This window comes from Purpureocillium takamizusanense, chromosome 9 (genome assembly GCF_022605165.1).
Source record: "Purpureocillium takamizusanense chromosome 9, complete sequence".
In the NCBI taxonomy this organism is placed as follows: Eukaryota; Fungi; Ascomycota; class Sordariomycetes; order Hypocreales; family Ophiocordycipitaceae; genus Purpureocillium; species Purpureocillium takamizusanense.
Window position 1 is genome coordinate 1364301 of NC_063076.1, and position 102704 is coordinate 1467004.

The 102704-nt window shown below is 55.3% G+C and overlaps 28 protein-coding genes and 2 non-coding genes across 31 annotated transcripts; 17 read left to right on the forward strand and 13 right to left on the reverse strand.

Moving 5' to 3' along the window:
- Positions 1–12222: 12222 nt before the first annotated feature.
- Positions 12223–14403, reverse strand: JDV02_009248 (uncharacterized protein). The gene is made up of 2 exons (XM_047990901.1): positions 14122–14403; positions 12223–14066 (listed from the first exon to the last, which is right to left on the reverse strand). The coding sequence occupies exons 1-2, from the start codon at positions 14360–14362 to the stop codon at positions 13420–13422; spliced, it is 888 nt and encodes a 295-aa protein (XP_047846911.1). The 5' UTR covers positions 14363–14403; the 3' UTR covers positions 12223–13419.
- A 127-nt stretch (positions 14404–14530) lies between these two features.
- ISM1 (Isoleucine--tRNA ligase) lies at positions 14531–17762 on the forward strand. The gene is made up of 3 exons (XM_047990902.1): positions 14531–14750; positions 14800–17130; positions 17184–17762. Exons 1-3 carry the CDS (start codon positions 14701–14703, stop codon positions 17650–17652), a joined length of 2850 nt encoding a protein of 949 aa, XP_047846912.1. The 5' UTR covers positions 14531–14700; the 3' UTR covers positions 17653–17762.
- Positions 17763–18262: 500 nt separating this feature from the next.
- On the forward strand, positions 18263–22594 carry JDV02_009250 (uncharacterized protein). The gene has a single exon (XM_047990903.1). The coding sequence runs from the start codon at positions 18587–18589 to the stop codon at positions 22292–22294; it is 3708 nt and encodes a 1235-aa protein (XP_047846913.1). The 5' UTR covers positions 18263–18586; the 3' UTR covers positions 22295–22594.
- Positions 22595–23442: 848 nt separating this feature from the next.
- Positions 23443–23820, forward strand: JDV02_009251 (uncharacterized protein; the record flags this gene model as incomplete). The annotated part of the gene is made up of 1 exon (XM_047990904.1): positions 23443–23820. The coding sequence occupies one exon, from the start codon at positions 23443–23445 to the stop codon at positions 23818–23820; it is 378 nt and encodes a 125-aa protein (XP_047846914.1).
- A 424-nt stretch (positions 23821–24244) lies between these two features.
- JDV02_010886 lies at positions 24245–24359 on the reverse strand. Its single transcript, XR_007157336.1, has one exon. It is a non-coding gene; the product is annotated as a 5S ribosomal RNA (ribosomal RNA).
- On the reverse strand, positions 24281–26687 carry JDV02_009252 (uncharacterized protein). The gene has a single exon (XM_047990905.1). The coding sequence runs from the start codon at positions 26423–26425 to the stop codon at positions 24617–24619; it is 1809 nt and encodes a 602-aa protein (XP_047846915.1). The 5' UTR covers positions 26426–26687; the 3' UTR covers positions 24281–24616.
- A 203-nt stretch (positions 26688–26890) lies between these two features.
- Positions 26891–28196, forward strand: JDV02_009253 (uncharacterized protein). 2 transcript variants are annotated; one of them, XM_047990906.1, is made up of 3 exons: positions 26891–27013; positions 27248–27313; positions 27434–28196. In XM_047990906.1, the coding sequence occupies exon 3, from the start codon at positions 27789–27791 to the stop codon at positions 28188–28190; it is 402 nt and encodes a 133-aa protein (XP_047846916.1). In that variant the 5' UTR covers positions 26891–27013; positions 27248–27313; positions 27434–27788; the 3' UTR covers positions 28191–28196. The 2 variants fall into 2 exon arrangements, with proteins under 2 accessions (XP_047846916.1, XP_047846917.1); XM_047990907.1 differs by lacking the exon at positions 26891–27013 and having other exon boundaries at positions 27014–27313; positions 27387–28196.
- A 1248-nt stretch (positions 28197–29444) lies between these two features.
- Positions 29445–31210, forward strand: JDV02_009254 (uncharacterized protein; the record flags this gene model as incomplete). The annotated part of the gene is made up of 2 exons (XM_047990908.1): positions 29445–29891; positions 29978–31210. 2 exons carry the CDS (start codon positions 29445–29447, stop codon positions 31208–31210), a joined length of 1680 nt encoding a protein of 559 aa, XP_047846918.1.
- A 612-nt stretch (positions 31211–31822) lies between these two features.
- JDV02_009255 (uncharacterized protein) lies at positions 31823–33743 on the forward strand (the record flags this gene model as incomplete). The annotated part of the gene is made up of 7 exons (XM_047990909.1): positions 31823–32250; positions 32322–32721; positions 32789–33062; positions 33127–33209; positions 33268–33292; positions 33360–33629; positions 33724–33743. The coding sequence occupies 7 exons, from the start codon at positions 31823–31825 to the stop codon at positions 33741–33743; spliced, it is 1500 nt and encodes a 499-aa protein (XP_047846919.1).
- A 2592-nt stretch (positions 33744–36335) lies between these two features.
- On the reverse strand, positions 36336–39124 carry SAC1 (Phosphoinositide phosphatase sac1). The gene is made up of 3 exons (XM_047990910.1): positions 38566–39124; positions 36772–38504; positions 36336–36703 (listed from the first exon to the last, which is right to left on the reverse strand). Exons 1-3 carry the CDS (start codon positions 38789–38791, stop codon positions 36533–36535), a joined length of 2130 nt encoding a protein of 709 aa, XP_047846920.1. The 5' UTR covers positions 38792–39124; the 3' UTR covers positions 36336–36532.
- Positions 39125–39857: 733 nt separating this feature from the next.
- On the forward strand, positions 39858–40749 carry YPT52 (GTP-binding protein of the rab/ypt; the record flags this gene model as incomplete). The annotated part of the gene is made up of 5 exons (XM_047990911.1): positions 39858–39930; positions 39989–40008; positions 40070–40096; positions 40148–40339; positions 40402–40749. The coding sequence occupies 5 exons, from the start codon at positions 39858–39860 to the stop codon at positions 40747–40749; spliced, it is 660 nt and encodes a 219-aa protein (XP_047846921.1).
- Positions 40750–41598: 849 nt separating this feature from the next.
- Positions 41599–43836, forward strand: MIC60 (MICOS complex subunit mic60; the record flags this gene model as incomplete). The annotated part of the gene is made up of 3 exons (XM_047990912.1): positions 41599–41712; positions 41793–43736; positions 43792–43836. The coding sequence occupies 3 exons, from the start codon at positions 41599–41601 to the stop codon at positions 43834–43836; spliced, it is 2103 nt and encodes a 700-aa protein (XP_047846922.1).
- Positions 43837–44281: 445 nt separating this feature from the next.
- On the reverse strand, positions 44282–46879 carry JDV02_009259 (uncharacterized protein). Its single transcript, XM_047990913.1, has 3 exons — positions 45764–46879; positions 45438–45703; positions 44282–45368 (listed from the first exon to the last, which is right to left on the reverse strand). The coding sequence occupies exons 1-3, from the start codon at positions 46345–46347 to the stop codon at positions 44413–44415; spliced, it is 1806 nt and encodes a 601-aa protein (XP_047846923.1). The 5' UTR covers positions 46348–46879; the 3' UTR covers positions 44282–44412.
- A 227-nt stretch (positions 46880–47106) lies between these two features.
- JDV02_009260 (Tetrahydrofolate synthase) lies at positions 47107–48978 on the forward strand. The gene has a single exon (XM_047990914.1). The coding sequence runs from the start codon at positions 47277–47279 to the stop codon at positions 48936–48938; it is 1662 nt and encodes a 553-aa protein (XP_047846924.1). The 5' UTR covers positions 47107–47276; the 3' UTR covers positions 48939–48978.
- On the reverse strand, positions 48897–51056 carry MET7 (Tetrahydrofolate synthase). The gene is made up of 4 exons (XM_047990915.1): positions 50652–51056; positions 50456–50587; positions 49504–50399; positions 48897–49438 (listed from the first exon to the last, which is right to left on the reverse strand). Exons 1-4 carry the CDS (start codon positions 50751–50753, stop codon positions 49024–49026), a joined length of 1545 nt encoding a protein of 514 aa, XP_047846925.1. The 5' UTR covers positions 50754–51056; the 3' UTR covers positions 48897–49023.
- Positions 51057–51108: 52 nt separating this feature from the next.
- JDV02_009262 (uncharacterized protein) lies at positions 51109–52584 on the reverse strand. Its single transcript, XM_047990916.1, has one exon. It carries the CDS (start codon positions 52396–52398, stop codon positions 51322–51324), a length of 1077 nt encoding a protein of 358 aa, XP_047846926.1. The 5' UTR covers positions 52399–52584; the 3' UTR covers positions 51109–51321.
- A 113-nt stretch (positions 52585–52697) lies between these two features.
- On the forward strand, positions 52698–54986 carry JDV02_009263 (uncharacterized protein). Its single transcript, XM_047990917.1, has one exon. The coding sequence runs from the start codon at positions 52787–52789 to the stop codon at positions 54590–54592; it is 1806 nt and encodes a 601-aa protein (XP_047846927.1). The 5' UTR covers positions 52698–52786; the 3' UTR covers positions 54593–54986.
- Positions 54987–66337: 11351 nt separating this feature from the next.
- On the reverse strand, positions 66338–66411 carry JDV02_009264. The gene has a single exon. It is a non-coding gene; the product is annotated as a tRNA-Val (tRNA).
- Positions 66412–66661: 250 nt separating this feature from the next.
- Positions 66662–67921, reverse strand: JDV02_009265 (uncharacterized protein). The gene is made up of 2 exons (XM_047990918.1): positions 67340–67921; positions 66662–67276 (listed from the first exon to the last, which is right to left on the reverse strand). The coding sequence occupies exons 1-2, from the start codon at positions 67838–67840 to the stop codon at positions 66839–66841; spliced, it is 939 nt and encodes a 312-aa protein (XP_047846928.1). The 5' UTR covers positions 67841–67921; the 3' UTR covers positions 66662–66838.
- Positions 67922–68040: 119 nt separating this feature from the next.
- RPS11B (40S ribosomal protein S11-B) lies at positions 68041–69350 on the reverse strand. Its single transcript, XM_047990919.1, has 4 exons — positions 69275–69350; positions 69028–69203; positions 68619–68857; positions 68041–68539 (listed from the first exon to the last, which is right to left on the reverse strand). Coding segments are annotated over exons 1-4 (486 nt in total). The 5' UTR covers positions 69277–69350; the 3' UTR covers positions 68041–68470.
- A 276-nt stretch (positions 69351–69626) lies between these two features.
- On the forward strand, positions 69627–74315 carry JDV02_009267 (uncharacterized protein). The gene is made up of 3 exons (XM_047990920.1): positions 69627–69923; positions 69975–73431; positions 73486–74315. Exons 1-3 carry the CDS (start codon positions 69711–69713, stop codon positions 74133–74135), a joined length of 4320 nt encoding a protein of 1439 aa, XP_047846930.1. The 5' UTR covers positions 69627–69710; the 3' UTR covers positions 74136–74315.
- On the reverse strand, positions 74312–76201 carry JDV02_009268 (uncharacterized protein). The gene is made up of 2 exons (XM_047990921.1): positions 75367–76201; positions 74312–75305 (listed from the first exon to the last, which is right to left on the reverse strand). The coding sequence occupies exons 1-2, from the start codon at positions 75935–75937 to the stop codon at positions 74443–74445; spliced, it is 1434 nt and encodes a 477-aa protein (XP_047846931.1). The 5' UTR covers positions 75938–76201; the 3' UTR covers positions 74312–74442.
- Positions 76202–77002: 801 nt separating this feature from the next.
- On the forward strand, positions 77003–77624 carry JDV02_009269 (uncharacterized protein; the record flags this gene model as incomplete). The annotated part of the gene is made up of 3 exons (XM_047990922.1): positions 77003–77317; positions 77377–77500; positions 77569–77624. 3 exons carry the CDS (start codon positions 77003–77005, stop codon positions 77622–77624), a joined length of 495 nt encoding a protein of 164 aa, XP_047846932.1.
- A 223-nt stretch (positions 77625–77847) lies between these two features.
- On the forward strand, positions 77848–78364 carry JDV02_009270 (uncharacterized protein; the record flags this gene model as incomplete). Its single annotated transcript, XM_047990923.1, has 2 exons — positions 77848–77907; positions 77957–78364. 2 exons carry the CDS (start codon positions 77848–77850, stop codon positions 78362–78364), a joined length of 468 nt encoding a protein of 155 aa, XP_047846933.1.
- Positions 78365–79433: 1069 nt separating this feature from the next.
- CKA2 (Non-specific serine/threonine protein kinase) lies at positions 79434–81597 on the forward strand. Its single transcript, XM_047990924.1, has 6 exons — positions 79434–79701; positions 79758–79799; positions 79864–80042; positions 80105–80299; positions 80375–80794; positions 80848–81597. Exons 1-6 carry the CDS (start codon positions 79629–79631, stop codon positions 80962–80964), a joined length of 1026 nt encoding a protein of 341 aa, XP_047846934.1. The 5' UTR covers positions 79434–79628; the 3' UTR covers positions 80965–81597.
- JDV02_009272 (uncharacterized protein) lies at positions 81293–84541 on the reverse strand. Its single transcript, XM_047990925.1, has one exon. It carries the CDS (start codon positions 84400–84402, stop codon positions 81628–81630), a length of 2775 nt encoding a protein of 924 aa, XP_047846935.1. The 5' UTR covers positions 84403–84541; the 3' UTR covers positions 81293–81627.
- Positions 84542–85001: 460 nt separating this feature from the next.
- atg6 (Vacuolar protein sorting-associated protein atg6) lies at positions 85002–86984 on the forward strand. The gene is made up of 2 exons (XM_047990926.1): positions 85002–85248; positions 85305–86984. Exons 1-2 carry the CDS (start codon positions 85164–85166, stop codon positions 86678–86680), a joined length of 1461 nt encoding a protein of 486 aa, XP_047846936.1. The 5' UTR covers positions 85002–85163; the 3' UTR covers positions 86681–86984.
- A 280-nt stretch (positions 86985–87264) lies between these two features.
- JDV02_009274 (uncharacterized protein) lies at positions 87265–89310 on the forward strand (the record flags this gene model as incomplete). The annotated part of the gene is made up of 2 exons (XM_047990927.1): positions 87265–87644; positions 87876–89310. 2 exons carry the CDS (start codon positions 87265–87267, stop codon positions 89308–89310), a joined length of 1815 nt encoding a protein of 604 aa, XP_047846937.1.
- Positions 89311–90184: 874 nt separating this feature from the next.
- JDV02_009275 (uncharacterized protein) lies at positions 90185–93740 on the forward strand. Its single transcript, XM_047990928.1, has 3 exons — positions 90185–90418; positions 90491–91110; positions 91198–93740. Exons 2-3 carry the CDS (start codon positions 90897–90899, stop codon positions 93477–93479), a joined length of 2496 nt encoding a protein of 831 aa, XP_047846938.1. The 5' UTR covers positions 90185–90418; positions 90491–90896; the 3' UTR covers positions 93480–93740.
- On the reverse strand, positions 93612–99268 carry JDV02_009276 (uncharacterized protein). Its single transcript, XM_047990929.1, has 4 exons — positions 98522–99268; positions 97798–98442; positions 95823–97737; positions 93612–95770 (listed from the first exon to the last, which is right to left on the reverse strand). The coding sequence occupies exons 1-4, from the start codon at positions 98831–98833 to the stop codon at positions 93951–93953; spliced, it is 4692 nt and encodes a 1563-aa protein (XP_047846939.1). The 5' UTR covers positions 98834–99268; the 3' UTR covers positions 93612–93950.
- Positions 99269–102704: the final 3436 nt, after the last annotated feature.

The window sequence follows — 102704 nt, forward strand, 5'->3', positions numbered from 1 at the left end:
CACTGCCGTCGTCGCTGGTGCTGATGGTGCTGCAGGCTGGGGCTGGACGGGAAATTGAAACAGGCGCCCACTACGACTGCTACAGGTACTATAGGTACCAAACGCACACGCACCATTTGTCGGCACCTCGCGAGGTGCGTACGTATAGGTATGTACTCGAATGGTCACGTTAGTAATGCCCTACGCGCGCGAGAGAGGGAGAGACAGAGGGAGAGGAAAGAGAGAGAGAGAGAGACAGACCCGATGGGCTGAGCTACCGTAATCTGTCTGCGCCTGACACAGCTTGTCAGGAGCCATGTCTCTGGAGGTTCACAGCAACGCCCGTGGCGGCAGATCCAGCCCTGTCCAAAATTTTATTAGGCATGATGAGGTCGGTGCTTCGTATAATGGCATGGGCGATTCTGTGTGTATACTCGCTCTCGCCTGAACCGGCGGCGCACGACCGGGGTGAATTTCTTGCCATGGTGCAGCAGCAGCGGCGTATTCTCATCAATCTATCCTCTCCGGGCTGGCCCCTGTCACTCGAGCGAGCACTCGACTCACCTCGCAGGGCTGGGCACACAACAAAATGTCGAAAGTGGCTGTTTCCCATTCAGTCACGAGAGAGACACGTAGCGAAGAAACGAGCCCTGGCCGCATTGTGGCCGCGTCCTGCAAGCACTGCACACTAGGACTATGTACGTAGTATGTACGACCATACGCACGCCTTGATAGAGCGGCTATACAATTGCTGCCTGTGGGGACGTCGTGGCTGCTGCAGCTGTCGTTGTTGCTGTCGTCGTTATGTTGCCGCGGTCCCCCGTCGTGTGTTTGAGTTGTGCGCTGCAAGATCTATTCCTGGCCATCGTGAGGCAGCCGAACACTGCCGTCTGGAATGTTGGGGGCCCAGACGGACGGCCCCCCGGGCGCGCTGTCGTGGGTGACCTATTTCGACGGGCTGACGTCGTCGTCGTCTTTTTTTGTTTTTTTTCTCTCGCGGGGGCCTGCTGGGTCCCCCGGGGATCTGGTGAGATTGCGCAAACGCCTCCAACGCGGGTTGCTTTTGGGGCGCTACGCATGCCCGCCCGCGACAGAGCAACGTTGAATGGAACCCAACGGTCCCGGGCGCTCAAGCCTCCTAATTACACTGACCGATGGGCGCCCTTGTTTTGCGCCTTTTGCTTTTATCTACGTACCCAACAGGTAGTAGATGAATAGGTCAGGAGGTATCGTTAGTAGGTAGGTAGTCAGGTACAGCATGCACTGCCCGACGATTACGGGCACTATACAACGTGAGCAATGGCCTTAGTACCTTATTCTTCTTCCCATTGTAACGGTACTATTTCATGCTTAGTACTTTCTTTGGCTTCATCGGGTCGTGGCGCCGCCAAAGCGTGCGATGGCGCCCTCCCCATCTCCCGCCGTTCGCAGTCGTGTCATTTCGCGGCCGTCAGCCTCACACACAACAACTCGACCGCCGCGCCGTCCCGTCCGTCCATCCGTCCATCCATCCATTCCATGCCATTCATCCATCCAAGCCCACTCTGCTGCACGTCGTCTTGCCACGAGACCTTCCTCCCCGCTGTCTTCTCTCCCGCGCGCACCACCACCACATCGGCCACACAGCAGCAGCAGCAGCAGCACGACCCAACGCATGGGCCGCGCATGGGCCGCGCATGGGCCGCGCATGGGGGGATGAAATCATGTTGATGGACTGACTGATGGACTGATGGACGGATGAACTGATGAGGAAAGAAGCAAAAAAGAAGGAAGGGCAAGGGACGCCCGCGGGCGACGTGGTGTGCACACCATCGCCAAACTGGATGGTGCGTCGTGCCGCCTTGCAACTGGCGCCTGGGGCTGTCTGTCCCTGGGGCGGCGCATCGTGGCTGCGCACTGCACAACGTGGCCGGCTGAATAAGGTAGGCAGCTTGGGCAGGTCGGTCGGTAGGTAAGAAGGTAGGTAGGCAGACATTCCCGCGATGCCAAGTCAGCCCAGGTACTGTACACACATCCAGCGCTCAACTTGATATCTCGGTCTGCGACTTACACCCCGCGCCGTCACACACACACACACACAGGCACCACCACACCACAGACAAACACTCACAAACGCGCTTGCTGGCCACGCCGCCTGCGCACCAATACGGTCCCCTTGCTTGCTCGCATTCGTGTAAGTGAGGCCACTAAACTACCACTACGGTTACTGCATACCGCCCCTCCAGTGCACGACACTCCGGCGCCACTCCCACGCACTCGGCGCAACTGTCACACACACACGCACACACACACACACTTACACCACACCACAAAAGTCGATCGATGCTTCGGCCCTGGCCTGGATCGAATCACTTTATCAAGCGAAGCAAAAAGAGCAAAAAGGACGATGGCGCGCCCGCCCCTCCACGAACGGAGAAATAGTATCCACCGGCCCTCGCTCCCTCCCGTCTTCTCCGCCTCACCCACTCCACGTCCACTCCCACCGCTTCCGTGCCCTTTTTTCTTTCCTCTGCCGCTCTCTCTCCCAGGCATGATTTGCATGGCATGGCCCCTCCTGCCCCCCCTTTCCCCACCGCATGGAAGCTTCATCGAAGCCTCGCTAGCGCACCAGATGGGGCGCTCTCCCTCTCTCTCTGTGACTCTCTGTCTATTTCTCAGCGTAGCGTGAATCATGCGCTCGCGCCCCTGGGGCAAAGGAAAAAAAATAAGAATGACTGGTTGCAGTGGAGCGCCTAGAGCATTCACAATTTCCCTTGCTTAGCATCTCTTGATCATCTGGTGTCCCAGCCCTACTAGTCCGTCCGACAGGGGATTCGGCGAAAGCAAAATTCAAGGGATGCCTAGCTAGGCGCACGCACAAGAGATCAGAGAGCGCGCCCGCGCGCAAGAGCGGGAAAAAAAAATACATTGTCCTCGGCATTTCGCACCCAGGTCGGGCAATTCTTATTCATTACAGTGGGGGCAGTGCCTCGATGTTGTGGAGATTGAGCCTCCTCGCCTTCTTTTCTGCGGTGTAGTGGTCGTTGTCGTCGTCATTTTGCCCTCAATCGCACGCCCCCTTTTCAACTCACTCAACATGCGGTCAAAAAAAGGACCCCTGCACGTAGACACGTGCAAACGTGCCCTCTCCGCAGCAGCTCTCTAGCTCGTGTATGGTGGTGAGAACGAACAGACCACGACCGAAAGCTGAAACCACCAAAAACGTCAGGCGCGAGGTGGTGGTCAACACGAGCTCGCTCGCGGCTGCCTTCCAAAATAACTGCCCTACACGGCAATCACCGACAGCAACGGGAAATTCAAAACGAGGACGCCTCGTCCAGCTCTCTCGCTCTGCTGTTTGCTTGCTCATCGGGGACCCGCCAACGCCCAGGTTCGTTCGGGCTCTCACACTTGGGCTGTAAGAATAATAATAAGCCGGCAGGGACTGAGCCACACGCCAGTCCGGATGACCGCCAAATGGCAGTGGTGGCCCTTGTCTGCCGTCCAGTTACTCGTCCAAGGACAACCTCTCATGCAGGCTCGTGCAGGGGTGCTTGCTTGTGCCCCCCCATCGCAAACGTCCGCCCGCCAAATGCAAGAAGCAGAGAGGGTCAGGTGGTCGAGGGGACACCCCTGCTGGGCCATGGCCCGCCGCCCTGGCTGCTGGCTGGCTGGCGGGGGGAGGCGCTCGTTCGGCCAGCTGTCGGTTGTTCGGCGGGGGTTGGCTTCGCAACGACGGGTGAGGAAGAGGCCAGCGCATCAGTCGTTCGGTGCTGAGAGCGTTATTACATGCTCGTCATGTTGTAGCGGCGCGCCGCCAAAAAGCCAGACCGCTCCTCGAAGCCCGGCCACCAACGCCTGCGCGCGTTTTTGTATCGCTTCCTCTCGCTCATAGGTTTCCCTCTTTACCGCTGACGTCGCTGCCTGCCTGCCTGCCCGCCGCCCGGACGAGGAGGGCCAAGTCGGGGACCGTCATCCGGCCGGCGCGCGGGTTTGCTTCTTTCGGGATCTGCAGGGCTGTGACGAGCAGTGGTTGATGGGCAGCGGATCGTGATTGCGGGGTGCGGGAGCGTGCACGCCGGCGACGTCGCGAATGTCGTACATTATTACGGGAGGAGTACCTGTAACACGGGCCCAGGAAGCGTATACCTGACCCGTCTCGAGGGACGGCCTCCTTCTCCTCTCCCCAGCTGCCCCAGACACCAAAGCCCGTACCTCCCTTCTCCATGCGAGATCTCGCACGCCGAGAAGAAGAAAAAAAGAACAACAGACACAGACCTGCCCGGGACAAGCCAGTAAAGAACCCCACACGAGGTGGTCATCGTGGTGGTGGTGGTGGTGGTGCCCCCAGCGCTCGGGACCCCCTCGCGTCACGGACGAGAAACGACGGAGATGGCGGGGCGCTTACAACAACTACACTGCGCCAGCAGAAGCGAAAGTGCTTGCATCCCAATCCCAGCGGTGGCCCCAGAGTAGAAAACGCCGCCCCCGTCTTTTGCTTCCTTTTTGGGGGGCCGGTTGCGGTGGCTCTCGACGTCCAGCAGCAGCATCCAGCAATCATCATGTATGGGTAGCGGCGGCCACGGCCGCCCCAGCAGCAGGACATCCCCTACGTACCCGCATCAAGGTTCATCTTACTACGTACTACTAATACGGAGGCACCACCAGCGGTGATGGGCATTGGAGCATTATTTTCGCCTCATCGCCGAGGGGCAAGGTAGGTAGAGTACCTTTTTTTGGTTCGCCGCAATCGTCATGGTGACAATGTCTGCGGCCCGTTCAGCCGTTTCGCGCAAAGGTACCCTATGTTCCGAACTCCGTCGCGCGGGACGGGATGGACGGAATGGAGGAGCTGCTTGGTGGCAGGTGCTCTCGTCCGGCGGCCCGGCGGCCCCAAAAGCAGACCAGCCGACGTGCTAGTTATGATTACTTTGGTACCTTAGGTTGCACTGACTGTAGGTACGAGGTCAGCAACCAAGTTTCCGGTGCGCCAAAATGGCACGGCGCAACGTGAAACTCGGCCGTCCTCGTTGTCGAGGCGCGCCTTTTACCTTGCCCTTCCTGGCCTTAGAGGCCCTGCTCCTCGTGTTCCCGTGACGCCCGCGCATCCCTGTCGAGGCGGCCCTGGTCGCCCAGACTTTGAATTGATCGCAACCTCAACATCAACCTCAACATCAACCTCAACGCCGCCGTTCCTGGCCCCTCGCCTCGGCGCAAGTCTAGCTGCTGCTGGGTTGGCAGGCGATACGACGATGGCAATGACGTGACCATCGGACACCCAACCATCCCCGCCGCGTTTCCCGCCTCCACAGAGTGTCCCTTCCTTTACAAGTCATGATGGACGGGCTGTCCATCCGGGCGAGCAGCCATACCGTATATACAATTGATATGCAAAGCAAGAGATCGGAGAAGAAGACGAAGAAGAAGCAGAAGAAACAGATAGACATTCCGGGGGGGTACCTTTTCGGGTGCAATGTCCTCTCTGGGGCCTGTGCGGGCCGACGGGCATCATGGACCACTGGCAGTCTGTTGATGGCATCACGCGCTGGACCCCCCCTCCCCCAGGCAGGTTCCTGTCCTGCAGCCTTACGGCCTGCGGGCTGTGACTGGCTCGCAGCGTCAGCCAGCCAGCACAGACGAAGCAGCTCCGCCCGCTTACCCACCACACACACACAAACACAGACACCACCCACCACCCCTTGTCCGAGATAAGGGCAAGTGAGGCAGGCAGAGTTGGTACATGTAAGTAGGTACCTTGAGGCATGGAAGGCAAGGCTCCAACACGCCCACCGCCTGGCCGGTCGGTCCGTCGTGACTCATTGCGCATTCGTTGGCCACCCCGCGCTTCCACGTTGTCCAGTCGTCATCGTCGTCGTCGTCCTTCTTCGGTCAAACCATGAGGCGCGGATTGGCCCTGGAAGGCAAAACGCTTAATAAAACCGGAGAAATGGAAGCCGTCGTGGAAGCCCGCCCAACGTGCGACCTGCGACGTGTGCAAGATTCACATTGACCGCTCTGACTGTCGGAGATGTCAAAGTCAAAGTTACGGTGGGGATTCATCCATGGGGATGATCGCCGCGGCGGCCTGCAGGAATTTTTTTTCCCCTTCTTCTCTTTCCGTTTCCGCATTTTCCCTTTTCATGCCTCCCTTCCCGAGGCCTGCGTTAGAGCCGCATTGTAACAATGCCCGGAGATGATGTATGGAGAAAGGGCGGGTCCGCTATCGCCCGGGGATGAAATCATAGGGGTCTTGCTGGGGCCGGGGGTTTAACGTCAATCAATCACGGGGATGCTCTGATATTTTTTTTTCTGAATTTTTTTTTTCGGCTCTCCCTCTCTCCCGTCAAGAGCCACAATGGGAACAGCCACGTCCTTATGCTCATTCATAGGCAATACGCCCCCCTGCAAGTCGTCCCGGGCCAAAGGGCGTCGAACGCCACGCATGGCCAACATCATTTCACCTAATGACGATGATGCGCCAGAGCAGATTGATCATCTACTCGGGGTGCAGCAGAGCGCCGTGCCTCCGACGTGTCACGTAGACGCCCAAGACGCCAGCCTGGAGGTGCGGCGTCTGCGGCATCTAAGTTAGTCCTTCACACACACGCGCGCGCGCGCAAGGATGGGCATGCTCGGAGGCACACACCGCCGTCAACACCGCCCAACATGGCCGCCCCCAATGAGAAAAGGAGGGGGGAGGGAGGGGGCCGCTTTGGAACGGCGTCTGTCAGCGCTCCAACAAACGTCATAACCGGTGAGCAAGGAGGCGATCGTGGCCCGGCGGTCTGCCACTGCCGACCGTTGCCGCGGCCTAAGCTGGGCCCGGGGTGACTTGTCAAAACAAAGTGTCTGGCGCAACCGCATTCCCCAACATTCGCGTGATATCCCCTCTCATGCAGCATGCCCATGTGGCCCTCGAGTCTTGAGATGCTTGTCAGTCAAGTCAGTCTCGAGGTTGAGTAGGACCCCCGCCCTCTCATTTCGCCCATGGTGTACTTTACACCGCCGTTTCAAGAAAAATGCAAATGACCGTGAGGGATCAATGAAGACGGTACGTGGTCGTCCTGCGCTGCCGCCGCGAGGCAGTCGTCGAGAGCTGCTCTGCTATGATAGTAGTCATGTCGTGTGACCAGCCTGCGACAAATCAATCGCCTTGTGTGTCGCACAAAGTTCCCAGCCCTGCCATGTCGCAATGCCCGGCGCCCTTGCGAATGCTGGATTGCTCAGTTGGGCAACCCGACATCTCAAATCAGGCCAGCCATCTACCGAGTCCCGGCAACGAGGTTCACAGAAAGGCACGTCGTACCCGCACACCAGTTTCGGTATGTAGCAGCGACGGAAGCACGTTGAGATGAGAGCCGCGCCACCTCTGCCCCGTGCGCTCGCTTCAGAAAGGGGTGCGTCCACGAGCGCATAGTATGCAGACTCCTGTCGGGGCATTGTCAATCTCCATGATGTATGGACCAAGGTACAGTATGTGGGCGCGTTTCTTCGCCCAGCATCCAGTACTACAGCCCAGCAGAGCAGATGCTATTATGCTAATGCTGTCTTTATCTGGCCACCGTTTTCAAAGAAGGAACTTTGCATCTCCGGCACGTGTAATTGCTGGCAGGTACCGGGCGCGTGTCCTGCGCCAGGCCGCGGACTGCACGGGCCATACCCAGCTTTCGTCGGCGACACACGGAGCGTGGCGCGAGCCGAGACTCCCTTCGATGACCGGCCTTTGCATGCCCGAGATGCATCCATCTCCCGATACCTCAGACCACAAATCAATGGGTGCCGTGATTACTTGGGGGCTGAGAGGGCGACGCTGCACGCACTCCGTCGACGAATGGTGCCGGCCGAAATTCGGCCCCCCCACGCCAGATGGGCAAGCATCACCCCAACCCTCCAGATACCACCCCGCTGGGACGATGATGACCAGCCTGTACCATGCCCATAGGGTCCGCTCGTCCAGTGTTTCTGGCCAGGGCAGCCCGGCTTCGACTGATGACACCCCCCCCCGAGGAATGCCACGGCCGAAGCAGGCAGGTCAAGGCTGCGCTGCCGACGCCCGGCTGTTGTGCAACAGGGCTGTGTGCGTGTTGCTTTCTCGCGAATCTGCGTCCTGTGAGACGGGCTGGGTCCGCATTTAGCATCAGGGCCAATTTGCCGGCTCTCAAGCTGAATCAGGCGGGCGCTGCTCGCTCGTCCGTGGCCCCTGGTTCCTTGACCTGGCCCACCGGGGGACGCTGGTCGCTTGGTCTCGTCCGGCGACCCCGTTGGCGACGAGTCGAGGCGAGGCGAGGCGCGCGGCCGTTCGTGGCCTGCCTGGGACGTCGCCTGTCAGATGCGCATCGGCAAATTTCCCTCCCATGTGGTCTGCGACGGGGGGGAAAAAATTTGGCACTGGTGACCCGCCGCACCGGTAGCTGCTGCCCCTGGCGCTAGCGAACAAGGCGGGCAGGCCGGCAGGCTGTCGCGTTTGGGGGATGGCGTCCGGGCCAAGGCGACGTCTCAGTCGTGTTTTGGGCCGCCTCGTCAATGGGCGTGGTGGCGCCTGGCTCTGGTGCGACGGCTGGTTCCTTGCAAGCCGCAACCGTGCAAGTGGTGCCAGACTGCAGGACAGGCCGGGCTGAAAATAGACGCCGCCTCGCCAGACGGCATGTGTAGCTTGTCGATAGCGTCCAGTGTCTCAACGCCAAGCCGCCGACACAACAGAGTCTGGTCTCCTCTTCGTCTCCGTTTTGGGGGAAGGGAGGGGGAGGGGTGGCATCGCCGTGCGTGCAGAGCGGCAAGGCCCTTCCTTCATGCAAACGTCATCGTCAGCTTTGCGTTCCATTGAATAATGTCTTTTCCGTGAAGTAGTAGCAATGTCGGGCGCCGCTGCATGGCACGGCGTCGACGGACACCAAAGAGGCGCCACGCCACCAGGGCGAATGGCCTGAGATGGCGGCCCATCTGGCGGCGACATCGGCGAAGGAGAAACTAGCCTTGACCTTGCTTGTTTTGTGGCGGGTGCAAGGCGTCGCGAGGGTCAGCCCAGGGAGCGCTGCGGCATCGCATTACACGGGAGCGGCGGAACGAGATGCAACCCCCCGAACGGGCTTTTGGCTGGGTGTGTTCTAGTACAAACCTACTGGCGGCCTTCACGTTGGGCTGAGGTGGTGAACAACAGGCCACTCACAGTGGCCGGTGGCTGACAGTCCTGGGAGGTCAAGCCACCCTGGGCTCCAAGGCTAGATGCCACGTGGAGGCCAGGGGTGGAGGGGGGGAGCAGCTGGCGACGAAACATCCCTGGCGATCCGGCCGCCTCCCACTGACGATTTCTCATCATCGTCATCATACCTACTTCGTACCTCTTGTGTTCAATTGATTGCTCGTGACAGCGCGGCGGCCTCGGAAGGAGACACCCTACGCGTGCAGTCGGCTCTCTCGCAGATCAGCACGCGCAATGGTTTCAAGACGCGCAAGGCACCCACCGACGCACAATTTGCGCGCGACACGTATTTCGCACTTGGCAGCTCGCATGGGCGCGCCATGTCGTGTTTGGGCTGACGTCTGTCTATACGACGCGCCCACGGCCGCCGCACAGACGGGGAGGCAAGAAACCAAAAGCTTGGTGAGACGACTAGCACGGCCAACTAGCGGCGAGGTTGACCACCCAGGAGCCGCACTATTGGGCATTGCCTCGGCACCTACCAGTACGAAGTACAGTATGCCATGGCAATTCTCCCGTTTACCCCGCTTAGAGCGGGAGGCGCACTCGACGACGACGACGACGACGACGACGACGCCCGGGTTGACGACCGTACGATACCCACGCATCCCGGGTAGCTACTGTAGGTCCTACAGTTGGCTACAAGCATGTTTCGCAAACCCGAACCCAGCGGAGTGAACCCATGTGCAGCACCCTGCCGCTTTGGCATCGGCACGAGCAGTACATACATATGCACGATAGATTACAGAGTGCACTTCGAACAATTGCCTCGGCACTTGGGCGTCTGCAGCCTCCCCGCCATCGAAGCCGCCCACGCATCATCATTGTAGCGTTCAACACCCCCATGATGCCTACGCCGAGAGGCATGAATCGTCTGTCTATCGGAGCATTCGTGCGGCGGCCCGTCGAAAGCTTATCCGGCCTAGCCGTCGCAGGATGTGAGCTAAGACTGGCAGGTAGGCAGCGCCTTCGCCGTCGTATTGCTTGTGGACGCTGGCTGGTCCGACCGGCCCAATACATAGGTTCCTTATGTGTACGAAGTACACGTCAGTCAGTCAGCCCACGGCTGCGCGATATGCCATCATGCCGTAGCATGGCAAGGGCGTGGCGCGACATAGCGTTCCGTAAAGACCGTCCTCGAACGACTTGAAGCTGCGCCGATGGGTCGAATTCTTTGCTTTTTTGTTTTGTTTTGCGCCGTCAGCTTCACCATGACTCTGTGCCGCATGATGCATATACATATTCTGTACTACTACATGCACACTCCTCGGCCAGTGGTGGTTGGGTCGGCGTTCGAGGCCGGCGCGTGGTGTTGAACCGCATTGCCGCACCTCCGTGGCTGGCGCCCACGAGGCGTTCGTCGGCTCGCGGTTGATTAACACACATGGCGCATGCCACACACACTGAGGCCGGGGGGCGATGCTGCAATTGGCGGAGAGGGTGTGTTAATCATGCGTCCTGGTGATGGTGGTGGTGGTCGAGGCAGCCTCATCGGCGTGCCTTGTCAGAAAACCGCCTGTAGCCCGCGCCGCGTCCCTGCTTTCGGCATCGTCGGGAAGCGTCAGGCGGCATCATGACACGGCCTTGTTTTCTTTTCTCAGTTTCTTGTTTCTAGTCTATTGCTGCTACTATTACTTGGTTTAAAGCACAGACATGCGTACATACTACATACGTACGTGCCACCCACTGGCACAGCGCCGTTGCGTCCCAACGTGCCCCCCCCCCCCCTCTTCCATGCAGGGCCACTGCTATTTCACGCGCGCGAAGGAGAACTAGAGGGTGTGGATGTGATGTCCGTGGTGTGCGCCTGCTCAGGATGCGTCCCCAAGACTCGTCAATGTACAGACTGTACTTGGCCTTCATGTACCGTGAGCTCGCCCAGCCTCCCCCCCCCTTTCTGTCCATCACTTGATGCGCTATCTGGGGTGGATGTGTCCGCCCGCTCCATACCCTTTCCCATCGCTCCCATGAAGGTGGTGGGTAGATGCACCCCCGTCCGGCCCAGGCGGGCTGCTCGTCGTCCATTCAAGCTTCACCCGCTTGGCCCCCAGCCAGTCTTGCGCCCGCCCGTAGCCAAGTTTGGGTGGTGCTGTTTCAAAATGATGCAGGTAGGAAGTAGTGTTGAGAATATTTAAGTTTGCATTTAACGTTAGTATGTATTTGTCGGCCATGAGCACGCAGACATGTATGTTTCGACGGCGCCGCGCGCAAGACATATCCATCCCGATCACGCACTAACTTTACGTAGTACTACATTTTCGAAACTCACCTCATCTGGCCAACCCCTGCCACCCCCCTCCGGGCCACTGTCGTCGTTGAGCACAGGCTGTGGAGCAAGGTTCCGGACCGGTGAGCGGGCGGCGGGCGTGTTAGTCCGCATCTCTCTCACATCCTCTCGGACAGGACACCATCAAGATGAGGCTAGCGGGTGGCCCCGTCTGGGCACAGGTGCCAATGTTTCGGCCGAAAGTCAAAAAAAATTCGTGAGCGTGCGGGCAGCGAACCATCATCGTTGATCGTTGCCTGGCGCGGGGAAAGAGAGATGATGGCGGGGGAGGGGGGGGGGGGCGTGGTTTGGGTTGCAACTTTGTTGCTGAGTGATGGATGGACGGATGATCAATGACGAGACACAGCGCTCGTTTGCTCTCACACCCCGCAAATTGCCCTGTCTCCGGGAGAGCCAGACGGGGTTGGTGGCGGCGGCGACGGTGGTGGTGGTGCGGTTGTACGGTTTCGTCTTTGACCGATTTGGAGGGACATGATGAGTGAGTGAGTGAATGAGTGGGTACGCTCCAGGGCGGCCAGAGATCGGCGGGACATGGTGATGCACAAGTTAGGTTGTTTCCACCACCTCGCAGCCCTTGACCACCACCAAAAGTGCAGTCAAAGATTCCCCTTCGGGGTTCACACGCTCGCCAGTGATGGGGAGCAGACAGGCAGCCAGCCACCGCGCCCCTGTCAAGCTGATTTGTGTCGACACGTCTCTTTGAGTTTACGTAGTGACTACTTCATACAGATCTCCAAAACTCCTCCATCCATCCATCCATCTTACACCCCCGGCAGATTCCCACCCATCCCGCCCACCCGTCGGAGCATCAGTCGCGCCAATGGCATCGCCGTCGCCCCAGACGAATGGCCCCATCACGTGTGCGCGTCTGAGTCGAGGATGATTGAGCGAGATGATGAGTCCTCCCCCCGCTCGGCCGTCTCTGAGTTGGCCGCGCTCGCGTAAAGGCCGACGGGCCTGGTCATCCTCTTGCTTGGCGTCTTGGGGAGCACAAGTCCCCAAGTGCGGAGCCCACGGAATGACAACAACCTGGTCGTCGCTGATGATACAAAAAAAAAAAGGGCAGTGTGACTTGGGGGCTCTCGCTCCGCCAACGCGCCGTTGCATCCGTTGGTGTCTCGGTCGAACGACTGTCGGTTCTCGGCGCAGGGCGTGAGCTAGCACCCGGAACCCGTCATGTCCATATATGGGTGCAGTCCTGTGCTTTGAAAGACATGCGTTATGCATGGTCTCTGTAGTGTGTGCTCAGTGAACCCAAATGGCGAATACGTACTCCGTACCTGCCCGCGGTATCTGTGTGGAATACCTTCTCCACACCCATACTATACAACGTGCTTCATAGATGGTGCCTTGTGCCTGCGTTGTTTAAAGTTGCCCGCATCTTGTGCCTGAACCGTCCGCCAAGCGAGCAGATTGCACCTCCTAATACGTACGCGCCGAGCAGGCCACAAATCATGCAAAAACTCCTTCTCCGCCGGGCCAAGCCGCATCGGAGCCCATTGCCTTCCCGCCCGCAGTGCCGATGTGAGAGACGTCATGCTAGCGGGGCATGCAATGGCCTCGAGCGTCCCCGTTTGTTCCCGCATCTCGCCGTCAGCGGCCCGTCGCACATCACGCGATGCGGATGTGCAGGGAGCGCTGCGCTGTCCGGGCGGCGGCCCTTGAAGGAGGGGGCGCTTTTCTCATTTCCCGGGGGTACCAACAGCCCACAGACTTGGCCGGGGGGGCCTGCGATGTCAGTCATCACGGGACACTGCGAAGCCCGGGTTTGGGGTTACACGGAGAGACCTGTCAACTGTTTTCCCCGCTCGACGGCCGAGACAATGGCCAGCAAGTATTTGGAAGCAGCAGGCCTGGGCTAGATGTTGCTGTTGCTTTCGCTGACGCGGCTGACGTTCCCGTTGGGGTCCTGGGGGGTTGTGGCGGCGGTGGTGTTATTCTCGTCGTTGCCTTGCGGCCCGTCTCGCGGCCCGCCTCACGGCATCTCCTCCTCGCCCACAGGGATCTGCGTCGAAGTGATCCAATTCTCCATCTTGGCTTGGCCTTCCCCTGCCGTGGCCTTGACCGGCCCGCGCCCGTCGGCCTTTGCAAGCGATAGCTGCGACCTGGTATCTCGCCGCTTGACCACCAAGCACAACACCCGCCCGTAGATGGCGAAACCTTCGTACGACACGTCCATGGCAAGCTTCTTCTTGTCGTCGTCTGCGCCCGCCTCAGACTCGGCCGCACCTCGGAGTCGCTTTGCTGCAGGCTCCTCCGCGTCAGAGTCAATCTCAATTGCCGATGCTGGGCCATCGTCGTCCGATGGGTCCGTGTCAGAGGCATCGTCGCCATCTTGTCCACCCGGATTCGCTCTCATTCGTCGTCTCTTCTGCCTTTGCCCCGCGTGCGGTATATTGGCGAGCCGCAGACCATCGCCCTCGTCGCTCTCCTCACGGAGGACTACAGGAGGGGGCGTGCTCTCTGCGTCGACGTCGACGGGCGCGTCGCTGGTCTCGCCCATGAGCCGCGTCGAGTTGGACTGTATCATCGGCGGCGCCGCTTCGCGGAAGTGCTTCTGCTTCGTGAGAAGTGAATGTCGCGTGCTCGTCTCTGTGAGGAACATGGAGACCTCAAAGTCATCTGCGCACTCGGTTAGCCGCTGCCTGAGCGAGCATCTGCTCTCGACGGCGCGCACCTTGCACAATGACGTCTTTGACGTTCTTCTTCTTCGAGCTCTTCTTCTTGCTCCTCTCGCGCTCCTTCTCCTCGCGCAGCTTCGGCAGCACAAGTGGACGAATGCTCTCGATGACCCGTGGCAGGACCGGGTCACGCGGGTTCAGGAGCCATGACTGCGCCAAGGCTGGGTTGTCGAGGTAGATGCGGCACTCGAGTACCGAGTACTTTGTGATTCTCAGGTATCGACGCACAGGCGCCATATTTTCAGGCGCTGTGCAATGATCGCATCATATGTCGTGAGTGCTGGCGTAGATTCCAGTCGCAAGTTGCAAGACGATTCACGCTGGCCGATGATGTAACGCGTCCAGCCCGACCAATTGCCCCACGTTCGGGCGTGCGCACACGGAGCTGCGCTAGCGCTGGAGCGAGTACGGACCCTTGCAGGGGAATGATGGAACGCGGCCAGCTCCAGTGCCTGGGCGCAACACCAACCAAAAATCTCAACCTGCTGCCGCCAGACATCGCGATTGCGACCGCGCGCGCTGCCCCGTGAAGCCTGACCCTAGAGGCTGCTTCTCGGCATGGTTTGGCATCCATAATGTCGAAATCATGGAAGGCAACGCTCAAGCTTCCGCGCTCAAGCTTTCCGTGAGTTCCAATACCTCGACGGACCGCAACTGATGCTAACCTGCTGCAGCGCCCGGCCGAACCCAAAGCTTCAACGGCAGTACCTACGCGAGTGCACCGAAGACCTGTACCAGTGGCAGACGGCGAATCGACCCCATGACGACCCCTTCATACTCCATGATGGGCCGCCCTACGCCAATGGCCCTCTGCATATTGGGCACTCCATCAACAAGATCCTCAAGGACATGATCCTCAGAGTGCAGGTTCAGAATGGGCGGCGAGTTTTGTATAGACCGAGCTGGGACTGCCACGGGCTGCCCATAGAGATGAAGGCTCTCGGTGCCAGCTCTGGCAAGGGCATGAGCCCTGTCAAGGTCCGCGAATCTGCGAGGCGTCTGGCTACCAAGACGGTAACGGAACAGATGAAGGGCTTCCAGTCCTTCGGAGTCATGGCGGATTGGGAGAACAAGTGGACCACGATGGATCGCGAATTCGAGATCAGACAACTCCGTGTCTTTCAAAAGATGGTCCACCACGGGCTCATCTACCGCAAGCACAAACCCGTGTACTGGTCCATCTCGTCACGGACTGCGTTGGCTGAAGCCGAGCTCGAGTACAAGGATGACCACGTGTCCCACACTGCATACGTCAAGTTCCCCATTACTGCCGACTGCACTGCTATCCCGGAATTGGCGGGCTTTCAGGGACGCCTCTACGCCGCTGTTTGGACGACGACGCCATGGACACTACCTGCCAACAGGGCCATCGCGGTGCATAGCGGTCTGTCATACTCTGTGCTTCAAGTTGGAGACTATGGCCTTCTTGTTGCATCGTCTCGCGTGGAGGCAGTGAGGGGGTATCTACCCAAGTTCGAAGTCGTAGTTGAGGGCTTGCCTGGCTCACGACTCGCGGGCCTTTCCTACTGGAACAAGCTGCGTGGGAAAAATGCCCCCAAACAGCCCATCGTCCACGCCGACTTTGTAACCGAGGACTCCGGTACTGGCCTCGTCCACATGGCTCCAGGTCACGGTCAGGACGATTACGAGGTTTGCTCGAAGATCGGCATTGAAGCCTTCGCCCCAATCAATGATGAGGGTTTCTTCACAGAGGAGGCCTACCCCGACCAGCCTGAATTGCTGACAGCGGCTCCATCGATTCTGGATGGAGGCGGCCGAGCGGTCCTGGATCTTATGGCAGAGGATGTCTTGGGGACGCACGACCTGGTGCACAAGTATCCGTATGACTGGCGAACCAAAAAGCCCGTCGTGGTCAGGGCGACTGCGCAGTGGTTCGCAGACGTGGGGGGAATCAAGGATGGTTCTCTCAAGGCGTTGAAGGACGTGCGCTTCGTGCCCGAGTCGGGCAGAGTTCGTCTTGAAAGCTTCGTCAAGGGCCGCAGTGAATGGTGCATCTCTCGACAGCGCTCCTGGGGCGTTCCGATTCCAGCGCTGTACAACGCTGACGGAGACTCTGTCATGACGGAGGAGTCCATCGAGCACATCATATCCGTCATGTCGCAACGGTCGTCAGACGCCTGGTTCTCCGACAGCCCGGACGATCAGGCGTGGGTGGCACCGTCTCTGAAAGGGCCGCATCGTCGTGGCACAGACACCATGGATGTCTGGTTCGACAGCGGCAGCAGCTGGACGGAGATCAACCGTCCGGTTGATATGTATCTCGAAGGCTCGGACCAGCACCGCGGATGGTTCCAGTCGAGTCTGTTGACGTATATCGCAGGCCAAAAGGCAGACGGCAAGACAGACGACGAAGTTGTTTCGCCATTCAAGACCCTCATTACCCATGGATTCACTTTGGACTCACAGGGAAAGAAGATGTCAAAGTCGCTGGGCAATACCATTGTGCCGGAAGAGGTCATTGACGGCCGCCTACTGCCGCCTGTCAAAGGCAAGGGTAAGGGTAATGATGGCCCCAAGTTTGATGCACTTGGACCCGATGCGCTGCGACTGTGGGCGGCGAGCAGCGACTTTACGACGGATATTCTCATCGGGCCGTCCATCTTGCAGCCCGTACACAATGCTCTCATCAAGCACCGCACGATTCTCAAAATGATTCTCGGGTCGCTGCATCGGTCGGCCCGCCAAGCGCCTCTCACCAAGCTTGACCAGATTGCCCTATTACAGCTGTCTGAGGTTTCCAAGCAGAGCTGGGAGGCGGTGAACAACTACGAATTCCATAAGGCCACCGCTTTGGTCAACCGCTGGGTTGCGACGGACTTGTCCGCTTTCTACCTGGAAGCCTTGAAGGACCGACTTTACTGCGGCGACGGTGGTGGTGCGTTGGAACCAATCTTTGTGGGATTCCTGCGGATGCTGGCACCCATCACGCCGATTTTGGTCGAGGAAGCTTGGGCTCATCGACCGTCGTGGATGGCCGAGGACAGGTAAGACCAAAGCCTGCGAGGAGACAAGACGAGCTGCTGACAGGATGTAACAGCTCTCTGCAGCACCCAGCGCGCCAACTGTACCATGAACCCTTGGTAGATCCAGCCCGTTTGGCGATTCATCCTGACAAGCTACGTGTGGACATGCCGGCCTTGTCTGCGGTCCACGATGCTGTCAAAGGTGGGCTGGAGCAAGCACGAGAAGCCAAGGCACTCGGAAGCTCCCTGCAGTGCTCGGTGGTCATAGCTACCGAAGATGCTGCGCTCACGGCCACCTTGAAGGACTACATGGATGAACTGGATGCCATGTATGTGGTGTCGCACGTGGAGCTCAACACGGTGCTTCCTGAGGAAAGGCCTTGGTGCTATAGCAAGCCTATTGAGCTACAAGGCGATCACAAGGGCACGGTGCACGTGCTCCCGCCGAAGCAGGCCAAATGTTCGCGATGCTGGCGGTACGTTGCAGAGGAGGATGATGGCATCTGCGGGCGGTGTGAAGAGGTGATCGCTGCTGCGGACTGAAATTCTCGATATACCCGAAACTTGTATTATATGGAGGGAATGAGACGATAGCTGGATGTACAACATGTATGTATAGGCCGCGGTCGGCAATTAGAGACAGCTCTGTGTCATGATACCAGCATATCCTAGTTATGCACGGCTGGACAGGTGGCGCCAGTCGAAGCCGCTTGCGTAGGCGAACGCACGCGTGGCTCGCCGACAGTGAAGACACCTAAATGGTGACATGTGAAAGCTATGGAGGGTGCGGAGAGAAGAGCAGAGCTGCGGATGCTGCTGCAGAGGGATGCCCGTTCCATAACCCAACCACATGACGGACTGACTGGAAGCTGGGCTCTCTCTCCCAGGCAACCAGGGCCGTGGCTGGCTGGTGTCCTTGCATCCGCTGTGGCGCTGTGCGCCCCTAGTGGACCCAGCGCCCAGCGGGCACCCCCGATTTGAGGAGCCGACGCCTGCAGTGCCGTTCCCGCCCCATTCTCTCAGCGGACTGGGGCGGCGTCATGTCCACCTATCCAGAAGGTGAGCCTGGTGCGCTGTCGGGCCAGTGAGTGACGTGACGCCCCCCTAATAAGGTACCTTCCATACCGTGATCTTTTCTCCCACACTTCGTCGTCGGCACATGCCAACTCGGACCGTCGCCCCTCCAGATCCCGTTCAACCACAGCTCTAACGCTCGCCACTGGGAATTGCACCCTGCCGCATCGCATCGCATCTCGCTCCCGCAGCATCGAGCCCCTCCGCCGACAAGCAAGACGAGACCCTCGCCGGCCCAACTCTGTCAAAGCTTAGTCCTGGCCGGGAGCTCTCGGTCAGCTTTACCTTACCGCAATCCGCTGCCCTCCCTCCGGACACGACGCAGTCATGTCGCATTGCCGCTGAAGATAGTTGTCGAGATAAAACGACTCTTGCTGCTGCAGCATGCGTCCGCCTAGCTGCCATGGCAGACCACGATGCTGCGCATGCTCCGACGAATGGCCGCAGGCTGTTGACGCCCGAGAGTCGCTCAAGGGCCAGCTACGAGACGGGCGAATCGAGCGCAACAGGCGGTCTGCGTGATGCGACTCCTTCGTCGTCGGACCGCCGTCTGCTCGAGGTTCCCCGCAGTGTCGAGCTACCCCGAAGCTCGAGCCCCGACTACGATCGCCACAACGCCGGCGCCGCGCCCGCGACTCGAGGGGCCGGCCTTCGAAGGAAGATTCGGCCTCGGTCCGGTGGCGGGTTCCTGCTGCAGGACAAAGCCGCCGCACACCGAGACCTGAGCCATCGACACCCTGTCCGCGAAGCCAGCCATCACAAGGCGAGGGCGTCGCCCGCGCCGCGCACGCCCGAGTCCTCGCGAGCCAGAGCCGGCCGAGAACACACTCCCGGAGAGCCTTCTGACGCTGGATCAGGACGCGGCGCAACATCGTCTAATGGCTCGCTGGGTAGATCGCCGGCGACCTCGCCGGTAGAAGACCTTGATGATCCCTACTCGCAAGCTTCGCTGCCGAAGCGGAACACTGCCGGGCTCGATGTCGATGCCGCGCGGATTGTGCACATGGCTCTTAACCTTTCCGAATCTCGCAGGCTCGCGGCGCGCCGCACCGTCTCTCGCGGCACGCCCCCGAGACTCGCGCCTGTGCCGGATGGCAGCTCTGGTAGTGCTTTGCGGCAGCATCTCCAGCAACAGCGCAGGACCTCCAGAAATATAAGTCCCAAACCGGGCCAAGCTCTTTCGCCGAGAGTATCGTCCGCCGCGGCGCTGGGAACTCCTTTACAAGCATCCTTTGATGCCGGCCACGACATCCAGTACCGATATCACTTCTCCCCGTCCACTTTGGCACGGGCACAGAAGGCAAAAGAGCACCTGGAGCTTATGGCGCAGTACAGGCGACTTTTGGAAACGCTCCCACCCCTCAAACCTGGTTTCGAACGGCAGGTGACGGCCGTAAGCCCACCAGGTACGGCAATCGCAGGCCGAGGCATCAAATTTGGATCACGCGAACCGCCACCGCCAGTCCTGGGTCGTCAATATAACCCCTTGCAGTATATCCGCAATCGCAAGATACGGGCCCGGGAGCGCAAGGTCATCGATGGTGAGAGGCAAGGCTTTGGAGATGTCGAAGGGGTCCGGCTGTGGGTGGACAAGGTATACTCAAGATCATCATCCGTCGACTCGACCGCTGAGGGGGATGTGTTCTCTATGCCCCTATACCCTGGTGCCGACGACGCAGAGCCTCAAACGTCGCCAGATAGCAGCTCGAAGGCGGTGACCCGTGTTCGACGCCCACGGGTTGACTGGTTCATCGAGCCATGCGATATGATTGCTGACGCGTACTGGCTGGAGCGAAACGACCATAAGCACCTTATTGAGGACCGCCAGTGGCGCAAGATCTTCCCTCCGCCAGCTGAGCTATCCCGACCGGCGACCCGGGAAGCGGAGGACAGGAGGCTCCCAGCTGTTGGCCTTGATCCAGCCAACGCCCAAGAGCTGTGGGGCGTGAACATCACAAAGGTGGACACGGGCATGTCGCAAGGCAGCACCAAAGACCGGGCCAAGCACAGGTTCCAGAACATGCGAGCATTCCCGCACCGGCACACCGGCTCCATCCCAGTCCATCACCACGACTTCTTGCGGCTCACGAGGGATTCTGGCTCGGACTTGTCAGAGAGCGAGAATGAAGGACATGACGACATCCGGAGAAAACCCAGGGTTGGCCGGCGTGGAACCATCTCAAGCGACGCCAATGACCTGCTGGAGAAACAGATGCTAGAAATGATCGCCAAGGAGGCACGTGAACAGGGCGTGGCCGAATCCTCCGTCGCGGCAGAAACTTCTGGCTTACCTATGGCTACGATTCCCGAAAGGAATACCCTGTCGCCGATACCTAGTCGCTTGCATAGTAGGAAGGGCTCTTTAGCGGATGGCAGCGATTCCGATGCTAAAGGCACCTTGAACATATCGCGCCTGGCGTCGGCACCCCAGCATCAGCAAGTCCGTCACGATGATGCACCATCGAGGAAGACACTCCAGAAGGTCTCATCGGTGCCTACGTCTCCAGAGCTCCGCCCATCCAAGGATGGAGGGGAACCTGGCCTCATCAGCACTCAGCTTTCCCCGCCATGGAGCCGTGCTGGATCGCCGACCAGAAATCCCATCAGCAAAATCAGGAAAATCATGCGAGACAAGAATGGGGATCTCGCAAACTCGCCCATGGTGTCCGAGCAAGATCAAGATGGAGATTATCGCCTGCTGACTGCCGAGGCCGCCATGACGTCGGACAAGGTGGTCGTGCCGGATAGGCGTCGGTCCAGCCCGACCAAAAAGTCTGCGTCTGAGCGACCGTCTGAGCCGTGGCGAACGCATCGAAGCTCGGGAAGCCTTCAGCTGCGACCGGATGACCAAGGCCGCCGTGGGATGTTCAAGGGTCCTCGGATTGATACTGTCATTCGAGGAGGCGTCTCGAAGCTGGGAGATATGCTCTGGAAGAAGGAGGGGTCGGGAGAATCTCAGCCGGAACTGGAATCTACTGATGAGTCGGGAAGCGAGCGGGCAAGAGGGCGACAGAGGAGCTCACTGTCGCTGTCTGGAAAGGAAAACAGTACGACCCCCGATGAAAACCGTCAGCTGCCGAAGCATTTCCTAGACTCGATGCCCGAGTTCAATCACGCCCCTGGCCACTCGCGTAGCACCGGAGATGCGACGCCATCGGGGTCCGCAAACCACAGTCGCAAGTCATCGCGTTTCGACCTTTTGAAACCTCCGTGGATCGACCCTCGAAGCGCATCCTCGTCCATCTCTCCACCTAGCATTAGGAGAGGCCGCGTCGGCGACTCAGACGCGTCTGAGTCCGACTCAAGGCACGAGAGTATTTCAGACCAGGTTCGAGATGCGGACAAGCGACCGAATGATTCCCTTGCACCGCCGTTACACGATGGCGGCGGCCGGCGGCAGAGTCGACATTGGTCGATCGCGGACAAAGAGCGCTCTACTGAGCAAGCCCAGCTGTCGAGGCGTGAGATTGCACGCATGAAAGCCCTCATCTTGAGCTCCGGCATCAAGGCCATGGAGATCAGCAGGCGGGCGAACGAGTTTCACAAACCATTTGGCCATCAGAGCCTGGCTGCCAAAGGCGCGCCTGTGGGAACGACATGCACTGGGTTCGGGTGGGCTGACATTGCCCAGCTCAGTGACGACAAGCAGCTGTCGACACGGACGGTCACGTTCTGCGAGCTCTACCCGCTAGCAGCCCAATGCCTTGGAGGCGCCATCCAGGCGTCGGGCCAGCGGTGGCAGGTGTCCGCCGACCGCTTCGCGCATAGAACGAGCCCTGATCTGCAGCAGCGCATCGGCGAAATGCGCTCCCGCCTGGTCGATGACCTCTCAGAGCTGGCTCGCGCAGCGGCCGATCAGGCCGACGAGACGGGTCGAGATCTGGCGCTCGGGCAGCCACTCAAGGTGAAGCACGTGGTCGACGTCATCGAGAAGATGATGCGCAGGAGACGCCGCCGGCTGCGCTGGCTGCGGCGCGCCCTGTGGCTGACGGTCGAGTGGCTGCTCGTCGGGTTCATGTGGTACGTCTGGTTCGTCGTCATGATCCTGCGCGTCTTTCTCGGCGTGGGCAAGGGGGTGTGGAGGGGCGTAAGGTGGCTGTTGTGGCTGTAGTCGCTGTCCGTTGGGCGACATGACATGCATATATATACGGTGGTTTCGAGACCGCGGTGGCAGCTGTATAGCGGTTGTTTGTTTTTGGATGCCTACATAACTACATCGCGCTTGGATCGTTGCTCGTTGATACCCAACTTTTTTAGTCTTTACCGGAGATTGCTCTTTTCTTTTAATCTAATCATCACGTCGCCTTTTTCCTGGCCTTTTCCTTGGTTGTTGAGATACGCTGCATTGGAGACCCCTTGCCAATCGATAGGTAATGGACAGTAGTGTAGGACGGCGTGTCCATCTCCCTCGAACATGAATATTGGGGAGGGTTTCCCTCCCAACGGCCTATGGTGTGGGGTGCCCTCATTCTCTCAACTAGAGCCTGCCTGGTCGACCGACTGCCGTCGTTGTGTGAGTGTCACGCAGAGAAGTGTTCGCAATGTTACTGTCGTGGCCGCTTCGGTTAGATAACCCTTTGCGTACTTTGTATCCATCAATGCATGAAAAAGGCCGCCGGGTGTGACCGGGCGACTTGGCTGTCCGCGGAGACGCAACGCTCAAGACCACAGACGACGCAAGGGAGAACCCTCTAGCAACACGAATGTAGTATAGTACCTGTTTCTGCTGGGTTTATAGGATGCTCCCGACAAATTGGGCGTATAGTGTTTCGCTTCTATAGACGGCAAGGTCCTGGGCATGTCGCCCACCGGTGGTGGTGGCTTGGAAGTGAACTTCATGTTTATTGGACTGTCATGCTAGGAGAAGGGGGTTTTCCGTGCGTGGCCTGACCGTGAAGCTCATGATCGGGCATGAATTCTCATGCGCTTGCGTGGCATAGGGCGTGTGTTTTCGCCGAGCCTCATGCTCCCTTCTATGTCTGCCCTCCCCCTATTGTACCTCATACTAGATCGGAAAGCACGAGGATACTCCGAGCATATCGCCGCAGCAACCTCTTCAATCTAGGCGTCATCATGTCATATACTCTTGCCAAGAGTATGGTTGAATGCGAGTCTACCCATCTCTCAATGATTATTTAAAGTCATGGACTCTCCGTCGTCCACGCAACTTCTCTGGCCATCTCGTCTGCCACCATCCTCCTACCACCAGACGTTTTTTCCAACTTAAAAGCAAGAGTCATCACCTATCGTCGCGCTACAATGATGAAGGGCACCATCTTCTTCACCACCGCCTTGGCTTCGATGCCTTGGCTCCTGGCGCTCGCACCAGCTTGCATGGCTCAACCCGTCGATGCATCATCATCGGCCAACGTTGTCGAGCCGACTAGTCCGCCAGCCAACTCTACCGCTCCGGCGCCCACGCTACTGTCATGGATTGAACAGCCTTCTGACGTTGAGCTGGAGAAGAATGGATGTTATGACATGGCCAACGAGGAGACATGTGGCACGCTGTTCTACTGCCTCTCTTACGATGCCACATTGGAGATGCCGAATGATAAGAAATACACAGACGACAAGGCATGCTTCGACGCGCATGAAGAATATCCGCAGCATAAGGCTATGCCAGCCAATGCCTGAGCCATTGTCACATGGCATATGTGGGAAGTTCCTCTCTCTGCAAGGACATTCGGGATAGAAGGGCCGGGGCAGATAGATGGATGGAAAGTCATTCCCTCGCGCTGTTCAGTGGATGCGTTCTTTTGTAGCACGTACAGCCACAATTTCACGCCCAGTCAGTAAGAACGACCGATGCATGTCATGCCTGAGTGACATAATAGTGCTCGCCGATATTTCTCTGCGTTTCGCCATGGATTGCTCGGTCCAGTCGGTCGGTGGGAAATGTAGGTAATACCTGACCGATGAGCCCACTCACGTTGACGAACCCGCATATGTTAGTTATCACCACACATGCATAGGAACATCAACAAGGAGACAACGACAGTCGGTTCATGAGGTACGGACCAAGGAGGAGAGCAAAAATGTGGCATCGCAAAAAAAAAAAAACATACAACACCGGGGATTCGCTGGTCGTCACCGTCCCAGCTACTAATCCGGCGCTCACCAACTTGTCCTGGGAGATCGGACGGGATCCCGATTTTTATGGTGGCTCTGGTCGTATGTATTCGCCAACCGAGCAAAATCAGAATATATGCTTATAGTCCTCCTACATGGAATGCGCTTGACTAAAGTTTGGGCTAAATGAAAGTGCATGAACACATATACACAGAAGATGATGACACAGCTTTCCGACCTCGTTCCCATGTTCTCATGCATCCGGAAGCCAGACTGCACATTTGGAGTCGGCGCGCGTGAGCCTGTTGACGCTCCTATGCCATGACAGCGCTTCCAGCGACAATCACAAGCGACCGCCGGGCTACCTGGTAATCTCAAAGTCCGTCATGACCGCCGCGTGGTCCGACGTCCACTCGTTGTCTTGGTGGTCCGGCTCGGGCTTTGGGCTCCCTACGACAACCGTCTCTGAGCTCAGTACCCGTAGGCCCTTGTGAAATATGAAGTCGATGCGATCCTTCGGCTCGGACCGGCCTTCGTTCGTCAGGTAGATGGGGGACCAGGTGATGCCGGGCTGCTCTATCGGGTTCTCGTGCACTGCTCGATATGAATCCACCAGTCCAGCCATCTGGGGATACATCGATGTCGGCCACTTGACAGACCCTATGCCGCAATGGAGATCCTTGGCGGCGTCTGTCCAATCCAGGTGAGAAGGCGCGTTGAAGTCTCCGGTGAGAAGCACGGGGACCTTGTCGGCTCGCGTGAGCTGCTCCTTCATGCGGTCTGTGATCTCGTGCATCTGGCCAGTGCGACCAGACTGAGCCTCTCGGTTCAAGACGATCTCTTTTTCCATCTTGTCGAAGCAAAAGTCGTACGGCCCGTACGGCGTGTACCCCAGGTGCGCATTCCATATGATGATGTCCTTGTCGCGGCCCAGTTGGACTCGGACCGCGCCCGCGTTCGACGTCGGCGTATACACCTCAGCAATGGGATACCGAGAAATGATGCCGACGTCGTTTCCCTGCCAGTAGTCCCACCCCAGTGCCTGCGCGAGCCGTATCGCATGGCCACCTGTGCTCTCTTGCAGGCCGACGAGGTCCACGTCAGTCTCGCTCAGAAAGCGGACTTGTTTGTTGTGGTAGTCATTGACCTGTGTGCCTCCGAACCACAAGTTGAACGACAGGACCCTCAAGCGGCTGACAAGGAGAGACCCCGAGTCAACAATCGGAATCGTGACGGTCAACTGAGCTTTGGACCCATCGGACGCGGCAGCCTCGATTGTCACCTCTGCATTGCCCGTGGACGACGCACTCGGAGTCCCCGACAGCGTTCCATCAGTCGATAGGGAAACCCAACTAGCGCTTGATGAGGCTTTCAATATGCTGAACTTGGTCTTGGCATCCGGTGGGTTGGCGAGAAGGCCGCGTATGCTGGCCTTGAACGGCTCACCATGCTGGGCGTTGGCCGTCTTGAACTTATCGACGATGAACTTGATGGGGCCCTTTCCGGGGAGAAAGATCTCAATCGGATTAGCGAGCCACTTGTACCCATTGTCCTCGAGAAAATAGGCTTTGTAGTCGCCAGGCTGTAGCTTCGATACTGGAATATGGAGCGTTCCCTCGCCGTCAGGCGCCCAGTCCCACGCCAGTGAAGCAGGCCCCTGCTCTTGGTTGTCGGGACCACCTCCGCGGGCGTGATAGACTCCAATCCAATTTTTGGGCTTTGGTCGATCGGTTGAGTATTTAAAGGTGAAGGGTTGCTCTTGCTCAACAATAGATAAAGAGCCTTGACCAGCTACCAGAGTAGCCTCGATGGGGTCTGCGAGCCACTTGTAGCCGTCATCTGCGAGAAAATACGCCTTGTATTTGCCAGACGGTAGCGACGATGTGGAGAGCCGCACGGAACCCTGACTGTCTGGAGCATAGGCCCATGCTAAGGAGTCTTCGACGTGCTTCTGGTCGTCTGGGCCGCCACCAGAAGCTCGATAGAGACCGACCCAGTTCTTTGGACCTGGTTTATCCGTGTTATAGTCAAAGGTGGATGGCGGAGCGCTGGAGCGATAGACAAGGCCACCCGACAAGGTGATGATGCCAGCGGGGCTCGGGCGACCTTGACTCAAACCGAACAGGACGGCCAAAGTGGCCACCCTGATGATGGCTGTGATAGGTATCATAATGAGAGCACTCTGAGGAGGTGGCTCTGATCAGATAATAGAGACGCCCCTGGCACCGGATTTAAGGACTGTGTCAGTCAGGCCTGTGTAACGTTGACATGATGGAATGGAGGCTTCCGGTCGTTCAAGTAGAACGAGCCATATCCGACTCGTCGGCATATCGAGAGCCATTTTCCCTCCGGTCCGGGCATGGATATGAGGAGACGGACAAAATCCGTTCAAGGGCTGCAGCCGTCGCATTTGCCAATTGCGCCCGGTCTGGTCTGGTGGCGGCGTGTCGGGTGAGAGTCGAGGCACGAAAAAGGCGTTGGGTTGTCGCACTTACAGCGGGCCCGTGATGGCAGCATGTGCCGCCGCATGCAGCTCACGCGTCTCAGTTCAACCTGTTGGGCGTTGTGCCGCCAACTGAAATGGGGCCTCCCTCCCATCAGCATCAGCAACACGTTGGCTGTGCATGCGGGCCCGCCCAGGGCCCCCTTGCCAACCAACAATCAAAGCGCCGAGACGCGTGCGTGCATCAACCGATACCACATCGCCGTTGGTCGTGTGACCAAGTCGTTGCAACTGCCCTTTCCCATCAATGCTCAGGTCCGTTATAACGTTGCTATGAAGCATTGATTTTTTCAAAAGCCCTCGGAGGCATAGGAAACTCCACGATAGAACAAAGTTTCCTTTCCCCCTGTCTCCTCTATTGTACAGTATACATGGTTCCTTCTGCCGCTTGATCGGCCACGAGGTCGACCAGACTGCACATTGACACCTCGAGAGCTTCGTCGGCGATAACTTTCTTGGCTGCGCCTGTGGGCTGACCAGATATGCAAGGATCCTTTTTTTTTTCTCTCATCCTTCCTTCCCGCGTGAGGAGCAATACGAAGCTTGACCAGTGAGGTGAGAGAACATACAACGGCGAATCTCCTGACTGTCTCTGATGAAGCAGACGGACGGCTCGGCGTTTCCCTAGATGTAGCCAAGCTTACCAATTTGTCTAAGCGTTTATTTGCGGCGCAGGCTGATGAAGGTAAGCGACATACTCTTGGCTTCGGCAAGTCAAAATCTCGAATGGCATTTTCCCGCATTGGACGTTGGCGGCGGAAAGCCTCGCCAGCCTCACGAGATTGCTTTCTCGAGGCACCAGACGGGCAAGGTTCACCGTGTAGCCTAAATATGTTCGCCCCTGCGAGGCACATCAATAAGGGAGAGAGAAAACAAGTATAAAAGCTGCTCTTAGAACCTGCTTTAGCTCTTGAATTCGATACCTGCTTTAACAGACTCCTCACTCAAGTTTTCACACATACACGAACAAACAACAACTTCAACGCACGTGTGTTTTGTTTCTTCAGGACCATCCAAATCTACCTTCAACATGAAGCTCCTCAACATCCTCCTCATGACGGCGCTCCAAGTCAGCTGCGGACTGGCTACTCCCGTCGACGCTGCCTCCGAGCAGTGCGGTGCCTTGGGCGTCATGGAGGTTGACACCTCCAAGATCCCTGATGGTGTTGACCGTGGAGACATCCGCAAGTGTGCCGAGCACCCCGTTGCGGGATCTCCGAACCCCCTCTCCAAGCGCGACTGCTGGTACGGCAAGAGCTCTGGCTGCTCCAAGGGCTACTGCTGGAAGACGTGCGGTGGCACGGGACAGTGGTGCTGGACTGCTTTCAACGACGGATACGGCAACTGGATCGGGTGCCAAAACGACGGCCAGTGCAACACCAACCAGGCTTGTGGCATCGGAAACTGCAAGACCTGCGGATGCAGCTGCTAAGCAATCCTCTTATGCCCCAGCAGGTTGCACGGAGGAAATCTTAAAACCTGGGCCTTGGGGGACTTTGACTTTCTTGACTGGTTCGGCCGGACTGTGTTTCTTTTTATGTATATTACCGACCTCTTTCACTCTTTGAAATACAATTTTTGCTCCTCCATAATACGCACGTAATGCTCTATTGTCTGCGGCGATGCCATTGTGAATTATCCGGTCCATGTATAGACTCAGGGGCATAGCCGCCGTAGTCAATGCTAAACGCCGAGGCGCCGACTGCTGGGACGGACGACGGTCCGATCCACCACTGTAAACTGCAAGTGCCTTTAGAGCAAATGTCTTATTGAATCTGACCCTCCTGCCAGGGGCAGAAGAAGCAGTCTTACCAAGCCTATGCGGTCAACGCAGTGACGCCGGAAATGGCCGCTTCTGGCAAATGCCGACGTTGCGGCAGCGGCTTATAGCCAGTAACTACGTTAAGTTAGGAGCTGCTCGGGCCGTCGCGAGATTGATTGATTGCTGACTATTATTATGCGGCGGGGGTCCCGCAGTCGCCGTTTTACTTGTTTTGGTGATGCGGAACCGCCGTTAAAAGCCCGCCCGGCAATGCACCAGGGTCTCGGGTGATGTGGACACGATCCTTCCTGTGAGTGAGACGTCGCCGCATTGGTTGTAGAGGCGGCTCATCGGCCGAGTTCCAAGCGCAATGCGACGCTGTTTCTGACAGGCCCGTCTTTCTTCTACGGTACAGCATGCCACACTTTCCTTTTGGCGGGCGGACATAACAGGCAATGAATGGCACGGGATCAGAGCTGAAGGCAAGTTTGATACCCCTGCGCATATGCGTGCTGCTGTTGGTTCCATCTTGCAACGAATCGCCCAATTACCTACACGGCCGTGCTGCTGCTGATGTGGTGGGACTTTTGTGCTGAGGCTCATACGTATGTATGTATGCACACCTTCGGACCCAACATGCGACAACTTGTTGCCTGCAGATTCTTCAGCCGCGTCATGTCATCATCAACAAGACTCCGCATCTCGGACCGCCTTGAGGCAATCCCGCTGCGTCATTGATGCTACGTCTGGACCGACCTCGCCGCCTCCGACTCGACTATCAAGCGGATATTACGATTTTTGGAAGCGCTATTCTCCGGCCACGCCTTCTGGCAAGGTGTAATTGACTGTCGTTGGACTGCAAGAAGGTTCCGAGACGCTTCCGCACTTTCCTTGCTTAGGTCCCGCGACTGGGCGCGTTCGACTATGCAAGACTTGATAACGACTCTGAATCTGCTTGCGGGTACCTTGTTCCTGGTCTGGATAACGGCTCGGACAGTCGACGTCCGCAACGGCGGCGCATCAGACAGACCGTATTTCGAATCCTCCACGGCCTACGACTGGGGGGCATACGGGATCCGTCCGCAACAGATTTATCAAACCTTCCCACAACGGTCGCCGAAGCCGAACCTTGTGCTGCAAAAAGAGTATTGCGATCCTGGCTTCGTCTTCCTCAACAAGCGAGCTGATCATCACGGAGACGCCCCTTTTATGATTTTCGATAATGGTGCCAACTTGGTTTGGATGCCTGAAAGCCAATGGCACGGCATCAGTGCTACAGATGTCACGGTACAGCAGTACAATGGGCGTAACTACATCGTATTTTTGCAGCTAGATTCCTCTTCAAATCGTGGCGCTGAGCGCTACATTCTGGTAAGTCTCGAGACTCGACGGCCAGAGAAAACGGAGTTGTTCAGCACGACATCATACGCACGCTGGACCTTGCTAACTCTCAGCAGTTAGACGAGTCGTATCAGGTCTTCATGGAAGTTCGGCCCGTGGGACACTTCTCTGGCTCGCTGCGGGGACTTCGACTCACCGACAATGGCAGCGCCATCATCAGCTATACGAACCGTACCAGAAGCGACATGACTCACAGTTCCTCTTTGACAGAGGAAAGATATGAGAGTACCTTCCAAGAAATAGGTCTCGAGTCCGGAATACTGCTTTTCCAATGGCGTTCAGCGTCCACTGTGGCGTCTATCAACAGTGTCGATAAGAGCAGCAGCGGAGACTATCTGGTAGCAGGATCGTTCTCCGGAAATAACGCGGTCGTTTGCGTCAGCCACAAGAACGGGCGTATCCTTTGGCAACTCGGTGGCTCTGAAAGTAGTTTCAAAGACACATCGGGCGGCGTTGCCGTTCGGTTTTCCGGAAGACACCATGCAAATTATCTCGAAGACGACAAAAGACTCGTCATCCTTGATCACGGGGCGACTAATTTCGTGAGGTCCACTAGCAACCTGCCTAACTCTCAAGTCCTGGAGGTTCACCTTGATCTGGAGCGAATGATCGCCTCAGCAAGCAAGGCTTACCCGACCACAACGGACATATCAAGCCCTTCGTCCATCCAGTTTCTACATAGTAGGAATACTCTACTTGGCTTTGGCGACAAAGCCTCTTTCAAAGAAGTGGCGGAGGGCGATGCTGTCTGCGAGATCCATTTTGCCCCCCGCAAGATGCAAACGTTGCATCAGATTCCTGGTGTGGCAGCTCTCACTGAGAGACAACACTACCAAATTTCCAAGTATAAATGGGTCGGCAAGCCAAACACTCTACCTCAAGTCGCGGTTGATCCCGAAGAAAAGGCACTTTATGTAAGTTGGAATGGCGCCACGACCATTGACGCCTGGGTCCTCCAAAGCGGACGCAAAGGAGACAGCGACACTTGGTTCGACCTTGTTCGGGTGCCAAAGAAACAATTTGAGACCAAGATTCCTATTCCCCGCCACTCGGAAGATATCCTTCGCGTCGTGGCGCTGGACCACGAATGGAAAGTAGCAGCATACTCCAGGACTGTGTCGAAGCATACAAAGACTACTCTGGCATCTCACAGACCCGAACGAATTCCCTCATGGGTGGTCACAAGTTTGAGTGTGGGGTTTTTTGGCGTCTACGCCTACAGGAGATTTAGCAAGTCGAGGTATACGCGCCGTTCAGAGTTTGTAACTGAGAAGGGCGCGCGTCCATAGCACAAGCTTTGGGTAGTAGATAGGTCTCTCAGTCCCTCGCGGACAAAGGCGGGCCTCCCTCACGAGGCCAACCTCAAGGCTGGGCCTGGCGGCGACGACCATGACGGCGGGTTGTATTTACTAAATCGCGGCCCGACTTCATGATTGATGACATGGTCGGCGATGGCATGTTAACGTTGACCGTCGTAACAAAGCACTCAGCATCCTCGCCTTGACAGTGCTACATACCCAGACAGTCTGATACGGCGTTCCATACAATGTCTGGCCTTCAACATCAACATCAGTCTTTCTTCACGCTCTTAACAGACAGCCCAACCATCCCACGACGGCTAGTGCAGATATAAGCGCTACAACTTGAAGTTCTAAGCTTTTGCTTTTCTTTGAAAGATCGGGGCCCGGCGATGTTTCAGCAGAAATGACAGTATCGGCGCCTCAATATACGTAGGGCTGACATGCATCAAGCCAGCTGGATATGCAATTGAAGGAAACCCCGCACAGGTGTAACAGCATCTCATCATCACTACCCACCTAACGCAATTCAGTTCGGTGTCACCATCCTGCCTCACAACTGTTTGACGAAGTGGCCCCTCCCCCAGCGTTCGTGTATCCGATATGGAGGCTCTCGTAGCTTTTGGACTGGCATGCAATGTCATGCAGGTCATCAATTTCGCACACGAGGCAGTCAAGGTTGGAAAAACGATATACGAGACGGGAAGCCTCGATCCCGATCTGGCCGCTACCACCGGGAGCCTTACAAATAGCTTCGAGGACTTGAAGACGGCGCTGGAGAAGGCCCCAAAACCCTTGAGCAAAGACGACCGAGAGTTGCTCGACATTGCACAAACGAGTTTAGATACAGCAACTGCTCTGAAAGCAGAGCTGGACAAGATTGCCGAATTGTTGCCCGAGGGTAAGGCCGCAGCCGCATTTCGGGCATGGCTGAGGGCGGCATTGGGCGGCAAAAGAAGGGTCGAGAAATTGGATAAATTCATGCGCTCGCATCAAGCTGTCCTCGAGACCAGACTCCTTGTTAGGCTTTGGTAAGTCTACACTCTACGCAGACAGGGGTCATCGGAGCAAATGTGAATCGAGGCTGACGCTTTCTGCACAGTACTAAAGCTGATGCCATACTACTCCAGAATGATGAGCATTTCAGCGGTCTGGGCACAGCCCTGCAGGGTTTTGTACAGGCTCGTGCGCGTGATCAGACGTCTCTAGACAAACTCATCAGGGACGAGTCAACTTCAGTGAAGGCACATGTCAGCAGCCAGGCCGCACAGCTGCAACGCTCAACGGCGCAAAATATTGCTTCTGAGTCGTCGAGAATCCGAGAACAGATCGATTCCCGCTTGGAGAGAATGATACTCGTGAAAAGCACCAAGGAAGAGCAGCAAAATTTGTGTGACTGTTTGCGATACCAGGATATGAACGAACGCAGAAATCTCATCAAGAGACCGCATGAAGACACCTTTGAATGGATATTCCGCTCGGACAGCCATCACTCAGAAGCGGTGCGAATACACTTCACAAAATATTGCCCCTGTGAGGTGAGGCTTTGTCTGACCGAGCCTTTTACAGACTCCGTTCGAGACTCCGGAGAGACGCTGGGATGACTTCGAAACCTGGCTATCTGCCCAAGGAAATCGGCCATACTGGATTCGTGGCAAGGCTGGTTCCGGAAAAAGCACGCTCATGAAATTTCTGTGTGAAAATCCACAAACGAGGGTGATCTTAGGTGATTCACAGCAAGCAAAAATCGTTATCTCCGACTTCCTCTGGGCGTTTGGACAACCTCTTCAGAAGAATATCAAAGGCATCCTTTGCTCTCTGCTTCATCAACTGCTGCTCGAGGGTGAGACACTACCGGATGGGGTGCTGGAGACCTTTGACAACGCGAGGCTCAAGAGATCCACTAGTGACTGGTCAAGCGAAGAGCTCGAAGCCATCCTTTTCTATGCATTATCGGCTCAGTCACGTCACGTATGCATTTTTCTCGACGGTATTGACGAGTTGGAGCCGCAATACGACCAGACAGAACTGATCAGGCTCGTTCACAGACTGTGCGCCATCGCAGACGTAAAAGTTTGTCTTTCTAGTCGATCAGAGGCTCTATTGGAACAGGCCCTTGCCGCGAGCCCGGGACTCCAAGTTCAGGACTTGACTTGGCTCGATATTAAGAAGTACACCAACGACACGCTTCAGAATCTATTCGTCAACGACGACGAATCTCTCTTCGACTTTACCTCGTCGGTCTGCAAGAAGGCTAATGGGGTTTTCCTATGGGTGTTCCTGGCACTCAAGAGCATACGGACTGGGATTACTAATGATGATGATATAAACGAACTGGAACGTCGCCTGGAGTCGCTACCAAACGAACTGCATCAGCTGTATCAGCATATGTGGCAGCGCCTGAACGAAAGTGAGCCAATCTACCGCGAAGAGGCAGCCCAACTTTTTAACCTCATCCTCGAGAATCTGGAACAAAATCCTTACAAAGGCTGTCTTGACCATAGCTTTGGACTACGTCACCTGACCTTAGCCTTTTGCCCATCTCTTGCAGCAAGTGTCCTAAAAAATGACGGTAACCTAGAGTCAGTATTGGAAGATGTAAACCGCGCTCGTGAGAGGACTATGCGCCGTCTGAGATCACGATGTGCTGGCTTACTAGAAGTACGGCGACCCCAGCTATACACAGAGGGGACTATCCTGTTTGTCCATCGCTCCGCCGAGGAATTTCTGCGGGGGACCGTCGAGGGGCAGCAAATACTGCAAGCCGATCAGTCCTCAGAGGAAACCCGCCTATTCAATCTCTATCAGGCCCTTCTTGCCCGTACAAAACTTTCCATATATGAGAAGAAGCTCAGCAACGTGAGAAGCCCGTTTTCTGCCTCTCATGCGGAGGAGCACTGGGCGGAAGGGAATCAAGAAATACTTGACCCTGACTTCGCACTCGTTAACGCGTACCGCTCGTTCATGCGCCCAAGGCGACGACTTCCAGACGAGAAAGTAACGGAGTTCCTTCAGCTGTCAAGAGCGCTGTATGAGTATGGCGGATGGGAGCTAGATGCAGGGAGATCTGTCGCCTTCTATTTCGAATGTCGGTTTAGGAAAGACTTCCTGGGTGTCGCAGCTTCCGCTGGCTTCTTACGGCACGTCTCCACTGAATTAGCACGTCTTGAGTCAGAGACACCGGATAAAATGAGGGTCTCAAGTCGGTACAAAGACTATTTGTTGCGCGCTGCTTGCTCAGGCAGCTGTTTCGCACGCGGCCCTCCACCCGATGGCATTTCGAAATTTATGAGCTCAGTCCTCGACGGTCACATCGCAGCTCCGTCAGATGCGAGATTCGATCGCATGGTAAGAGCCGCACCCAGAGATTGGCTCTACTACAAGAAGTTCAGCATCATTGAATGTTTTCTCTCTGGCCCGTTCGGTTTCAGGAAACTTTGGAGGAGCTCTTTCAGTGCCGTCCTGACCGATCTGCTCAAGGCAGGATGCAGTACGTCCGATCGCTCGTTCATGGTTTTATACAACCATGACATGTACGAATCCTCCAAATTTCTGTGTACGGAAGAATGGTCGATCAATCGAGATTGGAACTACGTCGTTGGCGAAGCTGCAATCACTCTCATCGTTGAGGCCAGTTTGTCATTCATATTGAAGTTGTGCCTGGAGTGTTATATCAAAAGCTTCCCCGAGTTTCGAGATATATACGACATCTCGGAGATCAAGACAGCGACTATGTCGACGTTCGCAAGGCCTCTTGGATTCATCCTTTCTCCTGAGGGAAGTCTGTCTTCTCTTGACACAAGTCTGTCTTCGGAAGATTATCCGGAGGTTTTGATTCCTTCCACAAAGGCGGACAGTGAGTTGATACAAGACTGTCTCTCCAACTTTCAAGTTGGCGGCTCTGGTTACCGCCGGTTCGTATTCCCGGACCTTTCAACTCGACTCGAGCAAATAGCGGCAACAGCACAGCGTAGCAATCTTCGCAATCTCGAACAGTCTCTCGTCAGAGCCGGATATCTGATTTCGGCGGAGGAAATGGAGAAGAACTGGCCACCAAGGCCGTATTCGCCGGAACCGGAGGATGCCGGTGAGAGAAATTGAAGGCATTTTTCTCCAACGCCCTCTATCTACTTGTCTATGCCAAATTCAGTCCGACAGAGAAACAGCGTATACGGTATAGAAAGCATTACATCCACATGCAGACTCAATGCAAACAATGAAGATGATTTTTTTCAGAGAGCGACTGTTTGTACACAACCTGTTTTCTATCCGGCCTCCAGCTCCTTCATGCCAAGGCCTGTCTGCCGCTACCAACCTGCCAACAATCACTCTCCTTTATTTTTATTTCTACTTTTCATTTTTCTTACAAAAAAAACAGAAATATCAGGAACGGGGTGGCTTCATGATATGGCAACACTTCGCGTTCTTAGCTTTGGCCGCCCTGGCCTTTGCTGCCTCCTGCGCCTCAGCCAGCTCCTTCTTGTGGCGGCACTGTTGGCTGCAGGGCTTATACTGAAGATGTCCCGTGAGGTTCACAGGCACAATCTTCACCCTGGCTTTGCACCTGCCGAGGACGCCCCCGCCCCTACCCGCCGCCTCCTGGCAAATCTTGGGTTCCTCGCGGCCATGGCGCACCTCCTTCTTGCACTGGGGGCACTGTTGTGTCCAGATCCCGAGGCTGCACATGGTTGTTGTCCTTTGCTCTTGAGGTCGTCGGGGAAATGGGTAGTGGTGGGTGGGGCCTTAAGTATATGCAAGGCAATGGTGAACTGTGTTGGTTGAACGAAAGAGTGTTGAGGTCAACTTTGGTGTCCGGAAAGAGTGTTGCAAAGCCAACTTTGGGGTTATGGTTGTTGCTGTTGTTGGTTGACTCGAGGCATGAGAGAGGCGATCAAGGTCATGGTTATATATCTGCGTAGAAACGTACGAAAAGAGGCTCTCAAAGAGTGTTCGTTCACGGCGTTCATCTTCGGTTCCTGCACGTTCTGACGTTCACGTCCCCATGTGTCGCTTTGTCCAATACCATCTTGAGTGGTCAAGGGGCCTGCAACAAACAGCTCACTCAACGCTCGTGCGTCGGCACAAGGCTTCAAAGACAGCATCTGTCCATTCACATTGGCCAAAGACGGGCGAACACGGCGCGTGCACGGGGGTCATCGCATTGAGATGATTAGGACTCTGTTTCCTCTAGTACCCGGCGGAACGACGCTTCTATGAGTTCTATTCAGAACAGGGGCTTGAGAGGAAACATAGAAAGAGCCAGACAAGAAAGGCCACTAGAGAAAAGTACGAAAGATAAGACATGAACGGCAGCTATTCAATCCTCTTTTTGCCTTCCTCAGCATTAAGGTAGCGCGCAGTGCTGAGTCCTCTTTCATGCCGCGTCACAAACGGCCCAATGACAGCGTCTTTGCGGGCCTTGGAGAAGTGCTCCGTGTAGCCATCTACGGCAAAGTGGCGAGGGTTGAGTCGCGGCCAGTTAACCTAGAACAAAATGCGTCAGCCAACATGTCCTGGGTTTGAGATATCGAGGATTGGGCGAAGTGGCTTACATAGAGCATGCCATGGGTCCAGATAAAGTAGAAGCAGTACGCAGCCACAGCGCTCCAGAAGAGGATAAAGATGCGCATGGGGAGGACCCTCGCGTCCGGATCGCGTTTGGTCAAGATGCCGACGAGAACGATAAAGACGCTGAACGCCAGAACGTAGGGGATGGACTGGATCATCAACGGGCGCCTGTCAATGAAGACGAGGTTCGTGCCGATGTTAGTCTCTCCCGGCTGGTAGGCTCCCAGAAACAGGTCAAACGAGTCCTGACGCGGACCGTCCCTAAAGTTGTTGAGGTAGTAGCGTGTGATGCCGATTCGGGCGTCTTGCAAAGCGCCGACCTTTGTGCGCTTTCCTGTGCGGGTGACGTCTGTCTTCATGGCGCCGGTGCCCGAGTACGAGGAAGAGACGATATCGGCGTTGTCAGCCCATATGTTGCGGAAGATGTGCTCAAACGCCTGGTCCTCATCGCGGAACGAGGAGCCGGGGGTCATGAGGCCAGCCTGCTCGAAGATGCGATCTAATACATGCCGGCCAAAGATACTTTGAACGACATTAGTCCGATCGAGGCAGTCCATGCAGTTGGTGCGCATGACGCTGGTTTGCAGGCTGCGGACATCAATCCGTCCGTCAACATTGGCGGGCGTGTCGACACCTCGGAAGTAGCCCTGGGTGGCGAGCGCCTCCTGAAGCTTATCAACGAGAGCGTATGCCTTGTGCATTTTCATGCCCTTGGTTTCGGCATGGTAGTCAAAGTAAATGTAGTGCAGACGGTCAAATTGTTGCTGCTTCGACCCGGGCTGGATCGTGGTGAACTTTTCGTCGGTCAGCCGATCGGCTTCATGGCGCTCCCTTGGGCCCGAGACCAGAGCCTCCACCATCTTCTCATACGATTCCTTGACTCTGCACTCGCGGCCTTTCTGGTTGACAAGGTTGATGAGGTAGTTGTCGCCGTAGATACGGATTTGCTCATCAAAGTGCTTCACGGCCGCAGGAGTGGCAGCCTCGGTGCTGCGAACCTGCAGCTTGGGGACGTAGCGCAAACTGTTGATCTCGGACCAGTAGGTCGGGACGCTTCCTCGGGTCTGGACGTAGGACATGATCTGCATCTCCTGACCAGCCGAGGCGCCAAACTTGCCGCTCTGCATATCGGTGCTGCCAGCGAAGCCACCTAGGCCGCTGCTACTATCGTTGAGGATCACGACCTGTTCTGTCTCATTGTAGTTTGCGACATGACCGTCTTCATCAACACCACGTGTAAAGTATCTCGTACCGCCGCGGTAGCGAGATCTGCGGGAGATGAGGATGAGCGTCAAGGGTGTATTCTTGAAGCGCGTGGGCTTGATCTCGAGCATGCCGAATATGCATGGCAGGATGTATGGGTCGATCCCGGTTTGCGTGCCGGGTTGGTTCCTAGAGCCTCGTCTGCGGAACTCTATGAGGTCCGTCTGCAGATACTTGTTGAAGAAGAAGCGATCGTCTGTTCTCATCCACAACGGACTGGCGTTGTCGGCTTGCGATTGGCGCTGGAAGGAGTTGGTGAGATCGATCGAGTAGGAAAAGTACATGGGCCCGTTCTGCAAGAATGTCTTGAGGAGGCCGATGAAGGTGTCCTCGTCGGGGTCGTGAATCTGGCGCTCGCGCATGGGGAGGACCTCAGTTGCGATAACCTTGTACACCATGTGGCCCTTGAGGCGGCCCATGGGCTGGGCCTTGCTAATGACTATGACATACTTGTCTACCAGATGTATTAGTCTTGCGTCTGGACAGCGCCATGGGAGAGAGCGAGTTGGACCGACCTAGGCGCAGCTGGATGATGCCCAGGATGCCAGCAACGCTCGAGACGCGAGAGGCGCGCTTGCCCGCCTGGAGGGCAGCGTCTGCTAGACGGACGTCGCCGGTAGGTCTATCGATGAGAAGCGCGGGCGCATCGGGCGACGAAGGCGAGGTGAAGGTGTAGGCATCGTTGGTGACCTTGATGTTGATGTCCCGGTAAGGGAGCTTGGATGCGGCAAAGGGCGGCATTACGAACGATGACAGCGGCCAGACCTGTCGCCGACAACGTGAAGCTTATGTGCAAATTGCAAATCGCGACGAGTTGCTGCGGTGCGGCGTCGTGCTTGCGCCCATGCGAAGCGTTGCGGGTTGGCGAAGTGGTATTGATGGGACGTTGCGGCGATGATGCCAACGAGGCTTACCAGCTTATTAACGTTAGTTAGTACAGCGCCAGCTCGACGAGAGCGCGCTGGCGTGTGTTCCTGGCACCACCCCGATAGCCCACCACCCGCAATGGAAATCGCGGCAGGATTGCGTTGTCGTCACAGCGCAGCCACAGGGGGCAATGGTGGGGCTCGGCCCTGAAGACGAACATCCATTGCGAGAGCTCTGCCCTGCTGGATGCATCCATGTGGCGGGTCCCGCCCCAGGGGAACCGCCGGGCTCAAGCTGCCACTAAGAGTGCCCGGACCTCGGGGCCACTGGCGTGTGAAGCGTCCGCCCCAGCGCTGACATTTGATAGGAGAGGCGGGCGGGCTGCCCTGCCCTGGGCTGGGCTGGGTTGAGCCTCAGAGGGGCTTGGGCGCTTACCTAAGGCGGCGGCGACAAGCCGCAGCGGGACCGCCTGCTTCCACCAAGAGCCCTAGCACGAAGTATGGTAGGGAAGTACACACGCTGGGCCGGGCGCAGGTGACCTCCCCAAGCCACCCCATCAGCGGACCACCTGGGCATCCACCATTCAGTCCCCCGAAGCACTGCCGCCATTCATTCAACCATCCGCCCGTCTTCCCGGCAGCCTGACGTGTGTTCGTACGTACACCTCCAGGCACTCGCCCACCCACGACCATCCATCCACCTCCCCCCGCGACGTCGCCGCCAACCGCACACGACGAACCTATCCCTCGCAACGAACGCTCCGATATTTTCTGCGACCCCCCGCCATCGCGCGACCCATCTCGAGCGCATTCCGCAACCGACTCGCATCCGTTCGTCGTTGGACTGCGATTGTTGTTGAGCTATTGACGCTCGCCATCCGCCTCCCCGCCACACTCGATCTCCATCTCGACCCCGTTGCGCAACCCCAGAGTCAGGCGATATGGCAGCTCGAGGACCTGCCGGCGGTCGCGGCATGAATAGCCGCTTCGCGCAGTTCAAGCTCGTTCTGCTCGGTGCGTCCAAATCTGCGTCTCCTCGTCATCGTCGTCACAGGCTAACATGTGCCAATAGGAGAGTCTGCTGTCGGAAAGGTGCATATTGCCGGTCGACATAGAGCCTGTGACTGATTTGCTGACCGAGTACATTCTGCAGAGCTCAATAGTCCTGCGATTCGTCAAGGTACCATGGACGACGATACTGCAGTGTGCTCGATGCTGACTGGCGTCCCAGGACCAATTTGACTCGTTTAGAGAATCTACCATCGGGGCCGCTTTCCTCACCCAGACCATCTCTCTCGATGAGAACACCACAGTCAAGTTTGAGATCTGGGACACAGCCGGCCAGGAGCGGTACAAGTCGCTCGCGCCCATGTACTACCGTAATGCCAACTGCGCCGTTGTTGTCTACGACATTACACAATCCGTACGTCGCATCCGGTCCCTCGAGGAAGCACCAGCCATACGCTAACATGTGTTGAATCAAAGGCATCTCTGGATAAGGCAAAGGCATGGGTCAAGGAACTGCAACGTCAAGCCAACGAGAACATTATCATCGCGCTCGCTGGCAACAAGCTGGACTTGGTCAACGAGCAACCCGACAAGCGGGCCATTTCCACGGCCGACGCCGAGGCCTACGCACGGGAGGCCGGGCTTCTCTTCTTCGAGACATCGGCAAAGACGGCCGAGAATGTCCGCGAGCTGTTCACTGCCATCGCCAAGAAGCTCCCGCTGGACCAGGTTGGCCCCAGGCATGCCCGCCCCGGCCAGCGACCGGGCGTCAACCTGGCCCCCGAGAATGCCAACACCAACGTCAGCGGCCCGTGCAGCTGCTAAGTAATTTATGATATTGCCTATGGCTGCGCTGGAGCGGTGCCGCTAGCCTCCTTGCACATCTCGGGTGTCTCCATGGGATGGTTGTCGGGTTTACGTTGAGGATAGACTGACAGCGGCGACTGAGTCTTGGCCTGCGCCTATGTGCTCAAGTACCATGTATGTTTCTCGGAGTCATGGGATTGGAGGGTTCTTCATCGGCAGACATTTCTATTGCGTATGTGCCCTTTTCCGTCTTAATATACACACTATATTCCCCGCCCGCGACAGGAGGCGGCACCCTAGAGTGCTTTTTAACGCGATGATTCAGTGGTGGACGGTGGCCGTTGGCGACAGGGCATAGGAGCCATCGTCATTTCACCTATTGAATATGAGACGTCCCCTCGAGTCCGGAAGTCGTCAATGAGCTTTGCATATAGGCGGTACCCGTCTCACTCGACACGATCAAGCGGGACCACCGGACCGCCCGGATGCACCCCCCCCCAGTAAATGGCTAACAGAGGGTCACGGCATGTCTAGTTTACTTTGCGGCATAACAGTAACAGAGCGCAGACAGAGAGACATAATATCTACGCAGATAATCTAGTTGCCAGTCCTGTCTTGGGGGGGTGTGTTTTTTCTCTCTCTTTTTTTTTTTGGTTCCTGTCGCAAGGCACAGCCAGTGTAGAGTCTAAATGGAGGCTGGGAGCATGAAGGTGTGGTTGCGTCACTCCCGGTTCCTGCCGCGACAAGGTCCGGAGCTGCTTTAGCCGAACTTTTGCCTGAGCGTTTTTGTCTGCCGAGCCATCGCCAAACGGCCGAGCTCCCACCTGCAAACTACACGTGCCATCGCCGGCCCTTGAAATTCGCCCCATGCTGCGATCATCGCTTCGGACAGTGAGGGTGCTCGGCGGCAGGCCCGTTGCGGCGGCCGCCGTGCGCCAATGGCCCATTGCCGCGTCGCAGCGAGCTGGTCTGCTTGGCTCGGTAAGTTTGAGAAGCGCGCGCCCGCGTCTCTAGGGCGGTTTACGTGCGGACAGAAGAAAGGCTTACAACTGCTTGCGCAGCGTTCCTTCGCCGACCAGAAGAAGCCTGGAGACGACGTTTCAAAACCCCCGGTCTTGCCTGCCTCTGAGACGCTGAGCTCCGAGCGAAGCCCGCCGCCAGCCGGCCTAGGCCAGGCGAAGCCCGAGACCGCCAAAGACGTTCCGTTGACGCCGCCCACTCCGTCCGAGGCCGTCGACAGACAGACAAAGCCTGCGACTACGATTGACGATGTCGGCGAGACTCGCGTGAAGCACGGCTCTATCGACCCGCTGGCCGGCGGCAAGCCCGAACCCACGGCTACCATTGACGATGTCGGCGAGTCTACCGTCCTCCAAAGCAAGGTCCCGCCGCCGCCGCCGTCGCCACCTAAGAAGAAGGGTTTTATTCGCAGGCTGAGGAACTTTGTCTTCACTCTCATCCTCCTGGGCGCCGTCGGGTTCGGTGGCGGAGTCTGGTACTCGCGGATCAATGATAACTTCCACGACTTCTTCACCGAGTACGTCCCCTTCGGAGAGCAGGCCGTTCTGTACCTGGAGGAGATGGAGTTTAGGAAGCGCTTCCCCCAGGCTTCGGCTTCTGGCTCTAGACCTCGCGAAACCAACGAGCAGGTCCGCATTCCCGCACAGAGCGGCGCCTCCTGGAGGGTGGCCGATAGCGGCGAGCCTGCCGGGCGTCACTCGAGCGCCAACCCTGTGTCCAAGCGGCCGACCAAGCAGCCGGATGAGCCCGCTAAGGCTGAGTCTCCAAAGCCTCCTGCTCAAGAAACTCAACCAGCCCCAGCGAAGCCCGTGGAGAAGGCCACGCCTCAGGTGACTGAGAGGTCGCCCAAGTCTTCTACCGAGTCTTTCAAAGCGCCCGAAGTCAACGAGCCTTCCAAGTTTCCACCTCTGGCACCCATCGATCTCATGGCGCTCCCCGATGCCAAGGAGCCGGTTGTGCGTGACCTGGTTCACATGCTCAATGATCTGATCCTGGTCATCAACGCCGACAACGCCCACGGCAAATACGGTACGACCATCAACAAGGCGAAGAATGAGGTCACCAGAATTGGCGACCGGCTCAAGGCTATGAGGGATGGCGTCGAGAAGAAGGCGGCCAAAGAGGTCAAATCGTCAATCGAGGAATTCGACAAGGCCGCCACTGAACTCATTAAGCGCGTCGAGAACACCATGCTCGCGCAGGAGATTGATTGGCGCCGCGAGTTTGAGCAGGAGATGACCACGGTGCGCGAGAGCTACGACGAGCGGGTCAAGCTCCTGCTTGAGCGCGAGAAGAAGCTCAACGAGGAGAAGCTGCACAATCAGCTCTTGGAGCAGGCCGTGGCTCTCAAGAAGGAATTTGTCCAAGAAGTCAAGGATCGCGTCGAGCAGGAGCGCGAAGGCCGACTGGGCAAGCTGACAGAGCTCTCATCAGCTGTCGCTGATCTGGAGAAACTCACCACCGGGTGGAACGATGTCGTCGACTCTAACCTCAAGACACAGCAGCTGCACGTGGCCGTCGAGGCCGTCCGCGCCAGCCTTGAAGATGCCCAACACCCGCGTCCTTTCATTCGCGAGCTCGTCGCTCTGAAGGAGATTGCCAACGACTCTCCCGTAGTTGATGCCGCGATTGCGTCGGTTAACCCGTCGGCCTACCAGCGCGGCATCTCTACGTCGGCACAGCTTATCGACAGATTCCGTCGCGTTGCCAACGAGGTGCGCAAGGCCTCGTTGCTGCCAGAGGATGCGGGCGTCGCCAGTCACGCATCCAGCTGGGTCTTGAGCCACGTCATGTTCAAGAAGGAGGGTCTCGCCGCGGGAGACGACGTGGAAAGCATCCTGACACGCACGCAGACGTATCTGGAAGAGGGAGATCTGGACTCTGCAGCGCGAGAGATGAACGGCTTGCAAGGGTGGGCGAAGACGCTGAGCAAGGACTGGCTTGGCGAGGTGCGCAAGGCGCTGGAAGTCCAGCAAGCTCTCGACGTAAGTGCTCTCCCCTTGCACGGAAGTTTCAACCCAATCGCTAATCATACCGCAGGTCATTGCCACAGAGGCTCGGCTACAGAGTCTGAGGGTGGAGTAAAAGCGGCGGTCTTCTTTGTCCTGTATATCGGCTTGGGATGGGTGGCGACTAGAGGGCTGCATGCCCGTGTACTAGATACGAATAGACACCAGAGACGGGATTTTGCTGCAATCAAGAGCTCTTGGGCTGAATCCCCTCGCAGTGGTGATTTTTTTAAATGAGGTTTGTGTTGCAGGAGTGTCCCAGCGGGTTGTGTTGAGGTTGCCTCAGCGCAACAGACTACACGCCCCGGCGCAGCTACGATCTTGGGGGAGGGCTAAGTGAGCGACGCGGGTTGCCAGCAGTCTCATCTACGTAGAGAGCGTGTTGCCCAGATGAGGGTAGCAAACTCGCGCACCGAATTCGCATTACGCACGATGTCCTTTCCCTACCTAGTGTGGCACGATAAAGCCCTTACGACAGCAATAACCATTCTGTCGAGGCAGGCGGTGTAAGATCGCCGTATGCTCATGGTTCTTGATGATAATTTTTATCGCTATATACTCTTGGGGGCTCTATAGAGCCACTCAATTTCACACAACGCCGGCAATGCTACTACTGCTCCTCCAGGCTGCACCAACCGGGCTCCGACCTTTGCTACTTGTCGATTGTGGCGTCCTCGTACAAGAGCGGCGCCAGGGACGACTTCCACGCGTGCTGCCGTGCCCTGTTCGTGGCGACAATCACGATGATCAGAAAGAGGCACGTCAAAACTTCGAGAACCGCCGTCAAGGACAGCCAGGCCCAGTGGGTGCGCATGTACGTCTGCACAGCAAACACCTCGCCGGTCACGGCGGTGGTGTTGGGCCCCGAGAGCATGCGATACGACATGCCGGTCGCGATGTTGTCGACGGTGCGCACGATGTCGGGGCTGTTGTACAGGCCCGCCATGAAGCTGTTGCTGTCGGTGCTGCCGCTTTTGGTGTAGAAGATGGTCATAAGGGCCCCGGTCATGGCCTGTATATCGAGAAAATTGATCTCGAAGGTTGTATTCCCGGGAAACCCCTTCTCGAGCGTCGTGAACGGCACCAGCGGTCCGATGCCGGTCAGATTCAGTCGCGATTCCCGCACCGTGCCAGTCCGTACCGTTCCGTTGATGGACCTCCAGCCCGAGTACTCCTTGGCGCACACCTCGTAGCCGCACTCATACGCCGTCACAGTGTCCTGCCAGTGAGTGTTGCCTCCGCCGTCGTCCATGGCGAAGCGTATCATGCCCAAGGTGATGAGCTGTGTTGGTGGGACCTGGGTTGCGTTGACGCTTACGTTGAGATGCGTGTAGCGGAATCCGTTATGGGCGTCACTGGTCGCATAGGCCTCGGGCTTGAACCCCCCTGGCATTGTGAAGTTGCATTGTTGGACGCGAAACCCTCCTGGGTTGTCCTCGCAGCTCTTGGTGGTCCGCGCAGTGACGTCGCTGCATTTGCTGCAGACCCCGAGAGAGGTGAAGTCTGGGTACGTGCAGTTGGATCCGGGACAAATGAACGGCGGTGGAGAGACCAGGTCATAGACGCCTGCTATCGCCGCGGCTTGCAAAAGGCCGTCCCGTGTCGGACCTGACAGATGGAAGAGGAGGAATCAGCATTTGTTGGGACGAAACCGATGCAGCGGTGAATACAACTCACCAACAACGGCGCCGACGCCGGTGACCCCAAGATCACCGTTGTCATAGACTTGTGATCTGTTTGTCGAAGAATGCACCCCGGGCATCTGAGTCGATTTTTGCTCGAAGCTGAGAATCTGCTGCGTAAAGGGATCCACGGCGATGGCGGCGATGGTGACGAGGCAACCGATATAGGTGGGAAAGGGCGACTTCCTGGCATGCCAGAGAAGCTTCAAAGCGCCCCACGGCCCGCGGCTTGCATTGTCAAATTGTTGAAGGTGTTCGGGGCTGGAAGACCGGGCCGCGTTCAGCTCATGTCGACAGTCTACACTTTCAAGGACAACTTACCCTAACGCCCTTCGCTTCAGGAAGAGCCACTTGAGCTGGCTGATGCTCTCGGTGACTGGCAAGATCATGGCGGCCTTGGCAGCGGTGGACAGGACCGCGACGACGGCGTTGGGCGAGACAGCTATGGTCCATGACGAGAGCAGCTGACCGTCAACGCGCGAGAGAATGATGATGATGGCAACCACGCAGAGGATGCTGAAAACCACACATACGATCTCCGCGCCCCAACCACCTCCCCAGTAGCGCTCTCCTTCCGGAAGATGCTGAGCGGGCTGCTGCTCCTTGCTTGGCTCTGGAGGTACTTCCGAGGAGGTCGAAGAAGGGTCGTACTTTTGGGTTGTCATAGGCTGGCCGGCAATGTCCGGAACCGGCTGGTAGGCAGGTCGCGCCCATTCTGAAACTGAAGAAGGGACCCGATGCGGTTCCCGGGAATCGTAGTCCTCAGCCATGCCGGGGTGCTCATGCTGCTGCTGGTGCTCAAGCTGCTGCGCCTCCGACCAGACATGGGGATTCTGCGAAATAGCAGAAGACTCCAGGGCATTCAGCAACTCGGTAGATTCCGATTGCTGGTTCTGAGCAGCCATGGAGTCTATAAGGCGCCGAGCCTGAAGCGGGACGGGCGAATGGGCATACCCACGAAGCAGCGCAAGTTGCGAAATGCCCGGTCTTTATCAACCATCGTTCCGCAAGGGTGTGCCCGTCTCGTCCCGTCCCGCAAGGCTCTGGAGATATAGCGGCTCTCAGCCGCCATACTAACTAATGCAAACAGTAAGCACCGTGCCCGAATTGGGGGCCCTCCGAACCCCCATGTCTGCCTGCCTCGCCACTGATGATCAGTGACCAGCAGCAGATCATATCCAGTTCGGAGCGCCGTGTCGCAAAATGACCCTCGTTGATTCGCTGTCCGCCGTGTTATTTTGGAAAGGATGCGACCTTGAGCCGCACAAAGGGATGCACAGCAATGCTGGCCAGGATTTTAGGGGGCCATAGCTTGCATCTCAAGGGGTACTACTGTTTCGTCAAGCGTCCTTTGTGGGACTGTCGACGTGACGACTTGGGAAAATGCTCTTTTTGGGGGCGTTGCGTACGAAGTAGGGGTGGAAGAAAATGGAGCTGAGAGAGAGATGTTGATTCTGCGTGACCTTGGCACAAGAAGGCACGAAGTACGAAGTACTAGTTACATGTATCACTCAATTAGAAGGCGCGACCCTCGCGTTTTTTTCAAGGCTCGGGGGCCCGCAAATTCCTATTCCCGGAGCACGACAATGGACGTCTAGCTACCTACCTAACTAGTAGGCAGTTCCGGAGTAAGTTACTTGGTACTTGGATCGCGTGGTGACACAAGACGCCACCAAGACCTCGACCTTGTGCCTCGTACTGTTGCCCACGCATCAACATAGACCAATCCGCATCGTGAAGCAAAGCACTCCGTCATCATGAGCGGCTCATAAGAAGAAAGCCCCTCATTGTACGACTGTTGTGGCGAGGAGGGGGGCTCTTCTCACGCCTGACGATGGCCCCGTCGATGGGTCGCATTTCGGCATCTCTCGTCTTGTCCAGTCGATCGCCACGCAGATTCTCCAGCAGCTCGAGCTCGCCATCCAGGGCCGTAGTCACAATGAACACGTACAGCGTCAGCAGCAGCAGCAGCAGCAGCAGCCAGCGCCAGTCCAGCGCGTCGTCGTCGCGCAGCTACCCCAAGGCCCTCGAGAAGCTCGCCCTACTACAGTCCAACCGCGCGACCACGCAGCTCTTCAACCGGCAACAGACGCCGTGCGAGCTCAATGCCGCCGCCATCCCCGAGATGCTCGACTGGCTGCGCCGCGCCGGGTACGCGCCCGCGGACCTGGCCGGACTGCGGCACATTCACGTTGCCGGCACCAAGGGCAAGGGCTCGGTGTGCGCCTACGCGACGGCCATGCTGCGCGAGCACTACGGCGGCGGCGGCGGCGGCGGCGGCGGCGGCAACAGCGTGGGCACGTACACGAGCCCGCACCTCGTGAGCCCGCGGGAGCGCATCGCCATCGATGGGGAGCCCGTCTCCCAGGACGTCTTCGCCTCCGCCTTTTTCGAGTTGTGGGACCGCTTCACCGCCGCCGCCACCAACACCGGCACAATGTCCGCGGCAGAGGCCGAGGGCCCCGCGACGAAGCCCTTCTTCTCCCGGTTCATGACCATCCTCGCGTGGCATATCTTCCTCACGCGCGGGGTGCGCAACGTGGTGCTCGAGGTCGGCATCGGGGGCGAGTACGACGCCACGAACGTGGTGCCCGCCGAGGCCGTCTCCGCGGCCGTCATCACGCAGCTAGGCATCGACCACGTCGCCATGCTGGGCAAGACAGTCGAGGAGATATCGTGGCATAAGGCCGGCGTCCTCAAGCCCGGCTTGACGGGGTTCACGCGGAGGCTGGCCGGTCAGCCCGACGTGATGAAGATGCTGAGGGCGAGGGCGGCGGAGAAGCAGGCCACGCTGGTCGAGGTCGACGACGAGGCTGTCGAGCGCTGGGCCGGCGTGCAGGGCTCCCTCAAGGGCGCGTTTCAGAAGTACAACCAGGCGCTGGCTGTGCTGGCCGTGCGGAAACACATCGGTCTGCAGGACAGCAGCAGGAGCCCTGACGCGGCGCTGCTGCGCGACCTCTCGCCCGAGCTCATCCGCGGGCTGCAAACCGCGAAGCTTCGGGGCCGGTGCGAGGTCATGGACCAGGAGGACGCGATATGGCTGCTGGACGGGGCGCATACGCACGAGAGCCTCGACGAGGTGGCGCGATGGCTCGCCGCGTCGGTGCAGCCCGGCGAGACTTTGACGCTTGTCTTCAACCAGCAGGAGAGGAACGCGTCGCAGCTCCTCGAGTCTTTCCTAGCGGCCGTCAGGAGAGAGATGGGTGGTCGGAGCAACGTGTTTAGCCATGCGCTGTTCACGCGAAACGACCACGAGCCGACTCCACCCGGTGAGGTTGTCGACATGGCCGTACAGGATGCAGCGGAGGCGACGATGAACGAGGTAGCGCCAGAGTGTCAGACGCAGAAGATGACCAACATAGCAGACACGGTCGCCGAGGCAAGGCGCATCGCGGGGCAGCAGCAGGCTGGGCCGAAGCCCAAGGTGCTGGTCACGGGCAGCTTGCATCTCGTAGGGGGTATCCTGCGAGCCTTGGAGCCCGACGTCCTATTGTAGACAACTCTTGGCACATCATTCATATATATATATACATGTACATGGTCCTACTACGTCTGCGTCAGAACGCATCGGCGACTCCTCGCTACAAGGCGTCCGCCTGCTCCAAGATCCCCAGCGCTCCCCCGACCAGATGCAAGCTTCCCGTCACATACGCCTGCACCTGCTCGCCGGGGCCAAGAGCCTCACCCACGTGCCGCGCGTAGTCGAGCGCCTCCTCGATGGTGGGCAAAACGACCACCCTGGCCTCGGGGTCCAGCTCCGACCACTTCTCGGCGAAGCGGCGCTGGACAGTCATGTTCTCAATCTCGGCGGGGTCGATCTGGTGGTTGACAAAGTCGCGTTTGTAGCCCGTCTTGGCGTACGTGACGTTTGTGCAGAAGACGACGTGGTCAAAGGACGAGCCGCTCGCGCGCTGCGTTGCGCTGCGGACAGCGGGGAGGAAGTCCACGGCTTCGGAGCGGCCTTGCTGGTTGAAGATCATGACGCGGGGGCCGGATCTGCGGGCTTGAAATCAGCAACGTAATTCGTGACAGGGGATCCGGAAAGGCAAGATAGTGCGTACCGACTGGCGGTCTCGTCGGCGAACCAGCGCGACGACATCTTGAGGCTGTCTGATGTGTGCGCGCCGTCCACGTACCAATTGACCTTGTCCTCTGACTTGACTTCGCAGCGACCGCGAAAGACTGTCTGCTCCAGCCCGTCGATAAACTCGGCTGGCAAGTCCGGTCCCCCTGCCGTATTTACGCCCAGCTTCTTCAGCGCCGCCTCGGCGAGCGCAATTGCCAGGGTTGCATTCTTCTTCTGAAACTGCGCATTGGGCTTGATCTTGACGTTGCGCAGCCGGCTGTCGATATCGAGCACCTTGAGGTCGACTTCCTTCTCTTTTGCTCTCTCTTGGAGAACCGCAGCCGCCTCGGGGACCTGCTCAACGGTAAAAGCCGGGCTGCCAATCTTCATGATGCCGGCTTTGTGCCACGCAATCTTGTCCACCGTGTCGCCCAGAACAAAGACGTGATCGATTCCGAGCGTGCTGATGCCCGAAGCAATAGGCTGCTCGACCACGTTCGTGGCATCGTACTCGCCGCCGATGCCCGTCTCGTAGACGGCCACGTCGACACCTTCCTGGATGAAGGCGTGCCAGCTCATGAGCGTGAGGTAGCGGCCGTACAGCGGTCGCGTCCCCAGCGGGACGACGTTGGCCGCCGTCGTGGACTCGGCCAGCCGGTCCCATACTTCGAAGAAGTACTTTGCGAAGAGCTCCTCGGATAAGGGGACCGAATTGATGCGGATGCGCTCGCGCACGGCGATGAGGTGCGGCGATATGAAGAGGCCGCTCTTGCGCGGCACCTGGTGCGTTTGGCGGTATTTTGAGAGGATGGAATCGACAAAGGCACACGTGCTACCCTTTCCCTTGGTGCCGGCAACGTGGATGATGTTGAGCCGGTCCAGAGCACCGGGCTTGACTTGTCAGCGGGAGGCAGCCCAGCGATATCGAGAGTTGGGTTTTGACCTACGTAGTAGCCTATCCGGGCCAGATAAACCCTCATCTCGTCCATGGACGCAGCATCCGGCCGCACGCCGGCCTTGCGCCGGGCCTCTATCACCGCATGAGGCGTCTGGAGGGAGTTGAGCGCATCAATGGCGTCCTGGCGGGTCTCGTCGTCAGCGTTGGACTTTTAGCAGGAGATGGCCCGCGTGTTTGTGGCTCACGTTGTATGTTCTGCCCGTCGCCATGGTGCGCAGCGCGAATCGCCGGGTGCCGAAGGTGAGGTTTTGGATGAGAGCGAGGGGACGCCTCGACCCATGGCGCATCGAGTTGGCTCGGGGCGCGCGTCTGCAGCTGCGGCGGCAGTGTGACGTCCGTCCAGTGGAGGTAAGACAGCGACCGGGTGCGTTGATTGAGATGCCGCAGGCGGGCCGGCAATCGGCGAGTGGGAATAGATGGAACTGCTGCTGCTGGCTGGTCCCAGCTTGATGTGGGACCGGGGCGAGGTCGCTTCAACGCTGGAGCCTCTTCAAGTTAATAAAGTCTGCAAAAGCCGACGAGGTTGTCAAGTCTGCTCTGCTGATGCCGGATGAAGGTTCTGTCAAGGTCCATGAGCGGGCGGATAGTCTCGGCAGGCGCCGCGAGGTGAATAAAAGCCCGCCTTCCACGCCATACTTTATACGGACATGTCGCATCACCAACAGACGACTAAGTCGGTGTGTCTAGGGAACGATGGCAGCCAATCTACAAGGCAAACTTCACTCAATTCTCAATAGCTTGCCGCGTCTCTCCCCCACGACGCTTTTCGCTCGCTGCTTCTCAATCCCCCAACAACGCCTTTCTCCCGCGCGCGCCATTCGCATCGGCATCTATGGCCTCACAAAGCAGCCGCAACTAACCGACATCATCGTTCAGCTCTTCCCCATACTTGTCCACCGTCCAGCGCTTCATGCCCTCATTCAAGGCCTCGCCAAAGCCCTTGTCGTAGCCTACACCGCTGGCCAGATGCGCCGGGCGTGTCCTCCACGTGAACCAGTTCTCAGCCATGACGCCCTCGGGGGCCCGGATGATCCCCGTGGCAATGTCAACAACTGTCTGGGCGTCGTTCGGTCGGCGATCCGCACAGGTGAAGAAGACGGTGGCGCCGCAGGTGCCGCAAAACGAGCGAAGAACCCCTTCCGATGTCGAATACGTCTTGGACGTCCCGATCTGGAGCGTCGTGTCGATGCGCGGCTCGCAAAGGCTTAGGGGCACAAATGTCCAGCCCACAAGATGGGTGCCCGTGACGAGTCTGCAGTCGTTGCAGATATCATATAGCGCCATCCACTTCTTGTTGTCGCGAGGCGAGACAAACTTGGAAAGCACAGGGTCGTCGAGAATGGCCGGCGTAGGGCGCCTGAATGTAAAGGATACGCCGCCGCATTCGCACTGGGCTCGGAGACGCTCCTCGCCATCCGCGCCTACTTCGGCCTTCGACTCGACGACTTTCGCAGTCGGATCATCAGCCGCAGGGTTCCAGCATCTCAGCTGTCGGCCGCTAATGTGCGTGACCAGCGAAGCAATTCCCCCACCTTTGGCCGACTCCGAGAAAACATGCTGGCCAATGTTGAAGTTGTCTGGTCCGTGGTCCGTGAAGATGGACGTGGAGGGGGTCCACTGCTTCCGGTCAATGCTTACGCCTCCGATATGACACCCGCAGGTCGAGCAGAAGTCATATGTGCAGCCCCGGCCATCGTAAGACAGCCACGAGGTCAGCTTCTCCTCTGATGAGTCTCCGAGGAACTTGGGCAGCAACCCCTCTGGCAACTGCGTATGAAACGTGCACGGCGACCCCGTCGCATACCTACACGCGCTGCAATGGCAGAGATAGACGGGTAACGGCAACAGACTGACAGGCACATCAAAGGTCAGATGCACATCACCGCAAGAGCACTTGGCTTCGAGCGTCCTGGTTCCATTGGCGTCTGCCATGATGAAGCTGGAGAGGGTTGTTGAAGCATGTTCAGAGAGAAGATCAGGAGACGATCAACATGAGCTTGCCCGTCTTTATATAAGCCCGTCAGCCACGACAAGAGGGGTTCATCGCCGGGCGGTCGCTCTGGTGCGACGGTTCACAGACAGTTGCTCGTATTTCTCCGTGAACGCGGGAGCAACATGGACACGGCTAATCTCCACCGAATTGACACCCAGCCAACGGCGGGAAAGTTAACCGCTGTTCAGCCGCAATGTCTGCACGGTACGTACCTCGACCCGCGACTGGCGAACCCCCTGTCATAGGTGCCGACGGTAGTTAACCTTGGAACTTTTTTTTCTTCGCGCCGTTCCGTCAACGCCACCTCTCCCCCATCCTCAACCCGACATGTCCGGAGCCACCACAGGCAGCCTCGACAATGTCGAGAGGCATCGTCTGCAGCTTGAGGAAAACATTTCCCAGCTGCGCAAGGCTCTGCAACACTGGCAGACCTGGGATGCCGAGTACGAGGCCTTGAAGGAGGAGGTCGAAGCTGTCACGGATGATAGCAGCTCAAGCGATGAGCTGCAGCGGGTCCACGACGACTTCGAAGGTGAGCTCCTGCGCGGAAAGGAGCTTGACGAAATCTTTGGCATCTCCCACCCGCGGCCAGCTGATCAAATCATCAGCCTCTTGCAGCGGCGCATCGACTATGTCTCCAAGAGCGTGGGCAGCTTGCAGAAGCAGCTTGACGCGGCAGAGAGCCAACATGCCACCCTCGCAGCCGCGGTGGAGGAGCATGATGGTTTCGACGAGGATGGCCAACCGATCACGGAAATTGTCGAGGAGTTGGACGACGATGATAATGTTCTGTCGTACAAGTTGAACCGTCCTGGAGACGCAGTGCCGAAGGTCCGAGAGGCTCTGAAAAAGGCAGGCGTTAGCTCTTCGACAAACTCCGAAATCCCGCCCACAACCGGGGACGCAACGATTTCCTCAGCTCAACACGAGTCCAAGCCTGACCAACCGAAGCCGAAGGCTGTGGATCGTTCTCAACGGGCCGCTGAAGCGCTCCCTGTGCCTGAGCCCAAGAAAGCCGTGTCCTTCACGGAAGATACGCTCATGGAAGGCATCACGAAACCCGCACCTGAGCCTAAGATGTCCCGCCAGGCAAGACGCGTCGAGCAAATCATGAAGACCGCAAAGGAGCAGGAGGATATGAGCATGGAAACGGCTGTGATTCCCGACGACGAGGACGAAGATGACGCCGCACTACGACAGCAGATGCTGAGCTACAGCATGGGCGAAGTCGGTGCAGTCGTCGCTGAGCTTCAGCTTGAGGAGGACGGTACCGACTACGATGATGACGAAGGATTCGATTACGGCGACGAAGGCTTCGCTGAGGAGGAGGACGAAGACGACGAAGACAAGTGGGGGCGATCAACACGACAGATCGTCACAGACGACTATCGTCAGCGTATGCTCGAGCTTGAGAGGAGCCTCGGCATCAAGTCCCGCTTTACCGAACAGGCCGCCGACGAGGAAGGCGAGTCTTCGGACGATGGTGAAGGCATCGGCCGCATAGTCGTCAAGAAATCCGAAACTTCCTCGTCGGCGTCCAAACCAGCGCCGACAAAGTCGAGCTTGAAAGACAAGCAGTCCAACGGCGAAGAGCGCAAGGGTGTGCGGTTCGCTCAAAACCTCGACATTGCTCCGGAGACGGACACGCAGCCGGAGCCAGTCGCTCCAGCTGTCAAAGAGAGAGAAGAACCCATTGTCGATCCTCTCGGCGATATCGTTGAACGTACGGGACCCCCCAAGTCGGCAGAACCCCCGACTCCCCGCAGACCGTCCCGCTTCAAGAAGGCCAGAGGTGAGGGTCTTTCAAGTGGAGACCTGCCCAAGGGGCCCTTTGATGCTCCTCCACAGTTCCTAGACAATGATCAGGAACGAGAGATCCCGACCGGCCCCGAGGGCACGACGCTCGCCGAACGTCTTGTGGAGAGAGAACCCACCGCCGCGCCTTCTGCCGTCGTCGAACCCTTGGATCAGAACGCAGTGGCCGACGAATACCAACGGCTGCGGAAGAGATTCATCCAGCGACAAGGAGGGTTCCTCTGGGAGGACGAGACTCCGACCCGAGAATCCGTCGGCGGCGATGAGCCGCAAGAACACGTGAGCCGTTTCAAGGCTGCCAGACTTTCTCGCCAGTAGTGGGACTGTCTGGGCGACCAAAGAAGAAGAAGAAGAAACGAGTAGAAACCAGCATTGGAGCATTTAGAGGGCGTAGTCATGTACGAATCCATATGTCTTCCAGCCCCTGGCTCTTCATCTTTTGTTTGAGTTGTCGTCTTGGTGACATGCTGACCAGCGAGCTCGCTCTATACCTGCGACTATTCCGGAAGGCGCTCTATCTGACAATTGGTGGGTTGCAGCTTGTCCATCTGCTCCCCATTACCGCGCGATTCCAAGATCGAACCATTTTCTGATTACAAAAGGGCTCTCTGACGCCATGACCCTTGTTTGACTTCTCCGTGGTCTTGGCGATTCGTTTCACCCTTTACATTTTAGTTCGTAAAAGTAATGAAAGCGATATCCGCCTCCGGTGCCTACCATGCTCATGATCAATCCGCCCGTGAAACATTATATCCCGATTTATAGTTACTGCAGTGAGCAATGCGCACATGACTCTTCTCCCGTCAGCTTGCATGTTGACCCGTTCGGATTTAAATTGTATTGGGATGTCGCGTAGTGTGAGTACACATGAAGGTGGAACTCAATGAGACCGTACCTAACTCACACGCGCTCTTTGAACTCGACATCACACAGCACGCGATGCATGAAAATAAACACAAACTCAGCAAAAAGAAACGCAAGCACGAGTTACAACCACGAACGTTATACCGACCACATTCCATGTAAAACCTCGCCGTCCCCATTTCACTGAGGCCTAGGGTAGCCTAGTTAAACAACAATTACAGCGCTCCCCATAACTACCTAGCGTAAGGACTATGAAAACGGGTATCTTCAGTCAGTAAGGCCCTGCTCGGCACGCGCGGTTAGTGTAACCGGGCTTTTGAAAAGGTGACTTATTAAGGGAGCATAACTACGGCAGGGGAGTTAAAGTACCCCTTTTGACCCGTTTTAACCCCTATCAATAAGTTATGCATATAACCTTCGCTACCTACCTAATTAGGTCGGGATTTAAATTCTACCGTAGTCTACGGGGGTATTTTTCATAACGCTAATCCATAATGCCTTTAATATGCCCTTAAATATAGTATATTTTATAACGCCTAAAAATACCTCTGCGCTATAGGACTTAAAAGACTACTACCTATAATATCGATATAGTAGATAGTTAAGATACTAGGGATAGCCCTATATTTATCGTAAGAAAGGACGATATAGACGAGCTAGCTCCCGAGCCCGCTCTTAAGCCTACCGATAAAGGGACTACTAACGAAGCCCTTATTACTAACGAAGAGCTTACCGCTAACGAAGAGCCTATTACTAACGATAAAGCCGACGATACTAACGAAGAGCCTATAGCCCCTATTAAGTCTATTAAAGAGATAGAGCTATAGCTAATCTTATAAGTAGTTAAGTTAATAAAGGCGATAAATAAGAGGAAAAACCTAGCGCTAAAGGGAACCTAATATATATAGAAACTAAATATAATAATCTTATTCCTTAAGTATCTTTATAAAGCCTAAAATAAAGGTTATCTTAAGTCTAATAAGAATGCCTTTTTAAAGATCGTAATATCTTTAATTATACTTTATTTTAAGGCTTAATATCTATCGCTATTACTTAATTAGACTAAGAATTAGCTTCTTAATTATTATTATAACTTTAAGAAAAAATATCGTTATTTCTTATAGATAAGGGATTATTATAATATAAGCTTAAGCTATAATAAGGATATTAGCCTTATTATAGCTATAAATATATAATAGATAATATATATTAATAAGTTCCCTTAATAACTTTAGCTTTAGACTATTAGACTATTTTAGGCTAGCTTATATAATATAGTCTATCTATAGAATATACTATATAGTAATTATATTATTAAGGCTAGCGATTATAAAGGTATCGAGAGGGTTAACTTAAAAGACGATAATAATAATAACGATAATAATCCCTTTATTAACGATACTAACGATACTTACCTTTAGCTTAGAAATAAGACGCTATTTAAGATATTAAGCTAGCTATTATTAATTACGCTAGCTATATCGATATAAATAGAGTTATTATAGTTAAAGAGGTTAAAAAGGAAAGTAAAGGTAATAAGGGCCTATTAGTAAATAAAGAGATTAGCTTTTAGTCTTAATATTAAGGGCATTATAGAGTCGATAGACTTACTTATAACCTTTATTTAAGTAATAATAATATTAATAACTTTAGCTTTAAATCGCAAGCCTAACGCTAATAATATTAAAGCTATATTATAAGACTATTAAGTATAACGGGGCCGGCGCTATATAGTAGGAGCCGGTCGGGTTATTAATATTTAATATATTATAGAGGAGGGAAATAAGGGTTATATACTAAATAGCCCCTATACGCGCGGCGCCCGCTACGTATAGGCCTACGTAACTAGCTACGGGTATAAGTTAGCGTAGGCTATAGCTATACGTAGCGTTACTACGCCTAGGGCCGCGCCCTAGGCTTCTTATTAGGCTAAGCCCTTTATATTACCCCCCCGCTCCCTCTTCCCCCCCCCCCGGGGCTAGCCCTAGCTACTATAAGGGGGCTCGTAATAATCCCTTACTTAGGCCCTTTAATTAAGGGCTCCTTTTCCTTTATGCCCGGCGGCCTATAAGTAGGCGCGCATAGCTAGCCTTTATTACTGCCGGCTATATAATATATAAGTCCGTTCGTAAGGGCCTTACTTCCTTTAACTAAGCGTCTTTACCCCCCTCGGCGCGGGCCCCTACCCGCCGGCCCGCGCGTACTTATAGCCGGCTAGGTTAATGACTTTATAATAGCCGTTCGCCCTAAGTTGCCCTCTAAGTATTACGTAACTATTAATATAGCATAACTATAAAAGGACCTCTTTCCCCTAGGCCTAGCGGGCTTCCTTCCTTCTTCCTATATCCTTACTATTACCGCCGCTACTACGCTATCGCTATTACTACCGTAATAATAATAGTAGTAATAATAATAATAATAATAATACTAATAGTAATAATAATAGTAAGCCCGCTCGTCCCTCCTTCCCTATACTCCCCCGCCCTATAAGGCGTAGGGGCATACCGATCCAAGCTAACGTTAAGGATAAATATTATTAGAGTCCTCCTAAGCTAGGCTCTTAAAGCCCTTATCGCTATCGCCGATACCGTCCTCGCGGCCCTATACTGCCCGCCTTATTATAGCCGTCCTTAGCCCCTCTATTATACTCTACGCTATTATTACTGCCTCCCTAGCCTCCCCCCCCCCTACTACCCCTCTTATCGCTACCCCTTAGGGTAGCTACTATAGCCGCTTATCGCCGCCCTTAGTATCGCCTTCTATAAATATTTCTATCTCTCCTTATATAGCCGTTATTAACCTAAGATAAAAGAAGGTAAGACTCGACGCTCTTATTAGGGAGCTCCGCTCCCGCCCTTATATACGCTATGCTAGGCTAGAGGCTAATTACGTAGCCTACGCTAATTAGTTATAAGGTAGCTATTATAGCTATTATATAGCTAACTACGCGTATTGCCCGTTAGGCCTAGCCCTCCTCGCCGCCTTATACGGCCGAATCTTTACCGCTAATGCCGCTACCGCTATTATTATTATTATTACCGCCGCCCCCCCCGCTACTACCGATACCGCTATTGCCGCTACCGCCGCCGCCGAGAAGGTAAAGGCTAAGGTAAAGAAGGTACTAAGCGCCGCTTATATAGCGACTTAATACCTTTAGAAACTAAAATATATAGGCCTTATACCTAAGTAAGTCCTTTCCCCTTATCCCTATATAGCGCTAACGATATAGCTATTAACCCCTATATAGAAGTAGCGCCGATAACCTTAATGCCCCCGCCCTCGCCCCCGCCCTTACCGCTTTAATTACTACCCTAGGTAATAATACCTAGCTATTTACTAAGGTAGGTACCCTTAAGGACCGCCTTATAGCGGTCGAGACTATTATCGCCGCCTTCGCTAGGGCTCCCCTCGCCGCTATTATTACTATTATCGCCGATAAAGAGGTAAAAGAAAAGGAGGAGGAAGATAAAGAAAATAAAGAAGAAGACGAAAAGGAAAAGTAACCGCGCCCTATAGGGTAGCCCCCCCCTCTTAAGGGGGGTAAAGCTAATACTAATATTTCTTTTTAGCGCTCTTTACTAGCCTATTTTATAAACCGCTTATATACCTCTATATATCGTACCTCCTTAAAGGGCTCTTATATCGGCTCGAGATATCTACTCTATTTAACTAAGGCTTCTTCCTTAACTCCCCGGCCCTAAGGCTTTTAATAGGCCGCTAAGACTTTTTCTATTTTATAAAACTTATTATTACTCGCTTATATTAATATAGGCTAACTATCTAAAATAGCCTAGTTAAGTATAGGGTCGTTACTTACTTATTATAGCTAGTCTATATAGAAGTAGTTATATATACTTAATAATAGGCCCGTTAGCTCGACTATATATAGGCTTATTACCTTATTAACTATATATTTCGAGTATAGCTAATCGAGCTTCTTCTTTAGCCTTATAAAGGTATAGTTATAAAGATTAAGCTAAACTTTATCCCCTATTTTATACCTATCGGCAGGGCTATATATATAATTAGCCCTCTATTTTTATTTAAGCGAGGCCGCTATTATTATAAAGCTATAGAGCTTTATAACTTACTTAAGCTTTTTTATAAAGGCCTAAGCCTTACCTTTTAATATAATATATTAGCTTACTTCCCTTAAGGGGGGAAGGGGGCTATTTATAATAAATTAGGGGTAATAGCTATAAAGCGCGAAGAAAGGGGATATCTTAATTAACGTACTTATCTAGCTATTAAGCGCGAGCTAGGCTATAAGTAGCTATCAGTCTTAATCGTCTTAGTTATAGTTAATATAGGCCTTAAGGTATACCTATATTTCTTAGTTAATCCTCTCTATACCCCTATCTATTTAGGGGTAGTATACTATATTAAGTTACTATTCGATATTAACTAGCTTATAAAGGTATTATTAAAAGCTACTTATCTAATTCGTTCCTTAATCGCTTATAATAGCGGTAAGCTAGCTATACTAATAGAAGTAATACTAAAGGAAGCGCTTTATATATATAATAGCGTTTATAATAGCTATTAGCTTTAATATAACTTCTTTATTAAGCCTATCTTAAATAACCTAAAGGAAGCGATATCTACTTATAGGGGGGAGGTCTATAATAAAGTCTATCTAGATCTACCTATAGAACTAATCCGGTACTAATAAAGGCTATAATAGCCCCTTCTTATATTCCTTTTAAATCTTTATGCGGCTATAAGTATTATAGTTATAAAGGAACCTCTTAACGTACTATTATATTAAGGGCTAATAAAACTCTTATAATAATATAGCTATTATACCCTTTTTACTTAAGTACTTAAATAAAGGAGAGTTATAGGCCTATTATATTAGCCGACCCCTAAGCTCGTTTTATAAGTCCGTTCCTTTAAGAGCGGATTTTACCTTTACCTTTATTACTTAAGGGGCGCTAAGTACTTAAAGGCGGTCCCTATAGTAGAGATTCCTTATTATATCGAGGCTATACTTTACGATCTAGACCTTAAGGCTAAGCTTTAAGTCAAAAGTATAAGCGCTACTTTTAATTATATAAAAAGCGCTTTAATAAATTATATCCCGCTTTATTTCGCGTCGCTATAGAGAGCTTAACTAAGGGTTAAGGAATAAGGTAGCTAGCTTAGTCGAGGTAGCGCCGATATATATATAGAGGGCGCTTTAAGGGATAAGTTATATATCCCTAGCCTTACGGTCTTCTTAAGTCTCTTAATCTTAGTCCCTATAAGAGAGAGCGTTAAGTACTATAGCTAGTTTACCTAGCCTATATTCTAAGGAGAAGTTAAACCTTAAGAGTAGCTCTACTTAACGCGCCTACTACTTTAATAAGCGCTAATAAGTTATAAAATATTCTAGGTTCTTATAGTCTATAAGTATTATAAAGCTCTTATAGCTATAGAGCTCCGCTAATTATTACTTTAAGTAGCGAATAATCGCTAATATCTCCTTATCGTAAATAAGGTAATTCCGCTCGGTAAGGGATAGCTTTTATAAGTAAAAGGCTATTAACTTCTATTAGCTATTTATATCTTATAAGAGCGTTCCCCTTAGGGCGGTCCCGCTATAGTCTATTTCTAAGAAGGTAAATAAGTTAGGGTCTTATTACGAGAGGATTAAAGCTTTCGTAAAGGTTTCCTTAAGAGCTTTAAACGCTATTTAATACTCTTACTCTTATATAAATAGAACCCGCTTCTCTATTAGGGCTATAAATAGCGCTACTATCTCTAAAAACTTAAGTATAAAGACTTAATAGTAATTTACGAACTTAAAGAAGCTCTATACCCCCTTTTATATCGTTAGGGCTAGCTATTCGATAACTACTTTTATCTTTATAAGGTCCGCTTTAATACCCTTATTTATATAGATAATAAAACCGAGGTATTTAATAGTCTTAACCCTAAACTTATACTTATCTAGGTTAAGATATAGGCTATAGTCTTATAGCCGCTTAAATACTTATTATACTTTTATATAGTATTCCTTAAGGGTACCGCTTATATAGATAAGGATATTATCTATATAGGTAGAGTAAAAGTTATTTAAGAAGTCCTATAATATATTATTAATATAGCGTTAAAAGGTCGCTAAGGCGCCGCTAAGGCTAAATAAGGTAATTATTTACTTAAAGAGACTATACCTTATATAAAAGGCAGTCTTTTACTCCTCTTTTATTATTACCTATACCTTATAGAACGCTTATACTATATCGAGCTTAATAAACTAATAGGCGCTTATTAGGTTATAGAAGGTATTATTAATAAGGGGGATAAAGTAGCGGTCTGCCTTTATAATAGCGTTAAAGGCGCGATAGTTATAATAGAAATAGAGCCCGCCCCTTAACTTCTATACGAAAAAGATAGGTACCGCCGCCTCTAAGCTATTAGCTTTAATAAACCCCTTATCGAGAAGGTTATTAAAGGTCTTCTATAAGATTAATACTTCTTTACGTAATATATTATAAAGTATACTATAGGGCATAAGTAGGTCCTAGCCGTTTAGGCCTTTCTTAAGGGGGATTTAATAGTCTATACTAGGCTTATAAGGGTTAAGCTTATTTATTTCTTACTTCTTAAAGAGTAGAAATAAGTCATAAAAGCGCGATAGGATAACCTCTTAGAGTTCCTCTCTTAACTTAGGCCGCTTAGGTATAAGCGCTTTTTCGATATCCCTTATACTAACGGTAAAGATAGCTACCTTAGCTATATCGCTACCCTCTTACTTCTTAATCCGCTATATATACCTTACGAACGTTAATACTATAATATAATAAGCGTCTTTTATATCCCTTAAGAATAGGCTATTAAAGGGCGGCCCTTAATAATACTATACCTATATCTATAATAGCCTATATTATAGCCTACCTTTATATGGGATTAAGTAAGACTTTATATATTATATCTAAGGCTTCCTTAAGATAAGGGGGAACTCTAATTAAGGCACTATATAAGTATAGATAGGCTATAAATAGCCCTTTATATTTATAACTAGCTATATTAGCTCTTTAATAGCTACCTTATCTATAATACTTAATATACCCCTTACCTTATAAGAAGGGATCTTCTTTATTAAGACTTTAAGGTCTCGGGCTACTTCCTTATCTATAGCTATATAATACTTATATCCCTTATCGATAAGTATAGAATAAAGAGGACTTTTATTAATCGATATTATTATTACCGATAGGGTCGTTTTTAAGCGTCCCTTAAGCTTTATTTTTTCTACTTATATTACTATAGGCCTTAAAGTATAGCTTCGCTCTAAGGTAGCGCTTTTCCTTATATAAGCGCTACTTCTTTACTTTTACTCTCTTCATTAACTTTACTCTTAAGCTCTAGCTTAATAAAGACTATATAATATAGCCCGACTAAGCTCGACGTTACGGGCCGCTTCGCTAAGGTATAGGGGTAGCGCGCTATAAGGTAGCTACTCCCTCTATAGCGGAAGTATAGCCCTTTATTTTTCTTTCTTTCCCTCTTATCTTCAGTAGCTTACTTAGCTCGATAAGGCTTATCGCCCTCTTTAGTTAAGTCTCTTTAGGGGCCCCCTCTATTCGGGCTAGTCCTATGCCTTTTAAGGCGGGTAGCTAATATTATAATATCGCTATAATAGTCGATAATTAAGATAGCTATAAGGGAGTTAGCCCGGTCCGCTCTTAAGGGCGCGGGCTAGCGTTTAAACTAGCCTTAGCCCCTCTTTTAGAGCTCCTTAAAGTATAGGGTCCTCTCGAAATTCTAAGAGATTTCTTAGAGGCATTAAGTATATTTATAGAAAATAACTAATATCTATATCATAATAAGCTATTCCTTTAAGGCATCGGATATAGTATTCTATAGCGCTAAGATCTAGGTATCTTTTATTTAGGTAGACCTACTTATATTTATAAAGGTACTCTCGAAGTTAAAGAAGAAAGTACTAAAGGGCTACCTATCTCTCTAGCGTAAGCCCTATAGCTTATCGAGCGCTCCTTCCTTAACCCGCTCGCTACTAAAGAGGCGTTCGATATAGTTAAAGAAGGCCTATAGTTCCTTATTGCCCTTAAGTCCTCCCTAAGTCTAAAATCCCTCTATATAAGGCTATAGTTAGATAAGTAGCGTATTAAGGAGCTAATATTAAATAGCTCTACTTTCCTTATTAAGGCCTTTCGCTTTATTAGTCTTATATTTACTTTTTAGTTAGTATAAAAAGAAGTAAAAGTATTCTATCTTACTATCTTATATTAGCTATTCGAGCGGCTTCCGCTTCTTAGGCTTAGGCGCCGCTCCGCTAAGGGCTATTAGGTTAAGCATAGACTATAGCTACGCCCTTAGATATTTAAATTTTATTTATTAAAGCGCTTATTATTACGCTAGCTATTATACTTATTATTACGCCTATTATAGCGCCTATTATTACGCCTATTATTACGCTTATTATTCCGCTTATTATTCCGCCTATTATTACGCCTATTATTACGCTTATTATTACGCCTATTATTGCGCCTATTATTACGCCTACTATTACGCCTACTATTCTATCGAGAGCCTATAGGCTACCGCCGGGTCTATCTCTATTACTTAGTTTACTATCGTTAATAATACGTATTATAATAGGGCCGGCGCTATATAGTAGGAGCCGGTCGGGTTATTAATATTTAATGTACTATAGAGGAGGGAAATAGGGGTTATATACCGAGTAGCCCCTATATACGCGGCGCCCGCTACGTATAGGCTTACGTAACTAGCTGCGGGCATAAGTTAGCGTAGGCTATAGCTATATATAGCGTTACTACGCTTAGGGCCGCGCCCTAGGCTTCTTATTAAGCTAAGCCCTTTATATTAAGTAATACTTAAGGTCTCTCTCGAATAATATCTTGCCTTTAATAAGGTTATTATAAAGCTATTCTATATTATAATATAAAATAGTAATAAAGAGAGTCTAGAGACGAGGAAGAAGCTATTAAATAAGTAGCTCGGCTTAAATATAAGTATTAAAGGAAGTAAAGGCGATAAAATTAATAATATTATAATAAGGGGTGTTTTTTTAGGCTAAGTAGCTATTACTTATTAATATAGCCTTTATTTATATATATAATATTATTAATTTCCTACCTTTATTATAGCCTATATCTCTTTCTTTCTTATAATATTATCTCTATTACTTAATATACCTTTATTTACTATTCCTTCGATTAAGATACCTTATATAGTTAGTCTATATCTCTTTCGCTATTACCTCGCGTAACTCTAATATAGTCTTACCGCTTAGTTAATTAATAGCTTAATTATAGAGCTATTAAAGCTTATTATTTAACCCTTTATTAAATAAAGTATCTTTATCTCTATTAACTTAAATAAAATTTAAGAGGCCTATAAGGGTATAGATAATTCGAATCTAATCTTAAAAACGGTATTTTATTAAGTTCTTCCTCGCGATTTTCTATTTCTACTTTAATTAATTAAATACCTACTTAATAATAGCTCGAATACTTATATAATAAAGGTTAAAGAGCTTTTTATAATCGTTTAGTTTAATTACTAACTTACTTTAATTATCGAGATAATAACGAACCTTAATTAACGGTATAATAATAGCCTATTAGTTTATAAACCTTAAGTCGCTAAAATAATAACGATTATAAGGTACTTAAAGACTTATACTTATCGTAAAGTAGTAAATAGAGGCATTATTTATACTTCCCTTAGCTCTAGTAAGTATATATATAAAGATTCTATTAATTAGAATAGCTATTTATAACGGGGCTAGCGCTATATAATAGGAGCCGGTCAGGCTGTCGATATTTAACGTGCTATCGAGGAGGTAAGTTAGGGTTGTGCGCTAGGCAGCCCCTATACGCGCGGCGCTATTACGTGCGGGCTCTCGTGACTGCCCGCAGGACCGCACGTACGCGGCCGCACGCAGCGCTACGCCCGGGGCAGCGCCCCGGGCTCTTATTAAGCAAGGCCCTTTATACTATTAATATATTTTAGGTAATATTACCTTTTTAGTTAAAGAAGCGGTATTAATACTTCTTCTTAATATATACCGCTATTAATATACTATCGATAGCGCCTATATAATTAATAAAAGTATAATACTTTAAATTTATCGCAATCTTAAGAGATATAAAGCTCTCTAATAGCTACTTTATAAATCTTATATATAAGACCTTTATTACCTTAAGTACGATATAGAAAATAATCGATATAATATTTTTAATAATATTAAAGAACGTTACTATAACTCTTTATATCTTACTTTACTTATAGATAAATAGGAAGATTATAACTTTTATATTAAGCAATTAATATTATATACCTTTAAGCTTAGTATTCTCTTAAAGCTATTAATAAAGCTTTCGAAAGGTCTCTAAATATATATAAAAGAGGTTAAAGAATTAGCTCTCTAGACTAATAAAGAGAGTATTAATATACCTTTAAGCTATAACTAAGCTAGTAAGGTTAATAAGCTTATAATCTTTATTTACTTATATTATAGCTATTATAGCTTTATTAATTATTATTAAGACTATAATAATACTAATAAGTAAAGCTAAAAGAGCTATTAGGAATATTATCTTACGATATTATTAACGCTACTATTATAGAGATATTATTATTACCTATTTCCCCTTACGATAATTAAAATTATAATTACTAAAGTAAGCTAGTCGATTTAGCGTATTAAATATACCGAGCCTTATATTATATTAGCCTTATTAGATAGTCTTATCGATAGGTCTTATTTTATAATACCTCTTAATTATAGGGAAAATGCCTATAATTATACCTTAACTCGCGATATAATACGTTTAATAACCTCTATTAACCGCGCTATAGTTAATAAAACATAGCCCTTAGCGCGGTTACGAAGATAGCCTAGTTATACTAACCGCGGCCCGTAAATATAGCTTTTTAAGGTATAAATATTAAGATATTGTAATTAAAGAGGTAAGGTAGTAAAAGGTATATTAAGACGCTTATATAAAATATAACCCTAGTTAGTTTTGCTTAATAGGGCAATTTTAAGTAGCTTAAAGAGGTAAAGGGCGAATTTTAATTTTATCGCCGTCTAAAAAAACCCTTAACCGCGCCCCGGTTATACTAACCGCGTCACGCCGAGCAGGGCCTAATCTTACGTAGTGAGACCACAAAAAAAGAGAAGAGGAAGGGTCCAGAACGGGCACCAGCAAAGGCAAAAAAACGTGGTTTCGCCCGGGCTCGAACCGGGGACCTTCTCGGTGTTAGCGAGAAATCATGACCAACTAGACCACGAAACCATGTGTCTTTGTTGAAGAGTCTTGCACTATTTTGGTACTGGTAGGATCCACACAACGGCTGGTGACGACCACCTGACACCGCCGCGCCGTTGATTGTTTGTTATCGTCATCCTGCTATTTCTTGTTTGTGTGATTCTCGTTGGAAGGGGGTAAGGTAGGGTCTGCATTGCTGTGAATTGCGAAACTCGGTCGTATCGATGAGAGAGGCGGCATTTCCGGGAAAGTACGTAGGACACCCAGGGTCTGTGAATGCGCGTTGAAGAAGATATGAATGGCTCTGAGCTTACGCCGAGTGTGATGGTGCCTTGTCGGCACATAGTGGCGGCCTTGTTCGTGTTGCACATTGCCATTTACATAATTTACATGCTCCTGAGTGACGAATCCGCCTGGTATGCCCAAAAGCTATCACCAAATAGGCACCGAAGCTTCATTTGCCCCCTCTCCCAAAGAGCGAGGCGACTGTGTCCATGAAAGTCGCCTGCCCCTCCGCCTTTCTTGATTCCCTTTCCTCTTTTTGCGTGTCCCATATCTTCTTGACGCTCTGCGCCACGTCCGCCCTGGCCTGTAGGTCGGCCCGCAGCGCAGCCTCTTCCACCGCGCGCTCGTCCTCGAGCAGCTTGTCGAGCTTCTCCCTCCACTGCTTCTCCATCTCCGGCGTCGGGGTCGCCGTCGGCGCCGGGCTCGCGCTGGAGGGCAGCTTTGGGTCGAAAACGGGTATGGTCCTGCCGTCCTCCTGCGCCTGCTGGAAGGCTGCCCAGTGCTCGAGCATTCGCTGAAATAGCGTGTCTGCGTGCATCTGGATGTCCTCATCGACCTGTGCTGGTCGTCCCAGGACGGAGCCGTATCCGAGCGCTCTCAGGAATTTCTGTAGCGGGAGTCATTAGCCATAGGAATGATCCATAGTTCATCACGCGGGGTGAGGGCTAACCGATTGCATCGTGTAGCACCTTTCAAATCGGCGCACTTGGTGCCGGCACATCTGGAGCTGGTCTTCCCAGCTGCCGCTCCTCATGCAGTTCACCCATTCCTCCTGCTGCATCGCGCAATTTTCGAGCGCGGCGCGCCCAATCGCTGCCTTGCGCTCCTTGAAATCCTCCAGGACCCCCATGAGCTTGTCGTGATCGGTCGCCGAGTCCGACTCGACTTGCGCCAGCGGACGGTAGTTCTTCCAAAGATGCGCGTAGCGGCCATCCTGGTAGAGGCTGGCTGATGGGACTGCAGGCTTCTTAACCTCTGGCGTCGCTATCGGTTTCTTGTCATGTTGCTGGGTCTGAGGGGGGCTGGTCGAAGGCGGCGTGGTGGCAGTAGGTTCGTTTGGTGTGTACTTGACGGGAGATTCTCGCTCGAGGAATTCGCGGAGCTTTGGGTCGAGCTTGCCCAGAGGGTCGGCAGGCTTCTCGCCGCCGAATATTGAGGGAAGCCAGCCCATTGAAGTGATTACCGGGAGACGTGCGAGCCGCAGTAGCTGATGTGCAGGGACTCGGTGTCGCAACAATTCTGGAGCTTTGTGGTGGAGGGTTGAAGCGGAGGTTGAAGCGGAGCGAGTCGACGATTTTGTGAGTGCGACTAACAATAAGCACTGTGTTCAACACTGTACGTGCAGTACGCATCAACTCAACAACTGGACTTGGGATCAATGCTCGTCTGTCTTATTCAGATGAAGGAATTATAGCCCGGAAATCAGGTCTTGAGAGGTGCTCTCTCTGGGCCTCGCAAAATGCATCCGTCGTGGTCCGTCGTATGCTTGCAACCATCTCTCCCCAAGTTCACAAGGATGAGAGTTCAGACTCAAGGTGGCCGGTCACCGTCACCCAGACATAATACGTCAAGCTAGAATGCGGACGCAGCCATAAATCGGAACCCATTTGGATTGTCAACGACAACGCCCACCCATGGTGTGCCCTTGTGTATCTCGAGTTGCATTCATGAACCCTTTTATTTGCGGCTGCAACTACAGCAGAATCATTGCCCATCAACTTCCGGTGCCCGACCCTCCAGTGGGAATAGCCTATTCCCCCTGATGTTTATCACGCCAAAAATGCCAGAAGGGAAGCCCAATTTAGAACTTGCTGAATTTCTTAACGGCCTTGCCGGTTCGGGGAAGGACGCGGAGGACGTTGAATCGGACCTGTAATCAGTCAGCAAATGCAATGCTCGCGCGCGTGCTCGTATCATGACGAGTGGTGGGCATGGACGTGTTAACGTACAGTCTTGCTCAGGGGGCGGCACTGGCCAACGGTGACCTGGTCACCCTCCTCGACACGGAAAGCGGGGGAGACGTGGGCGGCGAGGTTCTTGTGGCGCTTCTCATAACGAGAGTACTTGGGGATGAAGTGGAGGTATTCTCTTCGGATGATGACGGTGCGGTGCATCTTGGTGGAAACGACGGTGCCGGTCAGGATACGGCCGCGGATCGAGACGAGGCCGGTGAAGGGGCACTTCTTGTCTGCGCAGCGAGTCAGCACATCTCGCCCTCAAAAATTGACGATTCCTCCGACTAGGTCTCTCTCGGGCTGTCATCAATCGTGTGGGCCGCCATCTTTCGCGAAGAGCGTCGCCCGCCCGGTCGTCCGACATTCTCGATTCGAAGCCTCCGATCATCCCTCGCAAACGTACCAATGTAGCTGCCCTCAATGGCGGTCTTGGGGGTACGGAAACCCAGACCGACATCCTTGTACCATCGTCGTCCACCCTTGCCAGGCCGGGCGCTCTTGGCCTTGACCTTGGAGTTCTGGAAGATGTGAGGCTGCTTCTGGAAAGCGCGCTCCGACTGGACGGTCAACTCGGTCGCCCTGGAGTAAAATAGTCAGCGATGGCCGGCTCTTCGATTGTTTCGCATGGCGACGTCGCGGCGCAGACTGACATCTTGAATTATCCTGCTCCAGGGAGGGTGTCGTGACAGGAAGGCGTGTCGTTGATGGTCGATGGTCGCGAGAAAGTGTTTGGGCGAATGGAGGAGTAGGGCAATCGCACACCATTTTTTTGCATCCACCGCCTTAGGGCTTGCAAAATTTGGATTGGCCCAGTAGGCGAATGACCCGCTCTTCGTGGATGGTCATAACACGTGACTGAATCAGCTCAAGGGAGTGAGCTCACGTGACCGTATGTGGAGCTTCGCGATGGTCGCTCAGACGGGTGGAGTCACTAACGCAAAGTAGCGGTACGTACCTTGTCGCTCCCGCACCTACCCGCCAAAGTAAACAAACACGCCCTGACGTTATCGCGAGCTCGTCCATGCAACCACGCGACGCCCATCGAGTAGGCTTGTTCGCAACGCCGACATCGACTTGTCGCCCAGCATGTCTCCGCCCACTGAAGCTACCATCCCGGCGACTCGGCGGTCGCGCAAGTCGCTAGGAGCGCATACCGACTCTCGAAAAGTCATGGACAAGGAAAACGCGACGGTCGACATGGGCAGCTCGCTGGCTGCCAATCGCAAGAAGTCTAGAAGCAAGAGCATGGGGCCTGGAGGGCTCGATGCTCTGAAGCAGGGACACGGAAACAGGCGCGCAGTATGAGCTTTCGATCCCTTCCTCCTCAATCTTTTCTGACCTTGTCATTAGTCCCTGGCTGCTCCGATCAAGCCTCCGCGATCGATCCTCAAACCTACCATATCCGCCCTCCCCGAGATCCCCCCCTTGAGGAAGAGTGGCAGAGGCGTTTCGAGCTCCGCAAGTGCACGCGACTCGTCGAGCACTGCGAGTTCGGGCGAGGACTCGAGTTCGAAGATAGCTCTGCGGACCGAAGAGGAGCAACACGCCGCGGCGCGCGAACGAGAAGAGCGTGAGCGACGAGATGCTCGCCGAAAGTCTCTTGCGAACCGAAGAGTATCCTTTGCGGCAGAAGCGACACTTCACACGTTTCACGAAGTTGAATACATGCAAGACTCCACAACCTCGACGGACTCGTCAAGGAGAGCATCAGCCGCTAGTAAATCTTCCGAGCCTTCTGCTGCAAGCCAGAGAGAGGAAACGCCTCAGTCGCAAACTGGCATAGTCCCCGAATCTCCTGACGACCATCGTGAACTGCATCAGCGCAAGCGACGTAGGAGCTCTGGCCTCCCGTCGATGAATTTTGGCCCGCCAGATGACGATACGATTGCTTCTACGATCTACAGCTCCGATTCCGAGCCTGCAGACGCCGTTGAGGAGATCGAGGAGGAAGAAGATGATGGATCAAGTAGCGACTCCGACGGAGGGACGATGATGACAATGGAAGAAGTTACGGGAACAACAGTGGCATCAGAGCGATCCGTTGGTGCACATGATGACTCGACGCTAGATGAGGCGCTGAGGATGGCGGCACACCGCGCCGGGGCGCAAAACATGGGCGGTGACCAGGATGATGATTATCTGGACGACGGAGAGGAAGTGATTCCCTCCTTCGGCTGGGTCAAAAAGCCAACCTCGTCGAGTTCAGGGGCCGTGAGAGGTAACGACGCAAATCATCCAGCCCGAGGCAGCGGCTCCAACGCTGGTGGCGATGGCGACACAGCTATGGATATTGATATGGAAATGGATATGACGAATGCCGTCGGACGAATCCTCAGACCAGTAGAGGCCGATGAAACGGATCACGAAGGAGATATGTCCATGGACGTCACCCAGGCCCTTGGCGGCATCCTGTCCCACAATAAGGGTCGGACGGGGGCCTTGCCATCCGAAACTGAGGAAAACGCGCCAACAGACGAGGCCACAATGGAGTTCACGACAGCTCTGGGTGGCATTCATCGGCCTCAGGATGACGAGCTTGAGGACGATGGCGGCAACGAGGACATGTCGATGGAGCTCACGACCGTCGTAGGTGGTGTTCTTTCCCAGTCGAAGGGGAGCAAGGCAGCCGAGAGTCGACGAAGGACCCTCATACGTGAACGCGATGCCGACCTGGATGATGGAACCATGGATATGACGACTGTTGTCGGACGCATAATACCTCCTGTTACACAGGGCAACGATGCTGCAGATGAGGACGCGACCATGGGTATGGACATGACAACAGCTATTGGTGGTATCATCAAGCGAGGTGAAGCTAGTCCTCGTACCCTCAACAAGCGCATCATGGAAGAGGAGGCAAGCCGACCAAACAGCCCAAAGGGTGCCATCATTGCTGCTGTTTCACAGAAGGCACCCTCCAGGAGGTCATCGCGGAACTCTCTAGTTGCACCGGCGCCGCCGCCACCGGAGAGCCCAGGTCTTGCGGCCTTTCAGGGCAAAGGGCTGCGTCGCAGTATGGGGCCTGAGGTTCAGGACGCCTCGAGACAAAGAGACCAGTCACGCACGCCCTCGCCGACTAAGACAGCAACTCCTCAGCGGCGTGCGTCGGTAACACCGACCCGGGGGTCACGATCACGGACCAAGACCCCCGACTCTGCCCCGCGAAAGCCGCATTCCCCGGATATCCGCACTCCATCGCCAGAAAAGCCCAGAAACACCCGTACTTCGTTCTTCCAGAACGATCCCAAGACCGGCAGCAGGACCCCTACCATCGTTTTGACACCACAAAAACGGCCCTTCAGCGGCGTTGGTGTGGACCGGCCCGGGCTTGGGTCGCCCCAGGTCGCGGCAGTATGCGATCGCCGCAGCTCTATCGGTGACGCCGCCGGGGAATTCGTCCTCGGAAAGCGAGCCGTGGCGTTTGTGGACCCTAAGGAGATGGAGGAGGAGTTGGACTGCGAACGGCAAAACGACGAGGACAAAGAGAACCGTCGCAAGATTCTCGAACGCGAGGCGGATGGATCCCAGGAAGACAAGGATGCTACTTTCAACCTGCGAGAGATGATTGACAGCCTCAGCCCCAAGCGCAACCCTTTAAAGGGAAGAAAAAGCTTGCACATGGGGAGCGCGCGAGGCCTGCTAGGAAAGCGCCCGGTCGAGTTGGACGACGACGAGGAAGCTGAAGAGAATGACGGCGTCAAGCGGCTTAAGGGGCACCAGAGCAGCCCGGTCAAGAACGTCCGGTTGCAGCAGCCACCGTCCAAGGCCGAGACCACGGGGCGTCTGACCAGGTCGGCTCGACGAAGTCTGGAACGGGGAGGCAGTGCCAGCACACCGTCCCTTTCATCGCCAGTCAAGGAACCAGCAACAACGCCCCGTCGCAAGGGTCACTTCAAGGATGTCAAAGATAATCATACCGTCCACGAAGTCAATTTCCAAGATACACAGAGAAAGGATGAAGCGGAGCTGGAAGAGCAGGCGGACGAGGAGAGGATACATCTCCAGGACTTCCTCAACATGACGTCCATACGCTTCATGGAGCTGACGACGACCAAACGACGACATACCGTCGCGCCAGGCAGCCTTCAAGATGGGTCGACGGTAGATGGACAGGACAACATGTCGCTGGAGCGGTGCGTGGTTGCTGGCGCTTGCACGGTGCCCATGCTGGAGCTTTACCAGCACTCTTGCCGCGAACTCAAGAAGTATATCTCGGAAGGTCGTCGTATGGTCAAAGAAATCGAAAACGACACGTTTGAGGACAACCCGCCGCTCTTCCGCGAATACATGTCCGCCACGCCGGACGTCAAGGCCCTCATGGACAACCAGTTCAAGAACGTCAAGACTCACGCCAGGTTTCTCAGCAAAGCCATGTGGTACGAGTGGAGAATGAAGTTACAAGACGGCCTCAAGGAGGGGCTCGTGGGCATTGCTGAGGGGATGGAGAGCGATGACCAGATCCTACGGCAGCAGGAAGACTTGCTGGCATCTGTCCTGCCTGACATTGTCAAGCGCTACGAGGCTTTGGATGAGGAGAGCAACAACCTCCAAGAAATCGCCCGTGAACTCGCCGATTGTAACCCGGCGGAGCTACAGGCAGCGCGGGAAGAACTGAGCAGCCTCGAAGGCGACATTGCGCAGAAGAAGAAGATGATTGCCGACCTTCGCCAGCAATTCGAGGACTCGACGGCAGACGTGGAGGTGCTGACGTCCAAGAAGCAGCATTGTCTGGAGGAAATCGAAAAATCAGAAAAGATCAGGGAGGAATGCCGTGGCTGGACAAGCAGTGAGGTCAACTCTCTTAAAGGTAAGTCATCACTGAACCCTTCAAGGCATCGAAACATGTCTGACTCCATAACAGCGCGTGTCGAGGCAATCGAAAAGAAGTACGGCTGGGCCGTCACTGGACTCTCTGAGACAATGCTCTCCATGACATACAAGCGAGAAATTGAGCTGGTCTTCGACATTGCCTCGTTTCAGCCGCACCAGCCCAACTCGCGCATCGATCTCTGGTACATTGCCGACGGCCGAGAGTATAACCCGGTGCCCAAGACACCCGAGATGGAGTTCTTCCTACAATGCATCCGGGACGGTATCCGGGCGCTGCCACAGAACCGCACCAAGATATCAGCCATGCTCGACGCGGTCCGCTCAGGGTGGGACAAGGCGCAGCTCGTGGCCGCCCAGATCCAGCGGGTCAACATCACGTTCCCCACGACAGTCACCAAGACATCTGACTCCAGCATCGCCATGACGAGCTCGCTGCTCCTCAAGCCGCTCGAGACGAGGGTGGAGATCACGCTGAACCTGCACGGCCGCAGCGATCCGGCCGGCCTCGGCGTGGGCATCTCTGCCGAGGCTAGAGTGGTCTATGGAGAGCACTTCAACGTGGACAAGGTCGGCGAGTTCCTGATGACGAGGATCGGAGACACGGCCCGCTTCGATGGCGAGGATTGGAGTAACGTGGTTGTTGAGCTGCAGCAGAGGCTCATTGCCCGGGGGAGAAAGTAGCGGGCTCACACCAGACTGGGCTGGATGCGATGTGATGCTGTTATGAATCATGAGGGAGCGAGTTGGGTACATGTTGGTGCTGGGCGTTTGGCTGTATCGGTGTGCTCAGGGTGAGTTCGAGCGTGAATAGTTTTAGTCGTTCCACACCACACATATCAATGGGCTATCAAATCACAGGAGATTCTCCAATTATTCGCTATGTTGCTCAAAGTCCATGTGCTGTGAGTGCGACCACGCCGGGAACACAGCTAAAACATGAGCTACTACCAACAAGTGACGAACGGAGCGGGCGGATCCATCAGACTGCTCAGGTCCTATGTTTCACCTTCGTCCACCCGTTCGTCCCAGAGCGCGTAGCACCCGTACCATCAAGCCCCCCTTTGTCGGCAAGAGCCCCCGACAGAGCCTTCGCCCCTGACTGGTCCGTCCGGCCGTCTTCGGGCTTCCAGGCATCGTCGTCCAGCACCTCCCAGTCGGCGCCTGGTGTGTCGCCGAGAAGCTTCTTCTTCAGCTTGTCGGCGAGCTTCATGGGGCTCGGGAGCTTGAAAGTACGGACAAAGTCGGTTCCCTCCATGCCGCCGAGGTAGTAGTAGGAGGTGCCATGCGAGTACCGGCCGATCCAGTTCGAGCGGGACTCGACACCGTTGTTATTATCAGCATTCGAGCCTTTGTTTGTTGGTTCTGCGGGTTGTACGTAGCCCTGCAGCTGTGACGCGAGGACGAAGTTGTACAGGTTCCTGCCCATGTGGCACATATCCTCGAAAGAGCCTTTGTCGCCTATTGACACGCCCTGGCAGCTGCACAACCAAGCGATATTATACGCCAGCAGGGTTACGCCCTCCAGGAAGAAGGAGTACGTGGTAGGGTCCTCCTTTGATAGCTGTGGCAGGGGTTTGTCAACGAAAAGCGGCCGTGGGCGTGGCACGTGGTGAGATTCGGGATCCCGGATCTGCGCCGAGGAGGGCATGGGCGTCATGGAGGACGAGGCTGAGGGAAACGCAAAAGGCCCATGTTGGTACGAGCCGGGGAGGTTGAAGATGGTCGGCCGGGGATAATCACGATGAGGTAGGGTGATTTCCGCGGGTAGTCGGATGGCGAGATAGTGAGAGACGAGCATGACAATGTGTGCTACGTGAGCAAGGGATGTTGAGATGATTTCAGGAGTCAGGGCTGGGTAGCTGTCAGTAAGCTCGAACAGAGCAGTGTGAGCGTGAAGATTGGGTAGGCATACAGTCCATGCTGGTGAGGTCGACGATTGGCACTTTGCCTATCTGATAATCGTAGCGCGAAGTGTTGCTCTTCCTGGTCCGTTTCAGTCCATACAAGCGCAGAGCCTCGGTGCACAGGAAAGCCCGTGTCTGAGCCATGTCCTCGGCACTCTGAGACCAGCGAAAGCGCAGCATTTGCAGGGACTTCTCGACCTCGTGCTGCTGTCTGGCCCTGCGGTCTACCAGTCCTGTCGAGACAGATGAGAGGTCGGACCGGCGACGCGCGAGGGCAGCCCGGCGCGCCTTGATGTCATCCCGCGCGGCCTGGATCTCGGCGCGCAGCTTGTCCGCGGCAGCGAGGATCTGGTCTGTCCGGTCCTCGGCGAGGCGCTGGCGCGCAAGCGCGAGCTGCGCGGTGGTGGCCGGGGTATCGTCACCGCTAGCCTTGGCGATCTGGGCCTGTAGCTTGTCGTTCTCGATGAGAAGATGAAGGTTCTTGAGGCGAGCGTCATACACTTGGTTGCGGGCGTCCACGGCGCAGAGAAAGGGCAGGCGCTGGGGGTCGTGGCCGCGATGGCAGATGTCGCAATCCATGGTGGTGTTGCCGCCGTTCACGGACGCTCGGCGGTGACAGCAGAGGGGCGACACTGGCGGCGGCGGCGGCTAGCGAGGTGAGGTGGTGGACGCAGAGAGGGGTGCATTTGTAAAGTGTGGAAAGGAGGAAGAAGTTGAGAGGGCTCGAGAGGGAGATGAACAGAGGTGAGTGAGTAAGTAAGTAGGCCGGTAGGTGAGGGAGTGGATGAAGCGCTGGATGAAGCGTCGGCTGGTCACGGGACGGTGTGGTGGTGATTGATGGTGTTGATGGCGCGAGTCGATGAGCTCGAGTTGAATGGAGGTTGCCCGTCTCTAGGTAGGTAGGTAGCTGGAGAGCCTGGGGCGGGGACCAGCCGGAGAGCTCTAGGCACCTGCGCGCTGCGAGCTAGAGAGGCTGGGCTGGTTCCCCGGGGCTGCCCACAGGGCTGCTGTGGCTGCTGTCCACTGCGACTCTACCTATCCCGGGCGGGCAGGCTTCAGTGTGGCCGCCCCGCTGAACCATTGAGGCTGCAGCTGCACCCGGCACTGCATGCAACGGGTTCCACAGCTGGGGCAGGTGGCCCCTCCACTGAGGTTGCTGGCTGACGGCCACCATGGAGTGAATGACGGGCTCATTGGTGGTGAGGTTCCAGCCCCTTTGAGCCCCTCCAGCTGTAACCTGCCTGTCCACAGGACCTCGGGACCTTAGCACTCCAGGTACCCTCAGGATGTGCCAGCACTGCGCCGCAAGGGTCCCTATAGGCTGCTTAGTACCTTCCAACGCACATGAACGGAGAGCACCTCATCCATCACGCGCCGCCAACCAACCTCGAACCGTCACGCGTCTCGCCAAGGTCCGTTGCCTCACAGCCGCGATCGCGCTCACCTTTTCTTCGCACAAGTCAGTGATGCAGAGCAAGGTGATGCAGTCTTAAGACTGGCCTCCACACACCTCTCGAGGAGCTTCCGTCGAGATTGCCAAGCCAGGCGTTGCAGCAGCTCATCCCATCCGTCCCTCCTCCTTCACCGCAAAACCAACGACAACCCCCGGGGTTTTCACTTCCATCCATATTTTCGTCTACCGTCATGGCATCCGACCCAAGGGCTGCCGACGAGGACTCGTTTACGAAACAAGACGACGCCGAAGCGGTGACGTCTACGGGCGAAGGCGCTACTGCGGCGCAGGTCGCGCCGTTGGAGCTCAAGCGTTCCCCGGACAAGAACACCACGACGCCAGAGCCGTCGCACGAACAGCAAGGGGCCGATTCAGAATCCCCCAGCACACCCGGCCACCTCCCTCCCTTTGACTGGGAAGACTTTGAGGCGAGGTACGAGGCTGCGCTACGAGAGGCCGACGACAGCGAGAGGGAGATTCTCAAGGAGGCCGAATCACTTTCCAAGGTACCAATCACCAGTATGGCGCTCGCCTGGAGCATCATCCGCGGCTGACACATGGCAAGTACTTTCGTGTCTGGGCTGCTGCTGCTTCGGTCCACGACGACGAACGGGCCATCAAGCGCCTCCGCACGCGGCAGCGCTTTGTGAACTTGTCTGAAGAAAAAGCGGCGCAGAAACAGCAGCACTGTAAGAAGCCATGGTCTCAATATGAAGCCTTTCCTTGGTCGACTGACGACTGACCTTGCCGTGCACAGACGAAGAGGTTGTGAAAGCGTTCGAGAGTGCCCTGGCGCTTCTTCAAGGCAAGTGAGCGTAAAACCGCAGATTCTCGTGTCACGAATCTGCGATTTTTGGAACAAGAGCCGCCTTGGACGCAGCCCATATTCTGGAACAATTTGCGCGAGGCGCCTCATCGGTTCGCCGTAATCGCTGGGCCGCGATAGTGGGGCACGTGACGCAGGAACCGTGTTTCTTGAACCGTACGCCAGCTCCTTGATATCCACCTTCCACCTCGCATCGCGGCGCGCGCGGTCATGGCGGCCGGCAAAGATGCAGGATGCACTCAGCGGTTAAGCCAGACCCGAGTTTCTAGTGTATGAGACCTCGGATCTTTAGATTGCGACTTTCGCTAACCAGTCTTAGGATGAATTTGCCAGCTTTTTTGAGGCCCATTTCACCCCCAACGCCGTCGCAAGCTTTGGCTGGGCGTTCATGAACCCAGACGTCTATTCTCAGTCCCAAGAAGCTGCATCACAATACGATTGTGATTATGAGGATGATGGACTCGGCTACTACGACGATGGTGTCAAGCGAACACTGACGGATGAGGAAATTGAATTCTTCCGACAGTCGGAGCTTAGGGAGCTGCGGCAAAAACAGTCACGACCTTCAGCTGGGACATCGAACCCGGAAGCGGCATCCGCAAATCGTGTCAGCAAGAAGACCAATAAGCGGAATGGCAAGAACGGGCGGCGTGAGCCAAAACCCGACCTGCGCAAACGAACGTGGGACGTGGTGGATGCTGGACTGGACACGCTCAACTACGATTAACAGCTTGAGGCGATTGGGCCAAGTGTAGTGTGGCACGCCTGAACGCCTTCACCAATCGTGGTTTAACTCTCAATCGACGTGAGGCCTGGACTATACGGCTCTCAAACTCGACCCGACGCCTGACTGGCAGCCTGTAAGTTGCGGAGCTCCCTTTGTGCTTCAAGCCTTTCGGTCGTTATGATGAGAACCTTTGTATCGTCATCCTTAGCCAGATCAAGGCTCGTGACGGAGGATGCATCGGGTCTCCCGATGGGGACGTTGCGAGGCCGCGACGTGACGAACACATTAATCTTCTCTCTGAGTCGTTGCTGGGCGTTTTCAACTGTTGCTTCGTCTTCTTTGCTGGGGACATTTGGCTGATGTTCAACTGCAGGATGAGGGAAGAACTCAATGGCCATAGTCAGTGATCTGACATGGCGCACCCCGAGGTCAGGCCTGGTCAGAGGCCCAGGCTCAGGTCCAGATTGGAACGGGTTGCCGGACTCGAGTTTGTGTTGTTTGCGCGTTGCACGATGCAGTGCTCTTCTCTTGTTCTGTTAATCAAATCACCCGTGCTATTTGCGTATGTCCAAGGAGCATCAATGGAACGAGGATGTTGATCTGATTTCGATCGGGTAATGAGGCAATCACGAGTCGCGACTTGAAAGGGCAGACGCAAGCACCGGGATGCCTGGCGTGGCTACGTGTGACGGAAGGAAACGTAGACAGCTTCTCGGGTGATGAAAGCGCCCATGAGGCGCTTGACTATATGCATGTGCCCTGTCTGCATACTGCGACTCTTGGTGACCGCCAAACCTGAGGCCGGGACAAAGAACCAGACGGACAAGCCTCAACAGGTGGTTTGCACGCGACACTGCAGACGGGTTTCGCTTAGCGCGCTCAATAAGCGCTGCAGCCAATGGCGGGGCCCGCGCCAAAGGTGAAGAGCGGGGCTGTGCTGTGCACCTGCAGCAATGGGGGCTTGGGGGGGAAGGAGCGCAGCGCCTTAAAGGCCAGCACCAGCGCCAGCGCCAGTGGAAGTGGAGGCTGACTAGCCTAGCCCAGCCCAGGTTCCCTCAGCCCAGGTCCATCCCACTTCGTGCTGGTTTTGGTCCAGCTGCCTTCACCCTTCCATTCGATCGCGACCACCTCAACTCCCAACCTCGCAGCCCTCCGACCATCCTGCCCGCCGCCCCCGACTGCCTCGCGCCTCGCGCCCCTCCTCTTCCCCGTTGTCGACCGTGCTGCGTCCCGTGCGACGCGCACCGCTTCGTGCCAGCCCAGCATGGCGCGCGTCTACGCAGACGTGAACCAGAACATGCCCCGCAGCTACTGGGACTACGACTCTGTCAACATCAGTCCGTCGACCTCGCTGCCCCCTCCTCTCCCCGCACTCGCTGACTTGTCCACCCAGGCTGGGGCGTCCTGGAGAACTATGAGGTAGTCAGGAAGATTGGTATGCCGCCTCCCGATGCCGTGTGCGCATTTTGCGCTGCGTCATTAACCACGAGACTATGCAGGCCGAGGGAAGTACTCGGAAGTTTTCGAGGGTATCAACGTCGTCAACTATCAGAAATGCGTCGTCAAGGTCCTCAAGCCGGTCAAGAAGAAGAAGATCAAGCGCGAGATCAAGATCCTTCAGAACCTGGCCGGCGGCCCCAACGTTGTGGCCCTGCTCGACGTCGTTAGAGACTCTCAGGTTGGTTGCGCCTTGAATCATTATTGCCCTTTCCGGATTTTGCTAACTGTGGCACACCGTAGAGCAAGACGCCGTCGCTCATTTTCGAATATGTCAACAACACCGATTTCCGCAGCTTGTATCCCAAGTTCAATGACCTCGACGTGCGGTTCTACATCCACGAGCTCCTGAAGGCCCTCGACTTCTGTCATAGCAAGGGCATCATGCACCGCGACGTCAAGCCTCACAACGTTATGATCGACCATGAGAATAGAAAGGTACTGCGCCATGTCCTCCCATCAACCAAACGCGTTGAGCATGAGTTGCGCGGGACTGACATGTGTGTGCAACAGTTGCGGCTCATTGATTGGGGTCTGGCCGAATTTTACCACCCTCAGACCGAGTATAATGTCCGCGTTGCCTCTAGATATTTTAAAGGACCCGAGTTGCTGGTCGATTTTCAAGAGTACGACTACAGCCTCGACATGTGGAGTTTGGGCGCCATGTTTGCCTCCATGATCTTCCGCAAGGAGCCTTTTTTCCATGGCAACAGCAACTCGGACCAGCTCGTCAAGATTGCCAAGGTACTCGGCACGGATGAGTTGTTCGACTATCTGGACAAGTACGAGATTGAGCTCGATGCTCAGTATGATGACATTCTTGGTCGGTTCCAGAAGAAGCCGTGGCACAGCTTCGTTACATCGGAGAACCAGCGTTTTGTCTCTAATGAAGCCATCGACTTCCTCGACAAGCTGTTGCGATACGACCACCAGGTATGTCAACTTGCGCCGCCAATACTCCGCCAACTGCTAATACGGGTTGACAGGAACGACTTACGGCAAAGGAGGCTCAAGCCCACCCATACTTTGACCCTGTCCGTGATCCGGAGGTCTTCAAGCAGAACCTTGCGAACCCCAACGGATCTGCCTACAAGTCTTCATGAATTGCCTCGATGCAAGTTACAGCAACCATCTAGGCTTCGATTCCCCTTTGCCCCCCCGACGATACCCTCGGTCATAAGCATCTGCCACTAGTGTGCGCCCATCGCCGCCCGCATTCGCTCGATACCCTATCAGTAATGTCTTGCCGGCGGGCTGAAAGTCTCTAGCCGCACGTTCTCCGTCAGCGAATGAGTGATCGACTCAGGAAACGTCGGATGGGGATCGTCCGACTACATGTGCAACTGGGTTTTAAATCTGATGCCGGCCCCTGCATGGGCGACGGCTGAAGGATTGCGGTATTGTGGGAAACTGAGACGGGAGACTACTAGCGGCCTACGGCGTTCACGGACGAGGGAATGGTTTTCGAGCGGAAGTGGAGTGATGCTGCCCATGACATTCCCCTTATGCCTCTACTTGAGTCCGTTCTGCCTTTTTTTGCTGTTTTGTTTTTCCGAGTTCTCCCATCGGGTTTTTCTGGGAGGGCCAGACCGGTGGGTAGGCTTTTTCTTGGGCGACAGCGCTGTTGATACACCACATACTAGTTACGTAGTAGGACAAGAACGAGACATTATATGCGTTGTGGCAGCGGCAAGACAGAACAAGACAGAACTCGTCACGTTTTTTTTTTCCAATCCTGAAAAGCTAGTTGTACATGGGTCGCTTTGTCAAAGGCACGTGAAGCAAAAGTCTCGTCCGCAGCGGTACCCATCCAGCCCGCACGTCCTCGTCGTCCCGCCGGGGGTCCTGGTGATGCTGCTTGGGCTCACCACGTCGGTGGGGCGCCTCTTGATGGGCGTGTGATACACCTCTGTAGTGCGGGCGCTCGACTTCCAGATCTTGCGGCTAGACGGCGCGCCGGAGCTGAGGAACGGCACGGGGAGGCCCGCGCCACTGCCGCCTATGGCCCGGCCGAGCTCGTCGAGCTCCCTCTCATCATCGTCGTCCGCATCCCCCTCGGAGGATAGAAGAGAAAGGATGGAGCGGCGGGATGACGGGGCCCTTGTCGTGAGGATGGATGTGTGCCGTGGGGTGTGCGGCTTCGAGGGCGTGGCGGGAGCTTTGCTTGGGGTTGCCTTGGCTAGCGCGGGTTTCGTCGGCGACGACTTGGGAGTATCTCTGTGGTTGGGCTCTGGCGGCCGGCTGGCGGCCGTGGGCTTCTCTGATATGGCGTACGGCTCCTCAGCGACGGGTAAGGCCGGAGACACGCTGTTCTGGTCTTCTGATGCATCGATGCCAGTCTCCTGGTCCGTGGTGCCTGCCTGATCAGGCTTTTCGGTTTGGTCGTGAGCGACGGTGGCGTTTGCGCGCCTTGACTTCGATCGAGGTTTCGTTGAAGGAGAATCTGGCGCAGCGGCGCAGGTATCGCGTCTGCTCGTCTTCCGGTGTTCTTGCCGTTCTCGCCTTTCTCGCGGCAGGGTCTGAGACGTCTTACTGTCATCCGAAAAACCAACACCTGGCTCAGCGTCGTTAGAGCATCGGGTGCATGCCGTCGGGACTTTCGTGTCGTCGAGCACAACCGCCTTTGAAGCTATGCGTCTGCTGGACTTGTTGTCGTCCGCCGCCGTTGATGTAGAGGCTATGGTTGCGTAGTCTTGCTCGTCCTGTTCTGTTGAGCTCAAGTTTGTTGCGGAGTCTCCTATGCCAGAGTCGTGCAGCTCTGGCGAGGAGGCTCGGGTAGTCGTTCTCTTAGATCCACGCGACGTTGAGCGTGGCTTCGTTCCGGGGAATAGTGGCAACTCGTCGTCAGACAGCGCGAAAAGTGATGAGTTTGTTTCCCGGTGAAGTTCCCTCTTTCGACTTTTCTGGCCTCGACTTGAACGTGCTTGCTTGCGTGATGCGTTGCTGCCTTGTGGAGTTGGGATATTCGCGATCGCGAGCACGACTGGTTGAGCAGTGGTCGCGCTGGCGGTGCCGTTCGCGACATCCTGGTCTGACGATGGCGGAATCTCATCCTGCGAGTCGGCCACTTCTTCCACTTCTTCAGCCACGTCGTTGAACTCCTCGTACTCGTTGCGCTTCGGCCAGGGTACAGATGGTATCTGGACCATTATACTTCCCTGAGGCGGTCGCTTCTTTGTGATTTCGCTCTCGGATAGAGCTCCCCTGGAATTGACATGGCTCGGTATGCGACCCGACTGTATCCGCGAACATTGCTCTTGATCTTTAATTGCATCATTAAGCAGATGTGTTGCCTCCGAGACAACTCCAGGTTGTGGCTTTGGAACGGCAGCATCTGAAACTGCCGGCGCAGGCCGCTCACCAGCCGTCTCAGGCTCTTTCCCCTTGGAAGATGCTTTGGTCTTGCTTTGCTCGGGACCCTCTGCGCATATGACTGGTGTTGTGGTTGCCTTCATCTTGCACTTTTTACTAGACTTCTTGACCCTTCTTTCGGTTTTGCTGGGGCCCTTGGCGTGGTTCAGGGGATCTTCCTCGAGACCTCGGGCCGCCCCTGCCGGCCTTTTCGCTCTATTAGGCTGTGCAGATTTCCCGGAGAGAATAGCGTCTTCATCGATGTCCTCCTCATCGTCGTCCTCTGTACGCGTGGCAGTTGGCGGTAAGAGATACTTCATTGGCCTTGTCCTTGTCCTTGCTGGTGGTCGCGACGGCCCAAGCTGTCTAGAGCCAGTAGCAGAATCAGGCTCATCTTCTTTGAAGCGGTAGTTTGGAGCCCATATAGAGCTGCCTCCGTCTTGAGCTGGGAAGCTATATCGGTCTCCAGCCGAGGGCAAGAGCTTTGGTTGCTTCGGAAACAAGTCCGGCGGCTCCCATGGAGGGCAGGAGAAGAGGCTGGGGAGCCCCCAGGGGTCCATGGCAAATGGTGACGCGCCAAAGGCCAAGGGGGAGCCGCCGAAGGCTGCCGTAGAATCGAAGCCGCCGGGTGCGCCAGCGAATGTGCCTGATAGTAGAGATGGATATCCTGTATAAGGTGCCGTCGCGCGGGCGTGCGATGCGGGCACCAATGCTGTTGAGTGATGGCTGGGCTCTTGACCCTGTATGATTCGGTCTTCTTCATCTGCGTCTTCGCCTCCTGCATCTTCCTCGTAGTGCCGCGTATCCTTGCCGATTACATCCTCGTCCAGGAGGTCCTCGAGCAGTATTCCCTCATCGTCGTCATCGACGTCGTGTTCTGGACCTTCAAGTCCAACATCAACCTCGTTACGCATGTTCTGAAGGTGGCCGTTGTTGATGACAATCTCGCCCGTGACCATGTCGATCTCGTCGCCAATGCCCTCGAAGTTACGGCTGTATTTTTCGAAAATGTGCGCCATGGTGGCCTGAAAGCGATTGTCGGCATAGGCGCGCTCGAGGGACAGCTTGTAGCCGGGGTCTCGCTTGGCGCGGATTTCGTGAGGTTCGAAGAAGAGCTCGTCATCGTCCTCGCCGCCCGAGGGGTCGAACGGCGACTGGCCTTGCCGGCGTTTCTTTGCCGGCGGCTCCATTGCGAGTGGCGAAGGCGACGGCGCCCGGGCATGCGATCTATCAATTACACATTTGTGGAAGGAGCCGTGCCGGCGCAATCGCGGACGCGGGCAGAGGTGGTTTGAGGTGGTGGTTGGTGCGGGATTCCTTGGGCGGGAGCGAAGCGTTGGAGGAGCAACGTCAACCGTCTCCCGCACTGCCCGAGTGGACGGCGGGGGAGGTGACCTCACCTAGTACAGTACCATGCTGGGGTTCAGTGGAGGGAGTTGGAGCTCCACAGGGATGCTGCAGCTGCAGCGCCTCCCTAGAACCTAGGCAGTCTTTGCCCGCTATAAACCGCCCGCCCACCGGGATGCAGTGGACGGGATGCAGCCGGAGGCGCGTCATGGCGTGCTCGACCTCAGAGCGCCACCGCGTAAATTGCCTTCGGCCCCGCGCTCAATCCACCAGCGGCTGGAAGCGCTGCCTCAGCGCCATCCCAACCTACTCGGTAGGTTATCAGTGCCGCAGCCCGTGCAGTCCCTGAGTGCCCTGGCCAGCCCTGCTGCAGTGAATGGGGGCACTGCGCCGGGACTCGACGTCACCTCCACTGCTTCGCGCAACGCACCTTCATTCTAAGCTCCCCTCCAGCATCCATCCACCTCTTTTGACCACGCTCGTCCCGATTCTCCTGCCCAGGCAAGACACGACTGTCTGCATCGACAGCCCCTTGCGATGGGCGGCGACCAGTAGTGCACAGTTCAATAACATCGCTGCTCCTGTGTCTGGCCTGCCGACCGCCATGTACTGTCAAAAGTGCCGCCAGCCCTTGAGGCTGGATGGGTCTTTGGAGGATCTGAACCCAGCTGCATACGACCTCATTGTTTGTAAGTGCCCTCGCTGGCCCCCTACCGCGCTCGATCATAGCTGAACTCTTTTGCAGCGTCATCAAGTCCTCAGACGTCGAAAAAGTCGCACCAAAATCGGTCGTCAGCCCTGCAAGCACCCGAGCAAGCGAGGAAAGCCTTCTATGACAGCGTATCACAGAAGGCCGGCCCGCCGACCTTCAAACGACACCATGGACACCATCCGCGCGACTCCGCAATGTCGTTCATCTATTTGACCGAGTCTCAGGTGGGCGGCCATCCCCAGCCGCAGGCGCATGCACCCGAGCGACCAGATCCTGTACCGACGCGGCGCGCGAGCTCGAGCAAGGAACCTCGCCCAGAGCCGCCTAAAAGTGACGAGATGGACCGGATAAACAGACTGTTCGAGATCCTCTCCGCAAGATCCGACATCGACCATCCCGTCTGTGTGGACTGCACCGAGCTGCTCGTGGACGGATACCAGAGGAAACTCGATGTTGCTTCCAAGGAAAGGGACGCCTACGTGAGATACTTGAGCCAAGTGCAGTCGGAGCAGCCAAGCTCAGAAGACATCAAATCGCGACAAGAAGCGCTCAAAAAGGCAGAAAAGGATAGGGCGGTGGCTTTGGAGGAACTCAAGAAGCTGGAGAAGGAGAAAGAAGCTCTCGACGAGGAGCTTGTGGCTCTCGAAGAAGAATCCCGGCAGTTGGACAAGGACGAAGAGGCTTTCTGGAGAGAGAGAAACGCCTTCGCGACTACCATGGCAGACTTTCAAGCGGAGAGAGACAGCGTCAACGCCAAGTACAGCAACGACTCCCAGCTTCTCGACAAATTGCAGAGGTCCAATGTGTATAACGACACATTCTGCATCAGTCACGACGGCAGCTTCGCGACCGTCAACGGGTTGCGGCTCGGGAGGCTGTCCAACAAGCCCGTGGACTGGCCCGAGATCAACGCGGCTTGGGGCCACGCCTTGCTGCTGCTCGTCACCGTCGCCGACAAGCTCGAGTACAAGTTTCAGGGTTACGACCCCCAGCCGATGGGGAGCACCTCCAAGATCGTGCGGTACGATGCGTCGAGTCCATCGTCGAGCAGGCTCGGCTCTCGAGCAATGCAGCCGCCGCCGAAGAAGCACGTCTTGGAGCTTTACAGCTCAGGGGACATGCCGCTGGGTTTGACGTTTATGCACCGCAAATTCGACAACGCCATGGTTGCGTTTCTGGAGCTCGTGCGGCAACTGGGCGTGCTCGTCCAAAGGAAGACGGAGCCGACGGGAAACATGTTGACGCTGCCGTACAGGATCGAGGGCGACAAGATCGGGGATGTGAGCATCAAGCTGGGCATTGCACAGGACGATGGCTGGACGAAGGCGTGTAAGCTCACGCTCACGTGCTGCAAGTTTCTCTTGGCCCACGCAAGCAATGTAGGCGCAAGCGCCAGGAATGCAGAGTAACGCGCGGTTTGCACTGCCTTTTGTGTCGAACTACCTAGTTAGCGTTAACCGGGGTTCTAACTAGTATAAGCGTGCGTGGCAGGCAGCGACGAGATTGAGGGCGATGTCTTTGGCGCTTATTTATTTTTGGACTCATGGCGGTTACGTCTGGCGCACAGGCGGACATGGGCTCGATCGAGTATTGATTGCAATTTGGGATACCACGAAAGCACAGCAACTTTGTTTTGTTCTTTGATAGATGTAATAGCTAGATGGTAGTAGTAGGCTGGAGACTTTGATACAGTCAAATGCTGATTTACAGAGCCCAGTTATTGCGCGAAGGCAGTGTGAGGCCGGGACAAGAGAGTATTTGGGGGCGGCTGCGGCGGTGACGATCCCGGTCGCAGCTCATTATTCGTTGACGGTCCAATGTGCAATGCAAGGCATCCTCCTGACGTTGCATGACATGGGTGATGTTATATAGACTACAAGAGACGGCTGAGCCTCGCAGCAACCACCACCACCACCTTCCTTCTTGTCCCTCAAGGTCGGTCGGTCGCATCTCTTTGCGCAACCCTCCCCAACCGGGGCGAGATGCCACCGTGATGATCTCCTTCTCTCCCAACTGCACGCTCCCGTCGAGCGGGCCGGGGTTCGTCTCCGCGCCCAACGTCCGTTCGACCCTCGACATCGTCTGGAGCTGCGTCTCCATCCTGCTGCTCTCGAGCTGGTCCATCCAGCACCTCAACGTGCCGCCGCAGTTCGAGCCCAAGAGCAAGAGGCAGGTGTTCCGGCGGAGAATGTTCTTTTTGTTCCGCAAGCTCAAGTGGATGCTGGCCACGCTGGTCGCGCCCGAGACGCTCTTCGCCTTCGCCCTCACGGATTACGTCTCGGCGCACGAGTATACCAGGGCCCTGCGGGAGGCCGCCGACGCGGACGGCGTGCCTTGGAGCAAGACGCATACGTACTTTGCCGACATGGGGGGGTTCGCGCTCCGCTTCCCGCCTGTCGACTCTACTACTGCTACTACTATTACTGCTGCTACTACTGCTGCTACTAGTACAACGACGAGGGCGCGCGAATACGAATGCGCAGCAACAAGTGATGTTGCGATGGGGCGGCAGCGCCAGCGTATAGGGAGTTTGCGACCCAACAGTCCGTCTGGGGGTTCAGACAATACTACTACCGCTGAGAGCCTTGTTGATGATGCGGGCAGCGTCATCTCGCGGCCGCGGTCTACGGGATCCTTGCATCCGGGACTAGAGTCGGAGCCTCAACTGCCCTTGTTGGAGGCCAACGCCCAATTGCCTTTGGGGGTCGACACTCGTCATGAAGATGTCGAGACCCAACGACCTTTGGAAGTCAACGTGCAACTGCCTTTGCAGGTCCAGACCCAACTGCCTTTGGAGGTCAACACGCAAGTGCCAGTGGAAGTCAACACCCAATTGCCTTTGGAGAGCAACACCCAATGGCCCTCGGAGGCCAACAGCACTCACCTTGAAGATGTCGAGAGCCAGGCAGCACCAGACAGCATCAACACATCAAGTCCAGAGCCAGGCCAGGACCCGAAGAATCCTGAGCCCAAGGATCAGCTCGCAGATTCCACAGACTCTACACGGGCAGCGGCACTGTCTCTGTGGAGGGGGCTGCGGCGCCATCTCAGGGTCGAGGTGGAATCCGCGTCTTGGTCGTATGGGCGGCTTGCATGGCGGCCCAGCGCAGCCCACACGGCGCTCGGGGAGGAAGTCTTGGCCCGCCTCGCGACACGCTTCGCGGATGACAGGCTGGGCACCACGCACCTGGCGCGGGCCGTCCTCCGCATGGAAGGAGACGTTTGGGTCCTCTCGGCGTCGCAGCTTTACGAGGCGTGGAAGAGCGGCCTCGTCGGCAAGCTGCCGCACATCACCGAAGACGACATCTCCGACAAGAGCAAGGGCGACGCCCTAGGAAAGGTAGTCGCGCTCATTCAAGTGTCTTGGCTCGTGCTCCAGCTGGTGGCGAGAGCCATCACTGGCAAGTCGTCGACTCCTCTCGAGGTCATGACCCTGTCGTTTGCCGTCTGCACCTTTATCATCTACATCCTTCTCCTGGACCACCCGCAGGACGTCATGTCCCCCGTGTACATTCGGCCCAACAGGAGCTGCAGAGCAGAGGACATGGAGACGCTGGCGCGCGTGTCTCAAGACCGTTTCTGGGGCGGCAGGTTTCGCAACAACGCCATCGCCAACAATACGATTCCCACCATCCATCTGCCGTCGCAGTACCGCGGGGCTAGGACCGCCGTTCACTTCGTCGCCGGGGCTGGAATCGCTGGCGTCATTTTCGGCAGCGTCCACCTCGTGGCGTGGAACATGCAGTTCCCTACGAAGACGGAGGAGATCCTGTGGAAAGTCTCGGCGCTCTTCACGGCCCTGGCGCCCGTGGTTGCCACGGTCGTCCAAGGCTCCACCAACTTTGTGTTTCGGAGGATCAACGGCCGTCCTGTCCGCGTGGGGCAGGATATTGGATGCACAGCGCTGCTCGGCCTGCAGATTCTGGCGTTTGTGTTGGCGCGGGCGTTCTTGGTTGTTGAGGCGTTTCGGTCGTTGTACTTTCTTCCGCCAGATGCCTTCCGTGCCACTTGGGCGGCGAATATACCACATGTCGGGTGAGTGATATCGGGGCCAAAAACGAGGGGCTTGGTGATGTAGACGTGGAGTTGTAATGATATCAAGATGATCTTGTAGAACACAGTGCACAGAGCGTTACGGGCAGCGATCTCTTGATAGATGCTTTTGATAGATGCTTTGCGGCTTGACATCTGCAACAAAAGAGCAGAAGAAGTTGATCAACGACAAGTTAGCACTCGCTAGGCGTAGCTGCCTCAAAGTTACTTCGTAATTCGTATATACCAACCATCACGGAGGTCCCAGCACATGCGCCAAGCCACTTCTTCCTGGCCATGAAAGCATCAAGCTCATACGATTGAAAGCAACCACAGGACAGACGTAAGTGCCGTGAACGACAGCTGAGTGAGCGTGACCGGTCCTTCAAGGCCGCAGGCGAGGCGGCGAGGCGCCAATGGCGACGATTGGTGAGGCTGCTCAAAAGGCGTCCCGAGTCCTGCACATCCCCGCAGAAACAGTGAGCGAGCGAGCGAGGCAATGGTGGAGAGGTGCATGCCGTACCATGCATGCATGCACGCATGCCATGAGCCGCAGCCGACACCGAGGGCATCCCTGCCTTGTTAGTCCTGGCTGTTTCTTGTCCAGCCCGTGATGCGCAGGGATGGAAGAGCAAGTAAGAATGCCGAAAGTCTGCCTTATGCAGGCGGAGCCGCACACCTTTGGGACGCGGACTGCTGTGCCACCGCCGTCACAGGATCCGTAGCTCGTTCCAGCAACTTCAAATCCGAGATCTGAATTGAACGGATCCATTTGCCTTACAGCCCGATGCGAGCCTACTATAGTTATATACCCACAGCAGCATGCAGTGTTGCGCAACTGGCCCCTGGACAGCCTCGCCCCACGGAACCTCCCCGAGTCCCGGGGGTGGTACTTTAGTACGAAGTACGAACAGAAGTGGGCTTTGAGGTGTCGTGGATGGTGCTTCCAGCGCCCAGAGGCCGCAACACAGGTCCAGCCCGGCGGCACTTTGCCCGCTGAGGTGCCACTGCTGACAGGTCGTGTGGCGCAGACTGACAGGGCATCTAGTGGAGAGGCGGGGCGGGCAGCCAGCCCAGCCCAGCCCAGCCCAGCCAGCACCAGCGCGGGGGGGAAGGTAGGTTGCCTGCGGCTGAGCCCGGCCGTCTTGGGCGCCTACCTCAATTGCACTAACTTTCCATTCCAACAGTGGACTACTACGAAGATACCTCGCATCGCCTAGTATGAGTATGAGAGCCTCTGACGAGGGCGGGAGAGCAGGGCTTCCAGGTACGTTCATGGTGACCACTGACCGCTGGCCACGGACAGCCACCACCACCATCACCGCCGCCCCCTCTTGCTGCCGCGACATGTCAAGTTCCTTCTCCAGGCATCAGCCCGCCTCGGACCGCAGCATGGCAGCCGGCTGCATTGTGGCTGACTGCCTGGCCGTGAATATATATTCACGGCCATGACCCCAACGCCTGGTCCGGCACAAGGCCCAGCATTCTCGCGCTCCATCACTTACACAAGGGAACGATCATATCGCCCTGGCCCCTGAGCAGCGACGAAGCCCAAGTCTTACAACCGCCTCTACCGTCCCCTACGCCGACATTATGCGCTCGTATGACAAAGTCGACGACGACAATGGTGTCGTAACGGTCGATGAGAGTTCCGACGCGTATTCCGATAGCAGCGTTCGCTCTCGAGACCGTCGCCGCAAAGCCAACACCGATCCCGCGCGGTCCCCCTTTGCCTGTCAAGATGGCAACGTCCCCGACGTCGTCTACTCCTTGAAGAGGTTCGGCAAGTTCGACCGCCTCATTGACCGTAAGTCTAGCCATTCTAATCCATCCTCACCGACTCCCCTGAGTCGTCCGTCCGTCGGCGTTCTTGATGGCTGACTGTGCTTTCCAGGTCGCGTGAGTGACAAGCCGTACGACAAGGACGACATGTCGGAAGACGTCGATGTCGCGTACGATGGCGAAAAGCCCGTCATAGAGATCCTCACAAAGACGTACTCGCGTCGACGAGAAGGACGCCCGGGCGTGACGACTCATCCTTCTCGTTATGTTCCCCGACGACGCTCTCGCTCCAGGTCCGGTTCCGTTGACTCTGTGGAGAGTGGGTACGACTCTGGCCAGACTGCTGCCGTCCAAGTCCGCAGCCCTACCATGATCATACACTCGGAGCACCTCGCAAACGCCCTCCGAGCCGTTGTGGCCTACTACCCCAACGTTGACTTATCCGGCAGCCCGCCCGCTTTCAAGGCTCCTTATCGGCCCCTCTACCACCACCGCCGCGAGCTGGCAGAGTATCGCAACAACCAGCCGTCCTGTCATGATGCCGACTACGCCGAGACGACGACTCGGCACATCGATGTGCTCCTACGCTTCCTCGCCGACAATCTCGGGGACGCCATCCGCCTTGAGGAGGAACGCCACGCTCTTGAGACGCCGCTGGCGACGCACCAGTACTTCTGGCTGCTCCTGAAGCCGGGAATCGTCTTCTATACCAAGAAGCACCACATATGGACCGCGTACGTTCTCAGCAGCTTCTCGTCCCCGCGGGGTAGCGATGGCGCCTACCGCGTCACCGGCTGGCTCCTCGAGTCCGATGGCCACCGCCTGGAGCGCAATCTCGAGGAATTCACCGTGTCACGCTGGCAGGGAGAGCAGCCCATCGCCAGCCTATCCCTTGTGCCCGAGTCGTTCTGGGGCGATGATCTCGCGGCCCAGGGCGGTCTCACCATGCGCGAAAAGCAAATCAAAGAGGGCAAGCTGTGCTGGGAGCTGCTCAAGCGTCCCACGTACATGCAGTACGACGGTGAGCTGATCGGCTCCTGGCCCGGCGAGGATGAGCAGCGGGCCGACCAGACGGGCTTCATGAGGGGCCGCGTCATCTGCGACGACGCCGGCTTCAGTAGGTTCTGGGGCTTTGCCACAGAACACTCCGGCCGCTCCCGGAGTCCTTCGTATGGTCGGAGCAAATACCTGCCACGGCCCGTCGATGCTCCCGCGCGCGACCATTTGCCCACCGCCCTGCCGCGCTGCGGCTGCCGAGTCTGCTCAGGAGACAGGCCGAACAATCGCACCGACAGCAGCCCCTATCGTGGTCTCGAGGGTCTTTGCCCCAGCAAGGATACTCCCCCAGACAACAGCGACCTGTTTTACCTTGTGCTTAGCAAAGCTATCCCAGGCTTCGTGCTCGGCACCCGTCGCTGGGGCAATCTCTATGTCGGTAACCTCAAGCCCGTGGAGACGGACAAGGATGCCTTCAAGTACCTCGTCGTCGACGACGACATCAAGCGCACCGTCCAGGCGCTCGTCGGACAGTTCGCGTCGAATTCGACGGGCGACAATCTCTCGCCGTGGGGCAACGATTTCGTGCGCAACAAGGGCGAGGGTCGCATCTTCCTGCTCCACGGGCAGCCAGGTGTCGGCAAGACTTGCACGGCCGAGTGCATCGCCGAGCAGTCCGGCCGGCCACTCATCGCGCTCACGGGCGGCGACCTGGGCAGCGCGCTGTCGCACTCGCAGATTGAGCGGCGCCTCAACTACTTCCTCGAGCTGGGCCAGCGCTACGGCGCCCTCGTCCTCGTCGACGAGGCCGACGTCTACCTGGAGCGCCGCCGCGCCAGCGACCTGTCGCGCAACGGGCTCGTCTCCGTCTTCCTGCGCGCCCTCGAGTACTACCGCGGCGTCCTCGTCCTCACCACCAACCGCGTGCGCGCCTTCGACACCGCCTTCCTCAGCCGCATCCACGTCGCCCTGCACTACAAGAACCTGACCGACGAGCACCGCGAGCGCATCTGGACGCACAACTTTGACCGCCTCGCCCGCGACTCGGCCGGCCGCGTCCGCGTCAGCGAGGCCGCCAGGGCCTACGTCTGCAGCGACCGCGACGTCCGCCGCATCGCCTGCAACGGGCGCGAGATCCGCAACGCCATGCAGACGGCCCTCGCCCTGGCCGAGAGCGACGCCAAGGACGACGGCGTCCCCGACGGCGTCGTGACCCTCTGCGAGAAGCACCTCCGCGCCGTGCTGGACATGACGAGGAGCTTCAAGGACTACGCCGCCCAGTGCGTGAGCAACGTCTTGCCGCACGGCGAGCAGGCCGAGTATGAGGGGTCCGAGCACGGGCTCCCGGTCGACCAGATACCCGAGGTGTACTACAACTCGTCTGATGACGACCTCTGAGCAGGTTGCGCGTGCGCAACGTGGTAAGAGAAAGAATGGAAGAGCCCAGTAGTGTTGGTACGCATGGGGGCATGCAGATTGTAGGCAAGGCGCCCCCTTCTGAGTCACAGACTCGCAACGTTTTCACGGCCTCGTTATGAGCCCTCTTCGACACGCATCATGTGCGGTTGTCGCGACACGTTTAATTATGTTCTTTTGTCACACAAGTGTGTTCGTTCTATAGCAAAGTGACGGCTTCCAATAAAATTTCCCAATTCCAGCACATGTGACTTTGCAGTGCTGTTCCGTGACAGCTAAGGGGTGGTCTCCTGCCTGCAGTCCGTCCCGATGTCTTCCAGTTAGTTTCCCCGTAGGTGCCTCCTTCAACCAACTCAGTGCATCAGCGACATCAGCGAGACGTAAAATGATGATGGCAAATTTGGAACAAACAAGTCTCCCCTTGCAACTTTTTTTATGTTGCCAACAGACAATCTAATTCGACTGGCCCAAGACCACAGCCTTGAGCTTGTCCGCCTCTCCGCTGTGCGCGCACATGTCCCTAAAGATGCCGCCCTTGTCCCACAGCTCGCGGGGCGTGCCGAACTCGGCGACGGCGCCCTCGCTGAGGACCAGGATGCGGTCAAAGTCGGCAATGGTGCTGAGGCGGTGCGCAATGACGAGAAGCGTGCTGTCGGTGAACTCCTCGCGGATGCTGCGCTGGATGAGGGCGTCCGTCGCCATGTCCACAGCGGACGTGGCCTCGTCGAGGACCATGATCTTGGGGCGCGAGATGATGGCGCGCGCAATGCAGAGCAGCTGGCGCTGGCCTTGCGACAGGTTGCCGCCCGACTCGGAAATGCCGCTGGAGAGGTCGCGGAAGATGTTGACGTTCTTGGGGGCCAGCGTCGACCCAGGCGTCGAGTTGGCAGCCGATGACGGCTCGTTCGCGGGTGTCACGGGCTGCGAGTCGACTAGGTGAACTCGAGACAGACAGTCGCGCAATTCGTCGTCAGTGTGCTCGTTGAATGGATCTAAATTGCTTCTGATCGTGCCAGAGAACAGCACTGGATCCTGAGGAATGATGGCAAGGCGCGACCTAAGGCTGCTCAGTTTGATCTTGGAGATGTCGAGGCCGTCAATCAGGACGGAGCCTTCCCGCGAGTCGAGGAAACGGAACAGCGCCAGCGTGAGAGACGACTTTCCAGCGCCGGTGCGACCAATGACGCCGACCCTCTCGTTGTTCTTGACGCTGAACGAGATTCCCTTGAGAACAGGCGGGAGATCCGGCGCGTAAGCGGCGACGAGGCCGTTCACCTCCATCCTGCCCGACGTTGGCCATGCGGCAGGAGGCTCCTCACCCTCCAAATCCTCTGTGTCAAGCTCGCAGTATTCCACGATACGCTCGGCTGCGTTCATGTCCAGCTCCAGGTTTGCGTACCCGCGGACAGCCATGAGCATGTTCCCGGAAAAGTCCAGGGCAAATGACATGGTGAATCCAGCCATGGCAGCGTCGATAAAGGACGAGCCTACGACGATCGCTCCGACAGTGGTAGTGAAGGCCGTTCCGATGAGCGCCATGCGGAAGCCAAGCCATCGGTTCAGCACCCAGTTGTACACACTGAGATTGTCCCAGCTGTCCAGCAAGGCGTACATGCGATCAACGTAGACGTGAGTCTTTTGAAACGCTCTGAGAGTGGAAACACCTGCGAGCGAGGCGTTGAACAGCTCAAAGACGGGCGACTTGGCCGTACTTTCGATACGTTTGATGGGCCGCGCTCCGTCCAAGTACGTCTTGCCAACGACAGCCGCCAAAAGCAAGAGGACAAGGGCAAGGGGGATGATGTACGCCGACACCAGGATACCTGCCACGCAGACGCCCACTAGTCCCAGTATACGCCAGAACATGAAGCCCAGGCTCATGGTAATGCGACTGTCAACAATGTCAAAGTCGGCGGTAAGACGGTTGAGAACACGGCCGACGGGAACGGTGTCGAGCCAGCGGAGCTTGGTGTGCATGACTGTGAACAGAATCCTCTTGAAGAGCGTCCTGCTTGCCTTGATGCTGATGATAAAGGTCCATAGGAAGCGGACGGTTCCGATGATGGCGCTAGCTGCAGACAACGCGATATATATGCCAAGATAGAAAGACAGCGACTTGTGCTCATGACCAGAAACGTGCATGTGGGAGGCAGCATGCATTGTACTGTGCTGGAGCGACACGCCATATGCCATGCCATGTTGGTGCCCAGTGCTGGAGACGGAGACGCTTTCCTCCTGGTCGTCAGTCCAAATGCGTAGCCACCAGTTGCGCCCTGCGGAAGTTAGAGATTGAAGTCCGATAGGCAGGAAGGAGTTCAGACGTACCGAGATTCATGCCTTCATACGAAACGTAAAGGATGGCGCAGGCTACCCAGAAGAACCAGCCTCCACTGCTCTTCATGTAAGTGGCGTAGACGTGTCTCTTGACCATGCCCTTTGCACGGGTCTCGTCAACTACAAACTGCTTTCCGCCCTTTGAAGGCACCTTGTGCAGCGTGTTGATTGTCGTTTCCTCGTTCTCCGGGGGCTCCAGGACAGACGTTTCCTCTGAGTTCACAGCTGTTGGTCCGTCGCCAGTCTCATCAACTTGAATCACCACTTGAGGCTGTTCGTGGCTTTTGATTTTTTGGAGAGTGCCATCCTCGGCAAGATCGGAAGTCAGGCCGCTGTTCAAGACGGTTCCTTCGCCCAGCTCCGCGATGTACTTGGTCTGAGAGTCGACCAGACCGACATGGTGCGTGACGAGAATGCGAGTCCGGCCCTTGCAGATGTCGCCCGAGATGCAATTCTCGAAAATCTGGCGGCCGACGTGTGCATCCACAGCGCTAAAAATGTCATCCATGATGAGAATGGCTGCTCGAGAGTAAATGGCACGGGCGAGAGTGACACGCCATTTCTGCCCGCCGCTGAGATTGATGCCGTTGGCGCCAAGCTCGGTTTGATCGCCGTCAGGTAGAATTTCGAGATCCTTCTTCAGCGCGCAGACCTCCAGCGCGGTATTATAGCGGTCTTCCAGGAAGGGCAGGCCGAACAGAATGTTGTCCCGGAACGAGGCGCTCTCTAGCCAAGGTGTTTGGCTGACGTAGGCGACTGAGCCGGGCAGGATCCAGTTCCCGGGGTGGGCTTTGCCATCGTTACGCTCCAGAGGAGGCAGAGTTGTGGGCATGTAGATCGAGCCTTCGAGCAAGTCGGCCTCTCCGAGCAGCGCGCTCAGGAGGAGACTCTTGCCGGTCCCCGTTTTTCCTGAAATGACAGACAGCTCACCCTCTGGAAAGGACAAGTTGACATTGCTCAAGATGAACCTGTCCTCGTCGGGAACGTCGCCATCGACGGGCCAGGCAATCGATGCATTTTCAAAGGCAACATCGGGTCCTTCCGATACAACCTTTTCAATCTCAGGACCATCAAGATATTTTTGGACTCGTCGGACAGACACCAAGGTGTCCATGCCACCAGCTAGGAGCTCGGGGAGGACCGAAAGCGACACCTCCAGACTCTTGAAAATGCCCACGCTGACAAAGGCTACCGAAGGGGCCAAGATGCCATGAATCGCGGAATAGGTCGCGAGAGAAGCAGCTGCGAGAAGGATAGGGCTGGTGACCCAGCAGAAGAACAAGACGGAGTCGGCGGTGAAGACTTTCTTGATGGTTCGAAGTTCGGTCTCTCGCATCTCGAGAATTTTCTTCTCCCATTGGCCCTCGATGGCAGAGAATTTGATCTGGCGCATACCCAACAAGGCCTCATTGACGATGGCCAACTTGTTGTCGCGGTTCTTCATCAGAGTATCCTCCGCCTTCATGTATATCTTGGAAACGTATGTGTTGACGGGAAGCACAAGTGCCCAGGCCAAGATACCAGCACCGAATGGTAGCCAGCCTATGAGCTGAATGAGAAAGGCAGAGAAGATGACGAGCTTTCCCACGCTGTTAATGAGATAGAACTGCATCATGGCAAACTCTGCGATGTGCCTCGAGTCTACGCCAACCAGATTCACAATGGCTTGGCGCGATTTCAGGACGCTGGACTCCTCCTTTTCGTCCTTGTCCTTGTCTTTGTCCTTGTCGTCGTCGTCGTCGCTCTTCTTTCCGTTCTCGGCGGCCTTGTCGTCGTCCTTGGTGTTGTCTGCAGACTTGACGTTCTTGCGCCTCAGCGACTTGTTGAAGACGAGCGCAGAAAGCTGGCCTCGAATGGGCATGCACAGTCTGGTGATGGAGAACCACACAATCCAGCCATCAATCCACTGGTAGTCGGGGTTAGCTAGGCTCTACAACTACTCTCATTGCGCTGATGTACAACTTACCTGTTCTGCGAGAGTGAAGACGCCCATCCAGAGAATGAGGAGCCAGAGCTGCGTCTTGTCCGTCTCCTCCTTGCGCTCCAGTGCCTGCACAAGTCGCAGCATTGCCCAGAATGGACCGATGCCCAGGGCGCATCGAAAGAGAAGGACTGTCCATTGAATCGCCAGGCGGCTACCGTAGGCGCGGAATAGCGAGAAGAGAAGGCTGCCCGTGTGATTCCCCCTGATCCATCGGGAAACGAGGTTCTCGGCTCGAATCTGGCTGTCGGGCCGCGGGATGTCCTTCCCGTCAAGATCACCCTTCTTGCGGGCCATGGACAGAATCCTTCCACCAAAAGTCCAAGTATACCTGTTTATAGTCGAAACTGTCCATTCGGGGCTGACAAGCTTGTCCTTGTAGTAGACGTCAGGTCGTCGGGGTATGGAGACGCAGGAGAAAATGAGGGCAATGCTGGCGCCAATGTTGAGGATGCGCAAGATTAGGGGAACGTCATCGCGAATATGGACGTGCTTGCCGATGCTCAGGGCATAAATTGAGGCTGCGACTGTAGTGAGCAGGCTGGAGAAGAAGGCCCAAAGGCCCAAGTTGTGCGTTCGCACGGGTGAATGGTGAGAGGCCAGGAGGATGGCCTGGGCTAGGAGAGCACCCTATCAGAGACACGGACGAGCAGGCATTAGCGGGTGATTCGTGAGCAGATGTATTTCGCGCGACGTGGTGTCGACTTACCCAGGCACCGGTGAGGAGCCACGACTCGAGTAAGAGGCCATGGCTGGCGGGGCTGAGAGTAGCAAGGACCGAGGCGGCAGTGATGAGGCCGAAACCGAGACTGGCGAAGAGAAGGACGGCGGTCTTGGGGGCTTTGTTAGAGAAGGCGGCAAGAGCTTCCGGGGTGCTCTTGCCGTCCTCGTCTTCGTAGAAATTGTCCTTGGGCGTGCGATTGCGCGCCTGGCTGAGGAAGGACAGGGTACCGGGGAGGGTGGCGAGTCCGGCAAAGGCCAGTGCGGCGGCAGAGAGCGGCAGGACGAGGCCTTCAGTCATGGTGAAGTACAGAACGGATTGGGATCCCGCCACGGGTTGGGCAGGACTCTACGCAGAGCTCGCCTCAGGAGGACACGAGCGCGAAACGGCGCGTCTACAACGATGCCACCGCGACTCAGTCTCCGTCTTCGACCGAGTTGCTGGGTGAAGTGGTGAGACGGAGGGGGGCTTGAAAGACGAGGAGAGAGTGAGGCACAGTGCTCTCGGCAATGTGCAACTATCGCCGATGACACAGCTGGCCAGTCGAGGCGAAGCGGGAGGGGGAGAGAGAGAGAGAGAGACGGTAAGAGAGGCCAGGCCGAAAGGGAGCCAAGGCATCAAGATGACGGCAGGAAGGCACTGCAACCGGCTCCGTAAAGTACTTAAACGAAGGAAGGCACACGCGATTGACTGACGGGCGTCAGTGCGGCGCGGTGCCGTTGCGGCGCCGTTCGGCGGACCTCGATCGGGCGGCGTCAATTTCCTGTGCTCATTCGTCTTCCTCATCGGCGACCGTTCGTCACCCGCACGCAGCCTTGCAGATGCACGGAGCGAGGAGTCATCGGGCAACCCTGCCTAGCGGCTTCTTCGTTTCCAGGGTCCTTTGGGGGGGGCGCGGGTGGCTCGTGCTGGGCGGGACACATGTTAGTGCCTCAGGTCGTGGGTTGTCAGGTTCGGTTCGCTGGGCGGCGCTGGCGGTGTTGCGAATCTGAGGCAGTGGAGAGGGGCCAGAGAGGCACATGGAGGATGATGGGATCCAGGTCCCCTTTTTTTCTCTCTTCTTTTCTTGGAGTTGCTTGTCGCGAGCATCAGAGCTGAGGCGAATGAAATGATGGGCGCAGGGAACAACGGAGCCTCTTGCTCCTCTGCGTTGCTCTAAACTCGTGATGATGCAACACTCGGCGCCGCGCCTTGAGCATCTATCGATCGATGCGTTCTGTGTGAGAAAACGCGGCGAGGAGCCTCATCACTGCAGCATGCACCATGCCGTGTCCCGTAGGACGAGTACGTACGAATACATCATCATTAATGCAAGTGTCTACGAGGAAGGACGACGACCCCAGACTTTTTCCACCTCCGCCATCGCCATCGCCAGCATCACCACCACCACCGCCACGCATCTCTCCCACCCACGCAGGCCCCGCCCCGGGCTTACACGTCCGGCGCTGGTTCCCACAGCGGATTCGAGATGGCGCCGCCGCGGGAAGAAACAGCCACCTGGGCGGCAGCACACGGTCTACCGGTTTAGGCAGGAGTTTCAAAGGCGGCGGCGCGCTAGCGAAGGCGCCGTGCAACGAGGGAATGGAGCACTCGATGATGGGATTTGTTCATCCTCACCGCGGGGCACGCACTGCCACCAAGCCCGTCGTGACCCTGTTGGTAGTTCTGGCTCATTGTACTTGGTTGCAGTCATCATCAATCGAATATCGGTCTTCGAAATCAGGCCGCACATGATGACGCACAGAAAGCCTTCAAGCAATAACGTTTCTGGCAACGAGGGTCGGCTCGCCCTCAGTAAAGGGGCGAGTTTAGTACTTCGTACTTCGTATGCACCGGTAGAGTCAGGAAAGCTGTGAGCAATAAACACCAAGGGCAATCAACTGCCTAACTCGTTCTAGCCTCCGCCTCGAAGTCGCCAGAAAAGCATATCTACCTAGCAAACTCCGTGCAGCATGCCGTGCAGGAACCATCATGACTGAGCCAGAGAAGAGTGAAGAAGAGTCATCCCTCTGTCACAGACTAACGACTGATGGGAGTAGGACGAGATAACAGTAGTGCTGCCTACCGAGTACTGTCCCTACCAGGTGCGAACGTAGAACTGACGCACGCACTGTACTTGAGTACTCGACGCACTACCATGCGCGACTCGACGTGGAGTTGCAACCGAGTTGCTGGAGCCTTGCCCGTCCTGCGGCCCACCCCATGTCAGATCGGCATCGCTGGCACGCGCCGCCTTGGCGTGCTGTTCCGGTGTCCCCCTCCCCTCTTCGGGCTCCCCCCAAATCTCCAGCATCGCGATAGGATCCGTCCGCCACTCCAGTGCCAGGCATCGATCGCGCCAACAACCGCGTTTCGGTGTTCGTTTGGTCGTCCGTCGGCCTGGCTGCCTGCGCAAGGCAACAACAAGGTCACTTGCTCTCTGCAGAACCTGCGTCTCACAGATGCACACAGGATGTTGTTCGGATTACATTTTATTCTTCTTTTTCCCTACGGCATCTTTTGCGAAGCCTCTCTATTTTTTTTTTTAAGTTTCTTCTTCTTCTTGTTGGTTCTGCCAGACACTCCTGCTGCAGCGCCGTGTACGAACCGTGCTTCTCCATCCCGAGAGGTGAGTCAGTCCGGCCGGCACACCTGCGCATCTGTCTCGTTGGAGACGGCCCCCAACTCGGCATCTGGAACACTGCCAAGGCATCGGTCAGCGGCGCATTGGCTGTAGGGGTTCGTTCGTCCTCTTTGCATGTCCGCTTCGAGGGAACAGCTCCGTGTCCAAGGCCGTCCCCGTTGCGACAGTTGCAGGGCGACCGCATTGCCCTTTTAAGTTGCCCTCGCACGGGGCGATGCCTACCTAGTAGTACGCGGCACACAACAGGCTTATTACGGCCCATGTTAGTATTTCAACTCCAGGGAACCCCCGGGCCCGCGAATGCCTGCACTCCGAGTCCGAGGCTCGGTCCACAGGGTGAATCATATCCAGACCGAAACCCGCATGTGTGGCGTCAGTCACACAACAGCCCGTTCCGAACCTTGCCATTGGATTGCAGGATCGACGCTGCAAAGGCTTGACTCGGCACGCAGCATCGGTCACGACTGGGGATCGCAGAGCCGTCAGGGGGTAAGTGCAGTACGTACTTTATACTGTAACTTAGTACCTACATGCGCGCCCCGAAGTTACTTTCTCCGCAAACAAACAAGCCCATCGCCTGCAAAACAGATGAGGCTCCCGGCGCGCCGTTCCGAGCAGGGCCGAATAGCCGTGGGCTGGTGGATCGTAGCACTCATTTCTTGCATGCAGCAAGGCGGTTTCCTCTCCTTTCACATCCATGAGCTCTGGCGCGCGTGCCAAGCTAGTTACACCGCTGGTCGGTGCTGACCACCACCACCACACCCACCCCCCTTCCTCCTTGTTATGCGAAGAAAAGCCAGGGTGGTTGGTGGCATGGTCGCTTCGCGGGTGGCTTGCCGTCGTGCCTGGGATGGAATCACAGACTCACAATGTCTTGTCAATTTTCGCCCGATAGGCGCACCGTTACTGCCTGTTGTGTGTGTTTTCAAGCCCCCCCTCTTCCTTTTTGAGGTGCGGTGCATACGCACGTACGAACGCATACACACTACATTCTACATTCGTAGCTCGCCGGTGTTGTTGGTGTTTTTCCGGTGGATAAAGGCAGCCCGGTCACGCACGTGAATCCGGTCCTCGATGAGCAGCCTGCACGGTCTTACTCGTGCATCCAGGCGTCTTGCATGCGAGTACCCGCCTCGTCGCAGGCAAGACAGACAGGCTTGTGCAGCAAACTAATAAGTTACCAACTCTAGTAATGTGAGCGGCTCCGCGCGCGCGCAAGGGACAGGGACAGCCCTGCTGCTGCTGCCGCTCCCGGCATGTCGACAACTAACGTACTTCGCATGTACGCACATGTATCACCGGGCGGAACATGACACGGCAGAGGAGGGAAGAAGGCAGCAGACAGGCGATGGACCAATGGGCCCAGGCCTTCTCCTGCTCTCCTCTTGCTCAGCTCGCCTGCACTGGTACGCGAAAAGGGTGTTGTCATGCGATGCGGGTGCGCTGTCTGGAGGGTGATAGGTCTACGGACTAATACTGTAGGTGGCAGGCACGCACAATGGACGGCACGGCAATCGAGTTGAATCAAGGTCATGGAAAGTCATTGGT

Coding starts and splice junctions, on each gene's coding strand:
- JDV02_009248 (XM_047990901.1), bottom strand. CDS start 14,362: ATGGCGCCTGTGCGTCGATACCTGAGAATCACAAAGTACTCGGTACTC. Junction 14,067..14,121: donor CAAAGACGTCATTGTGCAAG/GTGCGCGCCGTC, acceptor CCGAGTGCGCAG/ATGACTTTGAGGTCTCCATG.
- ISM1 (XM_047990902.1), top strand. CDS start 14,701: ATGTCGAAATCATGGAAGGCAACGCTCAAGCTTCCGCGCTCAAGCTTT. Junction 14,751..14,799: donor CTTCCGCGCTCAAGCTTTCC/GTGAGTTCCAAT, acceptor AACCTGCTGCAG/CGCCCGGCCGAACCCAAAGC. Junction 17,131..17,183: donor TCGTGGATGGCCGAGGACAG/GTAAGACCAAAG, acceptor AGGATGTAACAG/CTCTCTGCAGCACCCAGCGC.
- JDV02_009250 (XM_047990903.1), top strand. CDS start 18,587: ATGGCAGACCACGATGCTGCGCATGCTCCGACGAATGGCCGCAGGCTG.
- JDV02_009252 (XM_047990905.1), bottom strand. CDS start 26,425: ATGATACCTATCACAGCCATCATCAGGGTGGCCACTTTGGCCGTCCTG.
- JDV02_009253 (XM_047990906.1), top strand. CDS start 27,789: ATGAAGCTCCTCAACATCCTCCTCATGACGGCGCTCCAAGTCAGCTGC.
- SAC1 (XM_047990910.1), bottom strand. CDS start 38,791: ATGCCGCCCTTTGCCGCATCCAAGCTCCCTTACCGGGACATCAACATC. Junction 38,505..38,565: donor CATCATCCAGCTGCGCCTAG/GTCGGTCCAACT, acceptor TACATCTGGTAG/ACAAGTATGTCATAGTCATT. Junction 36,704..36,771: donor GGACCCATGGCATGCTCTAT/GTAAGCCACTTC, acceptor ATTTTGTTCTAG/GTTAACTGGCCGCGACTCAA.
- JDV02_009259 (XM_047990913.1), bottom strand. CDS start 46,347: ATGGCTGCTCAGAACCAGCAATCGGAATCTACCGAGTTGCTGAATGCC. Junction 45,704..45,763: donor CTGAAGCGAAGGGCGTTAGG/GTAAGTTGTCCT, acceptor CCGGTCTTCCAG/CCCCGAACACCTTCAACAAT. Junction 45,369..45,437: donor CGGCGTCGGCGCCGTTGTTG/GTGAGTTGTATT, acceptor TCCATCTGTCAG/GTCCGACACGGGACGGCCTT.
- JDV02_009260 (XM_047990914.1), top strand. CDS start 47,277: ATGGCCCCGTCGATGGGTCGCATTTCGGCATCTCTCGTCTTGTCCAGT.
- MET7 (XM_047990915.1), bottom strand. CDS start 50,753: ATGCGCCATGGGTCGAGGCGTCCCCTCGCTCTCATCCAAAACCTCACC. Junction 50,588..50,651: donor CGACGGGCAGAACATACAAC/GTGAGCCACAAA, acceptor GAGACCCGCCAG/GACGCCATTGATGCGCTCAA. Junction 49,439..49,503: donor GCCGACGAGACCGCCAGTCG/GTACGCACTATC, acceptor TCAAGCCCGCAG/ATCCGGCCCCCGCGTCATGA.
- JDV02_009262 (XM_047990916.1), bottom strand. CDS start 52,398: ATGGCAGACGCCAATGGAACCAGGACGCTCGAAGCCAAGTGCTCTTGC.
- JDV02_009263 (XM_047990917.1), top strand. CDS start 52,787: ATGTCCGGAGCCACCACAGGCAGCCTCGACAATGTCGAGAGGCATCGT.
- JDV02_009265 (XM_047990918.1), bottom strand. CDS start 67,840: ATGGGCTGGCTTCCCTCAATATTCGGCGGCGAGAAGCCTGCCGACCCT. Junction 67,277..67,339: donor GGTGCTACACGATGCAATCG/GTTAGCCCTCAC, acceptor CTCCCGCTACAG/AAATTCCTGAGAGCGCTCGG.
- RPS11B (XM_047990919.1), bottom strand. Junction 68,858..69,027: donor CATTGAGGGCAGCTACATTG/GTACGTTTGCGA, acceptor CTCGCTGCGCAG/ACAAGAAGTGCCCCTTCACC. Junction 68,540..68,618: donor GCCGCCCCCTGAGCAAGACT/GTACGTTAACAC, acceptor GACTGATTACAG/GTCCGATTCAACGTCCTCCG.
- JDV02_009267 (XM_047990920.1), top strand. CDS start 69,711: ATGTCTCCGCCCACTGAAGCTACCATCCCGGCGACTCGGCGGTCGCGC. Junction 69,924..69,974: donor GACACGGAAACAGGCGCGCA/GTATGAGCTTTC, acceptor CCTTGTCATTAG/TCCCTGGCTGCTCCGATCAA. Junction 73,432..73,485: donor TGAGGTCAACTCTCTTAAAG/GTAAGTCATCAC, acceptor ACTCCATAACAG/CGCGTGTCGAGGCAATCGAA.
- JDV02_009268 (XM_047990921.1), bottom strand. CDS start 75,937: ATGGATTGCGACATCTGCCATCGCGGCCACGACCCCCAGCGCCTGCCC. Junction 75,306..75,366: donor CGACCTCACCAGCATGGACT/GTATGCCTACCC, acceptor ACAGCTACCCAG/CCCTGACTCCTGAAATCATC.
- CKA2 (XM_047990924.1), top strand. CDS start 79,629: ATGGCGCGCGTCTACGCAGACGTGAACCAGAACATGCCCCGCAGCTAC. Junction 79,800..79,863: donor TGAGGTAGTCAGGAAGATTG/GTATGCCGCCTC, acceptor GAGACTATGCAG/GCCGAGGGAAGTACTCGGAA. Junction 80,795..80,847: donor TGTTGCGATACGACCACCAG/GTATGTCAACTT, acceptor ACGGGTTGACAG/GAACGACTTACGGCAAAGGA.
- JDV02_009272 (XM_047990925.1), bottom strand. CDS start 84,402: ATGGAGCCGCCGGCAAAGAAACGCCGGCAAGGCCAGTCGCCGTTCGAC.
- atg6 (XM_047990926.1), top strand. CDS start 85,164: ATGTACTGTCAAAAGTGCCGCCAGCCCTTGAGGCTGGATGGGTCTTTG. Junction 85,249..85,304: donor TGCATACGACCTCATTGTTT/GTAAGTGCCCTC, acceptor ACTCTTTTGCAG/CGTCATCAAGTCCTCAGACG.
- JDV02_009275 (XM_047990928.1), top strand. CDS start 90,897: ATGCGCTCGTATGACAAAGTCGACGACGACAATGGTGTCGTAACGGTC. Junction 91,111..91,197: donor GTTCGACCGCCTCATTGACC/GTAAGTCTAGCC, acceptor TGTGCTTTCCAG/GTCGCGTGAGTGACAAGCCG.
- JDV02_009276 (XM_047990929.1), bottom strand. CDS start 98,833: ATGACTGAAGGCCTCGTCCTGCCGCTCTCTGCCGCCGCACTGGCCTTT. Junction 98,443..98,521: donor GGCTCCTCACCGGTGCCTGG/GTAAGTCGACAC, acceptor TGTCTCTGATAG/GGTGCTCTCCTAGCCCAGGC. Junction 97,738..97,797: donor TCTTCACTCTCGCAGAACAG/GTAAGTTGTACA, acceptor CCCGACTACCAG/TGGATTGATGGCTGGATTGT.